General features: G+C 44.2%; 1 protein-coding gene and 1 long non-coding RNA gene across 4 annotated transcripts; one reads left to right on the top strand and one right to left on the bottom strand.

The window, feature by feature from the left end:
• The first annotated feature begins 26,071 nt into the window (after positions 1 to 26,071).
• On the top strand, positions 26,072 to 27,362 carry LOC143641516 (uncharacterized). The gene is made up of 3 exons (XR_013155358.1): positions 26,072 to 26,293; positions 26,750 to 26,911; positions 27,036 to 27,362. It is a non-coding gene; the product is annotated as an uncharacterized LOC143641516 (long non-coding RNA).
• Positions 27,363 to 53,655: 26,293 nt separating this feature from the next.
• On the bottom strand, positions 53,656 to 121,388 carry Map3k9 (mitogen-activated protein kinase kinase kinase 9). Of its 3 annotated transcripts, XM_076848120.2 has the most exons (13): positions 120,835 to 121,388; positions 113,578 to 113,991; positions 77,411 to 77,591; positions 69,112 to 69,260; positions 67,930 to 68,105; positions 65,431 to 65,671; positions 63,681 to 63,803; positions 62,273 to 62,426; positions 58,796 to 58,864; positions 57,299 to 57,411; positions 56,866 to 56,890; positions 55,452 to 56,272; positions 53,656 to 54,145 (listed from the first exon to the last, which is right to left on the bottom strand). In XM_076848120.2, exons 1-13 carry the CDS (start codon positions 121,238 to 121,240, stop codon positions 53,661 to 53,663), a joined length of 3,357 nt encoding a protein of 1,118 aa, XP_076704235.2. In that variant the 5' UTR covers positions 121,241 to 121,388; the 3' UTR covers positions 53,656 to 53,660. The 3 variants fall into 3 exon arrangements, with proteins under 3 accessions (XP_076704235.2, XP_076704236.2, XP_076704237.2); XM_076848121.2 differs by lacking the exon at positions 56,866 to 56,890 and having other exon boundaries at positions 55,452 to 56,255; XM_076848122.2 differs by lacking the exons at positions 56,866 to 56,890; positions 58,796 to 58,864 and having other exon boundaries at positions 55,452 to 56,255.
• Between the last annotated feature and the right edge of the window lie 2,539 nt (positions 121,389 to 123,927).

Below are 123,927 nucleotides of genomic sequence, written 5' to 3'. Positions count from 1 at the left end.
CTTTTTTTTTTTTGCTCCTTTTATTATTTCACTGAATATATTCTGAACATTTTTTTATGTATGTCTTCCAGACTTTGGAAATAGCATCTTCATTGTATGGATGAACCCTCATTTTGTAATCAACACCCAAATTTCATTTGTTCCCAGGCTTTCTTGTAAATAATGGTGCAACAGACAACCCTGTAGCTAAAATTTGCACACCCCTATGACTATTTCCTTAGGTTATATCCAAGAAGGAAATTGCTTGGCTATTTTTAAGAATTTTGATACATATTGCCAATTGCCCCCCAGGAAGTTTGTACCAAAACACTGTCCTATTTGCAATCTCTAGAGTGTCCTGTTTCCTGCAACCTAACACTGGGTATTATCACTAATCAAATCTCTACCAATTTGACAGGCAAAATAATAGTATGTCAATCTTATTTTAGCTTTGATTATTAGTGAATAACATTTTCATATGCTTATTGACCATTTGTACTTCTTTCTTTGTGAATTTTCTATTTATTTGATATTGGTATGTTTATTATCGATTTGTAATTTGAAGAATATTATTTTGTCAAGAAATGCTGCAAATATGCTTTCCAAGTGCTTTGCTTTCAAATTTTGTTTATGGTGCTTTTTGACATACATAAATTCTTAATTCTGCAATTAATTTGTTCCTCTGTTGCTGGCTTCTCCTGCCTCCAGTTTTTTCTCTCATTTCTACCAGAGTGACCCTTCTCAGATGTAATCTGAATGTGTCGTTCCAGAGCTTAAAGATTTTTCATGGCTTCTCATCACCTTTAGGAAACAGGGCAAATTCCTTAACATATAACTAACCCCTTAACATTTCTTTCATGTATTTGCTCCCTCTGACTTTCCCAGGCTTACCTCCTGGCCCTCTTTTCAAGGTATCCTGCATTTTACTGTCACATAGCCCTGAACCATTGAGCTTTTGGGACTTTTTACACTGTTCCCTCTGCCTCCTTGTCATTTCTCACTCCTTCCATCCTCTCTTTGCCTTGCTAATTCCTGTAAGTCTTGATCTGGGTTCACTGCTCCCAAAGCAACACCAGCCTACCTCTGCCCAGCATGTGCTTCAAATAATTGGAATTTCCTAGTTGGATTCATCTCTCCCACCATACGGATGCCCCCCAAGGCAGGAACTGTGGTCGATTGATCTTTGCAGTCAGAATGTCCAGCACAGGGGCTGGGGTTGTATGTAGCTCAGTGGTAGAGCACCTGCCTAGCACATGTGAGACAGTGGGTTCAATCCTTAGCACCACATAAAAATAAATAAATAAAACCAAGGTATTGTGACCATCTACCACTAAACAAAAATTTAAACAAAAACAATGTCCAGTCCAGTGCCTGGCACATTATAGGTACTCAAAAGCTATTGAACATTGAGCCTGCCACAGATGAATAATGGATTCAACAGCAAATGTCACTTGTGGTAAATGCAGGGCTGGACTAGATCTGTACTTCTGAGAAATGAAGAAGTCCTGGGAGGCCTGGGTCAGCAGAGAAGCCATGTGCTCCAGCCCTGTGCCTCCAAATCATCACAATCACTTGCAAGAGCTTTTTAAAAATATATCATCTCAGGCTCTGCTCCAATCCCAATAAATCAGACTCACGGGGATAATGCTCAAGATACTAAAGCTTTTTAAAACGTGTTGAAGTGTTTCTGATGATCCAGATGCTGAGGAGCCACCACGGAGGTAGACCAGAAGACTCATTTTAGAGCACTCAGCTCTAAATTTCTAACCACATGACCTTTTGGAAGGACTTTTGCTTGAATCCAAGATGTACCATCTAGGAATGATTGTGACCCTGGGAAAGTGGCTTAATTGTTCTGACCCTCATTTTCCTAACCTGCACATGGAAACAATGTTATGTCCCTAAAAAGGATATGGAAGGGTTAAGAATTAACTTGGGGGTGGTGGTAGGGGACTGGGGTTATGGCCCAGAGGTAGAGTGCTTGCCTAGCACGTGTGAAGCACTGGGTTAGATTCTTAACGCCACATAAAATAAATAAATAAAATATTTTATATCCATCTACAACTAAAAAAAAATTCAAGAAAAAAGAAGTAACTGTCTGATCTGGGGTTATGGCTCAGTGGTAGAGCACTTGCCTAGCGTGTGTGAGACATTTGGGTTCGATCCTCAGCACCACATAAAAATAAAGAAAATGAAACTATTGTGTCCATCTGCAACCAAAAAATTAAAAACAAGGAGTAACTGTCTCCCGGCTCAGTACTTGCTACAGAGCAAGCACAGAATAGATCTGCACCTCCTTCCCCCAGTGCCTCAGCCTCAGTTTCCTCACTTACAGAGGGGCTACTAATCCCTGCATGCTTGTCTTTCATATCCCCCACACTCTCCACTCTAGGAGGAAGGGACTTCCCAACGAGCCCTTGGATTGCTCTCTTGTCAACAGGACAAATGCTTGAGAGTTGAGTAAGGGACAGAGGAAGTCCTGAACTCCACCCCAGGACCTCTCCAGGCATAGCAGACACTTTACAGCAATCAATGGGAATCATTCTGATAGTTTTCAGAACCTACTGTCCTCCCGTCACATCCAAAGAGCAACATGGGTTTCTTCCAGACAGTTCACCCTGAAGCCAGCAGTCTCTGAGCTACAAGAAGGCAATTGTCTGGAAACAGAGTGGTCATTTCCCACTCTCCTTCCAGCGCCCTTGGTATCCTCATCACATGCCTCAGGGCAGGAAAGACAAGACTGGTTGCGAGGTCAAATAGCTGATGTGCAGCTGCTTTGATTGAGATGCCACATTGCCCACTCCCATGACTGCACCAGCCCAGGGCAGCAGCAGAGGCGGGGGGAAATGCCTTCAGTCCATCAGTCGTGGCATAGTTCAAATTACGGAGTCAGCATGAAAAGTCCCACTCTAAATGGACTGAAATTGGATTCTATTAAAAACCACACTCAGCGAGGCTCTTGGCTATTAATATTTGCTAAGACATGGAGGAGGGAGAGGAGGCGGAGGCCCCTGAAAAAGGCTGAGGATCTCAGCTTCTGTTGAATTACTTGTTTGGAAGGGAGCCTACATCTGAAATGTGGACTTGCCCTGTTTTCAGAGTCTCACAGAAAATACCAAGGCTGGAGGGAAGCTTGAAGTTCAGTAGTTCCACCTTCCTCTGTTATAGATGATGGATCAGATCCAGAGAAGGCTAATGATTTATTCAAGGTCATACAGCCTATAATAAGTACAAGAGTCAGAACTGGAACTCAAGCCAGTTTCCTGACATTAAATTTAATCCTCTTTCCACTAACCCAAACATACTTACAAAGCACCTAACTTTAAAAAAATCATTCATATATGCATGTGTGCATATATACATATGTGTATATATATATATATATATATATATATAAATGCTGTAAAAATATTCTCTTCTAAAGAAAGAAGACGCATTATACTCATTTATTCCTTCATTCAAGTTATCTTTGCTATCGCTTTCCTAGGAGGTTCAATGATTAACAGTATTTTCTCTGCTGGAAGGGCTTACAATCTGCAGAGAAGAAAGAAAAGTAAATAGGAAGGACCAATTCTATATAAGAAATGTTACAAAAACATCATGGGCACAGATGAAAGGGAGCATCTGTACCAATCCTGGAGGATTAGGGAAGGTTTCCCAGAGGCAGAGCTAGGTGAGTAGAGCAAGAGTAGTTAGAGATGGGTAAGCTTCAGAAGAGAGCCAGTGACAATATTCTGTTACTCCTTTTCCTGGATATAAGATACAAAGATGTGCCTCATCATGAATTGTCTTTCTGGTATTTTTCCTGGTTTTTCTGTGCCTGGGCTTAAGCAATACCACCTTCATAAACCCAAGGACTGAGAAATCACCTAAGACCCTGCACATTCGACCTGACTAAACCCCCTCCAGGCTAGCATATAGGGACAAGTGCCTATGCATGTTTTCTCGAGTGCAATCAAAAGGTCTTTAAGATTTGTGATTTTCATAGAGGGAAAATCCTACACCAGGTTTCACAAATGTCAATCCAGAGGCACAATTTAGCAAAAGAAATATCAAACTACTGAGCATGGTAGCACATATCTATAATCCCAGCAACTTGGGAGTTTTGAGGCAGGAGGATCACAAGTTTGGGGCTCAAAGCAACTTAGTAAGACTTTATCTCAAAACGAAAACTAAAAGGGCTGGGGATGAAGTTCAATGGTAGAGCACCCCTGGGTTCAATCCCCAGCATCAAAAAAAAAAAAAAAAAAAAAAAAGGAGGAGGAGGAGGAGAAAGAAGAGAAAAAGAAGAAAACTAATGATCTTGAAAGTACAAAACATTGTTGAAGGAGATTAAAAGAAGTCTAAATAAATGGAAATATAACTCATGATAATTGAAAGACTTACTATTATCAAGATGTAAATACTTCCTAAATTGATCTACAGATTCAACATAGTTTCTGTCAAAACTCAAATTGATTTTTTTCTTTGCAGAAATTGACATACTGATCCTAAACTTCATATAAAAATTAAAGGAATTAATTAAAAGTATTCTGGAATACCTACACTACACTACACACACACACACACACACACACACACACAAATACAGTAAAAGAATAGAGGACCCACATTTCCTGATTTCAAAACTTACTACAAATCTACAGTAATCAAGACATTGATACTAGCATAAAGTATAGCAATAGATCAACAGAATAGAAATGAGAGTACAAAAATAAATTCTTGCATTTACAGTAAATTGATTTTCTACAAGAGTATTAAGACAATTCAATAAGGGAAAAAGAATCTTTTCAACAAATGATGCTGGGACAACTGGATAGTCGTGTGCCCAAAAAATGAAGTTAGAACCTGGTGCAGTGATGCACACCTGCAATCCCAGCAACTTTGGAGGCTGAAGCAGGAGGATTGCAAGTTCAAGTCCATTTCCAGCAACTCAGTGAGACCCTCAGCAACCTAGCAAGACTCTGTCTCAAAATAAAATTATTTTGAAAATCTGGGAATATAGCTCAGTGGTAAAAAGAAGACGAAGAAGTTAGACCCCCTGCTTCACACTCTATCAAAAAATCTACTTAGAATATATCAAAGGCCCTAAATGTAAGAACTGAAATTGTAAAATTCTTCATGACATTGGATTAGGTGACGGTTTCTTATATATGACACCAAAACACTAGCAACAAAAGAAAAAAATGACAAATCCAACTTTATATCCATTAAAATTAAAAATGTGGGCTGGGGATGTGGCTCAAGTGGTAGCGCACTCACCTGGCATGCCTGGGGTCAGGGTTCGATCCTCAGCACCACATACATATAAAGATGTTGTGTCCACCGAAAACTAAAGAAATAAATATTAAAAAAAAAAAATCTCTCTCTCTCTTTAAAAAAAATTAAAAATATGCTTCAAAAGACACTTTCAAGCAATGATAACCCAAAGAATGAAAAAAAATTGCAATTATGTAACCGATAAAAGACTGTCTATTACGACACAATAACAAGAAGACAATCCAATTTAAAAACAGGCTAAGAATCTGAACACACATTTCTCCAAAGAAGATATGCAAATGCCAAAAAACACATTAACATGATCAACATCATTAGCCATTAGAGAAATGCAAATCAAAACTATGATGAAACACCACTTCACAGCCATTAGGATGGCTATCATCAGACAGACAGATAACAAGGGTTGTTGAAGATGTAGAGAACATGAAGCCCTCATACACTGATGTTGGTAACACAATATGGCCTAGCAGCTGCTGGAGAAAACAGTTTGGCAGTTCCTCAAACAGTTAATCATAGAAACTTTATGACCCAGCAATTCTACTCTAAGTATATGCCTAAGAAACCTGAATCCATATGTCCACACAAAAACTTACACACTAGGCTGGGTGTGGTGGTGTATGCCTGCAATCCCAGCTACTCAGGAGGTTGAGCAAGGAAGATTACAAATTTGAGGGCAGCCTGGGCAATTTAGCAAGACCCTAACTCAAAATAAAGAATAAATAGAGTGAGGGATGTAGCTCAGTGGTAGAGCACTTGCCTAGCACTCACAAGGCCCAGGGTTCAATCCCCAATAATGGGGGGGAAAAAGAGGAAGAGGAGGAGAAGAAGAAAAAAAGGAGGAGAAGGAGAAGGAAGAGGAGAAGAAGGAGAAGGTGACAAATGGAAACAACCTGAATGCCCATCAAATGATGAATGGATAACTAAAATGTGGTATATTCACACATTATTCTCAATAAAAGAAATGTGGTATATATACACAATGGAATATTACTCAGCAAAAAAAGAGAATAAAACGATGGCATTTGCAGGTAAATGGATGGAGTTGGAGAAGATAATGCTAAGTGAAGTTAGCCAATCCCAAAAAAACAAAATGCTGAATGTTTTCTCTGATATAAGGAGGCGGCTGATTAATACTGGGGTAGGGATGGGGGAGCATGGGAGAAATAGATGAACTCTAGATAGGGCAGAGGGGTGGGAGGGGAAGGGAGGGGGCATGGGGTTAGTAATGATGGTGGAATGTGATGGACATTATTATCCAAAATACATGTATAAAGTCACTAATTGGTATGAATATATTTTGTATACAACCAGAGATATGAAAAATTGTGCTCTTTCTGTAATAAGAATTGTAATGCATTCCACTGTCATATATAAATTAAAAATTAATTTTAAAAAAAAGAAATGAGTTACCAGTGCATGCTAAAAACCAACCTTGAAAACACTATGCTAAGTGAAAGAAGTGCGTCACAAAGTATCACTTGTGGCATGATTCCACTTATATAAAATTTCCAGAGTAGGTAAATTATAGAGACAGAAGGTAAATTAATGGTTGCCTGGAGGAAGAGTTCAAAGAGATGAAAGGAATGGGAAGTGATAGTCAAAGGAAGCAAGAGTTTCTTGTTGAGGTACTGAAAAAATGACTGTGATGATCAATGCACAACTGTGAATATCTTAAAAGTCATTGAAATGTCCATTATAAATGGGTACATTGTATCGCATTAAAACTATTAAAATATTTTATTTCACCCAGTGTATCTAAACCCTTACCACTTTAGCATGTAATCCACATAAAAACTATTAACTCTATGTCCTACCTTCTTCTTTTCATAACGCAGTGTATAATTCATACTTAACAGCATATCTCCCTTTGGATCAGCCACATAGGAATTGCTCAGTTGTTACATTTGGCTAGTGAATGCCAACCTGGAGAGCAAAGTTGTTGCCCTTCAAGGAAGATCCTATGAGGACTGAACAGTCACCAAATTGGTAGAGCCTTCCTGGTCCTTTAAATCCTGTTCCTTCTGGAAGTTTCACCTGCCCCACCCCCAAATCCTCCTGGGGCAGCTGTTGCTGAGTCGATGCAGGGTGAAGACCACAGCAGGGAGGAGAACTCTGCTCTGTGGGCCTCCTGTGATGGCCGCACGCTAGCTCACACGTCCTTTATCAAGGTTCAACTTTAAATTTCAACACTATGAGTTGTTTACCTTGTTTATGGAAATGGGGATTATAACAGTAGCATTCTCAGAGTATTACCACAAAAATGAAATGTGATCATGTATGTAAATGCTTTGGCTGGTGTCTGGGACAGTAAGCATTTTTTAGTATAAGCTAATTATTGAACAATAATAGTAATAATGATATCATTCATTTTGTCTCCCAGTTGTTGTTTTTTTAAATATTTTTTTAGATGTTGATGAATCTTTATTTTATTCATTTATTTATATGTGATGCTGAGGATCGAACCCAGTGCCTCACACATGCTAGGCAAGTGATCTACCATTGAGCCACAACCCCAGCCCTGTATCCCAGTTTTAGCAGAGTGCACATAGTAGATGGTCAGGAAACCATAGCTCTCCACACAGGAACCTTAAGATATCCATAACAGTTGGTTCTCTAGCTGCCGCTTGACTACTTCCAGGGATTCCTATGTCTAAGACAGTCCATTCTGGTTTTTAGGTAGTTCCACTTATTGGAAGGGACTCTCTTACACTGGGCTGGAATCTGTCTTTCAGTAGCTTCCATTCACAACCTGCCTTTGACCTTGTCTAGAGCAAGATCATCTTCTCTTCCATACGACATTGTGGCAAATATTTAAAGACAGCCATCTGAGCTCTCTTTATGATCTGTTTTCCCAGCCTGTATGTTATTTGTGTCTTCCACTTTTCTGCTCCTAATAGGTTTGCCAGCTCTGAGTCTTCTTTTTCAGTCTATTACTGTCCCTCTAACAATGTGGCACATTGAAACCATAAAAAGGCCTTCATTTTCTCCCTCCTTTTGGACTGCACAGGTGCCTAGCTTTTGATTTTTTTTTTCACCCAATCATTTCACAGTGGGCATATATATGACTCTGTCTTATAGTTATACCATTGACTTAAAATTTTTATATGGTATTATTGAATGATAATCATGTACATTAGTTCCCCACCAACAACACCACCATTCACAATTTCTTTTTTTATTATTTTTTATTTTTAGTTAATACATGACAGAAGAATATATTTTGACATATCACACATACATGGAATATAACATCCAATTTTTGTGGTTGTACAAAATCATCCATGATTTCAGTCTCTGGTATTTCAGTTATCTGTGATCAACTGTGGTCTGAAAATATTGAATGTAAAATTCCAAAAATAAACAATTCACAAGTTTTAAATTGTGCATTGTTCTGAGTAGTGTGACAAAATCTCACAGTCCTGTTCCCATCTACCCAGGATGTAAATCATCCTCTTTGTCTAGTGTATCCATACTGTATACATTTCCCACCCATCTCAATTATCAGATCAACTATCATGGTATCACAGTGCTTTTATGCAAGAAGCCTTTATTTTACTTAACAATGATCCCAAAGCACAATAGCAATTATTCTGGCAATTTAGATTTGCCAAAGAGAAACAGTAAAGTGCTTCCTTTAAGCAAAAAAGTCTAAGTACATAGGATATTTTGAGAAAGGCCATATTCACATAATTTTATTATAGCATATTATAATAATTCCTATATTTTATTATTGGTTATTGTTGTTAATGTCTCACTGTGACTAATTTATAAATTAAACTTTATCATATATATACATATACATGAGAGTCCCACAAAAAAAATAGGAGACTCCAAGAGCTAGATCATATGAAAAAAACATAGTTATGTAGGGTTCAGTACTATCTGTAGTTTCCGGTATCTGCTGTGAGTCCTGGAACATATTTCCTGAATAAAGGGGAACAACTGTACTATAAATACATAGATCTCAGGTGTTAAATGAATATATTTGCACCAACATACCAATTATAAGTTAGAAAATTCTCTTATGCTGTCATCCCAATTGATCTCCTACCCAGGCCTCCAAAACAACTCAATTCTGACTTTTTAGCCCCAGAGATTAGTTCTGCAAAAACAATTTTTTTCAAAATTCATATAAATGAAATAATATAGTATTATAACTTCTATACCTTAATGCAAAATTTCATTTCTCTTAAATTAATATTAAATTTACTCATTGATTTCAGTCTTTCCTTATGATCTGAGGTGGACATTTTGGTCCTGATTTCACCACTCACATGTGCTTATTTCCTCATCTACAGATTTAGCAATAATTCTTTGTGTCCTTAATCTGACATAAGACAGAACAAAAATGGAGTTCCAGGTTACTTAACTAGAAACCTTCTTTTAATTTTCAAGTTTAGCAGATGAGAGCCGTTACGGAAGCACTGACCAAAAGGAGGCACAGGAATATGATCTACATTGATGGAGGGAACCGAGTTCTGATCGGGGTTACTTTACAGGGGTGAGAAATGGCTTCCCTCCACCCTTCTAGCTTCTTTGGCAGAGCTATGAATTAAATTGACATAAGGCAAATTAATATGAGAAAAATCATTTTAATTATCTACATATGCATGAGAGTCCCACAAAAAAAAAAAAAAAATAGGAGACTCCAAGAGCTAGATCATTGGAACTTATATAACATCCTGAGTGACAGAAAGGAATAGGGGCTTGGGGCTTCTGCAGGGCAGTGGAGGAAATTTAAGGAGCAGGGGTGAGTAAATGTCACTTCATTATGCAAGTAAGAGAGAGAAATGTCTAGGAGCAGCCTCTTTTTGGTATAGGTACTTTCAATTAATGAAAATGTCCTTTATAGATGTGAAATCCTTTTACAGAAGGCAGCTGTTCAGAGCTACCTTGTATCTGCAGTTTCTTAAAATAACCAGCTAATAAACAACATGGCAAAGAGGTCCATTGTGGGATGGCATGGTGTGGTCTGCTGTCATATTTTGGGGTATTGTGTCCTGAGCACCAGAATATTAAAAGAGGGAGGTGGGGTCCCCAGGAGAGCATATGCTGGGAGAAAGCAGGGCTCAGAGAAAAGTCTAAGAGTCACACCATAAAAGTGACCACTCATGTGGAAGGAGGAAAACACCCCAAGGGAAGAACTGGGGCCTGGTCAGTCTCCAACAGGAGAGGGCCTGGAAGGCTTCTAAGGTCAACTGCGGAATCTTGAGCTAAAGCTATTGTTTGGTCTGGTTTTATGTTTTGTTTTGTTATTTTGTTAAGTCCTAATTGGGGTCTGGCAGCTCATAAGGAAAACTATTTTCCTAGATTTAGAAGCTACTGAAATTGTGAAATCACAGAGAGCACTTAGTCCCTCCCCTCACCCTGACCTCAAAGCACCAGGCTGTAGGTACAGGGTGAGTTCGGACATGGAGGTGAGAGTGGGAGAGGGTGTTTGGAAGATGTTGGTTCTTTCAATCTTTCAGGGAAGAACTCAAATAAAGTAAAGGCCACTTTATTGAAATGTTCCTTAAATTTTTGTTTTACATTCCTTTTTTATTTTTATTTTTTGGTACTTGGGATTGAACCCAGGGATGCTTTGCTACTGAGCCACATCCCCAGCCCTTCTTATTTTTAATTTTGAGACAGGATCTCACTAAATTTCTCAGGGTCTTGCTAAGTTCCTGTGTCTGGCCTCAAACTTGTGCTCCTCCTACTTCAGCCTCCCAAATTGCTGGGATTACAAGCATGCACCACCATGCCTGGCTTATTTTGATTATTTTTGATCTAGCATTTCCTATAATAATGTTTCTTTGATGCAAACATGGGCTTAGTAATGCAGGCTTCCTCTGACAGCAAACTTCAACCTGGATCTGCCATCTTAAACTGTGGGACCCTGAGCTTGTGACAAACTTCATTCACCTTCCTTTATTCCACCTAGAAAGGGTGAAGTTGAGCCATAAATCTGTAAGGGTATCAGAGTCACCCAGGAAGCATTTGAAAGACTATAGATCCAGGAAACAGCGTTTTTTGTTTTTGTTTTTTTTAGAAACTGAAATTCTGATCCTTGTAAATAAACTGATACTTGGGAATCACTGAATTACTTTAAGATCTCTTGTAGTTTTATTTTATTTTTAAAAATATTTATTTATTTATTTTTAGGTGTAGATGGACACAACATAATACCTTTATTTTTATGTGGTGCTGAGGATTGAACCTGGGCCCCGCTCATGCTAGGTGAACGCTCTACTGCTGAGCCATGTTGAGCCCCAATCCCAGCCCCTGTTTGTTTGTTTTGAGAGGGGTCCTCACTAAGTGGCCCAGACTGGTCTTGAACTCCTGGGCTCAAGCAATCCTCTTATTTCAGCCTCCCAAGGAGCTGGGACTACAGGCTTGTTCCACAGTCCTTAGCTTAGTTTCAATATTCTAAAAATGTTTCTTAGAAGATACTACTTAACCCCAAGCAGAATTGGTCCTTCCTGGTTCAGATATCTATTTGCATGAATTAATACGCATGAGGATAAAGGGATGGAGATTAAAAACAATTGTATTTGTCCATCAAGCATGGTTACAAGTTCATTGTAGACTGGTACTTAATGGAAACATCTAAAATTGTAGGAAATGAAGAAAGGGTAAAAACATGTCAGTAGCCCCTCGGGCACAATGGCAGTAAGAAAGGTACTGATACTTCATCCACAGGGGCTCATGAGGTAATTTAAGGTGCCATCAGAGCTGGCATTGAACATGTAGAAGGGTAAAATTCTTCATCTTTCTCCATTCCCTTTACATCATGCAACTACAGTTACCTTTTGAGCCATTATGCCCCTCTGTTCTAGCCTATGTTTAGCCCGAAACCTGCCAGATTTGCATAAGTTTCTAATTAAAAGAATACAAGGTCTCTTTAGAAAAAGATTGAAGCAAAAGAGAAAAGAGAACCGAGAATGTTTCTGAAAGCCAGAAACCCTCTTTGTCAGAACCCTCTCTGTCAATTACTCACTTTGCAAACGTGAGACTGAGGCACAGACCAGTGAAAGGTCCAACAAGCGTGATGGACATGCTGGACAGAGCACAAGCCTTCTTAACCTGATTCCCAGTCCTTGTGGTGCTCACTGCTCAGAGACCTTTCAGGACAGCTGGAGTTTGCTTGAATTGATTTTCTGCATCTCCTTGCAGGTGGCAATAGGAAATTTTAAATAAGACTATTAATAGAAGTTTTGCATTAGGGAATGTCTATTGATTCTACTGATGTAGGAACTGTCTGGTGATCAAAGCTTATGATGAATATTGCTGGTGTTACTGTGTGTGTGTGTGTGTGTGTGTGTGTGTGTGTGTGTGTGTATGCTCATGCATGTGCCAAGGCCAGACATATTTGATACATCAAAGGCATATTGATGATGTGGTTTCCTTCTGCTATTGGTCTATATAAAAGATTTTATTCAAAGATAAGCCCACTAACGTATAAAGTTCATTAAAATTGGAATGTAATCAGGTTCCTTCCTTCACGGGACAGTATTCTGTCCTGCTGTAAAGAGTCTAAAACTCTCAGCAGTTTTCACACACACCCCTCCAGCAACTTTAATGTCCCCATTAATCACCTGGGGATCTTGTTAAAATGTAGATTTTGATTCAGTATGTCTGGAGCAGGGTCCAGGATTCTGCCTAACAAGATCCAAGGTGATACTATGCAGCTGGTCTGTGGATCACACTCTGAATAGGATGGTATACCAAGTGGACTGAGTCCAGAGCAGAGGCAGACAGACTGCAGAGTCAGTTCATTTCCAGCCCTCTATCCAGACACTGGCTCTGACTATATCTTTATCTAGCCACATGTTGTTTATAAATAAACTACAATATTCTTAAGTGTCACTGAGACTTTGGTGCATTTCACCATTCCAAACATCTTGGGAACCAGAGTAGGGACTTTCACATACTAACTCCACCTCCACACCTCCTAACCTCTAAGTCTTCTTTACACAACCCCAAACCATCCCTTATAATCCATGCCCCCAACCCTGCCATTTACTTCTTATTTTTCTCCCTCTAGAATAATCCAGGCCCATAATTGGAAACATCTGCAATGGCCATGTACCAGAGCTGTGTTTTACTCTCTTTATTTGGTTTGTAAATGTCACCTTATGAGGTAGTTATTATAACCTCCATGTTACTGACGAGGAACTGGAGACCCAGCGGAGTTAAGTAAATTATCCAAAGTCACTCAACTAAGTAGAATAACAAGGTATGAACCCTAGCTGTCCTATTCCAAAGCCCAGTGTGACATGCAAAGTTGTGTCCTGGAATGTCGAGGGCTCTCACTGTACCTGGTTCAAACTACTCTGGCTACTTTTGACCTCTCCTTAGCCTGGATTACAACTGCTTTGGGTATTGAATGTGCAGGATGAAAGCCTGACTTTAACTTTGTGCATCTTCAGCACTTGAGAAGTTAGCTGAATTGATCTCTGAGATTCCTAGCCTCCCCTTCCTGAACCTCACCATCATCCCCTGAGATCACTTTACAGTCCCCATTCCACTTACTGCAGGAGCCTCTGACTTCCTTTGTTCTCCACCTGGGCTTCCTTTCTATACCAAAAGGGACCTCCAAGGAAAATCGAACAATTATTAGTGTCTCCATATGTGTGAGGATTTGGGGGGAGTTTGCATTTAAAGTCTTATCATTAACCAAAGGAGAAAAATCTCAGGGAGCTGTGGCCTGGAGGATAAATAGTTATAAAGGGGAAGAGGAGCCAGGCACAGTGGTGGTGCATGCCTATATTCCCAGCTAATCTGAAGGCTGTAGCAGGAGGATCACAAAGTCAAGGCCAGCCTGTTTCAAAAATATAATTTTAAAAAGGGCTGTAGATGTAGCTCAGTGATAAACTCTTGTGTAGCATGTGTGAGGCCCTGGGTTCAGTCCATAGCTCCACAAAATAAAAGGGGTTAGGGGGAGATGGATATTCAAGGCAGTAGGATTTATTCTTATATGTGGTAGTGACTCAATAAATGCTGGTGAAACAATGAAGAGGAAAGGGGTAATTTTATTTAAATTCACTGGGAACCTAAAGAGAGAATTCCCTGTAGAAGCTCTGACCTCTCTTCCTGCCTTTAATCCAACTCTAAAAAAAAAAAAAAACAAAAAAAAAAAAAACAGAGTTAGTAGTTTTTATTTTAAATATATACTTAGAGTGTCTTCTCTCCTATCTCCTCTCCTAGCCATATGAGTTGATTTTTGCCTTTAATTAGGTATTTTAAAAGTAAAAATAATAACTCTACCAGGTGCCACTTAAAGAGGAAATCTGTGATTTCCAACCCAAAACCTCTTGTTACAAGGGAACGCGTTGGAGTTGCTTCCTTTACCCACCCATAGGCTCATTGGTCTATTCAGACCTGTACATAGTTTCTCCTTCTGGAACTGCTGCTTAGCCATTGGGATCTGGCCTTTAACTTCTGGAGCACTGTCTGGAATGAGAACCCAAACCCAGAGCTTTTGATGGGAGGGCTACATGTCTGGTGTGTGACATGGAAGCTCCACCCTTTCTTGTCTAGTCTCCAACCCCTTCAATACCCTAAGCCATGGGGAGTTGTGGCTGCTCTTCTGAGAGTGAGCAAGTAAGAAGGCAGCAGCAGGATCAGCTCGGGGTGCAGTTCACACAGCTGACAAGGCCTAGAATTGGCTGATGCTTTTGCACCATTGAAGAGAAGTGAAAAAATAATGGAATGGAATGGAATGGAATGGAATGTAGAAGAGTGAGAAATGGGAAACGGGTGTGGGAGGCTGCCCTGCCCATGAGGTGAGCATCCTGTCTCCCTCCGCCTTGAGTAAGGGGGGTGTTTGGTTGGTCTGGCACCACACACCATGCACTGTGAAAGAAAGTGGCACCTTCGCTTGGCAAAGAAGTTTGCTCTAGCACTGGACTTGGGTGTTTTCCAATGGGATTGGACAACCCCCCTTGGAAACCTTATCCCCTGCCTTATTTGGTAAAGAACATTCCATCGAAACTCCTTTCTATGTTCCCCCTATAAAAATAAAGAGATTCCGGGTGCAGGCTCTCTAGCCTTCCAGCATGGAAGAGGACCCTTGAGGTCGCAGAGCAGTCCCGCCCTCGATCTGAGAAACTCATGTCTGTGAGTTGCATGATTTCTTTGCTGTTTTCTTAGCTTAATGTTGTAGCCAGCTCCTTTAAACCCAGCTCATCTCGTCAGCGGGGGTCGTTGGCGAGACCCTAGGAAGTGTGATCATGAGTATAGGCCAAGGAATAAGGGCCCCATCTAGAGTTCCTTATCATCCACTGAAACATCCCATTACCTCTTAGGGCCGGCACCAGAGTCATTTGAATGGCAAGTGTCTGATAAGAACCTAAGAACAAAGAGCACTTCTGTTCAGGCTCAGAGGTGAGAATGATAGCAGGGTAGGGGTGATAGCAGGGACATTCAGCAAGAAAATTGTGAGCTTTTACATGGGCAAGTAAGTGTGGAATAAGAACATGGGTCAAGTGTTGAAGCCAAGTCTTTTAGCCAGAATACCATCTTGCTAGAAGAAAGGGAGGTTCTCATCCACAAAACACTTGGTCAGTGACCTGGATAAGACCTAGCTTATTCACAAGAAGTAAAGTCAAGAATCAATAAATGGGATGAAATCAAACTAAAAAGCTTCTTCACAGCAAAGGAAACAATTCACAATGTGAAGAGAGTCTACAGAATGGGAGAAAAATCTGTGTTACCTGCACCTCAGATACAGTATTAATCTCTATAAAGAACTCAAAAAACTTAACACCAAAAACCAAACAAACAAAAACCACTAATAACCAATAAGTAAATGGCAAAAGAATTGAACAAGCACTTCACCGAAGAAAAAATATGAATAGTCAACAAATATATAAAAGATGTTCAACATCACTAGCAATTAGAAAAATACAAATTAAAACTACATAAGAGCCATGTGTGGTGGGTGACACACGCCTGTAATCCCAGTGGCTCAGGAGGCTGAGGCAGGAGGATTAGGAGTCCAAAGCCAGCTTCAGTGACTTAATGAGACCCTAAGCAACTCAGCAAGACCCTGTCTCTAAATAAAACTTTAAAATGGGCTGGGGATGTGACTCAGTGGTTAAGCACCCCTGGGTTCAATCCCCACTACAATAATAATAATAATAATAATAATAATAATAATAATAATAAAATAACTATCGAGATTCCATCTCACTCCAGTCAGAATGGCAATTATCAAGATATAAGTAATAATAAATGTTGGTGAGGATGTGGGGGTCGGGGGAAGGTATATTCATACATTGATAGTGGGACTGCAAATTAGAGCAACCACTCTACAAAGCAGTATGGAGATTCCTCAAAAGTTTTGAATGGAACCATTTGACCCAGTTATCCCACTTCTCTGTATACACCCAAAGGACTCAAAATCAGCATACTATCTTGACGCAGCCACATCAATGTGTAGAGCTCAATTCACAATAGCTAAGCTATGAAACCAACCAACACGTCCTTTAACAGATGAATGGATATTCTGGTATATATATAGTACTCAGCCATAAAAAGAAATTGTGGCATTTGCTGGTAAATGAATGGAATTGGAGCCTACCATGCTAATGAAATAAATCCCCCAAAACCCAAAGGCCAAATGTTCTCTCTGATATGCAGATGCTAACGCATAACAAGGTTGGCAGGAATAGAGGTTCCTTGGATTAGACAAAGGGGAATGAAGGGAAAGGAAGGGAGGATGGGAATAGGAAAGACAGTAGAATGAATCGGACATAACTCTCCTTTTTTCATATATGAATTCATGACTAGTGAAATTCCACATCATGTACAACCACAAGAATGGGATCTTAATTAGAATAAGTTATACTCCATGTACGCATAATATGTAAGAATTCACTCATGTACATTTAAAAAAACCAAATAAAAATATGAAAAAAAAAACCCTAGCTTACTCTAAGAATTGCCAGCCTGAATTTTGTTTTAAGTAGTCTCTAGCATTCAACAAAGTATTATTGAGCATGTAGTTACAAGTTCACATGTTTGTGTCCCCTTTAGATAGGAGTCCCTCAAGGACAGAGACCATAGGTCTTTTCGCTCTTGCATCCTTGATGATCAGTGAATAACAGTTCATAACCCAGGGGCCTCTCGACATTTAATAGACAGGGGGAAGGTCACACTAATAAAGATCATGGGAAAAGGCAGCTGCTTACCTCCCTGTCACCCACTTCTGCACAAACCTAAGGTGAGGGCAGACTGCTCCCAAGTAGCCCTAATGAAAGCCCAGCTTTCCTGGGTCTCCACAGTTGACTTTGTCTCACATATCTCCTTATCATCTAACACACAGCTTTTGCACCCAAAAGCAAAAATCCCTGAGTGATCTCTAATTCCAGGCTCTAATTCTGACCACCTTAAGTCTCGGTTGGGAAAAACAACTGTGTGGTGTGTCTCCTCCTCCAATAACCTCACACAGAGTACCCAGGAAACCAGTGTCTGTCTTACAGGGGCCCTTCAGAAAATATGGTCTTAGGGGCCTTGGTGTCCAGTTCAGGAGGACTGGAGTGAGAATTTGGGCATTCATATCTTCAGCTTGAAGGAGCTGCTCCTGGGCTGGTTTCAAGAGGGCTGCCAGGACCTGCGATACCACAGCAGAGAAATCCCCCACCCACAGCCAGGAGAGCTCAGATCTCCACAGCCCCTCCCACCAGGCTGATGGCCCAAATGGAGCTGGGGAGGGAAGGGTGATCAGGAAACAACCCCAAAGTGGACAGCCCACTTCTTCCCACCTAAAAGTCACCTTTGCCTTTGTCACACATAAGAGCCATGGAGCTGATAGAGAAGTTTCATTTATTTTCTGAAAAGACAACTCCCAAGAATAAAGACAAATGGGAACAAGGAAGTCAAATTCTCTAGGTGTCATCTTCCCTGGCCCAGTGCTTCTGCTGACTCACTCCTGCTTGCCTCAGAGACAGGAACTCTCCTCAGACTCAAAGGTGAGGCCCATCTGTGGACACTGATGAGTTTCCAAGCCCCGCCTGGAAGTCTAGCTCAAAGGCGTCTTCTATCATCACGCCATCTTGGAAAAATGCAATTCACCTCTCTCTCTTGATTTATAGGATGCTCAACAAGAATGAGGACTCCAAACAAGACAAAGCACAGAGAAAGAAATATCTCAGACCAAAAAAAAAAAAGCAGTTTTATGGGTCAAATAAAAGACTTTGGAGTTGGAAAGAAGCTGATCTAATTATTCCCTTTGAAAGCAGTGTAAGGCCCATGGGGACAGGGCTGGGACTCTTGAGTTAGTGTTTTTCAATGGCCCCAATCCTTCTACACATTTCTGAGTTGGCAACTCAATCCTGAGACCCTTAAGTTTGTACTTTAAAACTAACAAGGGGAAGAAGGGATTTTTGAACTTCATTGCCAGGCAACTACGTTGTAAGAGCCACAATAAAAATCACACAAAAATGCTTCTTTAAAAAAACAAACAACAACAACAATAAAAAAAAGATACAGAGCTTCCAGACCCCGGTAATCATGGTTGTGACCTCAAGCAATCTTCTAACGCTTGGGTCTTCATGAAAAGTGAGCAACCCCTGAGCATACTTGACAGAGACATGTTTTGGACTGATTGGTTGGCATGAAGAAGGACCTGTGCCAAGCTGTATTTTGAGGGCCTGCAGTTGGAACTTACATCACTGCTAGCAGGGCAAAGCCGTAGTTGAGCAAATTCTGTCAGTTCTACTTTAAATATATATCTAGAATCTGACCCCTTCTCTCCACTTCTACTATCACCACTAAGATCAAAGACATGACTTGAATTCTAGCTCCCTAGCAATACCCTCCAACTAGACTCACCACTCTGTCTTTGACTCCTGCAGTCTATTCCAATGTGACCCTAGTAAACCTCGATTCAGATCATATCACTCCTCTGCTTAAAACCCTCTAATCACTTCCCTCACACCCAGAGTGAAAGCCAAATTCCTTAGTATGAACTACAGAGTCCAACATAATTTGGTGCTTATGATACTCTGATTTCATTACCTGCCACTGTCCATCTGGTCCAGCAACACTGGCCTCCCTGAGATTCCTTGATGATGCCAGGCTGCCTCCCGCCTCAGGGCCTCGACACTGGCTGTTCCCCTTATTCAGAATTTTCTGCCCCACCCACCCCAGATAACATGGCTAGTTTGATAACTTTTTTTCCTAAGGTCTTTAATCAAAAGATACTTTCTGCCAGGCATGCTGGCTCACGCCCGTTATCCTAGAAACTTGGGAGGCTAAGGCAGGAGGGTTGTAAGTTCAAGGTCAGCCTGCGCAACTTAGCAAAGACTGTCTCAAAATTAAAAAATAAAAAGGGCTGAGGATGGGGCTGGGGTTGTGGCTCAGTGGTGGGGTACTTGCCTAGCATGTGTGGGGTGCTGGGTTTGATTCTCAGCACCGCATATAAATAAATAGATAAAATAAAGGTCCATTGACAACTAAAATTATTTTTTTAAAAAAGGCTGAGGATATTACTCAGTGGTAGAGCATCCCTGTATTCAATCCTCAGCACCCACCAAAACAAACAAACAAAAAAATACCTTCTTCTCAGGAAAAAGAAATAATCATTGAGGTGAATAGAGAGCCTGCAGATTGGGAGCAAATCTTTATCACAAGGAAATCAGATAGAGCACTAATCTCTAGGATATATAAAGCACTCAAAACCCTTAACACCAAAAAAACAAATAATCAATCAATCAATAAATGGGCCAAGGAACTGAACAGACACTTCTTGGAAGAGGATATACAACCAATCAACAAAAAAATGTTCAACATCTCTAGCAATTAGAGAATTGCAAATCAAAACTACTCTTAGATTTTCTCTCACTCCAGTCAGAATGGCAGCTATCAAGAACACAAACAACAATAAGTGTTGGTGAGGATGTGAGGGAAAAGGCACACTCATACATTGCTGGTGGGACAGCAAATTGGTGCAGCCAATCTGGAAAGCAGTGTGGAGATTCCTTGGAAAACTGGGAATGGAACTACCATTTGACCTAGCTATCCCTCTCCTCAGTCTATACCCAAAGGACTTAAAACAGCATAGTACAGGGACACAGCCACATCAATGTTTGTAGCAGCACAATTCACAATAGCTAAACTGTGGAACCAACCTAGATGCCCTTCAGTAGATGAATGGATAGGGAAACATTATTATGTATACACAATGGAACGTTACTCAGCATTAAAAGAGAATAAAATCATGGCATTTTCAGGTAAATGGATGAAGTTGGAAAATAAAATGCTAAATGAAGCAAGCCTATCCTAAAAAACCAAAGGCTGAAGTTTTCTTTGATATGAAGATGCTGACCTATAATGATGATGGCCGGGGCGGGGGGGGGGGGGGGGGGGGGGGGGGGATGCGAGGAGCATGGGAGAAATGGAGGAACTTTAGATAGGGCAAAGGGGAGAGAGGGGAAAGGAGGGGGCAAAGGAGTAGGAATGATAGTGAAATGAATTAGACATCATTACTCTAAGTACATGTATGAAGACACAAATGGTGTGAAAATACTTTGTGTACAACCAGTGTCTTGAAAAATTGTGTTCTATATGTGTAATATGAAATGAACTACATTCTGCCATCATGCATGCAAATCAGAATAAATTTTAAAAAGACATGTGCCTATCTACAACTAAAAAAAATTTATAAAAAAAAATCATATGCTCATCCCCTTTGACATAGTTATTTAACTTTCAGGAATTTATTCTACACAGACATAGAAAACTAAACAAGAATATTCACTGGAGAACATTCTGTAATGGTAAAATATAGAAATAATTGTAAGTATACATCAGTAGAGGGTATGGTTAAATAATTATGTTTATGCCCATGTTATGTATGACACTGAGATAGCCCAAGATATTCTGTACAGAGAGGAGAAAGTTTGTGGACAATATAAACTACATAATCCTTGTTTTGTGAAATGTACAGAGAATGTGTGGGTGTGTGTATGTGTGTGTTTTCACTGATGGAGAACAGACACAGAGATTATTTTTTTTACTAAAAATATTTTTTAAAAATTAAATGTTTATACCTGTTTGCATTACCTTAATAATTAACTACATGGGGCTGGGGATGTGGCTCAAGCGGTAGCGCGCTCGCCTGGCATGCGTGCGGCCCGGGTTCGATTCTCAGCACCACATACAAACAAGGATGTTGTGCCTGCCGATAACTGAAGAATAAATATTAAAAAAAATTCTCTCTCTCTCTCTCTCTCTCTCTCTCTCTCTCTCTCTCACACACACACACACACACACACACACACACATTCTCTCTCTCTCTCTTTAAAAAAATAAATAAATAAAAATAATTAACTACAAATAAAATTCAGAGAGAAAGGGATGCTGGGGTTTCCAGCAGCACCGTTCAATATCCCAAAGCTGGAAACAACCCAAGAGTTCATCAAGTAAGAATGGAGAGGGCTGGGATTGTGGCTCAGCAGGAGAGCGCTCGGCTAGCATGGGTGGGACCCGGGTTCGATCCTCAGCACCACATAAAAAAATAAATAAAGGCATTGTGTTGTGTCCATCTACACCTAAAAAATAAATATTTTTAAAAAATGAACCTGAAAACATGCTGAGTGGAAGAGGCCAGTCACAGAGGACCACCCCCTGCATGACCTCATCTATGCAAAACACCTTTGTGGACAAATCCTAGTGGCTGCCAGGGCCTGAGGGAGGAAGGGAGGAATCCGGAATGGCTGCTAATGGCACAGGACTTATTTGGAGGTGATGAATATATTCTGGAATTAGTGGTGAACTGTACAATTAAAATGGTTCATTTTATGGCCAAAAAGACAAGATACCTTCTTAGGCCCTCTTGGCTACCCGACTTCTCCCACCTGTTTGACTTTTCATATATCTAGTTCCCCACTTTGTTTCTTCTTAGCATTTAGCACTTTGTGGTGGGGATTACCAGGGATTGAACTCAGGGGCACTGGCCCACTGAGCCACATCCCCAGCACTATTTTGTATTTTATTTAGAGACAGGGTCTCACTGAGTTGCTTAGCACCTTGATTTTGCTGAGGCTGGTTTTGAACTTGTGATCCTGCTGTCTCAGCCTCCCAAGCTGCTGGGATTACAGGCATGCACCACTGCACCGGCCTTAACACTCTTCATTATCTGTTTTATTTGTCTCATTTATTGCTTTTCTTTCCCACTTGAATGCAAATATTGCTGAATCTCCAGCACTAGAGCAGTACATAGCACATAGTATATACTCAACTAAGAATGAATGAAAGGATGGTTTAGGTACATGGTAACAGTGACTTTCTCTCCAGCTGAGAATTAGAAGTCAGGCCTCCTGAGAGCAATAACATCTGAGCATCCACGATGCTAATTGTTGACAGCCCTGTGTCCCTCGATAGATCAAAGAATGGAGCCACATTCCCAGGACTCACACCCCTTTGGCCTGTTCATTCTGAATTCCTTCCCTGCCCAAACCCACCCCACATCAGGGATCTTCCTCCAAACTCAGTGAAATTCACCTTGAATAATAGTGATGATTCAACAAATGGTAGCACTTGCCATGTACTGATCATGATGATTACCATTTCATGTACAGTTCTTATTTAGTCCCTTATGAGATAGGTAATATCATCCCCAATTTTGACATGATAAATTGAAGCTTAGAGATGGCATCCAACAATGCATTGAGTGATTTCCTCTTCTTTGAGAAACTCCCACCTATGCACAAAGGTGGGCTGTGGCTGGCGTGTTGGTATCCAATATATTCCACCTTCCACCCCTCGGGCCAGCCCTGGCAGATGGGGTCAAGGTAGAAGCCAGACCCCAGCAGGGAGGTCCTTTTCTTTCTCCCAGAAATGTAGAATTCGGATTCAGAGACACATGTCCTCAATGTGAGGCCCTTGATAAAGTAGGACCAGAACACCTTAGGCCGGTCATGAAAGAAAAGACTTCAAGTGTGCTAACAATCGCAGATAACTCTACGACTCCAGAAAAAGGCAAAGGAGGCTCACACCAGACCTTGTCCTTCAAGGCCCACCTGAGTCTCCAGCGCTCAGGTGTTATGAGACCCTCTCTTAGTCTTCCAATTAAACACTCCATTTTGATTAAGATGAATCAAGTGACTTTCAATAATTTGTAATCAAAGAAGCTTGTCTCAGAGAAGTCAGGTCCTTACCCCACACCCCAAGAATGAGCAGGGACTCCAAGGCCCATTCATTTCTGTAAACACCAATTAATGCAGGTTTGTTCTGCATTAATGCATCCTCCGGGCTGGCAGGAACACTGTGGGGCTTCCCCACCAGATCCTATGGCCTCATTTTACCTCTTTCCATACTCAGTACATCTTCCTAAGGAAAACTGAGGTTGAAATACGCTGCAGGGCAGCCTCTAATGGAAAAAGAAGTCAACGAGCAGAAAGTAGAAGAGATAGAAAAGAACAGCACCATTTGGGTAGGGGTGGGAATCATGGGGTAACTTCAGGTTTTACTGAGTGTGGAGTCTTTGAGGGAGAAATTAGAAGCCAGCTCTTCCTCCCCACAGAGACACAGCTAGACAGATGGGTGGGGTGAAGAGAGGAGTGGCCAGGAAGGAGTGTCTGGACAGCTTAGCTTTTGGAATGGGGACTTCATCCATGAAGCTTCCAGGCCCGAATCATTCCCTTACCTTGTACCTCTCATTCAGTCTCAGTCCAAAGATGCCTTCCAGCCAGGTGAAGCCCCAAGCAAAGTGGGTCAAAGGCTTCCCTGGGCAGAGCTATTAGCAGCAGCTGCTCCCTTGGAGCCACTTGAAGTCTGAAGCTCCTGAAGCTCTGTTTATTGACTCTGTTTATTTCTCTAATTTGTCAAGTACTGTCTGCAAGCTGCAGCCTGCCTCCTAAGCGCTCAGCTTCTCTTTCGCCTCGCAGGCTGCACCAATTTGATTAGCACACTCTGCACTCCATCTTTCAAGTCATTAATGAAAACACTGATGAATACTGGGTAAGTCAGTTCCCCGGGGCCTCTCCTCCACCCCAGCATCTTCCTGCCTTGCTAAACAACCCTCTTTTCAGATAACCTTGGCCCATTGTTACAGAAGTTATGTTCACTTACTCATTTATTCCTTTTTTAGGTCTAGAGTCGGTAGCTTAATGGCGGGCCCATGAACCATGCTTAGCAACAGTACGCTATTACTGTTATGAGATGTGCAGGGGAAGCAGAGAAGCACAGGACAGACTCCAGCCCTCAACAATAAGACTTGGACTAAGAATAACAGAGACCACTTATGAAATGCTTACTGCGCTAATTATGGTGCGGACTTTCTCCATCCTGTGCTAGACATTGTCCACACCAAAGGGGCAGCTGCTGGTAATGTTTCTAAAGTTAAGATGTTAGTTGGGATTCTAAAGTCAAAGTTCCTACTCTGGCTCTCCCACTTTCTGGCTTCTTGGTCTTGGACCACCCTCTGTAAAGTTGGGATACTACTACTTACCTTATTGTTGAGAGGATTTAAATTATTAAATAAGATGATACAGAAAAGGTACTTGGAGCACTGCCCAGCACATAATATGCATTCAACAATGGTGATTATTATTTTATGTAATATGATTACCCTTTATGAGGCAAGTATTATTATCTGTGTTTTACCAACAAGAAAGCTGAAGCTTGAAGAGGTTAATTTGCCCAAAGTCCCACAGCCAACGATGAGACTAGAGTCCAAGCCCAAATCGGTTTGATTCCAAATTCCATTTGGTTTATTAGTGCAACCTGGAAAGAAAGAAGACATGCGTAAACAAAAATTTTACAAAATAGAAAAGCAAACGAGGTTGTGAAGCACAAAATGTTTTCATGACACATAGTAGGTTCTTGACAAACCCTACCTGCTGATGCTGCTGATGCTGACGATGATAATAAGATTCTAAGTGTCAGAGGACAGGGGGAGATTATTTCAGAGCAGAGGAATAGTTGGTGACTGTCATAGCTGGGGAAGGTGGCATTTGAACAGAACAGGTGTGAATAGGACCCAATGATGAAAGAGAAAAAGATGTCCCACACAGAGAAAACCACAGGAGCAAAGGCATGTGGATGGGAATGTGCAGGTGTGTTTGAAAAGAAACAGCAAGAAGTTCCGTTCGGCTGGTACGTGGTGTATGAAAGGCACCAGTTGAGACTGAGCTAATTGGAAAGGAGCCACAGTGGCATTGATAAGTGAGGCCTTGACCAAAGCACTGGCCAAAGCAGAGAGATTTCTCATAGTCCAGTCTCCTGGAACTCATCCTGGGGAAAGAACCATGGAGGATTGGAAGGTAAGGAATGAATGGGATCTCTTTAATGTTCAAGTAAGCAACTCCTAGAGTTCCTACACAAGCAGGGCTAACATTCAGCCAACATGTGTGTATAAATATAGATTCAAAAATATATATATTCAAGGGCTTTTCTTCCAGGCTGGTAAATGGCACTGCCATGAGCCACCTGAGGCCCCTTCCCCGGGACGTGAGGACCTCCTTGATTTCCTACCATAAAATTATTTAATGTCTGGCACTATTATGAAAATAGCCCCAGGGCCTGGGGAACTTGGCTTGAGTATACTTTTGCAAAGCATTTTCCTTGAGATTGACAAACACAACAACCCTATCAATGAATGGGGAAGCAGGCAGGGCATTGCTGATACAGTGCGTAGGAGAAAACAGACCCAGACACTATACACTGGCCTCAGATATTCCTCAGGTTAGATCCTTGCCAGGAACTGTTTCTCTGCTGAGTCACTGGGGCTGGGGCCCAGCCCTGCCCAGCCACGTGACTGACTGTTATGTGGGAGTCTTGTTCCTTCCTGAGCCTGGAGAGACCACATGGTCTATTTCAGGACACGGATGCTGCCACCACGCTAGGTGCACACCTAAGTGTTCTTGGGAGCTCCTGGTTTTCCTGCAACTTTCAGCATCAGATATCTTGGATCTTGCCATTAGTTTGGCAATGCTTTAGAAGGTGCCAGAAAAAGAATCCTCGAGTTGTGGCTGAGGCATTTCTCTTCCCTATGGACCAATGGTGGACTGGTTCTGCTGCTCCTCAGATCCTTTGGATGCCTGAGGTGAGACCAGGGAAGGGGAAGGAAGCTGGGATCTGCTCTTTCCTCTGTTACAACTTCTCCTACCCACAGCAATGGCCTCTCTCATCCCTGCAATTCAAGTCGATTGCTCCCTCTGCCCACAATCACCTCCTCTGACCCTCACCCCTTCACAAAAGAGCCCTAACAGGGAGGAGAGGATCCCGTGGCAGATCCCTGATGAGGCAGGGCCCACAGGCAAGTCTGCACCCTGGGCAACTCCTGGGATCACAGGTGTGGGCAATGCTCCAGGGTGAATGGTACCTCTGAATCCTTGAGTACAAGCCCTGTGTGCCATCTGCTGCTCCTTCCTTGGGACAAAAGCCCCGTCACTGTAGGGACACCAGAAAGGAGGTCCTAGACCTCCAACATCTGCCCTCCCGCTAGATAAAGAGATTGTTTCTTTAATGAAAGTCAGAATTTTCCATCTCTCCCTTGCAGCAAAAGCAGAGAAGACACAGAGCGCCTTGATCTCATGCACCTGGGGCTGGAGCCCAGAGGCTTTTTCAAGGAGCTTCTCCCAGAAGTGGAAACAAGGGCCCCTGGATTGTAGTGAGGATCTAATCAAGGACACAGAAAACAGAGGAGGGAAGTGACACCTAGGTGGGTCTTTATTAGCAATCAGCCTGCTGTGTGCAGCAGGTCCTGCCTGCTCATCCTCACACAGATTTCTGGGGCCATTCAAGTCCCCCTCTTGTAATAGCCTGTGTGGTCTCTGTTCTCCTAGATGCTGGGCCTGATGGTTGCCCGTGGTCCAGTGGTTGTTGAAATCACACCCGCCCTGCTTGTTCAGACCCTGCCTTCTATTCCTACCTCACCTATGCTTCTTTTCTCCGCGGTGGTCTTCAAGTCTCAAGCCTACTGAGCTGACCTGGGCATTGGCTCCGCGTTTCCTGATCATCGCCAACATTGGCCTGGCCATTCTCATGGCAGCAGACACTGATCTGGCCTCCTCCCTAGCCTAATCACCCTGCCATACCCATTGATTCAGAGTGTCATGGCATGAAAGGGGGCATCTCCTACCAGTAGGACTCCTTATTGAGCCCTAGCATATCAAAAATTTTAAATTAAATTAATTGATTAATTTGTTGATTTTTTGTCTTACTGGGACTTGGACCCAGGGGTGGTCTACCACTGAGCTGCATCCTCAGTCCTATTTATTGAGACAGGGTCTTGCTAAGTTGAACCAGGCTAGCCTTGAACCTGAGATCCTCCTGCCTCAACCTCCTGAGTTGCTGGGACTTTATGTATGCCACTGTACCTAGCTGGACAAAAGTTTTCTAAAGGCACGAGATGCCAAGAGCCTCTCAATAGACCTACGCAAGTCCTGGGGAAGAGAGGAGTGGGGCAACAGAGCTAGAGATCAAGTATGAATGCTCCTGCCCACAGGGCCTGGCATGTTGGTTCCCTGGCCCTGAAGCAGCAGCAGACTGCTGGGACAGGCACAGACCAGGGGCAGGGACAGGGAGGGGAGCCACCCCCACAGCCACTGGGATGCCTTGTCAACAGGCCAATGTCCTTTGGAAAATGCTCCAGCAAGAACGGCAAGAGTGAGACAAAGGATTTCCTTCCTCTTCCCTCACGTTAGGAATTCCCTGGAGGTCCTCTGGGGAGCCATGAGTCTGTCTTTGTAACAATCCTAGACACTGGTCAAAGTTTTAAACCACCTTATAAACAGGAAATGGAACAAGAGGCAAGATTAAAAAGGTGTGTCAGAGTCCGCTGCTCGGGGAGCCCGCTGGTTCTTGTCACTGTGGGCAAGGTTCAGGAAACAGATCTTTCCACATTGCATTTGAGGCCGCGGAAGCTTGCACTCACAGCCCGGGGTCGGGGGGGGGGGGGGGGGGGGGGGGGGGGGGGGAACGGAGCACACCAGTTAGAGAAAGGGGGAGTGGGAAGGAAGACAGGGGAGCAGAGACAGATAGGGGAGATGTGGGGAAAGAAAAGGAAAAGGGAGGGCAGGGAAAGGAGGAGAGGAGGAGGCCGGAGGAGGAGGAGAAGAACAGGGCGAAGTGGACTCACCCTTGACGTGCCTTCACTTCTCCTGCCTCCTCATTCTCTGTGTGCTCCAGTAAGCAAGTTCCTTACTGGCACTTATTCTATACGCCATGAACCCCCACCACCCACCCCTCCAGGTCCTTCCTCTCTCTCCCCTGGACGTGTCCACCATTCCAATTGTCTTCTTACCTTCAGTTTCTCTCATCTGCAGCTCCTCTTTCTCACCACTCTAGGAAAGCTTCCTAAAATAATTTTTGCATGCCATTATTCTTATCCTATGATCATTTGTTTTATAACTTTCCCCTTTTAATTCCCCAGTGTGGTGTAATAAAAAGATACGAGCGGCCCGCAGGGTGGTGCTCATCTATAATCCCAGCTACTGGAGAGGCTAAGCAGGAAGACTGCAAGTTCAAGGCCAGCCCAGGAGGCTTAGTAAGATGTTGTTACAAAATAAAAAATAAAAAGGGCTGGGGTGTAACTCAGTGGTAGAGTGCCCTGGGTGCAATCTGCAGAACTGAAAAAAATTTTAAATAAATAAACAAAAAGTGGGGTTGGGGTTGTGGCTCAGTGGTAGAGCACTTGCCTGGCATGTGTGAGGCACTGGGGTTCAATCCTCGGCACCACATATAAATAAAAATAAAGATATTGTGTCCACCTAAAACTAGAGAATATTTTTTTTCAATTTAAATAAATAAACAAAAAGAGATGAGTGTTTCACAGACTGGAACTTTGGGTTCTCAACCTCAGCACTGTTGACATTTTGGGATGGATAATTTGGTATTACAGGGGCTGTCCTGTGCATATTTGGATGTTTAGCAACATACCTATCCCTCCCCAACTCTCCCACTTGTGACAACTAAAAACTTCTCATACATCAATAATGTCTCCTGGGGGACAACATTGCCTCTAGTTAAGAACACTGACCCAGGGCTGGGGATGTGGCTTAGTGGTAGGCTCTTGCCTAGCATGTATGAGGCACTTGTTTCGATTCTCAGCACCACATGGAAGTAAATAAATAAAATAAAGGTCCATCAAAAACTAATAAAAAAATATTAAAAATAAAAAAAGAACCACTGTCCCAGATTCAAATCTCGACCCTGTCACCTATGCACTGTGTTCCCTTGAATTCAGGGCTAATCATTCCTACTTGATGAAGCTATGGTAAAAATTAAATAAAATTGTTCTAACACACCTAACTGATTTGTTCTTAGTCTCCATTCTTTCATCCAAAAGGCTCCGGTGGTTACTGTCATGTAAAGTACAAATCAGAGATTCCACAACCATTGAGCCCTACCCTGGATGTATTAGTTAGAACAGATAAAATAACAGTGGATTAAACTAGTCAGAAGTCTCTCAAGTGAAGCAGAGAGGAAATTGGGTCAAACTCATCCTTTTTTATCAGGAACCCACTTCTGCATTAATGGCATTAACCCCTTCAAGAGGGTGAAACCCTTGTGGCCTGACCACCTCTTAACTGTCCCACCTCCCAAAACCGTCACAGTGCAGTTCAAGTTCAACATGAGTTTGGAGGGGATGTTCCAACCATAGCAGGCTTCAAAGTATGAATTGGGGTCACGATAGGCACAATTTTTAAAGCCCATAACAAGCATACCGTAGATGCCCAGGAAATATTTCTTGTCTTCTTGCAGGGACAGATGAGGCAAGACACTGAAGACAGCAGGAAGCAGATTTACTGTTTACTTATGGTTGCAACCAGGTTCAGAGGGAAAAGCTCTTGCTGTAAACAACTAATCCTCCTGAACCTCTAGTTCAGGCAGTTTCAGAACTTTATTCCCAGTGTGTAGGAGAAGGGGCTTAGAAGTTCACAGTCTGCAGAAGTTCACACAAAAGCCGCTTTTTCTTTCACTGTTCTGGGCAAGTTAACCCTTCAAGGTCAGCTTCTGAGATGTGGAGGGCTTCTTCTCCCCTGCCAGCTGTTACTATGGAGCCCAATTAATAATGTTTTCTCTTCTTATTGCAATGGAAACATCTCTGTGAATCCCATTTTGCATTTGCAAACACACTGTTGAAAACTCTTTTTTTGCTTGAAAACTTTTTACAAACTATTATATATGGTCACAATACTAGACGGTCCATAAATGTTATGAAACACTAGTAAAGGGGCGTCCAGCACCTGCAGTGCTGATCTCTTTCAGGCCCGTAGCCAAGTAAGATAGAGCAGCAGGAAATAAGAAGTTTAACTACATTGAACTCTTTTGTGGAGATTCTTTTGCTGATGGTCCTAAGAAAAGCTTAATTAAGATTCCCTGTGGGGGAGGGGGTGCACTACAATCTGATTGAAAGGGAAAGGTTGTGCCCCATGGCTGACGGCTGCGCCAGGATCCCTTGCTTCATTTTGCCCTGGTTACTCCTCCTCTGGCCTCCTCTTTGGATTCTCAGACTCTGCTCCCACTCATGCTTCTCCTTCTTCTCAGGCTGTTCCTTCTCAGTTCGTTTGTGAGTTCCTCTACCTTTGGCCATCGTTTAAAAGCTGAGTGTTCTCAGCCATCTTTTCTCCTCACTCTCTGGCCTCTCTGCGTTGGTCTCACTACTCCACGGCTGCCGTGAGCATTGTGTCCTGGTAGTTTTCAGATCCCTCACTTCCACCCCGACCTCTTCTGAATGGCTCCTTCAAATCACTACCAGGGCTATCTGGGCATGACGCTAGCACAGTCACCTCAATATGCCCCCAACTGCAGCACTTATCAGCACCCTCCTCGGTTTTCTCCACAGGATACTCCATGCTCCCAGCACACACACACACACACACACACACACACACACACACACACACACACTCTTCTCTGAGCTTCTTAGAGAACCACATCATCGCCTCCTAAGGACTAAACTTTCCCTCACTCTTATTTCCAACCCCTAAATCCCATTGGTTTCACCTTCTTGATTCTTCTTTTTTTTTTTTTTTAATCTTTTTAAAATCTTTTTTGTCTTTTTGGGGGGGGTGTCGAACCCAAGGCTTTGTAAATGCAAGGCAGATGCTTTGCCACTGAGCTTCACCCCAGCCCTCTTGATACTTCTTTATATCCCTGACCAGTTGACTTTGGGCTACTGTCGTCTGTCATTTAGATGAAAAAAAACACAACCTTCTTTCTAAATCACTTGCCTTTAATCCACTTTCCTCTTCAATCCAACTCATTTTCTAAAACATAAATGCAATCACATCTCTCTCCTGATTAAAACTTTTAAGGACTCACCATTGGCCTAGTACAAAATTCCAAATTCTTTAGTCTGGCAAAAGAATTCTTCGTGCTCTGGGCACTTCTCCACTGTAGTTCATCTCTCTCAAAGAGCAGGCAAGGCCATAGCCTTGGGCAGGAGTCTCTGCAAGGACTCACCACACAGCCCATGGTGTCCTCTGACATTCCAGGGAGTTGGGGCTGGAAAGACCTCAGTGCTCACTAAACCAGCAGAATCCGGGGCCAGGAAGAAACACAATTGTCCAAGATAGCACAGTAAGTTAGGGGCAAAGAGGTGTCCTATCCTAGGTCTCCCGACAAGCAAACTTACCACCTCATTTGCCACACGCGCTGGCTCCTGAGGACAGAGGATGCTTCCAAGATGTCAGGTTTCAATGGGGGTCAGGCCCACAAAAGAAGAGGGGCAGACAGAGCACACAGGTTGGCTCCAATATGCAAAACTTGGAAACAGTACTGGTTGGGCTGTGGCTACACCTGTGGCAATACGTTGTCTGGGTCGAGAGTGCTGACTCTGAGCTCACTGAATATGGACCTGAATTGTATGTGACCCTGAAAAGTAAGTCCATTTCTCCAAGCCTTGGTTTCCTCATCTGTAAAATGAAGATAAAAAGAATACTCACCTCATAGGATTTTTGTGGAATTAAATAAAGTGATCCTTGTAAAGCACTTTACACAATTTAAAACTGAACAAGAATTTAATATATGCTGTTACTTATATTTGTAGTAATTGACTCATTGAATGACTTACACTCTCCTTTTAAGAGAGTTAAGATATGAACTCAGGTAAGTTACTTGATCAAATTTATGTATTCATGTGTGTGAAGCTTCTGCCATGCACTGGACACTATTCTAGACTGTGGGGCAGTAAATATGGGTAACAAAAATCCCTCCCCTCGTGGAGCTAACAAACAGAAAATATAAGTCAATTGTATAAAATACCAGAGAGTAATTCCTATGGAGAAAAATAAAGCAAGGAAGGGGATGGGTTGAGGGAGGGGACAGTTGCAAGTTCAGAGAGAGAATTGTTATGGAAAAGCCTGAAGAAGGCAAAGGTACAGGACCATAGATCCCTGAGGAAAGAACATTCCAGAGAAAAAGAAATACAAGTGCAAAGGCCCTGAGGTATGCACCAAGTGCAGCTGGCTCTACAGATCCATGGGTTTCACATCCTCAACCATGAATTCAAACACACACACATCAAAAATACTTAGAGTGGGCTGGGGATGTGGCTCAGAGGTAGGGTGCTTGCCTAGCATGCATAAGGCCCTGGGTTTGATCCCCAGCATGTAAAAATAAATAAATAAAATAAAGGTATTTGTCCAACTACAACTAAAAAATAAATACTAAAAAAAATTTAAAATACTTAGGAAAAAATCCATCTAGGACTGGGGTTGTGACTCAGGGGTAGAGAGCTTGCCTAACATATGTGAGGCACTGGGGTCAATCCTCAGCACGACATAAAAATAAATAAAATAAAGGTACTGTGTCCAGCTACAAAAAATATATATATTTTTTGCATCTATATTGAACTTGTACAGACTTTTTTCTTGTTAATCCCTAAACAATACAATATAAGTATGTTATACTGGCATAGCATTTATATTGTATTAGGTATTGAAGAAATCCAAAGAAGATCTAAAGTAGATAGGAGGATGCACATAGATTATGTGCAAATATTACACCATTTAATGTAAGCGTCTTGGGCATTGGTGGATCTTGGTATCCATGTGTGTGTGGTGAGGGGCGTCCTGGAACCAATTCTCCACAGATACTGAAGGACGTTTATATTATAAAGAAAGACTGGAGGCTAGAGTTCTAAAATAAAGGAGCACATGGAGGGGGCATGGGGAGGTAAAATTAGCAATTGCTGTAAAATATGGTGCTGGGAGCTGTGGTTTAAATTCAGACTTGATTCCCAAACCCTTGCTAGGGAAGATTTTGTGGGACTAAAAATCAGTTACCAGGAAGGATGGAAGGCAGATTCCATTTGCAAATAAGTATAACTCTCTCTATCTTCAGAATGTAAATTTGAAAAAGGATGTGACATATGAAGAGGACCAAATAGAATATTCGAAATGAAGGCATCCAAGATGCCCCTTAAACAAGTACAAATGCTTTTTGATCCCAAAGATCTTCAGATATTTTATCTTTAGCCACCTCTAATAAGGCACCTCCATTGGCCTGGGAAAAGGGAAACTGAGATTCTTGAAAATCCTTTACCTACCAGGGCAGCAGCAAGGTCTAAAGTCTAGGAGCAGAAAGCAGGGCAGGTGGTAAGTGGTCAGTGGATCCTAGTCCTTATTCCTGGATAATCTTAGGACCAACCCTCTGTTTTATGGTTTGGATGTGAAGTGTCCCCCAAAAGCTCACATGTGAGACAATGCAAGAAGGTTTCTAGAAGAAATGATTGGGTTATGGGAATCCTTACCCAATTAATCCCCTAATGGCATTAAGTGAGTAGTGGCTGAAGGCAGGTAGGCTGTGGTTGGAGGAGCTGGGTCCCAAGGGGCATGACTTTTTGGGTATATATTTTGTAACTGGCCAGCGGAGTCTCTTTCTCTGCTTTCCGATCATCATGTGAGCTGCTTCCCTCTGCCACACTCTTCCACCATGATGTTCTGCTTTATCTCAAGCCCCAAGGAATGGAGCCGGCTGTCTATGGACTGAGACCTCTGAAACCATGAGCCCCCAAATAAACTTTTCCTCCTCTACAATTGTCCTGGTCAGGTCTTTTAGTTATAGCAGCGAAAAAGCAAACTAAAACTCTCTGTGTGCATTGGTTTTCCTGTTCTAGGAGGACATCCAACTGCCCACCCACCTCTGATGATGATGTAGGCTGGATTAAACCACTTGAAAGGGTTGGCTTCCACTCCACATAGTTGTTAGGTAAACGTACAGGGTCTTCCAGGTATAACGGGCCTGTGCAGGCAGAGCCGAACAGAGGAAATTGCTCACTTTGGGGAGGGGCAGGAACTCTTCCAGGCCTAAGTAAGTGGCCTTCACCAAGGTGGAATGACTTAAAACGTGACTGCCAGCTACCCTTTCACAAGGCACTCTGGTTACCTGGGCTATGATGTTCTCTTCTCTGTCCACGAACCCTCTCTAGCAGCGTCACCTCACTTCTGACAGAAAGACTGGAAAAACAAGCACAGATGTCAAAGAGCATGGGAATTCAGGTGAAAGGAAGGAGGGTGGAGAGAGTGGAGAAGAGGTTGCCCTAGAGCCAAACGAGGGGGCTCAGGGATGTTCCAGAAAGGACCCTTGTGCCTGGGATCCAGTTCTGGTCAATTCCAAGAACCACCAATCCGCTGAGTGGCCTTGAACAAGTCAGTTCATGCAACTTGCCCTCAGATTTCTCAGAAAGAAAGTTGAAACATAGTTACTATGTTCATATTCAGCTCTAAAATCCTATGATTTTAAGCAGAAGGAATTGCATGAAGCATTTGTAATAACGGGGATGGCTCATAATTGGCTGAGATGCTCGATCTGTTTTGGATCCAGAACCTCCTTCAACTGATCATCATTGTCACAGCCAGATTTAGACTTAGATAGGGATTTTCACACAAACCACACACACACACACACACACACACACACACTTAACGGGGCTGATTATTTTTTCCTGAAACTTTGGGGCCCCAGAGGGAAAATACACAAATAGGGCTGGGGACACCTCCACACACAACTTCTGAATTTTAATATCAGAAGATCATTATCTTAAGCTGCCTCAACAACTTGGGATCCCAACTGGTGCCAACTGAGCCCTCTTGCTTAATTACGTGCTTACAGTTCCACGATTTAAAATCCTGGCAACGGTGTTCTCTGCAATTAAAAATAAGCTAACTCAAAAGCCTTCGTTGTGCCCCTAATACTTTGCTAGAGTTTTTCATGCCGCCACTTCTCCATGACACTGCCATCACTAAACAGCCTGTGCCTGCTTCCCAAATGCCTGCCGATCACTTTCCAACTTCAGTCAGCAGGCCAAGGGTCAGGTGCCATCCGGACCAACGGCTTTGTTTACTCTCAGCTTGAACCTCTAAGTCACCATCCTATCATTTTTCCTCAATCGAGAAACATAACAATCCAGGACTGAGTGGGTGCTGGTGAGTAGATTTTTGTATCAAGAGTGGTAACTGAAGGTTAGGTAAGGTGTGGTTGGAGGAGCTGGGTCCCAGGGGGACCAAGATTGAAAATGAGATGTCAGCATTGAACCAAAATGAGCTTTCATTCATAATCAGCTTTTCCAGGTTTATGAGCAGAAATTGGGACTTAACAATCCTGCGTCACTATTATTAGCCAGATTCACAGGAGACGGAGGGCTCTGAAATCACTTCCACACATCCTTTCAAATCAAACATTAGTCCAGTCCCAACTACATTTTTTTTTTTTTTTTTTTTTTTTTTTAGTTTGAACCCAAGAGCACTCTACCTCTGAGCTACATTCTCAGCCCTTTTTTAATTTTTTATTTTGAGACAGGGTCTCACTAAGTTCCTGAGGCTGGCCTCCAACTTGTTATCCTCCTGCCTTAGCCTCCTAAATCACTGGGATTATAGGCATGTGCACCACAGCATTTAGCCCAACTACACAGTTTATGAGAGCCCCTAGCAAGAGAAATACGGTCAGGCTTGAAGTTTAACCCCTGAGCAAATGTTTCCACATCACTGGGGAACAAAGGAGGCACTGTGTATGTTTAAGGATGGAATCTCCACATCAAATTTATCAGTACATAATATTGTTATATTGTGTGCATGTACAAATATGTAACAACAAATCCCATCATTAATACAACTATAATGCACCAATAAAAAATGTGGAAAAAACATCCATCAGCACAACCTGGGTGCTCTATTCCAAAATGGATGGGCACCTTCCTCCTTATTTTCATGTCTGGTGCTAAGACCCCAACCCAGGCCATCATTATTTCTTGAACGTCAGATGGACAACTGCAGTGGCCATGGCTGCAATGACTGTCACTCCAGCCAACCCATTCTCCACTCTTCAGCCTGAATAATCTTTGCAAAATTCAAAACAGATACTGTTGGGAGCCACTCTGGAAATACACACCCTTAAATCCTGAGCAAGAGATATTGAATAATTCTTGCACCCCGCAATAACTTGGGCTTTACCTCTGCTCAGATAATGAGGCGTGACTCCAGGAGTAGGTGGCACCCTGTGGGGTTGAGCTACATCCACCTGTTCCTTTGTAATTCTACCCCTTTGCCCTTTTTGAGATAAAATGTTCCATGGAACCTCCCTTTATGTGTCCCCTATATAAGAATAAAGAATTCCAGTGGCTCTCTCTTTCCATGGACCCCTTAGGTCAGAGAGTTGTCCCGGATTATTGAAAAGGTACTTCTGTGTGTTTATGTGCTTTATTGGCCATTTTCCTAACTTATTGGAGTAGTCAGATTTGTGAACCCAGCATAGGTCACCAGCTAGGATAGAGGGCGATAAATACTGTCACCCCTGGTTGAAAGTGTTGATCACTTTCTACTTGGAATAAAGCTCACATTCTTTCCCATGGCCTACAAGACTCTCAGGGTACTCCTTTCTTGATGGACTCCTCATCTTTAAGACCTCGGCTTCAATCAATGGTGCTTGGGACTCATTTGTCCCCACAAAGGACATTCAGCAATGTCCAGAGACATTTTAGGCTGTCACAAATGAGAAGAGGAGGTGCTACTGCGTCTAGCGGGCCAAGGATGCTGCTAGACAGTCTACAATGTACAGGACAGTCCCCAGCAAAAAAGAATTGTCTGGTCCAAACACTAGTAGTGCCAATATTGAGGACTTCTGGCTTAAATTCATTTTTCAGAGGGCCTGTATCTGAACTTCTTTATCTAAAGTTGCTCCTGAATCCTGCTAACTGCAATCTGTAGTTTTTTGTTGTTGTTTGCACAGTGGTTGGTTATAAGCTCCACTTCCCAGGCTACATCTCTTCAACTCTGTAGTCTCAGCATCTATCAGTTAGTAGATACTCAGTGAGTGTTATGCAAAGAAGAAGGGCAGGAATGAAGGAGGAAGGGGAGAAGAAAAGGGAAGTCATGGTTAAACAGAATCCAAATCCACTCTGAGCCTCTCCTGGCCTCATGGGCCTCTTCATCTGCATATGGAAAATGTGCCATTCAACTTGGCCAATTGTACTGACCATGCTTCATTAGAGAATAAACTGAGTGGACCTGGAAAGCTTTCAAAGCCTGGGGGTGGGCATGGGAGGATTGGCATGAGGATGTTTAGATTATTTTCAGAATTGATTGTTTTTTTTCCCTAACAGAGTCCTGTCTATTCCAGTCTTAGCTGACATCCAGCACCTTGCTTAGTGCCTACTACACAGATATTAGGTCCCCCAAAATGTGTATGAGTAAATATCAGAGGAACACACACTTAAACCCCTGGCCTACAGAGGAGGGAGTGGGTCCCACACCACGCCCACTTTTCTGGCAGCCCATAAGCTGATTTATCTGTCTACCCAGCCCCCGAGTTTGAGCTCTTGGTCTTTTTACTGGTGACCCTTCTGAGAACACTCTCCCAATAAAATCTTCACCTTTGAAAGATAATTTTGTCCTTTGTCAGCTAATTCAGACTGCTTTTGAAGAGACAACAAATGTGGCTTCAGACTTTCCTCCGTTTCTGGTTCCTCACACAAAGTTAAAGCCATCTCCAAAGTTAACTCTCCCACCTCCACCCCAGCTACTCCCACCCTCACCCCAGCTACTTCTCCCCCACCCAGCCTTCCAAGGGCCCATGTGAATAAGCTGCAGGCGGCAAGTTTTCTGCCAAGCACTTCTTCCAGGGAAAACTGCCGAAATTTTACTTTTAAACCCCAGAGTTTAATGTTATCTTATTAGCAACACAAAATGGGAAAGACTGAGCCCTTTCAGTTTAATCTGCTTAGTTTCCAAGGCTGCAGGGAGCTTCTCCAAGGAATGTGCTGGGCTTCTGTTAGCGGGGGTAACCAAAAAAAAAAAAAAGCCCAACATATTATTTGGCATAAATCTGCCTGCCTAATTTACATTGTAGAAACCTAATATTTAAGTCCAGGTTTGTCCCTTTTTTCTCCTATAGACTCTACAAATATCATTAATATTAGGAAATCTTATATTATACAGCTTAAGACCACAAATCCCAACTTTATATGCTTTCTCTCCTCTCTCTCTCTTACACACACACACACACACACACACACACACACTCTTTGCTTTTTATTCTCATTAGCACCATCTAGTGGTACTTCACATGTTCTAATACTGTTAATTTTTCCCCAGCCCTTTTTTTTTTTTTTTTCTTTTTTGAGACAGGGTCCTGCTATACTGCTTAGGGCCTCGCTAAATTGCTAAGGCTGGCTCTGAACTTGTGATTCTCTTGCCTCAGCCTCCCAAATCACTGGGATTACAGGCATGCATCACAATGCCCAGAATGTCCTAACACTCTGAAAAGTTATGGAAGACCCCAAAGAGCATCTGTGTATATGTTATAGCTATCACATCGCTTTATCCTATTCGAAAATAAAACTCAAAACACTTTTGTTTTGTATTTTAATTTTAATTTTATTTATTTATTTTTGGTGCTGGAAGACTGAATACAGAGCCTTGCACACAGGAAGTGAGGGCAGCACCACAGAGATACATCCTCAGACCTATTTAACTATTTGTTTATTTATTTAGAGACAGGGGCTTACTAAGTTGCCCAGCTGGCCTTGAACTTTCGACCCTCCCTGTCTAAGACTCCTCAGTTGTTGGGATTACAGGTATGTGCCACCACACTTGGCTATTGATTCATTTTTAAATAACAGTAATAAATCCACTAAATGTTTTAAATAAATATGATTTTAATGAAAAATATAACCATATTTTCTGAAACAAAAAAAAAATATGAAGAGTGGCATTATTCTACAGTTTTGCACATCTCTTTGTTGTCCGGCTTAATAAAAGATACCTAGATTTCCATGTTCAGAGTGTTTCAACATCTTGTTTTGGTAGAAACATATGAAGAAAATCCTCACATGGAAAAGGGAGGGTGTTTCAATACATTTTCAGATAATTGTGGATATCCTTCTTTGATAGGACACCAAAATGCAACAAGTTGTAGTTTCATCAAGCTTAGGTGAGCTTTTTATACTATGTTAAAATTCGCTGGTATCTCTTAGTCTTTAAATGGATTTTTAAAAAAATATTTCTTCTTTAGTTGTAGTTGGACACAATACCTTTATTTTATTGATTTATTTCTATGTGGTGCTGAGGATGGAATCCAGGGCCTTGCACGGGTTAGGGGAGCCACAACCCCAGCCCTGAATGGAATTTTTTAATGTATGATTTTTATAACTTTATTCGTTGTCATTTGGAAAATATTCACTCTTTGAGTTGTGCAGATCTTCCCAACAGCAACCCATTACATTACATGACACCCACTGATATCACTAACAATTTGATATAAAAAGTCTTTTAAGTATCAATAGACTGTTAAGCTCATGACATACACATTTTCCAAAATCCTAATTTTCACTTGTAAGCCTGATTTTTACCATTTACAACAAATATAGTTGTATTTCTTCATTTTCAAGAAAACATATGCCAAATACTTGAGTCTGAATAACCATTATTTGCTTGATAATCATCCTTTCATGTAAAAATAATGTTCCATTAAAAAAAAAAAAGTAACCAATTCAGCCTACAAACCCATCAGTATAGGTGCTCCTCCTACAGGCGGGCTTGCACTTCAGTACGTAGCCTCAGTGCTTGGTGTGAACATTAAAAATACGTGCTGTAGCCAGGGGTCAGGATTTCGAGGGTCAGGTGATTGAAATGCTAAGTACTTACTGCTTTATCAGGAACAGTCTTCAGTGGACTGACATCTCTATTACTTGCAGGGCCTGGTGGTGAAGAATACAAGGACTGCTGTCCAGGCTGTTGTGATTGTCCTGTTAGGTGCTAAGGTACCATGACATTTCGCTATCATGTCAACACAGCGAAAGGCCAATAGTTTAGTGTTACTGTGAAAATAGTTTTGTCCTCACATATCCTCAGGGATCAATGGACCAAACTTTGAAAACCATTATTCTCCTAAGCTAAGCTCCCCCATCAGATGGGTTGTGGTTGCAAGGAGGGAGGGGTGATTATATTTTGAGTTCAGTATCTTTTGCTCAGAGACAGGTGCAAAGAAAATATCCCCATGCATGAAAGCCACCTCCTAAACCCCTTGCTCTACATGTTATTTTCCATTGGCCATTCCCTTTCCTGATTCCCCATGAAAAGTCTCCTTAGAGACACCGATTTTCCTCCCACTGGGGCAGATTAAATAGAGCAGGTAGTACCTCGCCAGGAGAACCTGCTCTATGTGCCACCTATGCAAAAATGTCTTTTTCTCTCTCAGTCATGACCTAACCTTAATCCTCATGATAAGAAAAAGCTATCAGAACAAAGTGCCCTGCAAGGTGAAATGGCAAAAGATTTAAAGCAAACAAACAAACACTTACATGGGTTGTTCCCAAATACTTCAAATCCTCATTATCTCCAGCACCCAGGAGCAATTTAAATCTTACACACCTTTCAGGTCTCAACTGAGACATCACTTCTCACCTCTGTCCATCTGTTGATCTCTCTCCTTCCCTCCATAGAATGACGTGGACATGGAGAGTTACAGACATTTACATACAGATTCTCAGAGCCTTAACTGGTGCCTTTCCCCACTAGATAGTAAACACCAAAAAGGCGACACTCATTTTCTGCCTCCTTCACTCTCAGTGGTGACCTGCTTATAAGCATTGGTTTTAGGTAGAAGCTTGTAGCTGGGGCCTGCCTCTCTGTCCACCCTAGTCCCCATGCACCTTTACTGCCCCTAAGAGGGCCTCACCTGCAATATGTCTGGCCCTAAGCAGAATTGGAATTGCCAGCACCCTGCGTCCCAGAGTAGGCCTCAGTAAATATTAATGAGAGGCTCAGAGGGCCATGTCTTTTCTTTCCAGATTGTATAACATTTAGAGCAAGACGGGGATCCATGCTGGTTTAATTGGCTCCCACTAACCACGGCACTCGGGGCTTCTTTCCATTTGCAGGTGTCTCCATGGTGCTTGGTAAACATCTTCCTTTCATCCTAGGGAGACTGTCATCTTCCACGGGGAAGAATCTGACTTCTTTTTTTTTTTAATATTTATATTTCAGTTTTCGGTGGACACAACATCTTTATTTTATTTTTATGTGGTGCTGAGGATCGAACCCAGCGCCCCGCACATGCCAGGCGAGCACATTACCGCTTGAGCCACATTCCCAGCCCCAAGAATCTGACTTCTATTCCATCTTTCTCTTTCCCTTTCTCTTGCCCAACTCTCCCTTGTCCCTTTCCCCCAAAGTCTATCACTTAATTAGGTGACCACTTAATTGGGCTAGAGTCTGCTCAGATACCTGAGTGGGTAGCAGAAAGTGCTCTTTAGGAGGATAACACTCTCTCAAGCTGGAAAAGCAAGTCTTACAGGAGGCAGAGAAGGTCACAGTATTAGGGCTGGGCAAGGACTAGAGGCCGGGAAATTATAACAGGAGTTTGGGCAGATCATGTAGCGTCCTCCCGGTCCTGTTGGAGTGTGCATCCTCTCTGATGGGCGTTGGGGTGTCACATGATCAGACCTGTGTTCCAGGAGCATACAGATTTCCTAAGGCTGACCTTCGGTCCCAACTGTGCCCCTAACATCAAAAGTGTCCAGTGCCTCACCCTGGGTCTGCACAACAGGTCCTCCTGACTGGGTGGCAGCATGCGACCATGCCAGGAGGAGGAGCCAGGCAGAACAGCAGACACCCACCCTTCACTGCCACCCCACCCTCTGTGCCAAAACATGTTCTCCAACTTAAGCTAGTTGGACTAGATCAGGTGGGAACTGGAGGGCTCAGAGGATTAGGACATCAGTTCCAGCCTTGAATGAAGCACATTCCACAGTCAAGTAAACAGGGTGTGGCGAACACAGGCCCAGATCAGCTCCTTTTGTGGAGGTGCGTGTTCCCATCCAGGAACCTGGCATTCCCACCCAGAGGTGCCCTCTAGGAGACCTGCACAGCTCCTCCTCCCTCAGAACCTTGTGTCCTCACCAGATTCTGCTTGTAGTCTGCAGGTGACTCATTCTGGCACCATCTCTCCATGAGGGGGAAGGGATGAAGAAAAGGCTGAGGGAGTTTCCATCAGGACTGAGAAGCTGGCCCAACCGTGGCCCCACTTGTACTTTCCAAGAGAAGGGCTTCTTTTTTGCTCAGGGCAAGGAACAGCCTTAAAACAAGTGGCCTGGGCCTATAGTACATCTGTAGAGGAACCCTACTATTCTAAAAAAGTATCCCCCAACCACTTCATTTGCCATTGTTTTGCTGAATATGAAAATAGCCTGTGGGGCTGGGGCTGTGGCTCAGTGGTAGATGCTTGCCTACCCTGTGTGAGGCACTGGGTTCAATTCTCAGCACCACATATAAATAAATAAATAAATAAAGGCATTTGTGTTCATCTATAACTGAAAATATTAAAAAATAAAATAAAAAGAAAGTAACCTAGGCCAGGCAGAGTGGCACACACCCGTAATCCCAGCAGCTCAGGAGGCTGAGGCAGGAGGATGGCAAATTCAAAGCCAGCTTCAGCAACTGGGCGAGGCCCTCAGCAACTTGGAGAGAATCTGTCTCTAAATAAAATATAAAAAGGGGTGGGGATGTGGCTCAGTGGTTTAGTGGCCCTGAGTTCAATCCCTGGTACCAAAAGAAAAAGAAAAAAAAAAGTAACCAATATTCATTGTTAAAAACAAAGTTTGAGGGCTGGGGATGTGGCTCAAGTGGTAGCGCGCTCTCCTGGCATGCGTGTGGCCCGGGTTCGATCCTCAGCACCACATACAAACAAAGATATTGTGTCTGCCAATAACTAAAAAATAAATATTAAAATTCTCTCTCTCTCTCTCTCTCTTAAAAAAAAAAAAAGTTTGAAAAATTCCAAGAAGACATTTTTAAACCATTCACGACACTGCTCCACAAAGGTAATACTTTGTCTTTTTCCTATCAAGTGTGAGTGTATTTTCTTTAAAAGATGGAAATATATTTTTGTATATAATTGGAATCAAATTGTTTTTGAAGATTTTTGTTATCCTGCCTTCTAACTTCCACTTCACTGTTCCCTTAATTATCCTTGAATAATCTAAGGTAGTGACTACATAATAGCTCATTTGGTTGATAATAAAATCAGAGATAGGAACCTAGAATGAGGTATTGAGAGTTCATTTTTTAAAAGAAGGAAGTGCGCTACCTGATACAGGAGGCAGCTGTTTTACCATCTCACACCTCCACACCCTCCCCACCCCCATACTCTAGGACTCAATTTAGGTAATGTGTCCTCCATGGAGTATCCTTGGAAGCCCAGCTTAAGCTCCCACAGTGTTCCACAGCACCCTGAGCATACAGCATGAGAGAACTGACCACATTGCATTAAACAGATTTCTTTGTATTTTAGTCTCCTCTATCAGGTCACAAGATCTTTGAGAGGCAGTGCTCCATCTGAATGAGCTATGAATTTCCAATGTTACCTGGCACCAGACAACAGAAGGTGCTTAACCAACACCTGGTTAAGTCCCATGGCCAGGAATTTGGACTGTTTCTTAAGCCGTTCTGGTTCTGCTGTGCTCTCTTTCTCACATTCTTAAGTTGGGTGAAGAAGAGGGTAGAGGTGGTAGATTAAAAAAAAAAAATGCCTTGAGTCATTAGTAGTAATTTGAATGCTCTTGTAAATAATGTCAGGTTGACTTGTAAATAAATCTCTGTCTGCATCTGACTCTTTTGACACAAGTGTAGATGCTAGAATCAGACAAATCCCAGCTCCAAGATTTGCCAGTAGTGTGGTCTTGGGCATATTGACCTTCTGACCTTCTTGTCTTGAAGAAGAGATAAAATGGAGATAATAATGGGCCTACTCTAATACATGCTGAGATATCGTAAATGAGATAACGTAGTGTTATGGTTTGGATCTGGAATATCCCCCAAAGGCTCATGTGTTGAAGGTTTGGTCCCTGATGCAGCAATGTTCAGAGGTAGGGCCTTTGGGAAGGTGATTGGATCATGAGGATTAACCCACTGATGGATTCATGATCTGATGGCATTATTGGGAGCCAGTGGCAACTGTAGGAGGGCCCAGTTAAAAGAGGTAGGTCTCTGGAAGGATACACCTTATCCATGGCCCCTGTTCCCTCTATCTCCCTTCTGGCTGCCCTGAGGTAAGCAGCTCTGCTCCACTGCCTACTCCACCATGATGCTCTGTCTCACCAGAGGCCACAGCAATGGAGTCAGCTGACCATGGACTGAAACCTCTGACCAACACATGTAATTTGGGTCTCAGTCCGTTCTTGGCATATTGGGCTAGTTGTTATTATAAGAAATTACTGGGCCCCTGTTACAGTTCTTAGGACAACATGACCAACGGCTTTCCAGAAGCATGTGGCAATCTTGTTCATGCTAACAGCTGATGCACCTATCCATGTGGCGCCAGCAGAGTTTGGTCGACATTTCATCTTTGCCCAGTTGGCTTTACAAAGGTTGTCTGGACCCTGATCAAACTTACCTTGAGATTCAGCACACAGTCCAAGCATCCAGCACAAAACTCCACCTCAGTCATTCTTCCCCATGTGTCAGAAAATGAGGCAAAGAGGTTAGGACTGAAATGAAAGGTCACAGCATTAAAGTACAAAGCCGTCTTGATTTTTAAGTTCAGAAGCTATTTTTTCTGCCTGTCGCTGAATGATGAAGTAGAGGACTTAATGGTGAAAAAACACCCCAAACAAGAGTCATCCTGTCCACTCTATCCTCATCCCCATCGAACCCAAAGTCATGGACAGTGGGAGCACAAAGGCTGCTTTGTGACCAGCTTGCTCCAGAAGAAAAGGAAGTGGCTCACCCCGTGTCACACAGCTGACAGGAGCCATTAAGAGGATAAGAGCACAGGGGTCCTTGACTTTCGGCCAGCATACCTCACCTACCTGTTGACAGCTCCATTCCTGTTTGTCCTCCTAGCCCCACAACCTCACCAGGAAAGCCAGGGTATAGTGGTCAGGAGCAGGAGGTGACACACACTCACAAGGGGCTCAGAAAACCCAAATCCATGACCTATGGTCAAATCAAGTCATCTGGACAGGTACAGCAGCATCTTTCTCAAGGGTCCCATGGTCCGATTGGGAGACTGAGGAACCTCAGAGAGTCTGCTGACTCACCGCCCCTTCTCTGCATCACCATCTCTCCTCATAGTTTTTAACCTACATATAAAAATTCTCTGGGAACAGCCCAGTTACTTGGACATCTGGCTTAATTAAAAAAGAAAAGGGAAAGGACAAGTTTACAAAGGACCATGGCAAACCAAAAGTAATCATTATAACAGTTTTATTCAAGTCTCTGTGTGCTCTGGCGTGGAAACCAGGCTGAGATCAGCATTACACTGTAATACAATAAGAGGTTTAGCCATTGAACCAAGCCTGCTTGGCATCCCTAGTTGACAATTTACAGTACCTCGAAAATAGGAGGAAAAAAAAAAAGAAGAAAAAGAAAGAAAGAAAAAGACAAAGAAAAGAACCCACTAAGTTTCCTTCAGGACTTTTCCATTTTTAAATATTGTCATGACATACAATAACTTAAATCCCAAAGCAAAAATGGAAATTCAGGACACAGGGTCAGGACACGTGGACAAGACATTGGTGCAAAGAAGATTTTGGGATGAAAACAAGTCGCTAATTACATAGGAACAAAGCAAACACATATGGGACCTTTCACTTTACCTGGACTCAAAGGCCCTAAGAAGAAAATCACAAAGAAAGCATTTCTGTGAACTAAGTAAAATCCATCTCCAACTCCCTTCCTTAAAATCCTCTAAAAAAGAGTCTTAGACCATGCTATGTCTGTGGGTGGACAAGTGTGGTTGTAGACAAATGTGCAGAATAGGTAGTGAGGGGAAGCAGAGGGGCATGTGGGTGAGTTTATCACCTGCTTGCTATAGCTGGGTACCAAAGGCCTGTGGCTCACTGTGACACAAAGGCAATGGCCTAATTCCAAGTTCCCCAGGAGGAGACACACTAGAGTCAGGCTTCCAAGCTCAAGTGGAGATAAAGAAAAGCAGAGTGAAATTGTAATGAAGGTCCATCATGGGGCAACTGTGGGCTGGAGAGAGGCCCACAGCCTTCTGGGATGCTGCACAAATCCCTGAAGTATCGTAGAAAGGAAATGGTGGGTGAGTTAGCCGCCAGAAGCAGAGAAGTCAGCTGAGCCATGGGAGGCGGTGAGCCCAGCCACACAGGCAGATGGCTGATGAGCCAAGGGACACAGCTCCTCCTTGGACAGAGGACAACCTCAAAGCCTAGGTTGGCCTGAGCAAGGATAAGTTCATTTCAGGGCTTCTGAGCAGTGGCCTAGAAATTGTGCTCAGAGGAGAAAGAGAGGACATCAGAACAGCCTCGATCAGCAACTTGCTTCCCAGCTGTGACACCAGCAGGTCATGTAACCATCTGAGCTTCAGTCCACCCAGCCTCAGGTGGGGGGTAACACCCAGCTCCCAGTATTACTATAAGGAGTCAAAAAATGTATGTCCATAAATCCTGAGGACACTGCCTCCTACGTAGCAGAAACTTATTGGTTTCTTATTATTATTGGCCTCCATATCTAGGCCAGGATAAATTCATGCCTCACTCTGATGGAAATGAAGAGGGCCACAGACAACACAGCTTTTGAAATGGGAGGTTGAATAAATAGTGAGAATGAAATAAAGATGACAGAGTTTAATAATGGTGATGAAGAAGATTCTGGTAGAGGGCAGGGGAGGTCGGGGGGGCAACACTTTAAAGGCTCCCTACCAGTCATAGTGCTAGGGATCTCTGCTCTTGCCATGTGAGGGCAGAAAAACCTCCATTCACTTCTGAATCCTGGAATCCAAAGATCTTCCAATGAGGTTTCAGATGAGAATCTACAGGACCCGCTCTGCCACCATTACTCCACCATCCCCCACCACCACCCCCACACATACATATTAGCCTCAGAGAACCTGAAGAGCAGCCAAGGAAAAGCCACCTCCAACTACAGGTCCCAGGTGGAAAACGGGATGCTGCACTGTTGTTAAGCCAACGCGTGAACATTCCCAGAGAGCTTCTGCCTCCCTCAGGACTCAGGGAAAGGGCATCCAGGAAAAAAAAAAAAAAATGAAAATACAAAATCTGCTTCACAATGTTGCTGAAGACTTCAGAAATGTGGCAACACATTACTTCTGAAACCTGAACTTGAACTTCAGCTAGGACAGAACAAGTATCACCCCGTCCACGGGGCCTTTGCTTACCAGGAGTTCAGAATGTCAGGAGGTCCACCCCACTCATCCTAATGGGAAAGTCTTTTGTCTTTGAACCCCTGGAATTATAGTCCAGTATCCCATCCTGAGACACCGATCCAGTTGTCACATCCACGCCTGCTAATCAGTCTAGTAAAACTAAGAAGTGGGTGTTTTCAGGAAGAGAAGGTTAGACAAGTCAGGAGGGAAGATGGGTAAGGGGGAAGGGGGGGTCTATTTCCAAAGGGAAAAGAGATGTATGGAAAGGCTCCCAGCTCTGGTTACCAGCTGGGCTCTGAGCCTGGAGTTTTCAGCTCGAATTCCAAAGCAGGTTCAATAGAGTGGATGCAGAAAGCACAGGTAGCAAGAATCAGGAAGGACGAGTCCTACGGGCTTGAGCTCAGCAAAAGAATCCAACATTCTGAAGAGCCAAGACCAGGGCTCCCCAGGCAGCTAGGGAGGTCAGGGTCCATCCAATAACAGAAATGACAGCTCATCGGTATGAAGAGAATACTTAGAAACAATCTGAGAAAATCAATGAGACTCATCTGGCCTGCAGAGCCAATCAGAAACCTGGGGGTTGGGTCAGGCTAATTAGGCACCTATGAATCAAGCAAGATTTCAGCTCTGACCTCCCACCTTCCAACACCAGCACCCGAGGTGGAGAGAATCCAGGTGGCAATGCCAGGGGAAAGACTAAGCCTGAAGTCTCCTCAGAAGGAGTAATGGGTTTCCTTTTATATATGGGTTTTTGTTAATTTGAATTAATTCATTGTTTTTCCTTTTGGTACTAGGGAGTAAACCCAGGAGATCTTTACCACTAAGTTCTTCTTTATTTTTTTTTATTTTGATAAAGGATCTCACTAAGTTGCCAAGGTTGATCCCAAACTTATGATCCTCCTCCCTCAGCCTCCTGAGTCGCTGGGATTACAGGTGTGAATTCTTACTCTAGAAAAACATCATTTTGCCTGAAAAAAAGAGACATTTGGAAACATGCTCCTAATAATAACTGTATCTTGATAAGAAGTCATTCTCCAGTCAAGTCAAGGAGGCAAGGGACCCCATATGAAGCATGGGTGAACTACATGAAGTAGCCGATGTTCAACTGCCTTTGACCCACGACCACACATACAGTCACACACATTCTTTTCTCCACCAAAGGAAGCAATCTAGCAAGGTAAGGCTGTTGGACTTGGAGCTCCAGGACCACACATTTAAGTGACAGAGTCCCAATATGTTTTTAGGCTGATCCCAAACTACTGGGCTCAAGCAATCATCCTGCCTTAGCCTCCTCAGTAGATGGGACTGAAAGTGCATGCTACCGTGCCTGGCTAGGATCATACATTTTAAAGTTAAAGGGCTTCAGCTCGGGAAGGCAGCCATATTCCAGTTCAGTTGGGCTTCTGAGGTCCAGAGAGAGAAAGACATTTGCAAATTTACAGCTAATAAGTGGACAGCTCATATCACCAGGTTCTTACCACAAGGTTTCCTTGTGTTCACAATGCACGGGGGGGGTTACACTCACCTCTGCCCCAGGTTCACAATCTGGTGACGTCCTCAGGACATGTCTAGCAGTGCACAAGCAGCTAGACTTGCTTCTTCTCTTAAGTCCTTCCAGAAATGGTTGAGTGTCTCCAACCATCTGACAACCTCAATCACAGGCACAGGCTCAAATAAACACATCAGGAAAAGTGCAAGGCTCTGCACTCATGGGGGCCACCAGACAGATGGCTATTTCAACCCTGAGTTAAACCCCTCACAGCCATCTAGGCATCAGTATCAGCTGCTCTTTGCTGTTATCAGGGCAATCCCAAGGACTCTGAAGGCTGAGGCAGGAAGGTCATAAACTCAAGGCCAGCCTGGGCAATGTAGTAAGACCCTGTCTCAAAATTAAAAAATAAAAAGGGCTGGGGATGTAGATTAGTAGTAGACCGCCTGGGGTTCAATGGGAGCAAGAAAAAGTGAACTTTATGAGTTAAGAATGTTAGCTGTAAAGGGGGTGTCTTCTTGTGTCCCTGAGCAACAGTGGCCTGGGGGAAAGGGGCTTTGTGAGGAACCCCATCCCATGATGCAGATGTCCCACAGGCAAGGGGACCCTTTCCCAAGATTCTCCAGCAGGAACTGGCCTTATGATATCAGACTGTGGCTCTTGTCAAATCAGACTGAGTCAGTGATCCCCCCAAATTAAGAGAGAGCAAACTGTCACTCAGATGCTGGCCCAACCTGCCACTTCCCATTTCTTCCTCGTTAAGACTCAAATGGTGAGAACAGCCAGCCTGCCAGGTAAAGTGGGGGTTAGGGAAAGATGTTGGTTAACACCAAGTGCTACATAAAGTGGTCGCACAGCATGTGCTGGCCATGGGGCCCATTAGTCACACTAAGCCAGCTCCAAACCTCTCCTCTTCCAGAAGCCAAAGGATAAAACAAAAGCAAAATCCCCTAAGGCCAGGGTGGCAAGAACCACAGTCAACTTCAGCCAATTCATCCTGCAGAGGTGAAGAAGCTTCCTCTAGGAGCTGGCAGGGAGCCAGCGCTTCACTGCCCTTCTCTGATCCAGAGACCCCCGCTGCCCTTTTGAGGGAAGCATATGATTTAAAGGAAGGAAACCCAGAGGGGCTAAGGGACAAGCCTGAGGTCACTCAGCAACAGCAGGATGGGAACAGCTAACTTGCTCAGCCTCAGAGCCTGGTGGCCTGACTTGGCAATCAGTCCCCACGGTCTTTTCATTTCTCTTCACTCGAATCATCTTCTTTAAGCATTCTCCCCTTCTGTTCCAGACAGCATATCAAATGTAGAAGGAAAATGACGCCACTCTGTAAAGATCAGGAGGCAAAGCCAGCTAGCACTATTCCGAGTTGCTCAAATGTAGGATGTTCTTGTTATCATTGTTACTGCCAGACTCTGGGGGTGCCAAAAGATGCTAAGTTAAGAGCATCCACCAAAGCCTTATGGGGCGGGGGGGAGGGGTAGGCAACAAAGGATAACTTGGACATCTGTAGAGCTCCTGGCAGCGGTTTGGATCCCCAAGGGGACACTGGAGGACAATCGAGTTTAGAATCAGCAATAGGAGTTGAAGGATCCAAGGAGATGGTGCAGAGCACATACTACCTATTCCCATCATCGTCTTCCATGTAGTGACACCTGGTAAGAGGAGGACAGAAGCCTCTGAGGAGAGAGGACAGGGAAAGGGGGAGGCTGGCTCTGGCTGCTCACGTGGCTTCCTTCACAGCTTCAAGCCTGCTCCTGACCACGATCAGAGAGCAAGGAAACCTGAGTGGACAAAAAAACCCACATCAACTAATACTATCTAGATCTCTACGCCCCCTTCAGCCCTGGCCAGAGAGTGTGGCAGGCAGGGGCCCAGAAGAGCAGGCTTGGAGGAACTGAGATGGTAACTCCTCTATCTCCGCCCACACAGGCTCACAGCAGCCTCTTTAGAATAACCCTGCTTTCACTTCTTTCAGGTACAAGTATGTCCTTAGGAAAGACCCAGCTTTCCTTTGTGTTCCCACTGCATGGACAAATAAAAACTGGATTGAACCCTCACTCAAGGGCAGGTGGCTGTCTCACAGTTTACACTATATCCATCACACCAGTCTTTCCAAGGATGGCTGCAAACTAACAAAATGGAAAAAGTAAAAAAAAAAAAAAAAAAAAAGAGCAACAGAGCAGGTTTAGAGCCAGCATGGTTTTCATCACCCATAGACTAAAGCCCCCTAAGGGAGCCAAGGGTATACAAATCATGTTCACGGCTTAGGGGCTGAGGTTTTCGAGGGACCAAGGGAAGCTCATCGTCCTCATGGGTTGGCTCAAACTGCTCACAGGATTCACATTTTTCCTCTCCTAGCCGAGGAGTAGGGTATGGGGGCAAACGTAATCTCACACAGGGCTGGGGACGGGTCTCAATGGTACAGCACTTGTCTGACATGCGTGAGGCCCTGGTTTCAATCCCCAGCACTGAAATAATAACAATACTCTGTTACATATTGACTTCACTGAACAAAAGAAGGAGAGAGATGAGATGCAGTAACAAAATCCTGGGTGACAACACCAGGAGCCAGGGGCCCCCCCAAAGCCTTGGAGGGGCCCTTGAACCAAAGGGCAAATGGGCTCATAAAGCAAGGAACAATGGGAGAACCAAGGTCCCCTCTTTAGTCCTCTGCAGGGCAGGACTTCTGTCATAGTTACAGACAAAGAGCAATGACCAGATTTGCCACTGGTGCCAGCTGCACCAGCTCCCCATCCTGGCATCCAGACAACAGACTAGGAACCTGCAGCCTGACCTCCAACCACAGAATATTTCACGAAAGAAAGGCAGTAGAGCAACATTTACAGTCTTGAGGGAAGAGGAGCAGGACCTGAGGGCTGTACTTCTAATCAGGCTGTTATTGCCACAGGAAGATCACGGTTCACATACAACACCGGAAGCCTCAGAGGAGGACAGTGAAGAAATACATGAGAAAGTTTCTGCTAAAGCTCGACATTCACATCCAGGAAACAAATGCCAGACAAGTCAGGGTTGGTTCCTGTTGTCCTTTCTACCCAGCTCATGGTGCAGAGCACAGCATGAGAGCTCCCTGTGCACAGAGACAGAGGTGGCCTTGGTCAGTTTCCAGTCCTTGGAACTTGACGGCTATTATACATCAACGGCTCACTGAACACCTTATAAACAGCATCACTGTGCCATATCCATTTACAAAGGGTATTACGAATGGCTTGGGTGTCACAAAAATGAATGGCCCAGGTGAGAAGGAATCCCCACCATTCCAACTCCCAGTGTCTAGGGCCTACCCCAGTTCTGGGGCAACAAGGAGATATCTACCAACCAACCACATGACCTGAAGCCCACTGATTGCAGGGATTAGTGGGAAGACCAAAGGAAGGGCGTAACACATAAAGATCTGACAACCAAAGAGATGAACACAGAACTCTCTGACTTCAGAACTGGCACCAGGAAGCAGACCAAGCAGCTATTCCTGGGATGAGCATATGTTTGTTGCAGCACATGGTGTGACCGTATTCTGACCCCAGGAAGGCAGATGGGGGCCCTGCAACAGATGCTGGTTTCTGCCCTTGAGTGTTTCCAACAAACAAACAAACAAACAAGGACAGACTCCACCACCCTCCTCGCTGCAACCTGACTATACTTTCCCTAACTCCCTCCCCTTTCCTGGATTCTCACTGAGTCAGTTCCTCTTACCACCTGTGTGCTCAGATACATAGACGGAGGACCTGGAAGTGCAGATAGGTAGTGCCAGGTCCATCCGCCCTTCCACACTGGGCTACCTTGCCCCCAGTCCTCAGCTGGCACAAAAGGGCTTGGGACACAGGATAGCTCACATCTCACATCAAATAAGATTCCAATTCATAGGTGCTGAGGGGGAGTGGACGAGTAGCAAAATCAATCACAGAACATCCAATACTGGTGTGTGGGAAGGTTGAACTCAGGGCTAACAAAGGGACCCCCTCCCCAGGCCAACTCTGGGCATACCCAACTGGCTGAGAAGAAGCAGCAGACAGATTTGGCTGGATGACTCTGCAGGGTCACCCTAAAGGCGAGGAAGTCTGTGGAGGGTGGGGGACATGCACGCGCCCCTCCCTCCCCTACACAGCCAGAGCTGATGGCCGCAGCCCCTCCAGTGGACATGAGTAGAAAGGCCCTGTAGGGCAGGAGACCCTCTGAAGTGGCCCTGTTTCCATCCCTTCCATCTTCAAAGTGCATTTTCAGTGCAAGAAGTAGGGCTGGATCTCAGGGGGCCCAACTCTGAGAAAGGGCTGTGCCAGCCAGCTCCCTCCATCTCCTCCTGCTTCCCCCTTGCCTGCCCGTGCCCCTTTTCACGCTAAGACCAGAATTCCTGCTGGATCTCATAAGCAGTAGGCCTGTGTGTGTTCAGTTCAGCTCTGCACAGTGGCACAGTACTGTCCTGACTCTGCCCCTCTGCGTCCAGGTCCAGAAGCGTCCGCTCGGCGGGGGGCAGCGGCCCTGCCTGAAATGGGAGCAGGGCTGGAAGTGCAGGCCGCTCCTCCACAGTGCTGCTGCTGCTAGCAAAGCAGGAGTCCAGGTTGCTGGGTGTCTCTGTGCTGGAGCTGTTGGCTGGGGAGGTGCTGCGGGCATGGCTGGGGGACACGAACCACCAAGGGTCTAGCCTTTGCCGATTGGCAGAGGGACGTGGGCGAGGCAGAAACTCCAGAGTCTTGGGTCTCTCCAAGGTAGAGTCCTGCTGTGTGTTCCAGCGCCTTGGGGTTGGGGGAAAGACCACATTAGGGTCAGGGAGCCGGGGGAATTCACCTGGGTCTCGGCTAGGACTGGGGGTTTTCAACATTCCTGGTCAAGAAGACAAAGGGAGAAGCATCAGATGATGGCACTGTATTTCTGGGTCAGATATTCACTGCTCTCCCCACCCTGCCATCTCCCTATGCACTTGGAATAACAAGAATTAACAAATACTTACCTAACGCCTACTATGACTACTATGTGCCATGCAGTGTGCTGCGTGGTATTGGGGATACCACAGTACCTAGGCCAAGGTCCCTGTATCCAATAATAGTAATGAGTGTCCTATCTGCAATGAATTAACTAAAGACTGATGCTGGCAAAAGAGCCACAAACGGGCCACATGTGTTTGTAAATCAAGTCTTAATGGAACATGTGTTGGAGATACTCAATGCCTGCTTTCCAACCAGAGCAATATAGTTGAGTGGTTACAAGAGAAACTGCATGACCTGCAAAGCCCCAGTTTGCTGACCCCTGACTTAAGGAAATGTCTGTCATTCATTCTTCATCATTTAATAAATGTATGATAGGAACAGAAGTCTAAGTAGAGTCTCTGTTCCCAAAGAGGGTTTATATCTGAGAATACAAAAGCCTTAATAAAGAGGAAGGTCAAGTCAATGGTAAAAATATAATTGTCACTGACACCTAAGTCTCACTAAAGGTATGGCCTTCCCTACTTCTCCTCCTGGACTGGAGCCAACTCTAAGTCAGTCTGAGATATTCCAGGGAGCAAGGGTGGTGACAGGGAAAACCTGGGTTTGAGTGTGTGTATGCCCAGGTGTTGGATGTGGCAGGTAAGTGTGTGCACATGGGTAGTAACTCACCTGGACACGTGTCCATGTATGCTGAGGCAGGTGAGTCAGGGATGAGTGTTGACAAGCGAGCTGACAGATGGAAGCCTTCCTATGAGTGTGTCTGAGCTGATGTTGTAATGGGAGACCTGCAACCAGCTACGTGGCAGAAAACGCCCTCCTACCTGCAGCGCAGCATTCCTTCCTAGTATCCATGGTACCCTCCGGAAATAACCAGAAGCTAGACTCCTGCCCCTTCTGGACACTGCCTGCACAGCAGTGCTCTACCCTGACCCAGGGCCTGGACATGACAGTGCGGTACCAGGTCTGATTCTTCCAAGAACCCACTTGTCTTCTTTTGGTTGCCAGGAAAGATCCCTGCCCTGTGGCCCCATCCCAACCCTGGTTACCTCCCTGACCTCAGATGGGTAATTCTTGCTTGGCTGAGTAAGAGGTGGAATGGGGCTTACTCAGATCCAGTTGTAGAAAGAGGAAATGAGGCACCTACACCTTCACTCCCTGGGAGGCACAAAAGACAGAGGAGAGAGGAAGCACCCAGAACTCACCTGCTCTAGGACTGGGGCTCAACCCATTGCTGGAGGGGCTCCTGCTGGCTTGTAGAGCTACGGGCTTAAGGGCTCCATCAGAAGGAGTCCGCCGGTGACCACTCGGCTGTGTGGGGGCCGTGAGGGTGACATGGGTGGGAGTCAGGGACTGGTTAGGGTCTCTCTTGAAGCGTTCCACACGGACATTAACCAGGGGGTTGTTGGTGCACGGGGTCGGGGGCGGGGCCTCGACGGGGCTGACTGGCATCTCATACACCACGATCTCATCGCTGTCGGAGCGCAACAGGGAGCGGGTAGAGTTGCACTCAGAAATGGAGGAGAGAGAGAGCAGCGTCAGGGAAGCGGAGGGGTCCCCCAGCAGCAGCATGGGTTCTTCCTTCTTGAAGAGCTTTCGGGAAGGGGGGCTGGTGCTCCGTCGAGGACGGCTGGCCCGCTGGAAAAGACCTTCGCGCCTCTTCTTCTCCTCCCGGGCTGGTGGCTCGGGCTCCTCTGGGGGAAGCAGCTGGCACCTGCCAGCTTCCAGCAAGTCAAACCCTAGGCCTGTGGCTGCCAGGACAGCCCCACAGCCAAGCAGAGCCACCTCACAGCGGCGGTGATGGGTACCGCTGCGCTTGAGGCTGTTGGTTGGTGTCAGCTGAGGGGTACTGGTGGCTGAGTTGACTGGGGTGGGCTCCTCATGGACTCCATCACTGTGGGGGCCATCCCCATCCTCTCCACGAGGAAACGGGATACAGAGGTAGGACTGGTTAGGTGAATGCTGTAGACGACTCTCTCCACTCCTTGGGCCGTCGCTGTCTTCATCCTCTGTGCAGATGAGAGGAGTGGAGGAGGAAAAAAAGAAATGGGTACAAAGCAGCAAGAAGAAGAATCTGGTCCTTTCCTCTGACCCCAGGCCTCCTGACTCAGTATCAGGGATGCCAAAGTCAAAAGGCCTGACGGGCAGGACCTGGAATGGACATGGAACCAAAAGGGCTGTATTCCCCGACACGCAGTTGCAACCAACATGGGGAAATGAATCCACATTCCGGAGCCCATTTTCCTATTTTTAGGAAAGAAGATCTGTAATTTGCTACTTCTTTGAACCTCACGTGTGTGTGTGTGTGTGTGTGTGTGTGTGTGTGTGTGCGCATGTGTGCACACGCAATGCCAGGGATTGAGCCCAGGACCTCATATTCTAGGCAAGTACTCTACCACTGAGTCCCACAGAAACCCTTAGTACAAATAAAGCACGAGTCTCTAGAACACGGGATAGAACAGAAACATTCCTAATAGTTTCGTACCTTAAAATTGGAAGGACTTTTGGATTTCTAGAATGGCAGCTCAGCAACTTAAGACTAGTCTCCACAAAGGATTAGAATCCCCTATAATTGGCTCCATGGATGGAATGACCTTAGAAATCTACAGAGATAAGAATATCACCTGTGAGAGAGCCTGGAGAACTTACCCACCATTCAGTAATCAGAGGATGACACTGGTAAGCCTCCTGGGAGGACAGCTGCAGTGTCTTCCATCTCCACCCCCCACTTTGTGGGCTCCCCTATCCATAGAGTCAGGGACAGGAAATGCCTGATTCAAGGCCTCACCCTTCTCTTGCCCTAAGGAGACTCCAACTGACCCCTTGGGATAAGAAGCCAAAGGCAGGCTCCATGACAGCAGGAAAAAACTGTGATTTAGAAACTCGATGAAACGGGTACAGAACAGACAAACAAAGGACAGAATGGGTGGGAGTTGAGTAAAAGCTAAGACAAATACCATTAAGCAGTATTAGGGGTCCTTAAACAGTCCTGGAAATGGCCAAGAATTCCCTGAAGGACTAGGGAGAGAACAAAGACCAGAGCAATGCTTACCCATCTCCATAAGGCTGGTGAACCCTGGCAGTGCCGGGCTACTCCTCGGGCCCTTTCCCAGGTTGGGGGCACTGGACGACCACTGCTTGTATCCATCTACCAGGGATTTGAGGCTGAAGAAGAAGAAATGAGAAGACTGTCAGAAGTGGCCACTTTCCTCACCTAGCCTCCAAGGGCCTGAGGAAATGCCTTTCCTTGTCAGCCTGATCTCAGTGAGGGCCTAGGGTCCAGGCAGCATCTCACTGAGCCCACCTTCTGCACAAACAGAAGTGTACATGCTCTAGGGAAAGAAAAGCAGCAGTCTGACCCACCCTCCTCACATGCTGTGGAACTGTGGAGAGAGCTGGGGGGCAGGGTGGGCAGACAGAATAAGGACTGCCCAGTGAATGGGGGTCCCGCCTGATCCCTTCTTAAGGGAGAAAATCCACAACCACTGAACACAACACACTCGTGACATTAGAAATACCGCAATGCAAAGACAATACTTGCAATACAAAGCAAGCATGGGAAGATGATCCAGCAGAAATGGGCTGGGCCGCCCCACTCACGCCACTTCTCAATCCTCCTTTCAAACTCCTGGCATGCTTAGGCCACTTTCAAAGCCATACATTTTTCAAAAAGCAAAAAAAAAATCAACCAACAAAGCATCACCAACCCTGTGCACTTTGGGACAGACCTATGTGGGTAGTACTTTATGCTGTACTCAGGCCCTCGGTTTGTGTGGGGATGGAGAGAAAGAGGATATCAGCTTGCTCTCAAATCCCTGTGATCAGCTCATTCAGCAAGCCAGCATCTCACCAAGGATAGACTGGGTATCCCACAAACCCCCTAATATGATGGAGGAGTCAGAGGCAGGAAGCACTGGTCTTCTTCCCTAGAGGACAGTAAACAGGAACACTGAGGAATCCATATACTGTGGTGGTTTGGGGGATCCCACAGAATAATCAAAGGTGGCTCTTTTTTTAATGCTGAAGACCCATTCAACAAAAGCTCACTCTCCCCTGAGTCCCAGGCCACTCTGAACGCAAAAGAAGGTCTGATCTTTTCCCTTGACCTCAGCAAGATGTTTCAAGTGCTGAAAGACATACCAGTGGATTCAAGTACCTCCCAACGTCCACTGGTTTCAACCAAAATAAAGAGCCAGGGAGGAGCCCGCTGTTAAACCTACAGCCTGGGACTTCCAACTGGTAATTTTATCACTTCCAGCTCTGGGTCCAAGGAAATCCAGATTAGCAAGTCAACACCAGTGCCCAAGACTAAAGGATAAATAGCCATGGTGCCAGGAGTATCCCAAATACTGGAGTGGTCAGGAAAGTGACAGATCAACACAGGAAATTTCCCAAAGTGCACAATGGTATTGCTCTTAAAAACAAAAACAAAAAAAAAGTCAGCTCAGCCTTTGCAGTGATGAGACCTGATTCTATAGGGTATGAGAACAGGAAATGGAAGGATGATTGCTGCCAGCATAGCTGGTGAAAGGGTGAGGATTAGACTCACCCCAAGTGGAAATGTGGAGATTCTGATGGGGTACTTAAGCCATTAGCTTTCTCACGCCTCTGAGGGGATCTTCAATGATAAAGAGAATCAGTAGTGAGGCGCATTCTGCTCAGCTTCTCCCATAGCCGAGATCCCAAGGCTGGGCTTGAGCTATGTTGCCAGTCACCTCCCCATGTCCAGTCAGCAAACTCCACACCAGGAAGGAAACTTAACAAGATGGCCTGTTTGAGCTGCTTCAGGCCCAAGCCCTCCTATCTGGAGGACCAAGGTCCCAGGGCGACTGCAGGGTGGGTCTGTGAATCCAGATAACTAAGCTGTCCTGAGACAAGTGTGTATGTGTCCTAGAGAGCTGTACCATTTGTGAAAAGCAGGAAGATACATGCTCACTTAATGTTACTGAATTCAAGATAACTTACTGCCATTACATATTTTCTTCAATCAACAGGCTCTAAAATTAGAAATATAGAGAGGGGCTCTCAAAATTTTCTGTAATCCCAGCAGCTCGGGAGGCTGAGGCAGGAGAATTACAACTTGGTGAGGCCCTGTCTCTAAATAAAATATAAAAAGAACTGGGGATGTGGCTCAGTTAAGCATTCCTAGGTTCAATCCCTGGTACCAAAAGAATAAAAATTCTGACATCAAAGAGATTTTTTTACTCAGAACTAGATGACATCCACTTTTATTTCTTTAATAGGAACTGATAATCATGAGATACATGATATATAATCATGAGATATATGATATTTTTAATTGCTTCAACAGTCATGAGTTTTCTCACGCCTCTGAGGTAATTGGTGGCACATACCTGTAATCCCAGGGGCTCAGGAGGCTGACGCAGGAGGATGGAGAGTTCAAAGCCAGCCTCAGTAATTTATCGAGGCCCTAAGAAACTCAGTGAGACCCTGTCTCTAAATAAAATACAAAAAGAGCTGGGGATGTGTTGCGACCCCTTGCCCGCAAGGAAGACGCAACTCAGGAATCTTTTTTCAGCAGTTTATTCAGGCCCTTGATATTTCTTCTAATTCCTGGCTGGATGCCCCTCCCAGCCTTAATAAAGCATCCCAAGCCCCAATGCGAAGCTGCCACGTGGAACTTTCTCACAGGGTGCTGAAAAACCATGCACCAACTCTCCCAAACAAGGAGTTGTTTGTCACAGACCACAGTGGAGCCAGCGCCATCCTGCAATGGCGACCATAATCTGCAGAAGCGGCTCACCACAGGGATGTGGCTCAGTGGTTAAGCATCCCTAGGTTCAATTCCTGGTACCCCCCTCCCCCAAAAAAGGTATGAGGACAAACCTATGTAAGGAAAAAGAAAAGTACAAGTTGATATTCTGTAATGTGAAATATGTTTAATTTAATACCAAGATAAAAGGTATCTTTTTCCCTCTTTAGGTAGTGGGGATCGAACCCAGAATCACTCTACCACTGAAATACATCCCTACCCCTTTTTATTTTTTGAGAAAGGGTCTCACTAAATTTCTGAGTCTTTCCTTGAACTTGTGATCCTTTTCCCCGAGCAGCTGAGATTACAGGTAAGTCACTGTGTCCAACAAAAAGTATCTTTAAATGAAGCAGAAACAAAGAAACTACTGGAATCTACAACCAACCTGGCTAACGGTATTTGGAATTATAATGTCAGAAATATCAAGTGATGGGCTGGGGCTGTAGCTCAATGGTAGAGTACTTGCCTAGCATGTGTGAGTCACTGGGTTCAATTTTTAGCACTGCATATAAGTAAATAAAATAAAGGTCCATAGGCAACTAAAAAAAATATTAAGAAAAAAAAAAAAGAAGAAATATCAAGTGACTCAGGGTCAGCAAGTTTCTCAAACCCAGCTCAACTCCTGTCTTGCTCAGTGCTCAAAGAACCAACTAGGAAGCTCCAGCTCCTACAGAACTTGGTAGAATAGAGTGATTTGCTGTCTTCTGTGGATTCATCCTGAAGCCACACACAGTATAGGTCGTTTGCCCTACATGTCTAACTTTGCTATTCAAAGGCATCCAGTGATTTCTGAAGCCTGGCTTCAGAAAGTCAATCCTTTATTTTCACCTTGAATTCAGATCTGATGTGGGGAAATAGATTTTAGATACGAAAATTTTAGTTTTTGAAAGATTAGCAAACCTAATAGCCAACCTTAGTAACTCTTTGAAAAGTCACTATGTAATGGTGAAGAGGACTGCTGGACTCTCTCACACTTAGAATAAAACACTACTGGCTTAGAGTTGAATACTAAGAAGTTAAAACTGTGATACCATGCTTCGGGTATGGAACAGAACTACACAAAAGGTAAGGAATACTCACCCTGGCCAGTATGTATACAGGCTCCCTATAAGCCAGCAAATTATTTACGCACTTCACAAAGAAGAACTCAGAAAACCTTCACATCAGCTACCCATCAGTGGGATGGGTACTGATATCATCCTCAATCCACAGAATATACAAGCTCACACAGAAAGCTGGGTGGAGCTGGGATTCATGCTAGGCAGTCTAGAGTCAGCAGCCAAGCCCTCCACTACTACACTATGAGTGCCTAGCCTGTGAAGCACTGAGACTCAGGGGAAAATTGGCCTCTGGCCTCAAGCACTCAAGTGAGGACACAGTTCTTTCACAGCACCAAGGCCCCCTGGGCTTTTACCATGGGGTGTAGTCAGTGTGACTCTGGGGTGAGGCCTGAAAGAAATTCTCATGGCCTATTACCTCTATCAGTGCTGGTTTCTCTGTCTGCCCCTGCTTCAGAATGAGCCTCCTGTTAACCCCTGCTCTCTGTTCTCTTAATTATGAATGGATGCTTTAAGAGGAAGAGCCAGATATGAGTAGAAGAGTCAGACAGAACTTCCTGTATTTCTTCCTTGCTCTGAAGGGATCAGCAAACTGCACTGGTGGGCAACATCCTGCCCACACCTTGTTCTCCTAAAATTTGACTGGAACACACCCACACTCATTCATTTATATATTGCCCATGGTCCAAGGCTGTTTTGCTCCAAAAGAGGAGTTGAACTGTTGTGACAGAACTTTATGGATCACAATGCCTAAAATATTTATTATCTGGCCCTTTGTGGAAGAAAGTTTGCTAACTCCTATCCTAGGAGGTTCCTGGGAACCAGTAGATTGGAAAAAAAAACTGTAAATTGTAAAGACCACGAGGTTTACAATTGAATACACAACAGAAAAAGGGTGTTTTATTTTTTGCAGCATTGAAGATAGAACCCAGAGACAATCTTCCATTGAGCTACATCTCTAGCCCTTTTTTTCCAGCCCCTATTTTTTTTTTTTTTTTTTAATCTTGTGACAAGTTTTCACTAAATTGCTGAGGCTGGCCTTGGAACTCATGATCGTCCTACCTTGGTCTCCCAAGTAGCTGAGATTACAGGCATGTGCCACGGTGCCTGGCTAGCAAAAGGTATTTCATTTCATGTTTTTAAATGATGCACTCATCTTTACGTTAGAGAGAATTTCACATCATCTGGCTCTTACCCTTCATCCCCTGAGGCAAGCTCCTTCTGCCCAAGTGTCCCTGGCCCCCATGTTCGTCCCTTCTTCTTTGTGGCCCTCTTCTCCTCCTCTTCCCCTTCCTCTTTTGGGATGACTGAGCTCCGGCCCCAGGTTTTGCTGCTTTCACCTGGTGTCACTGTGCATAACAAAGGTTAGATAAGATCCAGAGAAATGAACAGACAGGGCCCCATCAAAACTACCCTCTGCCCCACCAGACAGACTGGAACAACTCAGAGTTGCAAGGAAGTTAGACCTCACCAGAAACTCTGTGCCTAAGGGACCCTTACAAGAAAGCAACGGGGTCCCCAGCTACCAACCATTTAACTCTCAAAATAAAAACATGGAGAAACTTCCCAAACAGATGTAACTGAAAGAACTTGTTTTGTTGGGTGGAATTGCATGGTGGGGGAATGAAGAGGTTAACGTGGGGTTGGGGGAGACAGTGGGTAAGGAAAATGTGGAAGAAAGGAACTATTGAAAGACAGTCTCGAAAGAAGAAAATGAGGCTTTCCAGGCTCTGGAGAAGGTGGTCAGGAAGAGGGGGAGAGGGAAAGGAAAAGATAAAGAAGGAAGAACTCTCTTCTGATGGAAAACTATAGAGATATGGCTCATATGAGAAATGAATGAAGTGAGCCAACTACCAAAAAATAGGGAACTGAGGCCGCTGAAGCAAAATAGGAAGCATATGGAAACTGCTATCAATTCCAGCCAACACTGGTCACATGGAAAAAAAAAAAAAAAGAAACCCTCTAATGTGATCTGAATCCTCAAGGAAGGTCAGAAACCCAGGATTTTTAAGTGAAATCTATCTTCAAATTGGGAAACCATTCATTCATATACACCCACATTTACATATACAAACATACTGTGTAAGTGTGTGTGTACTTTTTTAAACAAATACTATAGTAAAAACAAAATAAGCCTAAGATTGGCCCACTATACAGTATTTGCAAGTTTTCTTAGGAGCTAAGAAAATGACTTTGGAAAAGCCATTCCTTAGGAAACATGGACAAAAGAAAAACAATAATGTCCCAAATAGGGCAGAGAGTACATTAGGTCCCTAGGCCAGGATACCAACAACCTATATTTACATTATACACCAGTTTCCAGATTGCTTTGTAACTCACTGAAGATCCTTCAGCACCCAGAAATCCCTCTGCTGATATTTAACCAGGAGTAAAAGGTAAAGAAGGCAGCAGCAAAGTTAATGGAGAGGGACAGGGTAGGGCTGAGGGTCTGTGTACATATGTACATGTATATACGTCTGTTGAGGGGGTAGGGGGCAGAACTTATGCATGGAGCAAGCCTGGACCAGCTGGCGGTTGGACAGAGCAGGGGACAGGTTCCCTGGTGTGTTTGGGGCCCCAACTAATTTGAGAAACAGTCTCACACTGGATGGCTCGAAGGCGAGGAATGATGGTGGGGCTTGCAGGAGGGCTGGAGCGGCTGCTGATAAGACTCTTCCTTTTATCCATGGTTGGGGAGGCCTGCACCGTGAATTTGTGCTGGAAATCTGCTTGAGGAAAGACAAACACAGGAGTGTGCATTAGCCTTATCCCATCATCAAACTCATTTAAGAGAGGTGACGTCTTCTGGCAGGCCTGAGAGACAGGCCTCAGTTCCCTGAAAAGATCTGTTTACTTGAGAAATGTTCTCTTTCAGAACCATCTCTTTTTTCCTAAGGGACATGGCAAGATGAATGTATGAACTGATGGAAAATTCATTATCTGAGTGAACATCATTAGACAAGTCTTTATAAAGCTCTCTATTTAGTGTATACAGATGGAGCGATTACACATTGAGAACAGCTTTGAGCTCATGAGAGTTTGTTGATTATTCTAGGGATTGGAACTCAAAATTCTCTGTTTCAGATGATCTTCTCAGGGATCAATGCAGGGAGACTAATGCTTCTCATTAAGTGTGGGCAGAGCAGGGAATCCAGGGACCAAGGGAGGTGGTCAAGTTGCCTTGATTCCAACATCATCCAAAGGCAGTTATGGTACATCACACAGAATGTAAAACCCACTTCTCTGAATTTCAGCCCCTCACCATCAGAGAGGCATGATACTCAGCTCCTTGTCTGTACCCTGATCTCCCCAATAAACTGTGGTCCCTTTGCAGGTGGGATTATGGCTTCTATACCTGCATCCCCAGCCCACAGCAATATGCTGGCACAGGCTAGATGCTCAAAAGGTGCTTAAAGACTCTAAGCTATGTGAAGAGAAAAAAAAAAATGTACAAAAGAAAACAGCAAACATGTTCTGTGGGCACACCCTCTCAAATTCAGTGGATGAATTCCCTTGTCTATGCCTAAGCCACCGTCCTAGGCTTACCATCCTCCACAGGTGCTCTCATCAGACCATGTTTCCTTGGTTCCTACACTTCTAATAAGCTTGCTTCCTGGGGTTTTATAGATTCAGAGCACTTTTATCTACATAAAAACACATTTAAGGGCTGGGGTTATAGCTCAGTGGTATAGAGCGCTTGCCTCACACGTGTGTGAGACCCTGGGTTTGATCCTTAGTACCATATAAAAATGAATAAATAAATAAAGATATTGTGTCCATTAAAAACAAAACATACTTAAGCTCTCACCTCCCTTGACGGATATATTATACATCACAAAGATTTTATTTTATATTTCTTTGCATTTCCCCCTAGGCTACAGTAACACAAATGATGGACCTTTATTCAACCAGTGCATTTCTGAAAGGTTATGTGTAAACCTTATGATGTAAATTCTTATGCACTAAACCTAATCTCAACTATCCTCAGAGAACTAATTAAGTAAAGAAACCTTGGGGCGATGGGTTGTACAGAGCCAAGACTCCTCTAGTTTCACATACACAGTCCTGGAATTTTCTCCCTGTAAGAAGCCTCCTTCTCCAGGTTTGTCTGAAGTGAGATGCACCTGGGTAGGCTGCCATGCTTCCAGCAGCCGGACCTTGCGAGTCTGTCTTCACACTGTGTTCATTCACACCCCCGGCAGTTCCCCTGGAGTGGGGCAGATTTTCAGCAAGCCAGTCTTTCCACTGAACAGAATGGCCCATGACAACAGGTGACACTCGGGCATGGGTCCCACAAACTCCTGCCACACCGGCTCCTCACTCCCCTCCCACTTCAGGCCCCCAGCCACTGACCAGAGGGAAGGCTGATGCGGTTGCCATCCTTGAGCTTCAGCCGGCTCTTCCTGAACTTGCCCTTGCGTTTCTTCACCCGGGGCTTCTCCTGGCACAGCTGGTGGATGATGATGTTGAGCTCCCTTTCCAGGATGTCGATCTCCCGCTCGGCCAGCTCCTGCTCCCGGCGCCGGAGCAGCTCCTCCTGGTTCTTCTGCTGGAGTGCAGCCCGAGTCAGCTCCTCCTCCCAGGTGCGGAGCTCCTGCAGAATGGGAGGAACCATCAGAGGGAAGGGCAGGGTCCTCCATGCAGAGGGGCTCTCCCATGATGCCTCATGGACAGAGGGGGCTGATCTGTGAGCTGGTAAGTGAACATCTGAGCACCCTCAGTCATGGGGAAAGAAGGCTCAGAACAGCCATCCTGAGATACAGCCAGAGACGCTAATACTGAAGGCCAAGCTCTAGAGACAGGGCAGGAGGAGCAACGAGGACATAACAAATAACATAAGTCACTAGCACTGACAACATAGACAGGGAACAATTATTATCCTATTGCATAAGACAAATCATATAAATTATAACAGTTGGCACATAGTACATGCTCTTCAAAAGCTAGCTATTATGGGTTTGACTCTTCTTAGAATAACAGTGCCCCTGGACCTTGGGGCTACATCTCAAGACCTCAGTGCATGCCTAAAACCACAAATAGTATCAAACCCTACATATACTATGTTTCTTCCTGTAATACATACCTATGAAAAAGTTTAATTTATAAATTAGGCACAGTATAAGATTTATAACAATAACCAATAATAAGATAGAATTATAGCAATATAATAAAGTCACCAGCATCACTACTCTCATGCTTTGGGGCCATTATTAAGTAAAATAAGTGTTACTTGAACATGAGCACTGATAGAGGATGGGTGGATCTGATAACTGAGACAGCCACTGAGTGACTAACAGGCAGGTAGTGTGCACAGTCAGGGGGGTGGCTGGCGTCCCGGCTGGGACAGCATGAGATTTGACCCCACTACTTAGAATGGAAAGCAATTTAAAACTTGTGGATTGTTCACTTCTGTAATGTCCCATTTAATATTTTTTGAACCATAGCTGATCATGGGTAACTGAAACCACAGAAAGCAAAACCATGGAAAATGGAAGGGGGCAGTGGAATTACTGTAGCTACCTGCTGACAAAATATGGTCTTCATTTTTCTTACTGGCATATATAATTTATAATTACATATAATTTATAATCATATATATATATGTGTATATTTATATATATTATAGTTTTATTGACCAAAAGAAAGGTAACCAAGAGTCACTGGTTAATCGTCTAAAAAGAGGCTGATCACTCTGGGAGTTCTAGCTGGAACAGTAATGATAGAAGTGTCTCGTGATCATCCCATTCAATGGCCAGTTCAGAGCCACCCAATATCTGTCCTAAGCTTACTCCACTCCCCGGCAGCACACTCAATATTAAACTGTACTAGGTTCAGATTGTTATGTACCATAGGAGTCTAATCTCTTCAAATCAGCTCCAGAAATTATTTATAAGTCATTTGTGTAAGGGAACAACCTTAATATTGCAAAGAACACAGATTTCAGAATCAGAAGGCCCAGGTTCAAGGTCCTCCTGCCCCACTTACTAGCTCTAATGACAAGGAGGCCACTGACCCTCAGCTCTGACACAGGAACAATAATACCTTCCCTACACGCTGGTGACAGGGCTCTGAATAAACAGGACAAAAAGGTCTCATCAGATTTCCCAAGCAAAATAACTGGAAACAATAAAGCATGTACAATTTTAGCTACATACAATTTTAGCTTTCATATTTCTAGTAACTTCCCAACTTCCCACGTGCAGAGTGAGAAGGGGAAAAGAAATTAACCAAGTCTCTGTGGACAACCCTCAGGGGCCTCGCTATATCCCTTAGATTTAGGCGTGCCCTTACAGTATAAGCCACACAATTGCTTATGATTGGCTTTGCCTGTGTGGATGCTGACTACTAGAGACACAGCAAAGAGGTAAAGAGGGGCCATTTGGGAAATGGCCACTAAAACAAAAAGGCAGATCTCCAGCAGGCCAGCAGTCTCTGAACTCCCCAGATGACTTGCGCTTGGAACCCTTTCCATGAAAAATGTCCCACAATTTCAGACCCATGGCATTCCTGGCCCGTATTCTGTTTCTGAGTCTGATACCAAGACACTGGGTAGGATGTTCTGAGTGCTATTCTCATACTGAATTATCCCTATATGAAGCTAAAGTCCTTCTGGAAGTCCACCGTAGAACCAAGAGACCGTCTCAGAAGCCTCTCATAATTGTGGCTGGCAGGTTGAGATACCCCACTGGCAGCTGTCCAGTGGTGCTTTTCCTCTGGCTTGGACAATTAAATAGCTACCCAGCAGGAAGGTGGTCAGGGAAGGTCAGAAGCAGGGTTGAAGGACAGACTTAGTCCAGAGGCCCCGATGGAGAAGGTCCACTGAGCCAGCGCCTGCCTTTTTTCCTCTCTTACCTTTTCTTTGGCCCTGAGTTGGTCAAACATCTCCTGAATCTCATGTTTCCAGTCATCCTGCAGGCAATGGAAGGAGTCCTTGGGCATTTCAAAGAAACCGGACTCCTCTATGGTGGTTAGCTGGTCCAGGATACTTGTGAAAGATGGTCGTGAATGGGGGTCGGGATTCCAGCAGTCTGAATGGAAAGCATGAGAAAACAGAAAGCATGAATGGACTGAGGTGAACAGAAGACTTAGGGTATTACATGAGTTCATTTACCAAAAAACTCTCTCTTCTTTCTCCTTCCGAAACTGAGACTGGAATTGAGGTAACCCCAAGCAGGACTCAAGAGTTAAGCAGGCTGCCCAGCATTACAACCATAGAGAGCAAAACTGGAAATCAAACACAGCTGCTCTGCACCCGTCCAGTTCTGATGTGAATGAAGCATAAGGAAAGCAAACCCGAAGAGTTTTCTGTGTACAGTACTGCTACCACGATCAATCATGTTACTATACAATTCAAGTCTTGACAAAGGGTAACTACAGCCTGAGCCTTGATTTTCCATAAATACATGAGCTGCCCTTCCCCAACTCAATGGAATGAAGAGAAGGAAAAGATAAAAATGGGAATCAGGAAAAGCCACGAATTAGCAGAATGGCCAATTATCCACTTAACCTTGATCAGCTTTGTATTTCTCACTTACAAAATTAGGGCATTTGCCCAGAGGACTTTAGAGTTCCTTTCTTCCCCAATGTTCATTTCTACAAGTAAGACACGCAGAGGTCCTGAAATAAAAGCTATTATACCTTCTTATTTTTTTAAACATTTATTTTTTAGTTGTAGGTACACACAATAGCTTTATTTATTCTTATGTGGTGCTGAGGATTGAACCCAGTGCCTCACATGCTAGGCAAGGGCTCCACAACCCCAGCCCCCATCTTCTTATTTTATATTAATAAGATTGTGAAGTACTAGACAGCAGGCTTTAGTTACTAAGTTACCTTCTACTGATACTGGACATAGGCAGAAGGGCCCTGCCTCAGCAGGAAGTAGCTCTTTCAATGGCCCAAAGGACTCCTCATGGGATGACTAATACTTTATCTCCTCTTTCTCTAACTGATCTTGTGAAACTGGCCAATATCAATCAAGTGCTATCAAAAGGAAAACTGTCTCCAGTTTTGTTCAGGCCGGGGGCTACTTACCTTCCATGAGTTTGGCAAAAGGTTCTGGGCAGGTAGAAGGTATAGGAAGGGCAAGTTTGTTCATGGCCACTCCATAAGCCACTGCTAAGCCATCGATACCTCGGAAGGGCACCTCACCAGTCAGCAGCTCCCAAAGCAGCACCCCATAGCTAGGGACAGGAAGAAGACAGAAGAGATATAATAATCATAACTACAACCTCACAAAATAGCTCTCAAGCCTGCATCAAGCACCCCCATGTTCTCCCTAACCAAGGAACAGTAATGGAACAGACCAACTAGTTAAATAGAAAAGGGAAACCACAAAGCCTACCAGCTAAAAACAAAACCTATAGAGTCAAGCACACTTCATTTCAAAGTCTATTCCATCACTCCCAGGTATGCCACCGTGGGCAAACTACTACATCTCTCTGTAAGCCTCTAATTCCTCATCTATCGAGAGCAATAACATTTATCAGTCTCAGAAGGCTGTCACAAAATTAAATAACTTTAAATAAGTGCACAATGGCCATAGCTATTTTACTGTTCTCAGTGAAATAAACTAAGAGGACAGGCAATCTCCCAAACATAATTTTTTTCTGTTTCAAGAAAATGTCAGTTTTTGTCACAGATACACATTTTTTTTTTTTAGCTTTAGAAAAGCAAACAGCTTACAATTCAACACAGATTTTGGTCCTGTAAAGGCTTCTTTAAATATCCATAAGGTTAAGTAGATTCCTGCCCCCAAATCAGTATGAGTGAGTCCTTCACAGAGACCTCTGTTTCACAAGGCAGACCTGGGTCAGGGCAGAGTGGTGTGTCGGCTGTGAGAACTGCAGTGTGCCCTCCCTACCTTTCAGATTCACATAAGAATTTCTCAGGTCCTAATAGGAATGAATCGTAGAAAGCTTAGTGGAAGAATTATTCTATGAATTCACAATCAAATTCAGGCAAAATCATATAGCATTCAATCCTTTGAAGAATTAATGCCTGTAATCCCAGCAACTCGGGAAGCTGAGGCAGGAGGATCACAAGTTTGAGGTCAGCCTGTGCAACTTAGTGAGACCCTGTCTCAAAATAAGACATTAAAGGCGGGGCGGGCTAGGCTCAATGATATAGCACCCTTGGGTTCAATCCCTAGTTACCAATCAAAAAAAAAAAAAAAAAAAAGAGAGAGATGGAGAGAGAAAAAAAGTCAGAACAAGAAACTATAAAGCTATGAACGGTCAGAAGGCTAGAGTGAAAAGTCCTTCACTCAACACCAACCTCAAATTTCTTACAATGCCCATCTTTAGTGTACATCCAGCAACAAAGACTATATTAATTAAAAAAATAATAAACCCAGTAGATAGTCTGTATACGCAGAATGCTATAATACTTAAGGAACATCATCTTGAATCTCTGCAACAAGCCTGTGCAGTGAGTACTGTCTTTATTGGGCAAATGGGGAAAGCGATTCCTAGACAAGTTCAGTGGTATACATGGAGGACATCACGGTGACCCTGGGAACTCTCAACTCTCTCTCTAGAACTCCCTTCTACCATCCTCTGCTTGGTAATGCTGATCATCTTTCAGGATCCAACTCAAATGCCCCACCCTTCACCCATTCATTTTAAACATCTAGTAAATGTTTTCTAGGCATAAAGCTCAATGCCAGGCACTGGGATACAAGACACAGATCTTATCAGAAAAGAGACTAGTGAGAGGGATCAAGAGGATGACAGCTAGAATACAGAGTGATGAGTCACAACAGAGATGCTGCGACAGGAAGGAGGATCACTAAAACCCGGCCAGGATGGGAACAGGAGGTGGCCCTCCAGCTAAGCCCTGCTGTTAAGGGAAGGAGCAGCAGAGCAGAGACAGGGTAAGCATGTGGAGGCGAGCAATCCAGACCACGGTTTTCCTCTTGAAGACTCCCAAGTGATCAAGCCTGGCTCCAAAAAACTATGTGACAACCAATGTGCGAGGGCACTGGAGTTGGAGGTCTCCTTGGACTGTGCCTTTATCCCAGTAAGGCCTCCAAAGATCATCATTTTCTTTATGTATCTTGACAAGGAAATAGACACTTGCAGGTCTAGATAAGAAGGCAGATTTCAGTTGGTGGCTGATGGACACTTTGGGAAGCCTTTTCTGACGTCCCCTTGTTTGGGCTTCCTTGCACTGTAGTTGTTTGTTTAAAGCCAAAGAGCTCCTAGAAGGCAGGGGTGGCAGTTTTTAACCTCTGGATTCTCAGACTAGCCTGGCTCTGTACACAGGTGCTCACAGGCATGTGAATTGGTAGAAGGGCGTGGGAATGAATGCCGACTGCACTGGGTGTGCTAGAGTAAGCCTTGCACACCCTCAAGAATTGCACGAGTGTACTTCCTGCCAAACCTTAAATGTGACTTAATCAGACAGTGGTCATACTCAGTAACTTCTACAGAGTGATCCTGAAGAAACTTTAGCATTGCTGTCCAGCTTCCAAGGTGAGAGCCACTCCCACCTTCAGCTGCCTGCTCTTGGAGAACAAAAACTGAAGTCCCATAGAACCTCTGTGGTCACCTTGGACCCTCATGGAGGAATGCTTATCTTGCTCATTGTGCAGCAGGGAAGTCCTAACATAGAACACTATGTTTTGGGGACATAGTGCTGACAGAACACTGGTAAACACCATTTTCTTGCTCCTTTGAAAAAAAGTTATTCTCCTGTTGATGCAAGGTCAGTCTACGTGGCAGTTTCAAAACTCTGGTGTCTAGACTCCCATAAGATGGTATGTTGTGTGTCACCTCTGGTCTGTCGTGACTGTTATATGCAAATTGGCACACACCTACTAAAAAAGCTATTTTTGCTGTGCAATAAAGCTGATGCTGTTCTCTGAAACCATCTCCATTGGGGTTTCTCTGTACCCTCCAGTTCCCCAGTGCAGGCCCCTCAGCACCCAATCTTCCATCTAGTCTAAGACAACCAGTTTCCAAGCCCTAAATACCTGGAAAGATAGGGGAATGCTTCAAAGGCTCCAACTTTCACACTGAGCCCTGAGTGTCCTGTGGAGATGCCTTGGGCCACCCAGAAGAGGAAGGATCCTGGGATCCTACCCTTCTCGGTTTTGATAAGGCAGCTCTGCTCTAACTGCGCTTGTCTATTCTGCTCAAAGGGCTCTACAGCTAAGAGAAGCATGTGGACTGTTGCTTGAGTGTGAGCAACGCTAATACAGAAAGAGAATACACATTTGACTCAAATGCCCACCCTACCATTTACCAGCCACATGCCCTTGAGGAAGCAAGGTCACCTCATCTGTACACCTTATCTGCTTCCTTAGGACTGCAGTATTCACTTTACAGAGTAGTTACAAGCAATAAGTAATAGCAACAGGCACTCTCCACCCCCAAATCACCATCTATGGCTAGTAAATATGTGCGATTTCTTCTCGGAAAGGGCCTGAAATGAGGAAGAGTCTGGAACTGATAAGGTAGAGCCCAGAGTCTGGTGAGAACCTTGCTGAGGGACACCATGACTCAGAGAGGCAGCCTTTCTGGAGATGATGTAACCCACCAGTTTTCTTGTGCCAAGGTTCTCTTTGTTTTCACAATGAATAAATGAAGACTTGGTACTTCTTTGGCAGGAATAGAGTCCAAGAAAGAAAGTGCAAAAGACAAGTTAGGTGGATGTGAGCACCAGGGTAGGTGGGCAGGAGAGGTCAGTGCAATAGAACTCAGGCTCACTCTACCCTGTTGCCCTCCCAGGGTTGGAAAATGATGAAGAGGTCCTTTATAAGCTGACCCTTTGGAAAGGTCAGCTCAGATAAATCTCAGTCCCTCCCCTCAAGGTAGAGCCACCAGCCCCCTCACTGCTGAACCCAAGTCTCTGTGAATTCACTCTTGGATTAATAATTAACCACCTCCAGAAGTTCAGTAATCCCTTCGACCATTTCAGACGGTCGGGGAAGGGGTGTTCAATTTTTCTGAAAGTGAGGAAAATGATGAGAGTGGACATAACCCTTCTTACCAGAGGGACAGCACTTCCTCTTATTAACCTGGGTTATCTCTACGGCTACCAGCTTGGGCTGTGCTGTGAAAGTAGATCATTCGTTTCCCTTGAATGAGGAGGGCTGGGGAATTTCTTGCACGTGGTAATTGTCTGATCTCACAGTCCAGGAACAATTACTGAACTAATTCATCTGAAAGCATTTCAAATCTGTAATGTAACATATAATTTTTCTTCTGGTTTTTAGCTCATTCAAACCAATAAATTATTAACACACATATGTATGCAATGTATACTGTTATGGTTTGGATGTGAGGTATCCCCGAAAAGCTCACGAGTCAGTGCAATAAGGTTCAAAGGAGAAATGATTGGGTTGTAAGAGTCTTAACCCATTAGTGATTTAATCCCCTGATAGGGGTTAATTGAGTGTTAACCGAAGTGGTAGGGTGTGGCTGGAAGAGGTGGGAATTGGGGCATGGCTTTGGGAATATATTTGTATCTGGCGAGTGGACTCTCTGCTTTCTGATAACCTGTGAGCTGCTTCCCTCTGCCACACTTTTCTACCATGATATTCTGCCTCACCTCAAGTCCTGAGGAATGGAGCCTGCTCTCTATGAATTGAGACCTCTGAAACCATGAGCCTCTAAATAAACCTTTCCTCCTCTATAGTTGTTCTGGTCGGGTCTTTTAGTCGTAGCAGCAAAAAAGCTAAAATATATGTTACTATGTCTAGTGACATCATAACATTCATTTATGTGGTAATATGTCCTTGCTATATTGCATTTTAAAAGCAGCTTATAAAACAGAATGATCCCATTTTAAGGGATGGGTGGCTCAGCACACAAACAGACGTGAACAATGGGAAGTTATATTCCACGTATATATGATATGTCAAAATGCATTACTGTCATGTATAACTAAAAAGAATAAAAATTTTTAAAAAATAGTGAGCATATCAAAATACCAATATAGGCTATCTCTCTAAATGGTTTTAGGGTGTTTTCTTTTATTTTCTGTCTTTGTATATTTTCTAATTTGTTTCTGCAGGGAGCATGTTTTATTGTTGTAATTTTAAAATTATTATTGTAATTTTAAAACTTAAAATGATTCAGAAAATGCTTCCACTTTGCTCCTCATATGACAGGTAAGACATCCTCGGAGGAAGAGGCCCTTGGCTCTAATCACTGCTTTCCCTGCACAGCACAACACACAGGAAGAGAATGCCCAAAGCACAGGAACAAGGACATATAGCTGGTGACACCGTAACACTGTATAAGTATTGCCATGTTTGTTTGTTTTTGTGTGTGTGTACCAAGGATTGAACCCAGGGTACTTAACAACTAAGCCACATCTCTAGCCCTATTTTTTTTTTTTTTTTTTTTTTTTGAGACAGAGTCTCACTAAGTTGCTTAGAGCCTCACTTAGTTGCTGAGGCTGGCTTTGAATTTGCGATCCTCCTGCCTCAGTCTCCTGAGCCACTGGGATCACAGGTATGGGCCACTGCACCCAGCAAGTACTGCCATATGTATATCAATGGGCGCACATTTTCCTCTGATAAAGGTGAAAATCTTTTGAAGCTTGAGGAGAGAGGGATTAAGGTTCATGTAATAGGTTCAATAAAATGTGTCTTAAAGGAAATCCTACAGCACCGAAGCAGAACAAGCTGGGAGGAAGAAGGGTGAATTGTTTTTATACCACATTCACCAACCAAATTGGATCAGGAGGCTTAAGTCCTTGGGGTAATTCTAAATCAGAGACCCACTGTAGACCAAAACAAAACAAGAGACAGTAACAAGAGTTGAGAGGATGTGGAGAGACTGGAACCCTTACACACTGTCGTAGGAAGGAGAAATGGTGCTGCTATGAGGAAAACAATTTTCTGGGCTCAAAAAAATGTTAAACAAAAGTATCCTATGACTTGGCAATTGCATTCCTCGGCACATGCCCAGGAGAACTGAATTTACATACACAAACCTGAATATGCTCCCCCAAAAATTCGTACACAAATGTCCACAACCTATTCATAATAGCCCCAAAGAGAACACAACACAAATGTCCATCACCTGACAAACGGTTAAGCACATGTGGCCTATTCATATGTTCATATACTATAAAAACCGTAAAAAGAATGCATTTCTGATGTAAGCTATGAGATGGATGAACCTTGAAGACATTAGGCCAAATGTAAGAAGTAACTCACAAGAGCACACATATCCTATGATTCCACGAATGTGAAACAGCCAGAATAGGAAAAGCCACAGACAGAAGACAAGTTAGTGGTTGCTGAAAAGCAGGGGGAGGACAGATTGGGCAATGACTGATAATAGATATGGGGTTTCTTTTCTTGAGTGATAAAACATGTTCTGAAAATAGGCAGTGGTTGTAGTGAGTTGAATGGTACCCTAAAAAGATCTTGATGTTCTAATATCTAGAATCCTCATTGGAATTAGGACTGTCTCTAGAGGGTGTGATCCTGAGACACCCACTTTAGACCTCTCTGGCCTCCAGAACTATAAAATAATATATTTCTGTTGCTTTAAGTCACTTGGATTGTACTAATCTGTTTCTATAGCCCTAGGAAACTAATGACAGTGGTGATCAATACACAACTTTTTTTATATTAAAAATCAATGACGGGCTGGGGTTGTGGCTCAGTGGAGAGTACTCGCCTAGCATGAGTGAGGCCCTGGGTTCGATCCTCAGCAACACGTAAAAATAAATAAAATAAAGATATTGGGCTGGGGATGTGGCTCAAGCGGTAGCGCACTCGCCTGGCATGCGTGCGGCCCGGGTTCGATCCTCAGCACCACATACAAACAAAGATGTTGTGTACGCCGAGACTAAAAAATAAATATTAAAAAAATTCTCTCTCTCTCTCTTTAAAAAAAAAATTATAAAGATATTGTGCCCAACTACAACTAAATAATAAATAAATAATTTTTTAAAAAATCAATGACTAGGGGCTGGGGCTGTAGCTAAGTGGCAGAAAGCTAGACTGGGTTCAATCCTTAGCACCACATATAAGTGAACAAATAAATTAAAGGTATTCTGTATATCTACAACTACAAATAAAATTTTTAAAAAAAATTTTTTACATACTTTAAAGGGTGAGTTTTATTGTATGTGAATAATACCTCAATAAAGCTGTTATTTTAAAGAATATGTACACATACACACACACAGATGCTTATAACACATCAGGAAGAACTAACTTCATAGACTGATAGGTGCTAACAAACCGTAGTCCTTGCTTTTGAATACCAAGGCAATACTACTATCCCCTGGCCATGAGATGTGTACTCTGTAGTTGCTCCTCCTTCCTTAATCAGGGCAAGACCTTTTATTTATTTTTTTTTCTTCTTTTTTTTTTAATATTTATTTTTTAGTTTTCGGCGGACACAACATCTTTGTTTGTATGTGGTGCTGAGGATCAAACCCGGGCCGCACGCATGCCAGGCGAGCGCGCTACCACTTGAGCCACATCCCCAGCCCCAAGGGCAAGACCTTTTAGATCCATGTTCTTGGGCTGACGCTTACTTGAGAGATAGTTGGTCATATCTAGTCTGTAACTCTGCAGTTCATGGGGTACACTGAGGGGCCATCTTTTCCCATTTCTAGATCAATGTCCAGTAGACCCAGCCTTGAGTAAAAGATTAACTGGATAACAGAAAAAAGGATCATTTCCAAGCTACCAAGAAAAAAAAAGAGACAGCACAAAGAATACTCATTGGCTAGGAAAATTACAGACAGGACATTGGGTTAAACCCTCCCCAAGTCCCACGGTAATGGCCACTGAAGTTGAGCAATCTAGGCTTACCCTGGGGAAGATCTCCAAGAGTGAACAGTGCCCTTACCATCCTCCAGGTCAGAGATGAGAGAACACTGTGCCCCCTGCAACCTACTGGCCTTTCCAGGAAGCAATTTCCAACATAAAAGGACCAGAAGGAGGTGATCTATCTATTTGTTCATTCATTTATTTGGGGGGCATTGGGGATTTAACCCAGGGGCACTTTACTGAGTCCCTAGTCCTTTATTTTTAATTTTGAGACAGGGTCTCACTAAGTTACTTAGGGTCTCGCTGAGTTGCTGAAGCTGACCTTGAACTTGGTGATCCCCCTGCCTTAGCTTCCCAAGTCACTGGGATTACAGCCGTGCAGCACTGCACCCGGTATTTTTGCTAGATGAAAACATCTACCCAAACTGTCTCTTGGCACCATGGAAATTAACACAGATTGCCCTTAGGGTGTCACTCAGACCTACTTGGGATGCCTACTTGGGGTAACCTAAGATCTCCAAGTCCTGAAATGTGTGCAGCCAAAACAGTCCTGGGGAACACTACCTCTGCACCTCAGGTCCTTACCTCCACACGTCACTGCCTTTGGAAAACGTAGAGGCACGAATGACTTCAGGAGCCATCCAGGCATAAGTCCCTGCTGCACTCATCTTAGTGGTTCGGTGCCATTCCCGAGCCAGGCCAAAATCAGTGATCTTCAGTATCTTGTTGCTCAGGTCTCCATTCTCCACCTTCTGCAGGATCAGTACTAGACAAGGAAAGGAAGACAGAAGAAATCAGAGTCTACATTAATCACAGGGAAACCACTAAACACAAAGCCCTCCTGCCGTCCTCTTGGCCTCTTCTGTAGGTTCTTCCTGGTGCTACCAGAGCCTGATGGCAGGAGCCACCATCTCTTAAACACCTACACTGCATTCACCTTTGAGCCCCCTGTTTTATTGGTACAAACATAAATGCAGTAGAGGATTAGAGGTGATGTCCCACAACTACCTTAAAAGGTAGCTTCTTCAGGTTGAGCATCTCTAATCCAAGTATGATTTAGGAGTGTTCAACCAGTGAAATCTGAACAAATATTCCCAAACCTGAGAAAAATCCCAAATCTGAAACACTTCTGGACCCAAGTACTTTTTTAAAATAGTTTTTTAATAACGTTATTTTTATGTGGTGCTGAGGATCAAACCCATATGCCACAAATGTGCTAGACGAGCACTCTACCATTGAGCCAGAACCCCAACCCCTAAGTACCTTTAATACTCAACCAGTGTTGCCATCTTCATTTCACAGATGAGGAAACTCTGCTATAGCATTATTAAACAAATCACCAAGGTTACCCAATTAATAATCCAGGACTGAGTCCCAGGCAGCCAGACTCCAGAGACTGCTCTCTTCACCTATAGCCTGATCCTATCTTGTGAAGGAAGAGCTATGAATCACAGGTGACCCTCCTACTTGTTTGCCAGGGTACCCCTAGGTTATAACCACTCCCAGATCACAGGGGTTGGAGGCAAATATTGGATTTTCAAGGTTTCAGACAGCATCTGGACAGCATCCGTGATCACATTACTTTACTCTTAAGAAAGCACATCTATTAGGCTCTGGAGATTTTGGCATAATCCAGTAACTTCCCCCAAACACCAATAGAGAATGAGTGATGAGTTGGCGAGGTTACAGGCACAAACAAGTTCACACCCTGGATGCTTTTGGGACCATACCCCAGGAAGGAGGAACCAGGGCACCAAAGCAGTTATACTCTGGCTCCTAACAGGTGCCAAACTTGAACACGGAAGCTCCATCTTGGTTCACCTAGGGCAGCAGCTGAGGCAGCCTCCCCCACCTGTTGCTAACCCCAGTGATAAATGTGCCCTTGTGGGAGCCAATCTTGCTAAAAAGACCCAAAACACTACTCGACTAGAGTACTGTAAGGTAAGCCAAGGAATTCTGCTGACTGGGCAGCAAGCAAGTGAGCTCTTTGGCCACGTGGAAGCCAAGCCTCCATCCTCACAAGTGGTAAAGTTCCAAAGGCTCCATGCAACCACTGCTGCTCATGGGTCAGACACTAGGGCACCTGGAATTCAGGGCTCAACAGACTGCTGTTTAGAGAAAAGAGGAAGGTTCCCCCCCGGTCCATGCCACACAAGCCCAAATGGCAAGGGTGGCACAGGAACCTGATGCAGACAGAATAGCAATAAGAAGTGCTGACTTAGCTCCATCCAGCCAGATCTATCTAGAGGAACAGCAAAGAGAGTACACAATAGTTCTCAGCCCTATGTGTGCCAGGGTACTCCAAAGGGCTTCCCACTAGCTCTAGCTCCCTCGGCTGGTTCTCCAGTTATCCCACAGAACCTCAAGAAGGCTGAACCTTTTACCTCCTAAGAGGTATTTGCATTAGCAGACTCTGTGAGAGTTCAAACCCTTCCTTATCTATATGGAAGGAATCCATGTGGATTCCTTTGGATAGATAGTTCAGGGCATGGGTTTGAGGCAGGGGCCTCAAGTCACAGCCTGTCCCCCAGATCAAGGTCCATTTAAGTGTTATATATTGAAAGAATGTGGGTCAAAGATCTGTGTCCTACGTGCTTCTCAGAAAAGCAGCAGCTCAGAGGGATTACCAGCAGCTATAGAGCTGGAGGCACAAAAGAAAACAGCCACTCCCCAGACCTAATGGACAAAGGCTCTTTCCTCCACACCCTCCCCCTCCTCCCTGGACACACCCCTCCCCACCCCAGGCTTCCAGCATCTTGAGTGGGTACAGGCCTCCAAATGCTTGGGCAGGTTTTCAAAAAGAAAAGGAAAGGAAAAAAAAAAATCTTTCTCCATCTCATCTATTAACAAAAGATCTTTCCAGACTCTTCTGTGGCAGAGATAATGGACAAGTAGACATTCAAACTGCAGGCAAGTGACACTAAAGAAACCCTCCATTCCCTCTCCAGAGGCAGCCACCCGCTGCTGACTGTCTCTGACCCACCCATAAACAGAAGATTCAGGGGGAATCCTTCCCTTCCCCTTTCATACTCAGTGGAGTTGGGGGCTGGCACCCCCCACCCCACCCCCAACATGGCTGGGACAGGGCACAGCGGGAGGAGGATGAAGTTTCATATTAGTCTAAGAGTTGGCTTAATAAGTGTGGCAGAATGATGGGCCAAGAACAAGCCAGGGACATTCAGAAATGAGAATGCCTTTGTACAGGATGGCTACACTAGGTTCCACTAATTACCACTGTCCCCTGCTGCCTGACACCCAGCTGACCTTAAACACTTGCTCAACTGCTCAGGGCCCCTAAAGGTATCTGCTTTAGGAATGCATGGTTTAGGAGTCCTAACCTTATCAAAATAGAGAGGGTGTAATCAAAAACCATCCAGAAATCTTGGCAGAGGGTCATAGACAATAGTGTCCTGAAATATGGTAACTACAAAGCATCAGTTATTAATAATTAAAGCAAATAAATTTGTGAAAGCGTTTCTCTTTTTGTTTTTGTTGACTTTTTTTTTGAGATGAAATCTGAACAATATAAAATTAACCATTTTAAAGTGAATAATTCAGTGGCATTTAGTATTTTTACAATGCTGTAGATCCATCACTTCTTATCTACCTTCAAAAAACATCTTTATGCAGCTGAGGCTGTGGCTCACAGGTAGAGCACTCACCTAGCATGTTTAAGGCACTAGGTTCAATCCTCAGCACCATATAAAAATAAATAAAATAAGGGTATATTAAAAAAAAGTTATCACCCCGAAAAGGAAGTCTTACACCCATTCCCTGTTCTTCCCTCCCCTCAGTCCCAGATACCACCAATGTGCTGTCTCTACAATTTACCTTTCTGAATATTTCATATAAGTGAAACACAATATGCTACATCTGGCTTATTTCACTTAGTGTTTTCAAGGTTTATTCATATTATAGCTTATATCAGTACAGCTTTCATCTGTTTTTCAGTCCTAGAGATTGAACACAGGGTACTCTACATACCCAGTCCTCTATTTTATTTTGAAACAGAGTCTTTCTAGGTGGCACTAAACTTACAATTCTCCTGCCTGAGCTTCCTGAGTAGCTGGGATTACAGGTGTGTGGCACTGAATCTTGCACTTGACATTCCTTTTTATGGTTGAATAATGTTCCATTTTGTGTATGTATGTGACAATTTGTTTATCCATTCATCCATTGACATTTGAGTCATCTCAGCTTTCTGGCTACTGAGAACAGTGTTGAATATGTATAGATATGTTTATGCGACTATTTCAATTTTCATACCTAGAAATAGAATTGCTGAGTCACATGGCAATTCTATAGCTAACTTCTTGAGGGACTACCAAACTGTTTTCCACAGCAGCTGAACCATTTTTACATTTTCACCAGCAGAATATGAGGGTTTCAATTTCTCCACACCCTCACCATGCTCAGAACACATATTTCTATCATCATCATCATCATCCTTGTGCATATGAAGTAGAGTCTCTTTTTGATCTGGATTTGCATTTTCCTAATGGACTAACGATACTGAACCTTTTTTCATGTGTTTGTTGGGCATTTGCATATCTTCTCTGGAGAAATGTCTATTCGATCCTTTACCCAATTTTTTAAGCAGGTGATTTTTTTTTTTGTAAGAATTCTCTATATATTGTAAACTGTTATCTGATAAATGATTTGTGAGTATTTTCCCCATTCTGTAAGTTGTCTTCACTTACTTTAGTTTTCCTTGATGTACAAAAGTTTTTAATTTAGATGAAGTCCACTTTATCTATATTTTCCTTTGTTGCTCATGCTTTCGGTGTAATATCTAAGAATCCAATGCCAAACCCAAGGTCATTAAGATTTATCTCTATGTTTTCTTCTAAGACTTTTAGCTTTTACACTTAGATCACTGACCCATTATTTGTTAACTTCTATGTAGCATATGAGATAAGGGTCCAACTTCATGTGGCTATCTAGCTGTCCTAGCACCATTTGAAGAGGAAAGCTTTAAAACATAAAGAGTACAGTTTTCTTCCAACATGCTATCCTGGGCAGGTGGGAAAGGTTATAGTCACAATAGTTTATACATCAGTAGCACTGCAGTGAGCCCATTATGAGTTTCTACCACTGATGAGCAGCTGTGACAATAACAAATAATTGTGCTTTCATGTCTTAGAAACCATATCCAAGAGAGTATATTGTGCAGCCCTCACCTCTCATGAGCAGGGAAGTAGAGAAAATACTGAGAACAATGAATGATCCCAGGCCTAAGTCAATAGGAGCCTGGCCAGGGTCAGACGAACTAAAAGAAGAAAAAAGAAAAAGATGCACTTGAACTAAAGACCTGGTGATTAACCATATACAGGAGCTTGATGGAGAAGAGAAGAGTCTCCAGCCTTTTGTGGTGGCAAGAAGAATGGTGGTAGTCCAACTGGGAAGTTGAGGGGAAAAAGCTCATTTGAGGAAGCCAAGTTCAATTTTGGACTATAGGTCTAGGCTGATAGTAGCCAGAGTCATAGGAAACAGGCAAAGAGAGTAGATAACTGAAGTCCCAGGCTTGACGCTCTGTCTATGTGATTCTGGACAAGTCCATAAACTCTACTTCTAGAAAATGGGAATAAAAATTAAATGCATTACAGTAACACAGAAGCTAGCAGAGTGCTTGCCACATAAACAGGCACCTAGAACATGCTAGCTAGTATTATTACGATGAAATATACTATACATGGGACTCTGAAATCAAGTATTTGATGGGGAAAGCCTGGCAGTCCCTGACACATAATAACCATACAATCAATTTTGCTGTATAAATAAATGGAATGTTTTATTAATGCTAGCTTGTTACGTACTCTATAGCTGCATGATGCTGTTTACTTACAAAGTCCTTGTTCATCCTTAAGTCAACCTGTGAAATAGGTGTAATTACCTTCCCCACCAAGAGACACAGAAAGGTCAATCCAGTTGTCTCCAGTCAGTGAAGGATGAGGATGGGAACTGGATTCAGATCCCTCTGGTCTAGAGCCACATTCTTCACCTCTATGCTGTGCAATCCAGGGGCCAGAAACATTCTGTGTCCTTTAACACCTTCCTCGGTTTCTGCCCGACATTAACGCAGTCCTGATAAGTCTTCTCTGCTCTTCCTTTTCTTCAATTCTTCCTTCAGCAGAAACCAACACCACACAGCTGAACACCATACACACTCCTCTAACCATTCCCAGCCACTGCACCTAAGTGTGTCTCATTCTCCACTCTAGAATATGACAGGATCTGACTTGGAGGTAGTAAGCAGCTCATTTCCTCTCATCTGGAACCCAAGCCACAGCCTGCCAGGAACCATGCACAGGACCCAGGTTTCTGGAAGACGGCTCCCTTTCCCGGCCACTGACTGGACTGAAGGAATACCTGCACATCTGCTGAGACGATGGACTTCCTCATCCTTTTGCTGCCAGGCATTAGGGGGAGCCATGGGTCTGGGGGACGAGAGAATGAGTAGTACCCCCAGCTGGGGTTCACCAGTGACTAACACATCCCACTGGCGCAAAGTGGGGTGGGGGGTTCCACAAAGAAGGATGAGCTGGAGATTCTGCCCTCAAGGGCCTTCCACCTTCTCTGAGGAAAGTCATGTGACAAAACTGAATTTCATGGCAAGACAAGAGCGCGCCAATAGGAACCAATACTCAATTACTAGTACGATAGATCATCATGGTTTTTCCAAAGTTCAATAATCCAAGAACATTGTTCTTGTTTTCAGATCAGAACACCACCTAGTGCCTTTTACTTAATATTTTTCTTTAGAAACTGACTTTTAAAAAATTACTTAGAAAAGAAATTTTAGATTACTATTGATAATGGGAAAGCCAAGTATTCTTCTAACATGATGTAAACTACACGAATAAATGTTGAGTTTCCGTAGACCCCACTACTTACTTAGGTCCAAGTTCAGAGCCTGCTTTCTCTGTTAGAAAGGGAAGACTCGTAGAGTCAAACTGGCACCAAAACAACACCGATCTTCCACAGACACAGGCAGCGGGCGGGCTTTCTATAGGAGCAACATAATTTAATGCAGACCACCTAAATGGACTCAAGGCCATCCCCTGCTAGGAGGACAGAGGAAGAAATGCAGGGTGGAGGGTTCAAGTGTCCACAAGGGCTTTGTGAGCTTGATCTAATACCACTGGGTATTGGCTCTCAAAACTTGGCATAGCTGAGGACGTGGTCCTATTAGGTCTTAATGGTAAACCTAGCTTTGGCAGATGATTTATCAATTTGAGATTTCTTATTTATTATTCATCTCCATTAGCACAGGGGGGCCCTGATTTGCTAAATGCTCACCCTGGCACCAAGGCCCCCGTCCCCAGGCTTTCATTAGGTCGACACGATTTGTTTGGCCCCCTCTCTCCTAGACTAAGCAACTAATCTTGTTTTGAGAATTGTACTGTTTGGGTCTTCTCTTTTTTAATCTGTTAAATGTACTAAAATATTGTACATATAGAAGAGTGTGTAAAATGTGCATATGGTTTTTAAAAATAAGATTAAAAGCCCATGTAATGCCATCCAGCAGCCTCACAATGTTAATTTTTTTTCTTTCTTCATTCATTCTTTTTTTGTGTGTGCTGGGGAGGGAACACAGGCCCTTGGTCATGCTAAGCACATGCTCTACCACAGAGCTACACCCTGGCTCCACGATGCCAACCTCTGGGATTCATCCCTTTGTTTCTCTTTATGATTTTACCATCTAAGTATACATCCCTAAGTAAGATAAGGTTTCCTGTTGACAAAAAGAGTGGCAAGCAAAAATGGAACTGCGTGCACTTGTTTCCTAGAGCCACCATAACAAATTAACACCAACTGGGTGGCTTACAAAAACAGAAATTCATTCACTCACAGTTCTGGAGGGCAGAAGTCAGCAGGACCATGCGCCCTCCAAAGGCTGTGGGGGAGAATTCCACCATGCCTCTTCCAGCATCTGTCCTTAGTGCTCCTTGGTTCAGGGCAGCATAACTCATCTCTGCCCCCAGACTCATATGGCGCTCTTCCCTCTGTGTCTGTCTGTGTGTCCTCATAGCATTCTCTGTTTGTCTGTGTCTTCTCATAAGGATACCAGTCACTGGATTGGGGCCCACCCTGGTCCAATAAGACCTCATCTTCACTACATCCACGATGATTATTTCCAAACTCCACTGGTTAGGACCTCAGCCTACTTTCTGCAAGGAGATACAATTCCACCCACAGTTCTACGTATGAGTGAAAATACTGCCTTGGCTAGACGTGTTATGCGGGACCCCAATAGACCTCCAGGAGCCGAATCCAATGCAAGCACACAAGAGTCTTTACTGCAAGCTCGAGCCTGGACTCACAACCGTTCCCGATGCAGCGGTCCCAGGGAGTGAGTCCCCGTCCTTTGTTCAGTGAGATTTTATAGGTTTTGGGGAGATATTCTATGCGTCACAACATCACACAGCAAATCATTCCATACCGCGGGAAAATCAAACAACAACTCTTAACATTGATGAGCACATTCAATGGCAGGAACAAGTTGGGTAAGGGTGATTGGCTAGTACAAGAAGGGGGTTTGTTTGAACTGATTGGTTTAGGCCACGAGGGGTGTATGTGCTAAACTACATGGTTTCCCAACATGTTATCAACCACCATAAACTACTTGGGGGTCATCTGGCATTCCAGGTATTTTCCCTGTCTTATGCTGATTGGAGGTTGCTAGGGGGGTTGCCATGGGTCCTCACCTAGCCTAACTGAGTCAGGGACACCTGGTACTGCAGACCTCTCCTGTTATTTACGGACAAACAACTCAGCAGGGTAGGTATGTACTTAGAGGAGTGCTCTGTGGGTTTTTCCAAGGACAAGGGTCACGCCCCCTCCCTTAGGACAGGCCTTGAGGTAGAAGCTGCTGTTATTTATTTATTTTTAAAAATGGAGTCACATTAGTTTCTCAGACGGAGCCTCAGGGAAGGCAATAAGCAGGATAACTAGGGGTCCAGTTATGGTTCCAGAGAACTTATCAGAGCCCTGGGAAAGTCCCTAGGCATGATCATGAATGAGTTCTGGGAAACAAGGTAGCCACGGTGTGGGTGCCTGGCCATAGGAAGAGATGCTGGACTTCCATCAGGAATATGGCTGGGGCAGTGGCTCCTCTAGTATTTTGTTTCTAAATTCACTCTGGTCTACCTCTAGTTCTCAGGGTTGGGCAAAGAAAAGACTCTGTAAAGGTAAAATGAGTGTCCATCTAGTGAGTGCGGCAAGGAAGGCCTGTCCTCAGCCCAGGAGCCAGACAGCCAAGGGCAGACAGCAATCTGACCAGGAAGCCAGTCCTCAGTAAGTGGATGGCACACCCACAGGGGGTGAGGTGGTGAGGACAGCCTGAGTCATGCTGTTGGGGTCTGAACTGCTCACCTCCTGCCTGGGGCACAGCCATTCCCCAGCACCTCCCCTCAAGGTCCTCGGTTTCTTCTCTCAGCGTACATTCTCCATGTGTAGAAGTTAGATGTGTGTGTGTGCATTTTTGTGTGTTTGTGTGTGAGAAAGTGTCTATCTTCCATGTTTGGAATAAAGATGACTGGAGATTCTCATTTATAACTGCATTATTTTCTTGCTTCCAACACTGCTAAGATGCCCTGAGCCATTTTCCCTCCTGATCCTCTGTGACATGTCTTTTTCTCTGTGGAATTTTTCAGTTTCTTCTCTTGGTCCCCGGTGTTTTAAAATATCAAAGGGATGTGCCTTGCTTTCTAGACTAGTTCTTCAATTACCTTTTTATTTTTATTTTTGGACACTGGGAATTGAACCCAGAGGCGCTTTAACACTGAGCTATACTCCCCACACCTTTCGGGGTGTTTTTTTTTTGCTTGTTTGTTTGTTGAGACAGGGTCTGGCTAAGTTGCAGAGGCCGGCCTTGAACTCTCAATCCTCTAACTGCTGAGATTACAGAGGAGTGTCTCCACATCGACAAATTATCTTTTCTCCTCTCTCTCTCTTTTTTTTCCTTTTGCTCTTTATTCTGAGAAATACCACTCTGTGTTAGTCAGCTTTTCATTGCTGTGACCAAAATACCCAACAAGAACCAGGTACAGGAGAAAAAGTTTATTTGGGGCTCATGGTTTCAGAGGTTTAGTCCATAATCAGCCAACTCCTTTATTTTGGGCATAAGGTGAGGCTGAAGGATGTGGCAGAGGCAAGCTGCTCAGCTCCTGGCAGTTGGGAAGCAGAGAGAAAGAATGGGAGGGGCCGGGCACAAAATACAACTGCCAAGGGCATGCCCCCAGTGACCTACTTCCTCCAGCCACACCCAGCCTGCCTTTCAGTTATCACCTTGTAGCCCATTCAAATTATTAACCCATCAAATGGATTAATCCAGAGATGAGGTCACAACCCTCATCATGTAGTCATTTCACTTCTAAACATTCCTGCATTGCCTAACACATCAGGGGACATGAAAGATCCAAACTCTTGAGGTCCCCTAACCCTTCTACTGCATTTTTTAATCTCCCTATCTTGGTTTCATCATTTCCAAGAGAGCTCCTTTTTAATTCTCTACTTTTTTTTTTTTAAAGTTGGAAGTACCAATGTAGCTAATAACATCTGTTTTGCAATACCGGTATAATGTCTTTTCCTTTGCCTACGTGTATTGCTAATAGCTCTTTTTTTTATTTCTTTGTTCATTTTCTCCCAGTATAGTTTGTTTCAGCTGTTTTTTTTTTTTTTTTTTCAATTTGTGTTTTGGTCTCTAATATACTTTTGCTCAGATGTACAGTCATCCTTGGTAGTCTGTTCATGATGGAGTATCATAACTGTTATTCTGTTTAAAAAAGAATCCTTAAAATTTTAAAGGCATGGATTGAAATATTTACAAATATTATAAATATGGGTAGAAATTAGGCCATGAGCCAGGGTGGGGTAGTCCTGGGCACACAGGCTTTAGTGTATAGACAGTTATTTCTTCTCTCTATTTTTTTAAATATAGTTGCCTTATTGTCTACTGAGCTTGGTGTCTGCAGTGTAGAAACCTGGTTTTACCTCTTCCAGAAGGAACTGGCAGTCAGGCAACCGCATGGAGCCGAGGAGGAAGAGATCTGTGGGACCCAACTGTACTGCATATGATCTCTACCCAGTCTTTTTGATTTTAGCGCCCTCTTTCCCCCAATTCCAGCTGGTGCCTAGACTTCTTAGGTTTCTGTGGTATAAATTGACTGGTTTTTTTGTTTCCCGGCCATCAACTTAAAAGTCCCTTTCTTGAAGGCCCTACAACTGTTAGCACCTTCCATCTCCAGCTTCCAAACCTCAGTTGCTGTTGCCTCGTCTCAGGTGTATCTGAGAGTCTGCTGTCATTTCAGGAGATGGCAAAGGCAGATGCACCATCTGTGCATGTTCGATTTGCCCCCCTGATGTGGAACCTGCCTCAGGTTTTCGAGCTTTCTTGGAGGAGAGAGAAAGAAACTGGAACCATCTGCATCCAAAGAATCTGCAAAGGTTTCCAGCTTCTCAGGCGTGGTTCTTCCATCTTTCCTGAGAGACAGAATTTGTCCTGGGAGAGTGTAACAGAGGAAGGTACAGCTTCTTCTCCTGTCTTAACAAGAACCACCTCTGAGTTGTAACAAGGCAGTAAGAGAACACCAACAGTTGTGGGCCGGGATGCCTGGGGTCCACTTCCCCATCTACCTGGTCTCCCTACTGAGGGGCTCACAATCTGTAATTCCCTGAAAACACTGCCAGTCTTTCCCTGGGGCCAGCTCAGCTCCACCTCTCTTCTGAGCTGAGGAATAACTAAACCCAAGGGCAAAGAAGAGTTAGGCAAGGAGATCCTACCCCAGAAAAAAGCCCCATTCCCCAGTCACGGAAGCCTGCAGGCGCCTGAGTCAGCACTTGAGAGGTTTGCTTCCGGCGGCAGCAGCAGGCTGTCTCCAGTGAAGGAAGGAAGATGATCTCCAACCCCATTCCCAGCCGCAGCCCCAGTGCCAACAGGGCAGCTGCTGCACAGAACAGGCCCCCTGGGAGCTGACTCAGCAAGAGCCACGTGAGACAGCCTGACTCATGGGCCACTACCAGGCACGAGAGCATGGCAGGCATCCCCCAGCCTCTCCTGGCCCTGGCCCTCTGCCCACACCATCCCTCCGGGCAAGGCCAAGAGAGGCCAGACTTGCTTACTAAGGCAAATGATTCACCACCTAGACTCCCAGACTCCAGGCCTCAGCAGAGGTGTGGTGTCGCCTGGGGACTGGGAGAAGCCAACAGCAGCTGAGGCCCCAGCTGGGTTCCGTGGTGTCAGCAGAGCTGCACCGGGTTTCACTGGCACAACCAGCAAAGCTGTGCTTCCCCACAAGCATTCAGGCAAAGGCAGGCAAAAGTCCCTCAGAAGAATTCTGGAAAGGTGAAGAAAACTGATCCATCTGCTCTTGGTATAGAAGATGAACCAAAGCAAATGGATGTGTGCAAAGCTAGCGCTCCTGGCAAAGGCAGAAAGCATTCAATTTGGTGACCTTTTCCTGTGCCTGAGCCAGAATAAAGTTAAACTGCCATGGACTATCTACATCTGTAACCTGAGGAGGCAATAATAGATGCTCAATAAACATTTGTCTTGAATGTATAAGCCATCATAAAGCATGTCTAATTAGATCAGTTCAGGCACAGGTCCTCAAACACCTGTTCAAGGGCTTTATATTAAAAGAGCTCTCTATAAGAAGCTAGATGAATGATTTCGAACCTTTTAAAATATATCCTTTCAGCTAAAAAACAACAACAACAAAAAAGTAACTATGACCCTAGTTGTTCTTTTACATTATATATTGGCTGAGAAAAGGAAAAAAAATTCCCACAACCATTGTTTATGGAGGCTTGAGTGTCAGGTCCTGGGCTAAGTGATTTACATCCATGATCTTATTCAAAGCTCTCAACAACTCGGGAAGGTAGGTACTATTACTGTATCCAGTTTCAAATGTGGAGACTGAAATTCAGACTGGTTGGTCCACAGGTTTAACAGGCAGATACCAGATAGAATCTAGGTCTGAATGAACTCACAGTTGGGCCAAGATCAGCATGCCATTTCACACAGCCTCAAGAGAAGACTTGCAACTGAATTTGAATTTTATCAACACAATAACACCCGTGCACATTTGAAAAACGAAAGTACTACAGACTCGCATAGCAGTCTCTCCAGGGGGACCACTGATCTCAATGTTGCGACCAGAAGCACATTATGCAGAAGACAGCAGGTTCCTGCTCCTGGGGAAGAGCTCTACCTGTCTGCTGTCTTCTCACATCCAAGAAGGTATCCCAAGGCCACCAATTCCAGAGGAGTGAACAGGGGAGAAATCTCCAAGTAAGGGTTAAAGTGGAAGGTCCGAGTCAGCAGTGTTTGTGAGAAAGAACAAATTGAAAACACAGCAGAATGGCCTGCAGCCCCTGAGGCACATCGAGGAAGGACTGACAAGGGATTAACCACAGGAAAAGAGCCTGAAATCTGTGACCCAGACTGCTAGTCACAATGGTCTTTCTCCCCTCCTCTCACAGTAACAGCATCCACGACTTCAAGACGGTCATTGGGGGGCTGGGGTGGTAGCTCAGCAGTAGAGCACTTGCCTAACATGCGTGAGGCACTGGGTTCCATCCTCAGCACCACATAAAAATAAATAAATAAAATAAAGGTATTGTGTCTATCTACAATTAAAAGCATTTAAAAAAAAAAAAAAAAAAAAAAGATGGGCATTCGGCCACACAGTAATGACTCTTCCCAGTCTCCTTATTCCAACATGTAGCCAGGCAACTAAGGAGTGGCATGTGGCTGCTCTCTGCAACCCATCTTAAAAGATACCACTCAGGCCCTTTGGCTCTTGGTCTTCTTCCTCCCTTTGTACACTGTGCTGCCTGAAATACTAAGGTGATGGCCTGAGGTTTAGCTACCGCCTTGGACCGTGGGATAGGACCAAGCCCAAGAGCTGGCAGAGTTGTGCACAAGGGGGACTATGTCATGGAACGGACACGTCGTGTCAACCACAGGTGACCTCCCACCAGATTTTTACATAAAGAGAAACAGACTTCTTTCTTATTTCAGTCATTATTACTTCAGGTGTCTGTTTCTCCTAGCAAACTTAATCTAATTAATACAAGGTTCAATTCTAACACTACGAAACCTCTTTAAGGCAAAAGAGAAATAGATGTATTAAAATTGCAAATCTAAACCAAAACCCAGGCAATAAGATCTCAGTACAATATAGCCAAAGGTTGGACAGCCTCCCCAAGCTGCTACAAAATGAACCAAATGGAAACATATGTTTCAGCAGCATATTTTTAAAGTATTAAATCACATTCTATAATAAGTAAGTATTGACTTAAACCGTTCAAAAAAAGAGCCCACGTGTACAAGAAGCCCACATGTACCAGGCGCTGCGTGAAGCACTGGCTGTTCAAAGAGAAATTAAACCAGTACCTCCCCTCAGGAAGATGCCTAACCAGCCAGGAGGAAGTCAGAGAGTAAGAAGGGACAGAGCAGGGGCCTGTCTTTATTTATTATAAACCTTGTAATATATTTGGCTTTTAAAACTAGGTTATGTGCAGCTTACTTCAAAGAAAATTATATCAAAAATATATAATAGCCAGTTTTAACAATGTATGTGACTAAACTATAAGAAAACAGTAGTATACAAAAATACATAGTTTAATCTCATGTCTTTGTTGTTTGTTTTTAGGATTTTCTATCAGATGAAAAAATCACCTGAAAGCTATATACCAAAATGCTAACAGGTGGTGATCTCTGGATAATGAGATTATAAGTAACAAGTTTTTCTGTTTTTATTCATCTGTACTGTTGAAATCATCTACATTTGAAACATGCATGTTTGTGAAGATCGAGAATTCACTCCTTTAGTAATAATGGCAGCGGCTACTACTTGCCAGGCACCACATTAGGAACTTTGCACACACGTGCTGCCTCACTCACTCCCCCTGGCAACCCTGCAAGCCGGGCACGTGTGTGCCCACACCACGGCTAGACAAAGAGGCAGCACTAAGAGTGGTTTTCTTCCTTTCTTTTTATCCAGAGTGGTTTTCTTTTCTTTTTGGTATCAGCGATTGAACCCAGGGGACACAGAACCACTGAACCACGTCCCTGGCTCTTTATATATTTTACCTAGAGAGAGTGTCTCACTAAGTTGCTTAGGGCCTCGCTAAGTTGCTTAGCCTGGCTTTGAACTCACAATCCTCCTGTCTTGGCCTCCCAATCTGCTGGGATTACAGGCGTGCCTCATTGCGCCCAGCCCAAAAGTGGTTTTCTATAGAGCACAGACTAGTGGATAGATTCTTCTCACTGGCAGGGCCAAGAAAGGAAATCTGTGTTTGTAACAGAGGAGAATTGGCAAAGAAGCTACCAAAGCTAGTTGTCAAACCCAATCTACCTCCGCAGCCCTTTCCCCTGGAACCCTGGGTGTTTCTGGCTGCTACAAACTAGTACTAGAGTGCTGTTATAAATCTTTCTAGAGAAGGGAAGCAACCTTTTATATTTAAATGACAAGCTTTGGAAGTTAAGACTAAATCTTTGGAAGACTCACAGATATTCAGGATCAAACAGGACAGCTCTGGCAAGTTGTGTTGGTAAAAGCTTGCTGGCAGGCAGTGTCTCCGTGGGCATAAGTGGCTGAGACGGTGCATTAGTGTGAGAGCTGGAGCAAGGGTTCTGATGGACAAGACAAATAACCCTTTTACACCAGGTCTGAATCCTCTTTAGAAGTTCTGCGTTTTGCTTCAGATGGTGTACAGGCTGGACCCTGCAAATACCACCCATGATCTTTGATTGACATGCTTTACCTGTTATATCCAAGCAAACCACCAGTAATGTCAGCAGGAGGGCTGAGGGGCAGAAATTTAAATGCTCAAAAGTGTGAAGATGAGAGCTAATAATGCAGAGGAATCCCTAGGATCCCAAAGCTCTGCCCTCTCCATTGGAGCTCCACCCTCAAGATAGGTATTCACAGTATTTGGTGCCAGCAGCAGCTGATGGGGGCAGAACAAGCATTCTTGGTCCAGAACCTCTATTTTTAATTTCCAGAATGCTCTCCCATCAGCCCTTTAAGACATTGAGCTCTAAGAACTGTGAAATGCCTGGACCAACCCACCTCTCACATCCTATCCATCACTAGGGTCCTATGACTTGGCCCAGGGCCTATCTCACAACTCCCTTCACTGAGACTCTCTGCTTCCACTCATACCAAATCAGCACCCACGTATCTTTTTTCTTTTCTATAATGTGTGCCTTTCCCAGTGATCCATCCACAGAAAGGGCCTCTAGAGCTGGTAAGAAAGGCAGAGACTCACACACCAGAAAGGCAACACGTGTCAACCCCCAAATCTCCAGACTTTGGCTCCACTGTGCACAGGTGGCTTCCATCAACCCTGAGGAAAACATTACTCGCTGCTTGTTCTCCCCAGGAAAGGACGACCATTCTTCTCACCCCCAAACAGAGGAAAAGTTCTTTTATAAAAGGAGACTCTCTTTGCTCCATCAAGCCCAGGGTTCCCCTATTCGACTAGTCTGATGCTCTTGGAGCGGTCAGGGTGGACCCCTGAAGCACAAGGCTCAGACACTGACCAGGCAGCCCCATGCCCAGCAGGTCAACCTTTGAGACACTGGGCTTTGCCCTCAGAAATATATAATCAGGACATCAAGGCCCTGCCTTGACTAACTGTAGCCTCCACTCAGCTCTGGGGGAAAGAGGCCCCAACACCCTGGTAGAAAGGAATGTGGGGTTAGATAAAGCCTCTAAAATACTACCCACATCCCAGATCAGAATTTTAACCAAGAGAGAATCCATGTTGTTACTCCAAGAAATCAAGACTCCTCCCAGACAACACTCATGCCTGAGAATCTACAGATTCTGGCAAGTAAAAGATGTCAACTGCTTTAGTTACTGGAAGATGTCAGCAGTCACCTGCAGAGGCAGCGGGAGAGAAAGAGAGACATACAGATGTTCCCACAAAGGAAAACAGGATGGGACTTCCGATTCACACTGGCCCTCAACTATACCTGCAACCACTGCCATCACCACTTACTGGGCACTTACTACACGTCAAGCGCCGCGCTAAGCATTTCTTCACACACAATCTCATTTAAAAACCTCACAGAACACGTAGCTTTAACCTTTATTGACAGGTGCAAAGGCTGAGGCTGAGCTATTCCCCAAGGTTTCACAGCCAGCAAGTGGTCAAGCAGGGACCACGGGCTTTGGCTTCTGTGCTCCTCACAATGACCTTATTTTATCCCATCTGCCCATCTTGTCTGAACACCTGCTATGGAAGTAACAGATGTACCGAGGAGAAGACAGTCAGAACACAGCCGCTCCCTGAGCCTTCAAGGAAGGACAGGGTTTGACCCACGGAGGATAATCAGAAGACCTCTCTCTGTAGAGGAAACAACATGACTGCAGGCTAAAGAGGGAGGGACTGATAAATCTAGGAAACAGTCTGTTGTAGCTGGAATAGAATCTACATGAAGAGGAAAGAAAGAAGATGGAGCTGAAGGGCTGGGACAGGACTAGAGACTGCAGGTGGCACCAAGGGGCTTGGAGTCTACCTTTGGACTCTTCCCAAGCAGTTTTAAGCAGGAAAGTGGTGTGATTGTTTGTGTTTCAACAAAACAACCACAATACTGGCAGCAAGAACACTGTAAGTAACCTAACACGATTGTCCAGAAGATGATGAAAGACTTGTCACTACGGTATGGGGTTGGGGGTCATGGGAGAATCTGACAGTAATTAATTTCACATACAGGGAGAGAGAGAGTGACCACTGAGTCCTAGGAAATCTCTCTGGCATCACCTCACCTATTCACTATAACTGAGTACCTGATGCATAGAAGGTACTAGCATTTATTGAACAGAAGGAGTTTTAGTGGTCCCACTTCCCTATCTCTGGGCTAATATCCACCCACATCCACTCTTCTCTTCCAACAGGCATTAAAACTTCCCATCCTTCCAGCCTCCACAACCACCTAGGAGCACAGTTCTCTCACTTTCGGTTGCTACCACCAACTCCCACATTACTGCCAGCCCTGAGTGGACCGGATGCAGTTCCATGGTTCTGCAGGCTAAGACCAGACACTGTTTTCCAATGCAGCTTCCTCCTGCAGTCATCTAAGACAACTGGGGAGGCCCCAGATCATCAGTGCACTGTATTGACAATGTCAGTCAAGGACCCGCAGGCAACTCAGGGAATGGCACAGGCTAAGAATGACACGAGAGAGGACACATGGACAGAAGAGCTTTCCAAGACACAGTGCCCAGGAACGCTGGGTACTTAACGGGACTGGGACACTAGGGCCTCAGTTCAAACCCAAGAGTGTCCAGGGTTCCGGGCCACTCCCAATTCTGGGTGGCCATGAATATGTGCCATGGGGAGCGAGGGGAAAACCAGACATACACGCGTGGACCAGAACACGAGAAACAAATCAGAGCACTAACCGTCTTCACAATGCGCCCACGCCTCTGTGTGCCACATGATTCAGCAGCACTGAGGTGTGGATGTCTGCAGCCTTATCGGGCTGGAGGATGGAAGAAGACATGATGGGGAACTAACATATTTATAGGCCTCTATTCACCAGCCTTGAAGAATGATTCCTTTAGCCAGCCCCAGCTTCCCATGGGAACTTCACTCTCATCTCTTCTTGGATACTGTGCCCCCTTCCCACAGCTCCCATGCTGCTCTGCTGAGTAAAAGCTTCTTGTGTTTAAAACAGAAAAATAGGTGCCATTTCCCTGACTGAATCTCCCAGCATGTGTTTGCAGGATATCCTGCTCTAACATCCTAAAATATGACTACTTCAAAAGACGTCCACCTGGACACCTACAGTTGTTGCCATTTGTGCAAATTAAGCTCAGATAACACAGCTGGAACTTGAGCCCTGAGCCCGGCCAGACACAAATGTCACCAGCAGGAAACAGCCAGAGGCAGAGATTTGGTGCAGCTACTGTCCTTACTAAAGACTCTCCCCTCAAACACTTGCCTGCCTAGAGTTCTCCCACCTTCCCAGCCCACATTAACTAAAAGGAACACACCCGGTATGTGCCAGACAAAAATAATCTAAAAAGAGGAGGCACATTAGACCCTTGATGGTTCTGTCCACAGAAATCAATTCTTCTGGTGGTGGACATGGGGTGTGGCTCTTGCACAGTTCCCTAGGATCTTGTATCCCCAAGCTCTGCCTCCAGGTCCGTTGATGGGAGTGGAAGAATATACTTTCAGATTCGCATGTGACGCCTTCCATGCTATGAGCTTTTAGCCAAAGGAAGCTAAAAAGATGGTGCAGCTTCTGTTTGTTCCTTAGAACACTAGTGCTTGGAGCCTCGAGCCACCACACAAGGCCAAAGCCCTGAAATAGCCAGTCCATGGAAGGACTGCATGTGGGTGGTGCCACTGTGCTAACCTTCAAGATCTCCCAGGCCAGACATTGGACATGTGGGTAAATGGCCTTCAGATAATTCCATACTCCATCTGTGGCATTACTCTGAGCCTTCACCTCTTCCCAGCTGAGACCCAAATGTTGAGAAACCAGGACAAGCCATCCCTTCTGAGCCCCTTCCAAATTTTGACCCACAGTCTCCATGAGCATCATAAAAAAGGTTCTCATTCAGAGTGGTTTATTCTGAAGCAAGAGTAATGGAAACAGTAGGTGACAAATTTGTGAATCTAGTCATGTCTGCTGCTACCAGAGAAGCAGCTGCTCTTTGAAATAGAATTTTTAATAAAGGAGAAGTCACCTTTCACCAAGTGTTCACACCAGCTTCATGCTAAGGGCTTAATGCAAAACTTTATTATATGCATAACTTCATCTAATCTTCATTATAATGCTTTGAGTTAACAGGAAGATTGTCTTCTGTGGGAGACCAACCTTACACGTGACTGAGTCACACTCCCCGGCTGGGTGCTAAGGCGCTCAGTCACAGAAATGTGGCAGAGCTTTCCCCACCCTTCTTGGGTGCAAGGGTTGCTGTCTCGTGCATGGGTATATCTTGCTACAGCCCCATGGGTGAAGCTATGCTCACCTGTTCCTTTGTAATATAACCCCTTGCCCTGTTTAGGATAGAATCTTCCATGGAAGTGCCTTGTGTGTGTCCCCTTCTCTTACTGTGCCCTTGGGTGTGGCCTACCCAGGTGTCAGTCAACCTGCTGACAGTGGACATCATGAAGATACTCAGCCCCCTGAAACCTGACCCCTTGCCTCATCTGAATAGCTTCCCTCAATAAAAGGGGTCAGCGCGTGCTCTCTCTCTCTCTCTCTTTCTGTGGACCCTTAAGGTCTGAGGAGCCGTCACAGCGACCCCAAAGAAAAAGGTTTTTGTGTCTCTTATGAGGTTATTTTGTGCAGCCCAGTTAGTCCAGTTTAACTGGAGTGACCCCCGAGCCTTTTAGTCGCAAGAACAGAAACCCAGCAGTCTTCATCTCACAGAAGAGAAAATGGGCTCAGAGGTCGAGGATTTTGCCCAAAGCAGTGATACAGAGCCAATAGCACTATACCGTGGTTCGCTCTTTGACCACATAGATGGAGGAGCTGTTTCTACATCAAAGACTTGCCCACCTGAGGCATGGTGCTTCTGTTCGATATTCCATGCCTGGGAATTTCCAAAAGAAGCCAGGTGATGGGGCATAACACCAACAAACACTTGACTGAACCGGAGCAGGCCCCTTCCCTAGAAAGTCACAGCTATGGCCCCAAATGCCCAACTACCAGGACCTCCTGAATCCTACCCATATTCTAAGGCCTGACTCCTACATCCAGGCCTTCCAGTAATCCTTCCCTTCTCCAGAACCCCAAATTGCCTGGTCTGTTAGTCCATATTGTGCCATACTTTCCTGGTCGGTGTGTGTTTATATAATATGGCTCCTGATAACAGAAAGATGCAGTAGAAACGATGTCTATATTACATAGATGATTGATGTATCACATTTCCTACAGCATCTGTACAACAGTGGCTACATCCTGTTGTCATGAAGACCTGCTAGGCGTGTAAACTGGTTGAGACTCATAATCCACACACAACCCAAGCACTGCAGACTCTGCAATCTACACCTCACACAGGGTATCAGAGAAGAGAAAGACTCTTAGGGCAGAAGAGGAAGCAACACCCCCTGCCACAGGTACCAACTCTATCCCAGCACCTTGCAAGCAAGGAAACCCAGACCACAAAGGCTCAAAACGCTGGGAGCAGCCATTCCAAACCACAACTCCTTAATGGCACTGGAAAGCTATGAAACACGTCACCTTGAACCTCTCCGTCTAAAAGCAGGGAGGGACCAACCTAGGGCACCTCCTCAGGCTAAGACTAGCTCTGTTCTGACTCACTCTTTCAGACTATGCCATGGAGGCCTCATCTCCTCTCTCCTGTCTCCATGCCCACTAGGGAGGAGGACAAGGTTGTACCTTCCCAGCCTGTTTCAAAGATTACTCCACAAACTCTCTTCCCCATGAGAGATAAGGATCTCACCATGGTTGGGCAAACTTAAAAGCAACAGTTTTCATGGTGGTACACCTCTGTTTCCAGGGGAGAGCCAGTCTGTTCCTTTCCCTCCCTGCTACCTGGGAAGGCAGGCCTAACAGGCATACCTAGAAACTGCTGGGAAAATGCTCAAACGCCTTATTCCCAGCTCCTGGTAAACATCCAAGTGAGGAAAGGTCTTTAAATACCTCCTTCCTGAGCAGTGACATTCTTATTCTTCTCGTTCCCAGGGTCTCCTCCAATATACTGAATATCAAATGAAGCACCAAGAAGCTTAATAGGAACCTAAAATTGGCCAGATTCCTGGCCTCTGCAGCCTAAAAACCAAAGGCTCATAAAACCAAAGGCTCACATGTCAGAATCCCAGGGCAAAACTCTGTCCAGTCAGGAGGAAGGGGGAAGACAACGTCATAAAGTAAATTAAAATTAGTCTGACTCTTATTTTTCTTCAGCAATCAGGGGGAATCATAGGGTCTACAACAACACTTCTTCAAATTCCCCTTTTAAATCCTTTTCACTGCCCTCACACAAAGGAGTTCATAAACTTCATGCTCAAAATTCCTTTTAAAAGAGTTTCTCCTGGACTGAATCTGCAGAATTCTAGTCATTGCCCCCTCCCTTTCCATCCACCACAAAAGTTCCAGCAGCAGCATGGTCAAGATTCTCATTGTGGGGCAGGAAAAATAGCCAACAGGTTTCTCTTTGATAACTGGGGTGCTGTTCCACCAGTCATCAATCCAAAGAGGAACAACGAGGAATTAATGGTAAAGTCAAACGCATCTTTCATGCTATTAATCTAAAATATCTAAGTGGGAACCACACAGCATGCCTAGCTGCCCTCCATGGAAATGACACTGTCACGCTAGTCAGACATGGTCCATCTGGCAATACACTCAGCAGCAAAGGCAATTACCCAGGAGGGCCTACTCACCTCCAAGGTGACGCAGAGCTGAAAGTTGTGGCATCTGAATAACCACAGAGGACTCTGCCATTAGCAAACTTGTCCAAACCCTTGTTCAATGTTAATAACACTCTTTTGTTAAAAAATGTAAAGTTCTATAAACAATCATCTGTGAATTTATGTGAAATCTGTATGCATTTCCTTTGTTTGAACAAAAACAAGACCACAACACAAACACAAGTAAAATCAAGATCGCAATGAAGTAGAAACTTCTATTAGAGCCCAACTTCTGGACAGCTGTATAAGCATGATGATTTTGGTTTAGGACAAACACTAACAAGAAGTAAAGCTGGGGTTTGAACTGTGCTTTTGGAGAGGGCCTGGGAAAGGGGAAATGAGACACTAGCTCCCAGGTCCTGTATATTTTAGGTGACAGAGCCCCTGGGTGGAGCAGTGAGGGATCCCCCATCTGCAATTCCAGATGTGGGAATGACATACCCCAAAAAGACACTAAAATCAGGTTGAAAGTCAGGTCTAGCCCCATCACACCCAGATTCTGATGAGTTCAGGGTCCGCCCTGCAGAACAATGTGCTAGAGAAGCATTTCCTACTATGGTGTGTTTCCAAAGTAGAAAGAGCACCCCATAAGTACTCAAAGGCCCAGGATGCATTCTTTAGCTCTAATCTTAAGGCAAAGCATTAAAGATCTCCAAGTCTCAGTTTCCTCTACTGTAAAATGGGGATGCCACCACCTTTGCCTGAGAACCTCAGTTACTGTTTAAAATAAAATTCTGAAACACCCAATATAAAACATGATTATTCTTCATCTCCATCTCTAGGAATATGGGTGGAAGGATGAGGCCCATTTATTACTGCCCCATGAACAATTAGCTAAGGAAAAATTAAGATAAGTCACATTATTCTAACAAAATTATCTGAGAGAAACTTACATGGGGAAAACTTACATCCTTAATTGATTTTCCACCACTAATTATTAGGTTTGACAGAATGTCTTTCCTTGTCACCTGCTGCCATGCATTTGGGAGGGGCGAACCAATTTTGTTATTAACTTAACCCAAGTAATTAGAAAGGGTAGGTCTCCTATGGCAGGGAGAGAGAAAACAAATCACACAACTGTGACAACAGTATGCACATTATTATTGATCCACTCCAGGATTCCTGTCCCTAAGCACAGGTAGCCAGGAGTCCAGTGCTTGAGAAATAAATTGTTTTTACTGTTTTTTTTCCCCCCTTTTCCTAAAAATAAATACCATCTAGAAGAGAATGAACATGTTATCCTTCTACATAGCACAAAAAAGAAAATGATGAAGTTCATGTTAGTAATCAGGAAAGACATGCAGACTTCACACCCAAACTTTAACCCCAGGGCTTATGACCAAACAGTCCTGATTCCTCGGGTGGTGGGTAGATCCTTATCCCACTATGTTTTGCAATACTTTGGACTCAGTGGGAGCAATGGGCAGAGTAACGGGATGCAGGTGCTGAAAGAAAGAACATCCTCATGAGACAAGACTCCCATCAGCAGGGCCTTCGGCAAGTCACGCAACTTCTCCTGATTAAAGCTATAAGGTTCCATAAACTCTCAAAGCACAACACAAAGAATGAGGAGACTAAAGGCGACTACTGTTTTTCCTAACCATGCTCCTTTTCTCCTTCCTCTTAGATTCTTAAAGGTTAATGGAATGCAGAAACCAAATGCCCTAAGTGTCCAGACAGCATATACACTGTGACTTGAACAGTAGGAGGAGATAACTTATGTCTACAAGAACAGGAGAACCAAATGTAAGGACGAAAAACAGTTATGTTCACACAATGGAATCTGGGACATTTTTTTTTTCAATGACAGTTTCCTATTACACTGCTTTATCATGCACATTTGCTTGCATACAGTCCTAAAGGATTTGCAGAGAAAGGGCTAACTTATAAGATCATTCATTGCCAGGGCCTGCTGCTCCAGTGCCCCCAGATCTGTTCTAAGGGAGGAAGGACAGTCAGAGCTTCCACAGCTGGGAAATTCCAGAGGCAAACAGGCTTCCAATCACATAAGCTGCTCTAAGGAACACTTTCCTCTAGTGTCCCAGGCTCCTGAAAAGTTTATGAAATGGATAAATAAAAGCAAAGGCTTAAAGCAAATGAATGCAACTTGTTCAAAAAAAGACTTTGAGTCCATCCAGAAAGGAACTAGGGACAAAGTTAGGGCAAGATTTCTTAGTAACAGTGGAACTGCTGACAAACAGACTATGTTATATAAAGTCCTATATTATGTACGATGTGGGTCGGCGGAGGTACGGAGTAAGGGAAGACAAAAGGAAGAAAAACAGTAAAACTTTTGTTGTCAAAAATTCTACAAATAAAAATTTTTTAAAAATAGAAAATTAGAAAAGTTCTATTGAGTTTCTTATTTTTCATTAAAAAAAGTTATTGAAGGAGAAAAAAAATTCAACCACATTTACTTCTAAGAAAGAAACTTAGGGTGGGAAGGGAGACTTTTTTTTGTCTTTCATTTCTGAACTACTTTTACCCATGTAAGTGTATTACATTTTTAATTGTTAAAATCTACAGTGTAATTGAAAAGAATATGATTAAAACATTAAGGACATGCAAACAAAAGATAAAGGGAACCAAAAGCACAGCACAAATTGAGATCTAAATACTGAGAGAGCAAAGGTAGCAGCCAGAAGTATACTCATGATGGTCAATATACTGAGCACCTACTAAGTGTCAAGCACTGCTAAGAGCTTCACCTAGATTGTTTTATTTAATCCTCATTTCTATAAGATAAGTGGTATTCTAATTAGTCCCATTTTACATTTGCAAATACTCAAGCACAGAGAATATGTTATCTGTTTAAGGTTCCCAGCTAGCAAATCACAGCCAGGCAGTACGCATACCCAGGCTCCGTGGGTCATCTCCAATGGAAACAGGGGTCCGTAGCCTAAATGTGGACTCTGCAGTGCCTGGAAAATGTCTGTGGGGAGAAGGGGGATGACATGGGAAAAGACACAGTGCTGGAATCCACAGTGATCAAAATCATACAAACATTTCTGGAGGACCTACTAAGTGCTGGGCACAAGAGACTTGGGAGAGTGCAAATAGGGCTAACTCTCCACTACCTTCCAAACCAAGACCACAAAGCTCAAAATAAGAGCTCTTGAGCCCACCCTGAATATTCCAGAGTCTTAAAAGAGCCTGCGCAACATGAATGCAGAGCTGTTGTGGGGAAGCCAGGCAGGAATGTGAAAGAGACAGACATTCCCTTTGGCCTCAGCAGCAGATTGCTGGAGGAAGGGAGGGAGAGAAACGTCCTGACTTCCTCCTGGGGCAAACGCATTTCAATTATCAACTAAGAGTCCAGCAGAGCCATAAACTGGCCAGCTGTCCAATTCAATCAGGCCAAAGGCCCTAACAGGGCAAGGCAGCATTTTCCATGGGCCCAGGCACTTGAAGGCAGGGTCCCCAGGGAGTGAGAGGCACAGGCCTCTTGCACAAGAGACCCTTGCTGCAGTTAGAAAAAGCTAGTGGGGACTGAGCCCTTTCAGTGGCTTCAGCTAAAACAAACATGCCTGTTTTAGTCGGAGGGGGTAAAGATATGCCAGGCTGGCTTAGGAGAAGGTTCCCCCAAATCCCCCACGCACTTTAAAAAAGTGAAATCTAACCATATCCTACATACACCTAAAGTAACAAAGAATAGGACAAAGTTTCTCGTACTCCTTAAAAAGAAGGGGGAAAGCCCAGCAACCATCTACTACTGAACACAGTGCCTGAGCAACGCTTGGCTGACACCATTTCAATCATCTTAAAATAACACTGCTCTTTTCTTTGTTGTCCACATTTTACAGATAAGATTCCTGGAGCTCTGAGAGGCTGAGCACATGCCCAGTGTCAGATGCCCAAGAAGAAAGTAGGTTAAATCCAAAGCTGTCAAACTCCTGAGCCAGTGTCCTTTCCATGAGACCACAATGGTTCCCAAAACCAAGCCTAAAGAGAAAACTATCTTTTTCTCAAACCAAAACCTTCAACTTTCTTAGGAGGAGCAAAAACCCTGGGGAGGTCAGGGAAAGGAACATGAAATGATAAGCTTTTAATATGGCTAATTTCTACAACTCTGTAGGTACCCTGCACAGGATACCAGGCCTTCCTACAATTTTATTAGTGAGTAGGATATAGAGGAGCACAATCGAAACCACCTGCATGGTCTTGAACCTCATCTGAAAAAGCTCTGTGTTTATTCAGAAAAGCGGGCAAGAGGCAAGTGTAAGTCAAAGAAGCAACAAAGCTCTACGATACCCGGATGCCCTTTGCTTAGCTCCAAGGACAGAAGTGGCATTCAACTAACTGGGCCTTGCTTCCAGGATGAAGGATGTCCTTGGTCTGTTGAGAATCTTTGTCATGATTCATGTGACCGGAGCATCTTCCCTCGGCAAGGCCATCTGTCACAGCCTGGGCAGCAATGGGGGATGGGAAGCACCTGCAGGTTCTTGTCAACTATTTCTCCACTAAATCACTAGGCAAAGAGTCCCTTTCAGAGGTTCAGCCCCTGAAAGGGCAGCCTGGAATAGGAGAACCTGGGCACACTGAAGCCTGACACACAGATGCAAACTATTTTGTCACTATCAGATCCCAAACACACTGACATTCAAACTTTAAGTCCCAGAAGGACTAAACACCATCTCCTCCAAATCTCTCACTTTACAGATGAAGACTCTGAGGTTCAGAGAGATCTCAAGATGCAACCAAGGCCACCCAGCCATATGGTGTCAAAGACAGCACTTAGGCCCACGTTCCTCCCACCAGCCCAGTCCACCTCTTACACAGACACCCAATTTAAATTCTCTTATAACAAACAGTCTTGATTCGTGGATTAATAAAAGTTCTGGCCTTCTCCCTCTAAAATGAACCAGCCCACATTTTACATGGATTCCATGGTGTGCACAGCCCCTGTGTTAACAATCCTTTCTTTCAAAAAGGAACAAAGTATGGCTGTACAAGAGGTTTACAGAGTACTGAAGGGGACTCCATGTGATGACCCATGCTCCCTGGAAGAAGCTACATTCTTCTCTTGACTCTGCCAGACCCCTGATATCATGGTTTTGTGTCCTAACCAAAAGAAATCCTGAACTACCTCCTTAGAATAAGGTGAAGCACCAGGTTAAGGAAAGGAAATTTTTCCAAGAGATTTGGAGGAAAGGAGAGAAAAGCAGGCTCTTGTCTTGTCTTCTTAGGAATCCTTAAGTACAAATCTTGACCTTGAGCTATGACAGGGCCACAGCCTGCAAGGGGTGATCACTATTAGCCACTGCCACATTTGCTTGTAGAGGGACCTGGGCAAGGAAAGACATAACAATGTGTTTAACTCTCAAAGCAACAGTTGCCCAGTCAGAGGAAACAGAGGAAGACTAAAGATTTGTCTGGAGGGCTGGGGATGTGGTTCCGTGATAGAGCACTTGCCTGGCACGCATGAGGCCCTGGGTTCAATCCCTAGGAAGCCTGTGTACCTTTCAAAGTCTCCTTGTGCTGAACTGGACAACTCTCTGAGGCATAATCATAGTCCAGAAATCCGTCCCAGTGTCCTTCACATGACACAAGCTTCTGCTCTGACACCATCACAAGCTCTATCGGTGCCTAAAACATGCCCAGGGTCCCAAGTCACTTCCTGCCCCACTTTGTAAACTACCGAGAAGCCCCTGAAGGGACCAAATAGGATGGAAAGGCAGGCAGGGCTCTAGAGCAGCCCTCGAGAGATAAAGGCAAAGGTCCCACAAAAAGTTCAATTTCCCTCATGAACCTTCCTCAATGGTCCCTCAGCTCCACCAACCACAGGAAAAGGCTGAGGCTGAGGCGGAAGAATCCAGAGGGAACCCCGAGGATGCCATTTAGAGGATCTCTGCCTAGAAACTCCTAGCCTCACTCTCCCTTCCCATTGTGTCTCACCGACACCCCACTTCCCACTTCAGATCACATCCGAAACAAAGTGAGTGTGCTCGGGCAGCCCTTCCGCAGTCCCCGTTGCGGCTCGTCCCCTCATCGGTCATTCTTGTGGCACCAGCATCTCCTCTTCATGGTTCTGATCAGTCCTGACTTGACATTCTTGTATGACTGTGTTTTGATCCTTTTCCCTGACCCCACAGGGAGCTCCTTAAGGGCGGGTCCTGTGTCTAGTTTTGCTGAGGGCTATATTTCTAACACCACGTGCTCAGTCAGACTCCACCCAAAAGGAAGCCATTGGGGCTAGAAGTGTAAATACACAAAGAAAGGAGCAGGCCAGGGGGGCCCAAGAAGAGCCACACTGAAGAGCTAAGGTGACAGGCTTGTAAGTGGAACCTGTGGCCTCACTGGTTTCTTCTGCGGAGTCACACTCACCTGGCTGACTGCTTGCTTCATTGTGGCTTTATTCACGTATGTATTTACTTTGGCTCTTTATTCACAGAAAATGTTTCCCATCAACTGAACACAATGCTCTGGGCAATGGCTGGTGGCTATCAGCTAACCTTAGGTACAGTCTCCTACAACCAAAAAATAATTCCAATTCTTGGATCACTTTTGCCCAGAAAAATCCTCAAAACACATCCATCATCTTCCAACTCTCTATAAGAAGGAACTTGCAAAGAACCCCCACTGTGGGGAGCCACTCCAAATACAAGTACCTTTTAAGTCCTGATGCACCATGAGGATCTGAAAGATCACTGGAGTCTGGCGAGGTAGTGCCATGACTGGAGACTCGTGACTGGGTCTCTTCCCTCCTCAGATAACAAGGCTAACAAGGCGTGGCCTTAGGAGCAGGCATACCCCTGGGGTTGAGCTACACTCACCTATTCCTTTGTAATCCTACCCCTTTGCCCTGTTTGGGATAGAATGTTCCATAGAAACTCCCTTTATGTGTCCCCTTCTCTTGTTCTGCCTTTGGGTGTGGCCTTCCTAGATGTCAGTCAACCTGCTGACAGCAGACATCAGGAAGCTAGACTCAGCCCCCTGAAGCCTGACCCCCTGCCTCATTTGAATGGCTTCCTCCCCAGCCCCTTCTCTATCCACAGACCCCTAAGGTCAGAGGAGCAATCACAACACCCAAAGAAAAAGGTATTTCTCTGTCTCTGTGTGGTTTTTCATGCAGCTCCGTTCACCTGGAGTGACCCTGAGTGTTTGTCGTGAGACACAATACCCCATGAGGAGAATAATGGGGGAAGAGAGTCAGAAGGAGCTGAGTCAAGTACAGCGGAAGTGTATCATTTGAGGATGCTTTCAGGAGGCACAGAAAAAGTCATCATCCACCTCGCAACAAGATGGGAAGACTGGTTTCTCTAGCTGACACTTCCTTGCCTTTCAGATATACTCTGGGAATGTTTTGTTGTTTCTTATTTTTTTCACCGGTGGGGACAACTGTTCTGATGGCTTCTCTTCCACCTTTTTCTAGCAAGTTTGATCCACTTTGCCCCTGGCCAGCATGCCCGTGCCTTAGCTGCTTTATCTGAGGCAGGAATGCACTCTGACACACGTGCAGGAAGAAAACACTAGAGAGCAGGATCCAGCAGGTCATTGAGTACCAGGGCCTGGCAGCCAGCAAACTCCCAGCCATGAGAAATCCTACCCAGAAACCCAGGAGGGAGCTTTGGCCAATGTCCAGCCCAGGTATGCTCCAGGCTCAAAACATTAGAACCAGCCAGGTGGGGCCAAGAGGAAGATGGAAGCTCTCTCACCCTTGTGTTGCAAGAAAAGGTATCTCCAGCTTTCTGACCTTGTGAACTCCAAGGGAAGGCTGGAGATGGGCACAAAGCCCAGGAGGCACAAACTAGGGGTCAAAGGGGTGCTACATGGGCCTCCAGTTACAAGAGGCGCAGCCAATCAAACAACTCAACGAAAATGTGAAAGGCACTCTGAAGACCATGATGGGCAATCCCCAAGCTAGGAACAAAAGAAGCTCTGAGTTGGGCAGGGCAGACTGGCAGAGAGTCTGGTGCACAGTGTGGTGGCCTGATCCCACAACTCCTGGCAGTTGCCATCTGGCTGCTGTGAAAATATCGGCTGGTGATGTCTCCCTGCCATTCCCAGGGCTGGCATTTGGGAACAGTGTGGAGACAGAAGGAAGCAGAGGCCTTCAAGGTTGGTAAGAAATGCACTGTTAAACGCCACACGTGGGCATCCAAAACAGGCTGACAGACTCAAGACAATCACGAAGGATCAAGGGCCTGGGGAGTATAATGAGGATGAAAAGCAAATTCCACACAAGAAAGGTATGAATGGCATCCTTAGATGGGAAAAAGTGAATTTTTACATTTTGAAATCCTATAGTAAACCAGTTGAAGTGATGTCCCATTCACTCATTTATTCATTCATTTATTCTATGTATTCTACACATACATTCACTGAGGGCACCTGGAACCATGTTAGGAGCAAAAGACACAAAATCTATTTGGAAACCTAAGGGATGCTCCTAAAATCATGGCCAAGAAAAAGAGGAGGCCAAGGAGTTCAGCATGGTGACTATGTGGCTATTCTATAAATACCACAGGGGAGAACGTGCACTCCCCCCCCCGTGGTTGTCACCAAATATCACAGCCTTATACTAGCTGCTGACTTACCCCCGCTGGGAGGTATCTGGCATGCTACCACTGGACTAATGGCTCTAGTCCCTCATTGCTCAAATATTCTTTCACATATCATCAGGTAATGTGCATTTAGCAAACAGCTACTGAGCAGAGGCTACAGCAAGATCTGTAACGGGCTCTCAGGAGGAGGTGCGGCCAGGTTTGATTAAGCACAGAAACCTGGATAGGGTTTGGGTAGGCAGAGAGATGAGGTGAGGGCACTCCTGCAAGCAGGGCTGTTCCCACAGCAAGGGTTGCTGTGAGCCTTAGGGCCTGGACCCACCAGGTGTGTTTGGGACAAAGAGGAGTCCAGCTTGGCTTAAGGGGAAAGCACCCCTAGAGGAGGAGGAAGAGAAGGCAGCAAAGACCTCACAACTTCAGGATGACATCTGAGAAGAGGAAGGCAGGTGATGCTAGCTCCAAATCAAATACAGGTCTCCACCACCTGTGCTCTTTTCAGATATAAATTAAGAATGAGTTACTGGAAAGGTAAGGAAGGTATAGGCAGGAGATCAAAAATTAACAAAACTTGGAGGCTGTGGCCTTGTGAGCAGAACAACATTATTCCTAATTATCAGAAACTAAAGCACTACAGGGCCAGACAAATAACACAGCTGAAATACCACAGCTGTCTAAGAGCCGTGTGCAGGCCACGGTGTAGTGATTAGGAACACACGCTGACAAGACGTGATCGGTGGAGAAGAGCATGCTACAAGCAATTTATTGGAGTATGTGAGCAGTGAAAATAAATACATGTAAATGCACAGAAAAAACACCATTTTTACCTTTATGTTTTCTAAAAGAAAGAAAGAAAAGAAGGAGAGGCTTTTTTTTTTTTAGTTGCAGTTGAACACAATACCTTTATTTTATTTATTTATTTTTATGTGGTGCTGAGGATTGAACCCAGGACCTCGCACACGCTAGGCGAGCGCTTTACTGCTAAGCCACAACCCCAGCCCCAGAAGAGAGACTTTATAACAGCTAGAGGTTTATCACCAATTACTCCCTTCTCCCCCATGTCAGTACCCAAGTATTCATATTTTTTTCTTTATCAGTTCAAAGTCTACTAACATATAATTCCTAGTGTTACACCCTTAAATGACAGGGACCAAATCCAATTTTCTGGAATACCTATCAGTTATTTGAAAATAAAATAAAAGTAATAATACTACCTTTCCTTTGGGAAGTTTTTAGATTTTTTTTCCATTTCATTTATTTACTTATTTATTTATTTACTTACTTATATTCCCTTTGGTATTACTGGGGATGAAATCCAGTCTTACGCAAGCTAGGTAAGCACTCTACCAGTGAATCACACCCCCAGTCCCACCAATTTAACTTTTTTTTTTTTTTTTTGCACCAGGAATTGAACCCAGGGGTACTTAACCACTGAGCCACATCTCCAAAGTTTTTATTTTGAGACAGGGTGTCACTTAAGTTGCTTAGGGCCTCACTAAGTTGCTGAGGCTGACCTGGAACTTGGGATCCTCCTTTCTCAGCCTCCAGAGCTGATGGAATTACATGTGTGCACCACCACACCCAGACTAAATTAACTTTTAAGAGAACTATTAAACTGCTATTCTGCCAAGTGCCTTCATTGCAAATCACCTGCTATACAAAATCCAAAAATCCACAAACCTATCCCAAAAAAGACAATCTTCCCACTAAAAGATATTCTTCACTAATGTCTTTACTAACAACCAAATAACTGGTTTTCCCCAGAGTTGATGGAGCAGGGAGACATAAATCCATTTTTATAGCTAGTGGCCTTTTACAAGTAGTTTTAAGATGCGATGTTTAAGTTAATGATCTGATGTGGTAAAGCAACGTAAGGCATTAGTTAAACCAGGAGTCTGAGCCATATGTCCCAGAGCCCAGCTAAATTTGTTTGGTTGTATGATGCTAAATATCTGAGTAAACTGTTTTTCCCAATATATATCCTGCATTAAGATTCCAAGGCAAGGCTAGGGTTGTGGCTCAGTGGTAGAGCAATCACCTTGCATGTGCAAGACCTGGGTTCAATCCTCAGCACCACATAAAAATAAATAAGTAAAATAAACGTATTGTGTCCAGCTACAACTAAAAAATTTTAAAAATTAAAAAAAAAAAAAAAAGATTCCATGGCAAAGCCAGGCCTGATGGCACAGCCTATAATCCCAGCTGGTTGGGAGGCTGAGGCAGGAGGATCATAAGTACAAGGCCAGCCTGGACAACTTAGCAAGACTCTGTCTCAAACTAAAAAAGACTGGGGGAGCTGGGGTTGTGACTCAGCGGTAGAGCGCTCGCCTTGTACACAGGAGGCCCTAGGTTCGATCCTCAGCACCACATAAAAAAATGGATAGGTAAAATAAAGGTATTGTGTCCAACTATAACTAAAAAAATAAATATAAAAAAAAAAAGGACTGGAGGTATAGCTCAGTGACAGAGCACCCTGGGTTCAATCTCCAATATCACAAAATAAACAAAAAGATTCCATGACAACACCGCTGGCTGCCTCACCTCCAGATGTGTTTGTCCTTGGTATCATACCTTGATTATTAGTGGGACTCAATGCCACCCAGCATAAAAGCCTCTACTTCCAGCCTCCTTTGCTGCTAGTCACATTTATGTGATCATGTTGTACTAGACCTCTGAGAAATTAATGGGAGCTGACCCAGTCACTAGGAGCACCTCAGTCTGCATTTCTGCTTTTCCACCTCCTTCAGGCCTGTACTTGGAAAGATATCTGGTTCTCCAGTAGCCTCTTGGACCTGGAGGCTAAAGTGAGGATGAAAGTCACATACTGGGATGATAGAATGAAAAATAGGAACCTGGGGCCCTGATAACCCTATGGAGCTACCCTAAAATCCTCAGACTTCTTTTCAAAGATAAATGTATACCTTATTTTATTTTTTTATTTATTTATTGCAGCACTAGGACTCAAACTCAGGGCTCTGCACATGCTAGGCAAGGTCTCTACCTGTGGGCTATGTCCCCAGACCTACACCTCATTTTAGTCATTGTTATTTTGTTTTGTTTCTTAGGTTATATACAGTCAGACCTAAACTTAAATGTGCATTATATATCCACAAAGAATACTGTGTGCCATAGACATTTCACTGCTGGTGAGTGGAAAATGACTGTTTCAAGTAGGTGATCAGGATAATAAACATTTTTTTATTCCTTTATTTTATTTACTTATTTTTATGTGGTCCTGAGGATCGAACCCAGTGCCTTACACGTGCCAGGCAAGTGCTCTACCACTCAGCCACAACCCCAGCCCCAATAAAACATTTAAACATGTTACTTTTTACTAATAGTTTATAACAGCTGTATATTATCACTGACTACCTTCTTTTTCCCACAAAGATGGTCCCCATATTTTCATACTCTTTTTCTCTATCAGTTCAAAGTCAGCTAACATACAATTCCTAGTATTCTACCCTTATATGGCAGTGACCAAAATCCAACTCTCCAGAATACTTAATAAAAACCAAGGGAAACAGGACAGTGTCCCCAGGTCTACAAAACACAAAGTTATGATTCCCAAATGGAAGGCGATGGGCAAGGAATGGCATAGCATTTTTAAAATCATTTTCAAATCACGCTCACACTGCGATGAAATAATAATGAGGGTCAATGAGGTTCCCATTTGATACACAGAATCCTAGGCAAATATCCACCCACAGACTAATGTCAAGGAGCTACTCCAACTCACATGTGAGATTTACAGCTGGCAAACATCAGCACCAACCATGAGGTACACTGTACCAGACTCACTTCTGGCCATGTGTTGACAAGGTCCTTCAAAATACTACCCTATGTAGAAATCCTCTTTCTCCACAACAGGCCACCTGCAGGGTCCTCCCATGGCAATCCCGAAACACACTTAAGGACAAAGAAAGGATCAGAGCACTGTCTTCTGGAAAACAGAGTGACATTTAGGTCTCCTGCCCTCTCCTACCAACAGCAGCACTTTGGCAGGGCAGCCTTTCCTTTCCAAGAGCCTAGAGTCCAAAACACAAACCTTATAAAAGTAGGCTAGCTTGAAATTAGGCTCAATTAAAACTTCATCAAGAAACTGATAAACTTTTACAATTTTATTATCCTAGCCCAGCTTTCTAAACAGGTTCAATTATGCAACATTAAAGCACTTTTCCTAATTCTCCTAGCATGATAAGGATATATTAAAAAAATGATAATAATAAAGAAAATTCAGCTTCTATAACACATTTTCTACCAACACATCTGCTGCTTCTTATCCCATCATCCAAAGCAATCTCTAGGTAGAAGTACTCGGAAAGAGGTCACCAAAAGTTTGAATTTATTTAGTACATTTAAAGAACAGAATTGGGGAAGAAGGTTCAGAACATGATAAAGAGATAAAATAATGGTTAAGGGAAAAAGAGAAAACAGATTTTATTTTATGTAACTTAAAACTTCTACACATATCATACCTAAAATGAATATCTAACATTCCATACTCTTGCAAGAAGGAAGATTCTATACTAAGGGGATGAAGAGTACACAGGTAGAAAAGATAAAAGTAACAAAGGCTATTTTAAAGTAAATTGGAAAGTATATCTGTGTGTGTGTGTGTGTGTATACATACACACACATATATGTGTTTAATATATATATATGTATATATACACACACACATATGTGTATATATATATATATCTATATATACACATGTATATATATGTGAACCCTATATGATTTGTATATATATGAACCCTATATGATTTTAAAACGTCTGGAAGAATATGCTAAATGTAAGAATCGATCTTGCTAAAGAAAAATACTGAATTAGCTCTCTCTTCTATTTGTTTATGTATACTTTCTAAGTTTTCTACAACAATTTGCAATTTTTAAAGTAAACTGATTAACAAGAACATTAACAGAAAAATAACCACATCTGGAACAACTTGGAACAAAACAAGATCTGAAGGATTTCTGGGCTTAAAACAGAAGAACACAGAGAGAGTGAAGTCCCTGGGGCCCATGTCACCCCCAAAGTCCTTCAACTCAAATGCCCAGCTCTCTGGGACAGGATGCTCAAAGTGATCTTAAGCATATACCTTTAAGCAACTGTATGCTGTCTACAGTCAGGTTAGGCAGGAGACAACACAAACCACCCACAAATAAAGCGTATTCCTAGGTCCTCTGATTCAGCCCTGGTGAACTATGGAAATCACTACCAACTTGCTATTTAATTATACCTAACACTTGCTTTACAATCCAGTTTATGGATACTGGGTGTTTAATAAACAGTTACTTCTCAGTTCCCTGCTATTAAATACCAGGTAGTTTTGGGATTAATGCCATCCCTGGGCTACCAGGAGGTCTGTAACACTACCAGCCAGGTCATGTTCTCCAAACTGGCACTGTCATCTCAATCAGCTCACCATTTAAAAAATTTGCCCCTTCTTCTGATGGTCTCTTCTCTTGTGGGTACCTTGAGTTGACGTGTTTAGGCAGAAATTCAAGCAGGTGACACAGGTCTGCTTTTACTTGCTGTTCCACAAAGAGGGAAATCCATCTTTGATTACCTACACAACTTCCCTCAAGTGGGAAAAATAAATGTGTTCTTGCAGCACGTATCAGAATTACACATTGCCAACCTTGCCTGCTAACTGGAGTTCAAACTTATCCCACCAGTTTTCCCTGGCACTCATTCCACTCCCGCATCCCCTCCCACTCAAGAATGGAATATTTCAGGCAAGGTTCCACCGGGAATCCACTCCTACTGAGGCCACGGCCTCAGAGTGAAGATGCCATTAACCCTCCAGCCCAGCTCTTCCTACTACTCACTGTTGCTGGACTTAAGGTCGCGGTGGATGATGGGGACGATTGCCTCATCATGTAGGTAGTTCATCCCTCTGGCGATCTGCACAGCCCAGTTCACCAGGATGTCCGGGGGGATCCTTTTCCCGGATAACACTCTATTCAAAGGCCCTCCGCGAGCAAACTCCATGACTAAGCAGAGGTTGGGTTCCTTCAGACACACACCCCTAAGAGCAATGATGTTGGGGTGCTTCAGCATGGCGAAGAGCTTGGCCTCTTGGCGAACGTTCTCTATGGTCTGGCTGATGTCCTCATCGGGGTCGTGGCGAGCTGCTTTCACGGCTACCTCATCGCCTATCCAGAAAGCACGATAGACCTTCCCAAAGCCCCCAATGCCAATAATCTCTTCCAGGGTTAGCTCCGCAAAATCAATCTCTAACACTGAAAAGGAAGAAAGAAAGATGTCAAGCACATCCTCAACACATTTGCCATGCATTTACCTCAATGGGTGAACGTGACAAGTTTGTCCTTTTCCCTGGGCTCTTCTGTCTCCCCATTCATTATAAAGTAAACTCCAGAAGAGCAAGAACTGGGATCAACCTCTGTTTTTCATTTGCACTAATGTCCACAAAATGGACATCCAATAAACATTCATAGAATAAATTCCACATGGAAAACCAGGGAGCCTCCTCTACCAAGACCAACCACGTTAACTAAAGGGAACATCAGGGATCCTTAGCAGGGACCTATTCTCTGTGTACTTGGTGGTGAGAGGCACACAACCCAGGGCCAGGGCAGACATACTACAGTCTTACCAAGGTTGGAGAAAAAGTGTTGGCAGAAATCTGATCAGAGGATGAGAAGAGTCATTGACTCTCGTAACAGGACAGGAGAGTAAGAAGGTGAATGAAGAAGTAGTCTCAAGGAAGATAACACTTGACATGGAAGGCATCTCATCAGGTGATGAAGGAGAGCAGGGTGAAGGACAATCAGACAGGGGGAAGAACATGAGCAAGACCATGGGACATGGGAGTACCTGCTATATTAGGAACCCGAGGGAGTCCAGTGTGCCTAGATCATATGCACTGGGATAGGAGACGAGGCTCAAAGACTTTTGGGGGATAACCAGGTAGAGAAATGCTTTCAAGCCAATCTGAAGGGCTTGAACGTCACACTGTAAACAACAGGAGTCATGTCGTGTTCAGAAGGGTAGGGCTGTTTGACCTGTGATTTAGGAAGGATGGCAACTCTGGCAGCCATGTACAGTATAACCTGAAAGCAAAGGGCCACTGAGAAAGCCACTGTGGGGACTCAAGCGTGCTGACTCTCAGCAGCAGTGAGGATGGGAGGACTGAGTCCACCTGGGAGACTGGCAGAATCTGGTTCTACCAGGACCTGACGATTGAGATGTATGGGAAAGGAGCCTCACAGGAGACATCTTACTCCAGAGACACCTGCCCCCAGCTCAATCCCCAGTGCTTCCAGTATCACCCAAACACTCATTCTCCTTCCCAAACCCAGAGTCTGAACCTAAGGTACTTGATTATATCTTTTGCTCTGTTTGTAAAGGTTTTTATGGGTAGATAATAATAGCTACCAGTGATTATAAATCTTGGGCTAGTTATGGCGTTAAGGGCTGTTATGAGCAAAATGTTATTTTCTGTTTCTCTCGTGAAACCCTGATCTCTGTCCCCTCCATCTCTTTTGTCTTTACCTGGCTGATTTAAATTCATTCCTCCAGTTTCAAATGTCAATTTCATAGGAGAACTTTTAGCCCCCAGACCAATGAAGTCAAGCCCCCCCCCATTGAACTTTTGATAACAATCTCCACTTTGCAAGAATCATCAAGGTTATAAATTACTTAAGTACTTGTCTGATGACTGTTTTCCTGCTGGATCATGAAATTCAAAAGGGCAGATATTCTGTCAGCCTTTTTCACCACTGTACTCACCATGCCAAACATTTAGTAGGTGACCAAGAGATCACTGAAGTAAAATGAAAATAACACCAACAAAAATCTACCTCAGGGGCTATAGCTGTGGCTAAGCTGTAGCGCATTCACCTGGCATGAGTGAAACACTGGGTCTGATTCTCAGCACCGCATGTAAATAAATAAAATAAAGGTCTATCAACAACTAATGTGTGTTTGCACGTATATATATATATATATATATATATATGTGTGTGTGTGTGTGTGTGTGTGTATGTGTGTGTGTGTATATGCATATATATATATATATATATATATATATATATATATATATATTTTTTTTTTTTAATCTATCTCAGTGGGAAATAAACCAAATTCAGATCTGTAAAAGTAAATTGGGCCATCTGAAACAAACACAGAGAATCATCACACTTTACTAAAAAACTAAGAAAACAAATATATATTTCTGAACTTTTGGCAAGACCAATGGAGGGACTGCCCACTGTTGGCTGTTCCCTTCCTTACTTGGCCAGCCCCATGACACCCCCACTCTCCATTCAGATGCTGGTGGTGTTCAAAAATCTGTTCTTGCTTAATTATAGTACTTTCATCCTATCTGGAGCTGATATTCATTTGTGTTTTGCAATGCAATTGACAGTCTGCACAAAGGAAATGCTTAGGAAATGTTAGATGTAACTGCCTTTAAGTATACAGAAGGTAGAGACCATCTTGACCCCCAAAGTGCCAAATGTTATTGTCTTGGAGCTGGGATAGAGCTCAGTGGTAGAACACGGGCCCCACATGCACAAGGCCTTGGGTACACTCCCCAGCACCACACACACAAAAATGTTTCAACCTCATCTGGAAGTTTCCCTGAAAAATAAATGGTATGGAAGACACTAAATCTAGCCCCTAGCATCCATTCCAAAATCCTTCTAGCATGCATATGCCGGAAAGTTAAAAAACTACATTTCCCAGGCTCCCTTATAGCTAAAGTTCTGGGTGCAAATTAAATTCGCTAAATGGATGCACAGGGTTTGCAAGGCAGAAGTGAGGTGGAGACCATCTTCTCACTGCTCCTTCTGGTGAGTATGGCTATCTGCAATCGCGTGTGAGTGTTTAATCACTAGCTCTGTAGATGGAGGAAGGAATGTTTCATACCAAATGGATGCCTAATCTCTCAGTTGCAGATACAGCAGGGTGTTCTTAAAGTCAACATCTTCCATAGCAGCTCCAGATTCTGTAACCTTCCCAATGAGAGAAGTGGCAGTTCTCCTAATAGGCCAGTTCTGCAATGTTCTGGAAGTTCAGCCCAGAGGTCCAACCAAAAGCCTCTTCTCCCAGCCCTTCCAATAATTCCATGAGCACCTAATTTTCTATGCTAAATCCCTATCTTATTTAAAATAACTTGAGTATTTCTGAGTCCTGAAAATGAATCTGATTACTAATTTTTGCCTGAAGTCACTTATATAAATAAAAAAACATGCCTATGTTAATGAGGGATTAAGAATTCTCTTGGAGCTGGGCATTGTGGCATATGCCTATAATCTCAGCAGCTCCAGAGGCTGAGGCAGTAGGATTGAGAGTTCAAAACCAGACTCAGCAACAGTGAAGTGCTAAGCAACTTGGTGAGACCCTGTCTCTAAATAAAATACAAAATAGGGCTGGGGATGTGACACAGTGATTTAATGCCCCCAAGTTCAATTGGTAGTGCCAATCATCATCATCATCATCATCATCCTCTTGAAGAAATATATGAGAGTCTCTAGTCAAAGAGGGAATCATTCTTTTTTCCCCCCATACCAGCATTCACACTGATAAAGCTATGTGCATCTCCAACTTAGTATTCAACTTAGTATTTATTATCTTGTTTCCTCAACGGAGCCTTTGAATTCTCCTGAAGGAACTGTTGTATTTTTTTTTATATAGTCTTCCTTCTTTCCTCTGGTCTGAAACATAGCTGTCAACACAAAGTAGGTATTCAATATTTATTTAAATGCGTGTGGCTATAAAAGATGTGATTCAGGACAAGGGTGCTGAAAGGACAGCTCCTCCAACAGCATCTCACAGAAGGCAGGAAACCTCGTAGGGTAGAACATAAAATCTCAGACTTTTTTTTTTTTTTTTTAATTTAGTTAAGGAACCTCTATGACTAGCCTTCAAGAAAAGTATAGAACAAAAGTTCAGCTTTCAAACATAAAACACAGAAGATGGGAAATAGGGTTGTTTTTCCTTTCCTGCTTCCCTGCTAAGAAGTCCCCCTGGATGGGAGTTAAGGAACTGGACCTTCAGTTGCAGCAGTAAGTACGTGAGGCTCTTCCTCGCTTCAGTTCCAGTCAAGACCTGGTTTTAAACAAGAATCAGGTCAACCTGCATTCAGCACATTTTTCAGTTTCTGAGGAAGGATATTTCCAGGAATATCCTTCCTCAGAAGGAATGTCAGGAACAAAACCTATTTCATTTTTGGTGTCAAGATGTTATTCCCTCTCAATTGCATGTTTAGAAACAATGTATAGGCACATTCTGGTGGGTTTGAGGCAAGTGAGTAGTATCAATCCTATTCATTTAAAAATCATTTGTAACCTGAAAATATATCCTTCTATTTCTAGAGGATGTAGGAAAAAGAAGCGTATGTTCAAAATGTAAATCAATGCTGACCTTAATGTATGCCCTACTTGAAAGCAGACATACTCTCTTAAGAGAAACTTTTTTTAAAAAAAAATACTTAGAATTATATTTCCCAGAATGATAACATTTGGAACTGTACATTTTTAAATCACTTACTAAAATAGAGAAGAATGTGTTCCCAGGTTATTTACATTTGTCATTCATTCAGAGCTAAACTCTAAGACCTACATTGGAGGGGATAAAAGCACTATGTAAATGAAAGATGGTTTATATCACTATCATATTTTTCCTTTGATGCAAGATTCAGAAATTTCCTCTTGAGTTCTGAATAAAGTTTGAAACAAAGTTTTCATTTTGAGAAACAATACTATGAAGCTAATCATGAACACTTTACTGCTTGACTTCCTGTGTTCCATTTATGATCCAGAATGTAATGCTAAAATACATGCCCCAGGGAAGTTTAAAAGGGCAACTCTGAAGAAGAGTTGTCAGTGGCTCAATTTTATTCTGAGTCTTTAGAGACAAGGTTTGTCATTCACCTTTAATTTCTGAGTGACCCTAACTGAACTGGTGGACAGGGCATGCAGATAGGAGATGTACATGTCCTTATCAAAGTACCACACTGACATTTTACATTTACACCACCAATTTCCCTCATGTAAATTATAAGCACCTCATATCTTATCATTTCTTTATTCCCTGGCATTTAACACAGTGTCTATCATTCCTTAGATACTCAATAATCAGTTTTTGACTGAAATTAAGGTTTCTGAATTATCAAGAATTAATTTCAGTCAAGATAAGAGATCCAAATGAGGCCAAATAAGAGCACTTACTGGGACTTTCAAACACCGTGTTCTTGAAGTCAATTCTTTCAATAAGCATAAAGTTCTGCCTTCTTTCCCATCATTTGGGTTCTAGATTTAGGAATCCATTCTATCCAAGGTAACTTTTGCTACAAAAAAAGATAAGGTCAGGCCACCTTTCAGGAAAAGAGCTCCTGTAGGTAAGAATACTGTTGACATGTCTGGCTCTCTAAGACACATTCACTCCTAAGTCTGGACAGCCATGAGGACAAGACACTGAAGAAACTGAGTTCCTGCTCATGACCTTCACAGAACTCTTCTACTCTGACATTAGCTGTCCCTAAAATTAAAATCATAGAATTTTTAACTTACATTTAAAATTACACTATTTTCTAACATGCCAGACTATTTGTATGTCTTCCAACATATGGCCACATTCATCTTCAACACTATTTCAAAACACAATGCTAGAACCTTTGCATGGCCCTCATCTTACCAATACCAGAGCCAAGAAGATGTAACACCCAGAAACAATTTAAAGTAATTTGCCACTTACAGCCATTATAAAGATCAAGATGAAGTTTTAAATTGAATGAGAGGGAAAAGAAAGAACAAAAAGTGAAAATTTGAATATTACTTTAACAGTCAAACCACCAAAAGAAAAAGAAAAACAAGGAAAGAGGTTATGGTTTTGACATTAAGTGCTAGTATTTAAAACACATCTTAAGACAAAGTAACCCAAGTGTTCAGATGAAAATAAGTTACAGGACAAGAAGATAACTTATGAATGAAAATTTAAGACTACTCAAATTCAGCCCTTGGTAATGATTTTTTAAGTCAACTAAGATGCTAAGTATATAAAATATGGAATAAGCAGTAATCAATATATATCAGCAATACATTGTAAGAGGGAGGAAATTATGTAAATTCTCAAATACAAAACAGTGTAAACTGCACTAGGAGGTACTTACACCTTTCTTCTAAAATGACAAAGTATAATTGATTAAGGGATTTTAATAGCAATTAACTTCTTTGGAAAAAAACAAAGGAAATTTCATTACAGGGTGTGGAACAGGGGGGCTCCTGGGAAATTGATGAAAACCAGGACAATTGAGATTTAGCCAATTCCAAATATAGGCAAGGATCTAGGGTGAGAAGAAAACAGAAAATGCATTGTCTAAAGAGTGACTGGGACTTTGCCACTGCACCTGTGCTCCTTAACTTTTCAAGGGGAACGACATACTTTTCCCCTTCTAATCATTTCTCCACCTATCACTTGCCCTCCTCTATTTCTTAGCACAATATTCAGTGAGACTCCTAAAGGTACAACTTCTGAGATACAGGATTAGGATCCCAGAAATCAACACGACATTTCGTTGGCACTTGGCCCTGAGTTCACACACGCTTCCGGGTCTTGTGAGCCAGCCCAGCCCTTCGGGAGACACCTCCATCTCTCTCAAAGCAAATACCTTTAAGAGGCGGGGACAGCCCATAGAAGAGGTCGGCAAGGTCCCTGACTTGGAAACTAAGGTTAAGACAGTAACCATCAGCTTGCCTGAAATCTTTCCAGATTTGGAGGGCAAGTTGGAAGAGGAAGGGATCGCGAAATGGGGAGACTTTCATGCTGGGGTTTCAGGACGTGGAAACCAGGAGCTGCTGCTAAGGTAGTCAGATGAAGGTTAAGAAGTCCAATCCCCTGAGTTCCGGGCAAAGCCTGGGGCTTCTTTAGCTTATCCACCGCATCAACTAAAGACCCCGAGCCCCAGAGCGCGCGCATCCACCCATACCCCGGTCAATCATCCCCTATCCAGGTTCCCCACCCCTAATAAACCTCCCGAAGGGCTCCCCTTCCTCCTCGACCACCCCAGGGCTCCATCCTTCCACCTCCCCGCCGGATCCCCAGCCCCGCCTTCATCTTACACTGAATGGGCGGGTAGCAACTGGGGTCCTCGCCTCCAGGCTGGCAGCGGCTGGAGAAGGCGCTGCGCGGAGTCACGTAGTTGCTGGGGAAGATGCCCACCCGCTGGTTCAGCTGCCCGGTCCACCAGCCCTCGTCGCCGGACACCTGGGAGTCCTTGGACAGCACCTCCACCACGTCGCCCAGCCGCAGGGTCAGCTCGTCCTCTCCCGCCGCCTCGTAGTCGAACACGGCCGTCCAGTAGGGCAACGGTGCTTCGGAGCCCAGCTCCCCGGGGGCCGCCGCCGCCGCCGCCTCCTCCTCTTCTTCCTCCTCCTCCTCGGCCCCGGCCCCAGTTCCATCCTCCCCAGGCGGGGCGGCATCGGCGGCGCTCGCCAGGCAGCCGAGAAGCGCTCTGGAGGGCTCCATGGAGCGGCCGATCCATAGGGTGCGGGGCTGTCGCCGCCCGCAGGAGCCGCCGCCGCCTATTGTTCATGCGGCTCCGCAGAGCTGGGGGGACCCCCCTCCCCCGACGGCGGCCGCAGGTAGGGCCCGAGGTGGCGGGGCGGGGAGAGCAGGCTGGCCCGGGCCGGCGCCGCGGGGAGACAAGTGCGCCGAGCACGAACGCTCACCGCAGCATAGGGGCGCGGCGGGCCGGACTCCCCGCCTGCCCGCTGGCCCCCGGGGGCGGCCTCACCACCTCAGCCGCGGGTACCTGCTAGCGCTGCCGGTGCCCGCCGCCGCCCGCCGGCTGCCGCTCCCCTCTCCGCCCCGCGCCGCGCCCCGCCCCCCGCGCCGCCCGCACGCCCGGGACCACCTGACGCGGGCCTGGCTCCGCCCCAACCCTGCGGACCCGGGGGGCGGTGCCGTCAGCCCCGGGCCCGCCCCCGTACCAGCTCGCTCTCCCATTGGCGGCGGCGGCCAGTCCACAGGTTCCTCTCGCCGTGGTTGGGGCAGCCTCGCCAGCCGCCTCGCAGGTCCCTCCACCCCCTGCGCCTTTGTCGCACCGCCCCCCTCTGCGGGCTCTCCGATTCTCAAACCCCAGGTTGACCCAGCGCTCTCTCCCATTGGCCCGCCGCCGCTCCGACCATTGGCCCACGGCACCTGTCCATATCCTGGGAGAGTTCGACACCGGCAGGAAGAGGCTCCGGCCTCATTGGGTGTGTGAGCAGGGAGGTGGGTCCTAAAAGGTAACGCTGAGAGTTCATTCAGAGCGAAAAGGCTGGAAGGGAAGACGCTCCCATTGTTTACCATGGGTGGGTAGGGGTCCCACTGGGCAGCACTGGTTTTCTTCTCGTAAGGGGGCTTTTGAAAGTGAGCACAGGAGAAAGGAACTGGGTTGCACCCCCGGGGAGAGCTGTCTTCTCCAGCTTCCTTTTCAGTTGATTCTCTACCTCTTGAGATCTGCCTCTACCCTAGTGCAACCTGGTGTATTAGCTTTCATACTACCCCAAACCCGCCCCCACCACTCCTACCCCAGAGCCTTTCATCTCCTAGTTAAGCCTTTCAGGACCACTGGAATGTTCATTAGAAGAACTCTTGAAACTACACTTCTCGCCTCAATGAAGACTGCGCACGGCTCTCCCTTTGAGGTTCCTGTAAGAAGAATACCGTCATTGTTTTAAAATTCAGAAAGGCAAAAGACTATTGGGTGCTGTGGCTCCGGCCTGTAATTCCAGGTACTTGGGAGGCTGCGGAAGGAGAATCCCAAGTTCAAGGCCAGCTTTAGCAATTTAGCGAGACCCTGTCTCAAAATTTAAAGAAAGAAAAGAAACGTGAGAGACCACCTTACTGGGGCTTCACACTGCGGCTGGGAAAGCAGTCAAGAAGTGGTATTGGTGTCTCTGAAGATAATTAACTTTTCTACAATCCTTGGGTTTCTCTTGATGAGTAAAATTGCTATCTTGGATCATGGTGACGTCTAAAGAGATCAGAGATCAAGCAGAACATACATAAAACCTGTGCTGCCACTCATTCTCAAAGGCCAACCCTTCCCTACATTCCTTTGTTATACTGTTTTTTCAAACATTAAGAAGAATGAGATATGTGGCCCCTAATGTTTCTTCTGTGCTTTAATCCTATCATAGCAATGTTGACTTCTAAGAAGAAAAGTTCTCTGTTATTTCAAAACAAGCCTGGTATCTACCAAACTGCATTACTGTTTCCTTTTTGAAGATAGATAGGATGTATTTAGCAAGAGTTAGTGCTTCACTGACTACTGTTTTGTGTAATTTTAGTATGGAGTTTATTATTAGAAAAACTGAAACATAACCAGGCAGAGAATGAGCTTAGACAAGTGCTTAACATGTACTGCCCCCACTCATCCTTAAGGTGGGGGCATGGACCAGAAGATCCTCTGTGTTCTAGTCTGCACATTCTGGGAAGTCTGGGTACATTTAGCAGATAAAGGGTTATTGCTGAAAGGTCTTGATCAGGGCTGCAAGTGAGGACTGGCATAGATGGAACCTGGCTCCTCACCCATGAATGTGGCTACACTGTAGACCTAGGCAATCCACACATATAAGTCTTAAATAAAAGAGGTGAAATGGTGTTGTTCAAAAGAGCATACAGCCTGGGGATATGGTTCAGTGGTAGAGCACTTGCCTAACATGCACAAAGCCAAGAGTCCCCAGTACCACAAAACAAAAGAGCATCCAGAGTAGGTCTTAAGATTCCTGGGCCAGGTGTGGTGGCACATGCCTGTGATCCCAGCTACTCAGGTGGAACATAGTCTGAGAAATTTAGTGAGACCCTGTCTCAAAATAAAAATGGCTAAGTATATAGCTCAGTAGCAGAGTGTTTGCCTAGCATTCACAAGGCCCTGGATTCAACTCCCAGTACCACCAGAGAAGGGGAAAAAGTCAAGAGAAAGGTTTCCTGAAATAAATGCTCTGAAATAATGTTTTAGTTCTTACTGTACATAGGATCAATGAATTGGAAAAGATGTGTGTCTCAGTATACTGATTATCTAGGTTTGGGGGTTTTTTGTTTGTTTTCATTTTGGTTTTGGTTGTTGTTGTTGTACTGGGGATTGAATCCAGGGCCTCAAACATGATAGGCTACCGCTAAACTAAGTCCCTAGCCCACCCACTTTACTCTCCTGGTACTAGGGATTG

This window comes from Callospermophilus lateralis, chromosome 3 (genome assembly GCF_048772815.1).
Source record: "Callospermophilus lateralis isolate mCalLat2 chromosome 3, mCalLat2.hap1, whole genome shotgun sequence".
In the NCBI taxonomy this organism is placed as follows: domain Eukaryota; kingdom Metazoa; phylum Chordata; class Mammalia; order Rodentia; family Sciuridae; genus Callospermophilus; species Callospermophilus lateralis.
Note: the sequence above shows the minus strand (reverse complement) of the source record. Positions and strands in the feature narration are given on the sequence as shown.

Excerpts from the sequence above, each read along its gene's own strand:
- Map3k9 (XM_076848120.2), bottom strand. The coding sequence starts at position 121,240 with ATGGAGCCCTCCAGAGCGCTTCTCGGCTGCCTGGCGAGCGCCGCCGAT. Across the intron at positions 69,261-77,410 it reads AAAGGCAGTGACGTGTGGAG|CTATGGGGTGCTGCTTTGGG; the intron begins GTAAGGACCTGA and ends TCCTGTCCCTAG. Across the intron at positions 56,891-57,298 it reads CACCAGCCTTATGGAGATGG|TTCTCCAGGCTCTCTCACAG; the intron begins GTAAGCATTGCT and ends ATGGTGGGTAAG.